At 41.8% G+C, this 144,179-nt stretch overlaps 1 long non-coding RNA gene, 1 other non-coding gene and 1 pseudogene across 2 annotated transcripts; 1 reads left to right on the forward strand and 2 right to left on the reverse strand.

The window, feature by feature from the left end:
• The first annotated feature begins 15,902 nt into the window (after positions 1-15,902).
• Positions 15,903-74,977, forward strand: LOC116147601 (uncharacterized). The gene is made up of 3 exons (XR_004131135.2): positions 15,903-16,334; positions 65,417-65,521; positions 73,183-74,977. It is a non-coding gene; the product is annotated as an uncharacterized LOC116147601 (long non-coding RNA).
• A 9,886-nt stretch (positions 74,978-84,863) lies between these two features.
• LOC116147872 (U4 spliceosomal RNA) lies at positions 84,864-84,977 on the reverse strand (annotated as a pseudogene).
• A 40,107-nt stretch (positions 84,978-125,084) lies between these two features.
• On the reverse strand, positions 125,085-125,157 carry TRNAA-GGC (transfer RNA alanine (anticodon GGC)). The gene has a single exon. It is a non-coding gene; the product is annotated as a tRNA-Ala (tRNA).
• Between the last annotated feature and the right edge of the window lie 19,022 nt (positions 125,158-144,179).

Genomic DNA, 144,179 nt, shown 5'->3' on the forward strand with positions numbered 1-144,179 from the left:
TACCAATCTATCCAGGCCCTGTTGGAACCCATCGCCTCTTCCTTGATGCCTCCCCTGATACCTTCAGTCCCCAAGGACTCCTGACCTGGTTCTCAGCTTCCCCTGTGCTCATCACAACCTGTGTGGAATAGATGGTTTCTCCCATCTCTTCCTCCAGATCGTAAGTCCTTAGAAGAGAGTGCTTACGTGTTTATTTATTGACGCATGCTTCCAGTATCCAGCCTAGTGTCTTGCACATAATATCCTATTTTATCATATTCTACTTATGTAATTAATATGCCAGAACGTAAATCCTTAACGAAAAAAAAAAAAAAACACTTGTGGCAACATTTTGACTGTAAATGATGATTGATAACAGTTGGGTTGAATTCATACAAGTTTGTCTTGAGAAAAGCCACTACTTACCGTAATAAGAGCCATTTTTTGGGAGGGGGCATTCCTACCCATCTGTGCATCAGACTGGCCTCAGCCTAGACCTCTCTTGGCTCTATACAAGCAAGGAGAAGTTTTTTGTTAATCAGAATTGGCCAGGCCATTTGTTGAGTTACAGGTTAGGAAGGAAGGCATTTCCTCCCTGATCTGTGGACTCCAACCATCCTAGATTATGGAGGGGAAAGGTAAGAGTTAGGGGAGGAAGAAAGAACTCTCTTGGGTCTTGGAGCCTATGTTGTGTTTTCCAATCTAACCTTTGCCAAAAAGTCACTGTACTGCGAGTACTGGAAATCTTCCTAGTTCTTATTTAGGTTTTACTTTGCTTCCCAGGCTTCTGTTGTATTTTGCACATCACTCCCTTAGTCCAGACTTTCTCAGGAAAGTTGGGTGAACAAGGCAGGAACTGGTTATTTCTGGATCTTCTGCCCATAAGTCCATCAGAATTTTGCCAAAATCTCACCTGGAACTGAAACATCACAGAGGAGAACCACAATGGGGAGTCGACTGTAACCTGTTTATTACTTGGGCAGCTGTGTTTTCTGTTGACTTTGGATTTTAGAGCATCATGAAAAACGATCCAATTTCATAATACTGATGGCGGGAAGTACTGTCTGCAGGCTCTAGACCCTCACGGCAAGTTTGGGCTGGATTTGGAGATTTGTGCAGTGAGAGGTGATGCAGACGACACAGACTTTCCCTGAGGATGTTTCTCCCCATGTTCAGTAACGAGGAGAGCAGATGGGGTTCACCGTGGGGGGGAGGACTCATTCTACCTGACGAGGTGATCAGGGGAATCCCGGAGGTGGCACTTCCAGGTGACGTGCTCTGGGTGCGCCTCGCTCGTATGTTATTTATCAGCATGTATTTCCTTTTGCTGGAGCTGTGACCTGGTTTTACAGCTTATCCCACTGTGATATAAATGACAGGGACAAAAATCCACCAACATCACAGAAGAATGCGCGTGGAGTACCCATGGCATGGTCTGGTAAGATCTCAAAGGGTTAGAACTTAAACTTCTTACACCATGAACCATATTTGGGGTTTACCCTCCCCTTCGGAACACTGTCCCTCCGGCAGTAGGTAGCAGTCATGGACGCCGGGGACGGGGTTAACCAGCTGGCAGCATCTAGGGTTTAACTTAGCAGTTTTCCAAGTGAAAGTTTCTTAGAAGTTCTTAAATATTTTATAAGCCGATTTTTTTTTGTCCAACAATGTATTGCAGGAATCAGGTGAAACAGAAGGGAGATTGTGGTCTGTGGGAAATGAGACCTTGAGCTCCAGGGGCATAATTTTCTTCACCTGTAATAACTTGTTTTAAAGTCAAAAAGCTTTTAAACCAGTTTGTGGGCTTAACTACTCCTAGGGGGAAATATTTTGCTGAATTTCTGTTCCTGTCCTTTTCTTCCAACATGAAATTGCAGGTGGTTTTCAGAATGCTGGTGAAACTAGAGAACCCAGGAGAGTTCTGGAAATAAGCAGGCTTGGTCCTGTAGGCTCCGTCGTCCATGTGGAAATGGTTAAGAGGGAAGATGATGCACTTTTGCACTGGGCTCCACAGAAAGTTAGCCAGAGAGTGCCAGACGTGTACTGGGTATTTCAAAGACAACCAGAACCAGAATCGGGGTCTCCTGCCTCAAATGTGGTCATCTTATGACGTTCCTTACCCTGGTGACCTATCGCCAGGTATCACCCTTCATCCAGTGCAACGTGGCAGAATAATGTGCTGAAATGTTGGGTTGTGCCTTTTGTCCTCGTGCTCTTCCTTTCCCGGTCCTTTAAAAAGTGAGGGTCTCTTGGTGTGACTCCGAGCCTCAGGGATCCTGCCTGGGTCTGAAGTTGTGTGGCTGGAATCCAAGACTGGTCTTTGGGAATGGCTTTAGCCAGTTGCAGAGGGGGCCTTGAGGAGGGGACAGGTTTTGAGGACCAGGAGAGAGGAAGGAGAGGACCCCAACTAGGAAGGGAGGGAGAAGCCCACTAGATCTCTGCAGGGGACCTGTGTGGCAGTTCCATGGCTGTGTCCCTAGGAGGTGGCAGCCCTCAGGGAAAGACGTTGTGTCCTTAGGGACTTAGCCCCATCAGAGGTTCCTGTGATCTGGACGTAGTAATGAGGTAGGAGCCAAAGAGATGAAGAAGGGTCAGGACAGTGGACAGCTCAGTGGTAACTGTGTGGACAACCATCCAGCCAGGGGGAAGATTTCTTGGCACAACCCAGGAGAAGAGCCCATGTGGCTGAGAGGAGAGGGCAAGGTGGAGGGTGATGCAAAGTACAGAGAGAGGGAAGCTCTCCTGGTACCCAGGCCTGTCCTGATGCTCGGCTCAGTTTACAGGCTTCTTGAAACCAGAATTACCTGGTTGGTTTCATCCATCACCCCTCAGGGAAGTGGCCCTCTTCCTGAGGGTAAATGCATAGGGTCTCATCTGCTCCCATCCTCCTCCCCTCCCCCTTTCCTTCCTGTCCTTTCTTCTGCTTTGATGAAGGAAGCCCAGAATAGGCATTTATCAAGGGCTGCCGGGGAGACAGGAGCGTCAGGCTCTCCCACTCAGTAACCGTGTGACTTCGGGTGAGTCACCTAATCAGGCTAGGCCTGGCTTGCTTCCTTCATAAAGGGAATAAGAGCCACTCCCAGTGGACAGTGGGGAGGGACACTGTCTGTCGGCGGAGCAGTGATCACAGCCCCTGTCTCAGTGCACAATGGTCCCCGTGCGGGTCGTTGTGTCCCTGACACTGGGACTCGGTAGTGAACTAGTCAGGGTCCCCGAGCTCACGGAACACCCCCAATGCCCTTGGCTTCCGCCTCGGCTCTGACTCCCTGGACACGCGTGCCTGCCGGTGTGGTTCTCATCTGTTCATCTCCGACTGAGCACATCCTTGTACTCCCACAAGAGCATCTCCCAAGGATGGCAAGTAATTTTCCAAGGCTTAAGTTAGAATGAGTCTGTCATAAAGAATATTATTAAAGCAGGAGGAAATCTTCCATTGAAAACATATCAGTTGAAAAAAATGTGAGCTGCATTCTTTTTGCTGTTCTTGAAGTTAATAGTAAGACGTGGATGTAAACTTCTAATAGTTTATGGTTTGAATGCATACACATTTTTTTAAGGCTATAAGCTAAAATAAAATCACTGACAACATACAGTCCTCTGACAGGGGACACTTCATTTCTTACTGGTTATAATACTCTCTTTCTTCTCCATTTGGGAATTCTTGCATTTTTACCTCCAACATCTCTGCAATAGTTAATTACATTCTGCGTACAGGTAAGTTGGCCATGAGGCTTGTAAAATTTAAGCTCTAGGACCTCTTATTTGCAGTGGCCTTTCTAAGACCTTATTTTTAATTGGGTTACTATAATTTGTATTATTTTTCTTAAAAAAAATGACTTCAGTGCAAACCCCACAAAAGCTGGGGCTGTTCCTGGTTCTGTAGGAAGAGCTTCTGTCCCATTGGTGGGAGCTGGGGCCACTCACTGTTCTTGCTGTCTTCTCTGAAGTGAACTTGTGGCTCACATCGCTGTTGTGGCCGGCAGCTTCCCCTCCACTTTTTTCAGTGGAAGCACTGGGGAACCCAGGACCTTATGCATGCTAAGCCTGCATTTTACCACTGAGCTATACCCTCCCCTCTCTGGAAAAACTTTTTATGTAACTGTATCTAAGATATCTTTCTATCCGGTACATATAGGTCTAACTCATTCTTTTTTTAACTCTTAGGTAATTTTCATTCATTTTTGTTAATTGATTTTTATTTTATTTTATTTTAAATTTTAAAAGTCATTTATTGAAGTAGAACTTACATTCAATAAAATTCACCCCCTAATTTGACACATGCAATCACCACCGTAATCAAAGTGTAGAACAGTTCTTCAAAACTCCCCAAGCCCTTTGCAACAAACTCCTCCCTGACCCCTTAGGAATCCAATCATCTTTCAAGGGGATCAAATTCAATCATTAGCATGATCTATTATAGAAAAAACTGTAAGCACATAAAGTTTTTAAAAGGATACCTTGGGACATATAATCTTTAAAACAGTCAAAAGAAATGGGACTTAAAATTAAAGCGGCCAACAAAGTTGTCTCATGGAAGTTGTAGACTACATCAGTCTAGTTACTGTGTCAGGCTTCAGGCTGGGGCCGGTTGGTAGAAAAACTATTTTAAATAATAGAACTGAATTCTACAGACATTCTCTATGGGGCAGATATATGCTGTTACAGATATTTGGCACCTTCTCAAACGTTCACCCCTGTTACCACCATGAAAGGGACAAAGGAAGCCAAAACCTCTATTCCATGTGTGTCAATCGTCACACGTTCAAACACACCTCATCTTCTTGAAAAGCTTCTTTAAAGCACCAGTCCTGAAATTTGTCAGCATCTTGAACTGGGCTGAGCCGAGTCGAGCACCATGGCAGAAAGGCTCATTGATTTTTAAATTAACCATTCAGCAATTAATAATATTCACGCTGAGAAGTCAGCTGATAATCTTACGAGAGTTCCCTTGTAACACACTAGTTGCTTTTCTCTTGGGGCTTTTAAGAGTCTCTCTTTATCCTTAATTTTTATCATTTCAATGATAATGTGTCTTGGTGTGGACCAATTTGAGTTCATCCTGTTTGGGACTGTCTGTGATTCCTGGACCTGGATGTCTGTTTCCTCTCCCAGGTTAGGGCATTTTTCTACTGTTATTTCTTCAAAGTCTATGCTCCTTTCTCCTCTTTTTCCCTCCTGGGATCCCTTTAACACTTGATATAGTCCCAGAGTTCTCTTAAACTATCCTCATTTTTTAAAATTCTTTTTTCTGTTTCCTGTTCACGTTGGGTGATTTCCACCTCTCTGTCTTCCAGTTCTCTGATTCCTCTGTGTCACTTAATCTACTGTTGATTCCTTCTAGAGTGTTTTTAATTTCCGATTTTGTATTCCTCAGCTCCGTTGGGTTCTTTATAGTTTCTGCCTCTTTGCTGAGCTTCTCACTGTGTCCATCTGGTTTCCTCTGGAGTTCACTGAGCATCTTTACCTTGAATTCTTTATCAGGTAGATTCCTTATCTCCACTTTGCTTTGTTTTTCTCCTGGGGTTTTGTCTTGTCTCTTCTTTTGGAACATATTCCTCTGTGTCCTCATATCCTAATTATCTGTGTGTATGTCTATGTATTTGGTATATCGGTTCTGTTTCCCAATCTTGGAGAAGTAGCCTTACGTAGGAGACATCCCATGGGGCACTGCAGCACGCTCCCCTCTGGTCAGCAGAGCTACAGGCTTTAGGGGTGCCCCTAGGTGGCCTGCCTGCGCTCTTCTGTTGTTGCCAGGACAACGAATGTGTGTGTGCTGGTGGGCAGGGCTGGCCCCGCCCAGCTGGCTGCCAGGCCCAGCCTCCCATGATGGCTGTTGGCTTGCTGGTGGGCAAGGCTCTGTCATGGCATAACTGGCCATGTGGCTGTGGGGGGTGCTGGGGCTGACACTGGCCTGCTGGTGTGTGGGTGATTACATTGAACCCATAAATCAATTTAGGGAGAATTAGCACCTGAAAAAATATGGAATCTTCTGACCCATAAACATGGTATATCTCTCCATTTGTTTTATCTTTAATGTATTTTAGCAATATTTTGTCATTTTCAGTGCACAAGTCTTGCACACCTTTTGACAGATTAATCCCTAAATATTTCATATTTTTGATTTACTGTAAATAGTATTTTTTGTTAATTATAATTTGTTAATTGCTAGAATATTGGAAATATAATTGATTTTTGTATTTGTGCTTTTTTCCTGTAACAATACTAAACGTATTACTTTTGATAACTTTTCTATAGATTCATTGGGATTTCCTACATAGACAATCATGTAATTTGCAAATACAAGGAATTTTACTTTTCTTACAATCTGGTTGCCTTATATTTCTTTTTCTTGCCTTATTGCACTGGCTAGATTCTCCACTACAGTTCTAAATAGAAGTGGTGAGAATGAACATCCTTTCTTTGTTTGAGTGTTAGAAGAAAAGTATTTATTCTTTCACCATAAGCATGATGTTAGCTATAAAAATTTATGGATGTCTTTTCTCAGGCTGAGGAGATTCTCTTCTATTTCTAATTCTCTGAGAGTTTTTTTTTTTTTAAAAATCAGGAATGAATATTGGATTTTTTTTCAAAAATTTTTTGCTGTATCTATTGGGATAATCATATTTTTTTTTCTTTTTTAGTGTGTTAATAAGATCAGTTACATTGGTTGATTTTGGCTTGCTGGTTTGTTGATTGGGATTTTTTTAAATATTAAAAAAAAGAATTAGTATCTTTCCAATAATGAGGTCTTCAATTTATGAATCTTGTTAATGTTTGGTAGTTTTTTGTGTAGAGGTCTGCATGCATTTCTCTTCCTCCCTCCTTCTTCTCTCTCTCTCTCTCTTTTTCTTTTGAACTCTTTAACATATTGCTTACATATTTGTTTTAAAATATGCCCACATAATTTTGGCACTCCTTCCATCAAATGGTAGGATACCTGCCCACTTCCCTTGAATCTGGGTGGGTCTTAGTGACCGGCTGTAATCCGTGGAAGGCAGCAGTACTAATGCTGTGTTGTTTTTCAGGCCAGGTCAGAAAAGGCCAGATCTCATCATGGACATTCTCTTTTAAAACATGGCATTGTATTATTTTTAGTGATTCAGCCTTTACCATGGTGTGTGGCATTAGATTCTATAAATATGTTTAAAATAATTTTAAAAATAGTGTCTTGTTGTACCTCTAGGGACTTGATAAACCTGGAAGTGGTGGGATGGGGGTGGGAGGGGTGGGAGAGAGGGTATGGAAGCAAACCTTGTGAAGGAAATATTTTTATTATAACTCTACATACCGGAACACTAAGACCAAGAGGGTTAAGTTACTTGCCCATGTAAATGTTGACCCAAAATGGAAGCCTTCAACTCATATCTGGCTCCAGTGTTCTTGATCCTTCCTCACTATGCTCCTTAGAGGCAGGCAGACCATCTCACCAAGGAGAATGGGATCAATCCGCTCTATCTTCCTGGAAAACATTTCATTTAAAAGCAATTATTTTACTTCTTTCTTTCTTTCTTTTTTTTTTTTGATTTTTTTGGTTGGGGGAGGTAATTAGGTTTATTTATTTACTTTTGATGGAGGTACTGGGGATTGAACGCAGGACTTTGTGCATGCTAAGCACGCACTCTACCACTGAGCTATACCCTCCTCCCTAAGAGCAATTATTTTAAATCTTAAAATATACATGATGAAGTTTGGAGAATAACAAATAATCTACCATCTTTTAAAAAGATGAAACAGGAGAATGCTAAGAAACATCCTTCTTACAGCTGCTTATTTTGGATGGTAACTCCCAAATCATCGAGTTAGCTCTTCTCCTTTGATAGAAATTTTTAAGATTCATTCTGCTGTGCCTTACTTATTATTTCTGGTCAAGGGAAACAATGAAGTGTTTTTGTGCCGTGATTTGCAGGGCGCTGTTTATACAGTTCTAAAAGTAACTAATACGCTTTTGGTTGTTGGTACCTGCCAAACACCGCACTCATCACGTCTCCTCATTTGTACTTACAACATTCCTTCATAGCGTTAGGTTTTAGGTGAAGCACCGAGTCTGAGAGAGGCTCAGCAATTTGCCTGCATTTTCACAGAGAGAGCAAGGGATTCAACATCAGGTCTGTTTGTCTCCTAGGACTCTGCTCTTAACCGCTAATATTGTTTAACCAAAGGATCTCTTGAACGGAAGCTCCTTGGGGAAATATTAGTTGTAGATGTGGGCAGTCCTTGATTAGGCTCCAGCGTAGTTGGAATGGGACCATTCTGTACAAGATGGATCTCTGATCTCCCTGGGCAGAATTCATAATTGCTTCAGAATGCAGTTCTCAGCTCCTCTCTGATTGGCTGGCCAGTCTGCAGCGAGATGTCATACCTGTGTGCACATCTGCTCCGCCATCTGTAGCGGGAGATGTTGTCAATCATCCTTACCTCAGGGAAACCACGCGATTTTAGTTTCGGAAAATTCCTGTCCTGCAGAAGGAGAAAGCAGGAAGCCAGTGGTAAAGATATTTCAACAGCATGTCTTACTTCAGATGGCTTTCTGGATATATAGATTGTAGACTTAAAATTTTAAAGTATGTGAATAATCTCCCAGCATAAGAAAGCAGGTAATCTTATGCCTCTGGGATCCCTGGGTCATAAGCTTTCCTTCCTAGGACAGACTGTGTTATCAAGTCTGATAGGCAAGCTTCTCAAGACAGATGAGACCACAGTGCCACTGGGATGTCATAAATTGTTGAAATCAACTCTTAGGTCATTCTGTGAGTTCTCTGTTTTTGACAGATGTGGTTGTGGCAGAGAGTGGGGGCTGCCGAAAAGGGGTAGATTGAGCCAGAAACCTGCTGGTAATTCTGTAGTTGCTCAGAAGGGACCTCAGCTGAGTGAGGTGGAAAGTCTTCTAGTTGGTGATTTATTTTTTTAAAAAGACCCGAAACCATTACACGTACCATCCCCTCACTACCCTACTATTGCCACGCCAGTGCACTTCCAGTAACTATGTTCTGTGCATATCCAGCCAACACAGACTGGTTTTTCAGATTTATTTGTGTCTTAGTTCACAAATGTTGAGGGTCCATGTCCATAGTGAGGTTTTATTTTAGCTTCCAGTGATGACTCTCAGAGCTGAGGGGACTGGACAGGGTCAGGAGACCTGGGGCTACTTCTGTCCCAGATTCACAGTTTTGGCTCCTTTTGGATGTATTTTCATGATTCCCTGCTACCTTTGTGGACAGCGTTCGCAGCTTGTGTTTGTATAAGTGGGAGCTGTCTCTGCTGCCATGATGTGACCTTCCTCCTCACAACTGGCCCTTTTCTCGGTCTCAATGAATGGGGCTGTCATCTGCCCGGTGGCTCATGCCAAAAACCTAGGAGCCATCCTGACACCTTTTTCTGCCTTTGGCTGTATGCGATCCATCACCATGTCCTTCCATTTGGTTCTGAAATAGCCCTTCAGTGGCCTCCCTTGCACCCTCTCGCTCCCCCTTCCAAACAGCATGCTCCAGACTGTAGCCAGAGTGAATTTCTCCAAAGTTTTCTATTAATGTGTTGGTTCATCCCATATATATATGTATATATATATATTTTAATATCTACTGTGTGTAGGAATCCAGAGGAGACAACGATAAAGTTCTTCCCTCGTGAAAACGCACCACAAACTGTGTCAGGCTCCCAACTCCCCCTCCCTGCCCCCAACTCCCCACCACTTCATGTTAAAGTACTTCAATAGATTTCTGGTTGTCCTTAGGGTGAAACCCAGTGTCTTCCCAGTGGACTTCACAGTCAGGTCCCCATGCCTCTAGCCTCACCTTTCGTCAATATTCACTCCACTCTAAAAACAGTGTGGAGGTTCCTCAAAAGACTAGGAATAGACTTGCCATATGACCCAGGAATCCCGCTCCTGGGCATATATCCAGAAGGAACCCTACTTCAGGATGACACCTGCACCCCAATGTTCACAGCAGCACTATTTACAACAGCCAAGACATGGAAACAGCCTAAATGTCCATCAACGGATGACTGGCTAAAGAAGAGGTGGTATATTTATACAATGGAATACTACTCAGCCATAAAAACCGACAACATAATGCCATTTGCAGCAACATGGATGCTCCTGGAGAATGTCATTCTAAGTGAAGTAAGCCAGAAAGAGAAAGAAAAATACCATATGAGATCGCTCATATGTGGAATCTAAAAAAAAAAACCAAAACACAAAGCATAAATACAAAACAGAAATAGACTCATAGACATAGAATACAAACTTGTGGTTGCCAAGGGGGCTGAGGGTGGGAAGGGATAGACTGGGATTTCAAAATGCAGAATAGATAAACAAGATTATACTGTATAGCACAGGGGAATATATACAAGATCTTATGGTAACTCACAGAGAAAAAAATGTGGCAATGAATATATATATGTTCATGTATAACTGAAAAATTGTGCTGAACACTGGAATTTGACACAACATTGTAAAATGATTATAAATCAATAAAAAATGTTTTTAAAAAAATATTCACTCCAGTCTAATGACCCATCCTTGTTTCTGTTCCCTAATTATGCCACCTGCCTGCCACTTTGGGGCCTTTGCACATGCTGCACTTTTTGTCCAGAATACTTTCAGCCTCCACTGCCCAACATCAACCCTTAGATCTCAGTCCAAGTGTCTCTTCCAGAGGGAAGCCTTCCCAGACCCACCAGACTAGGTGGGGACTCTCTGTGCTTTTGTGGTGACATGGAGATTCCCTTGGTGGACGTCATCGCAGTTATTCTTGGGATTAGTTGATTGCTGATGTGACCTTTACAAGTCTCCAAGCACCATGAGTTTTTTGCTCCCCATTTGTAGCCCGAGAGGCCAGCCTGCTTCATGGGTAATAAATGTGCTCAAATGACATTTTTTTTCTTGTGGTAGCTCACAGCAACAACAACAAAAAAAGTGACAATGAATACATGTATGTTCATGTACAACTGAAAAATTGTGCTCTACACTGGAATTTGTCACAACATTGTAAAATGACTATAACTCAATAAAAATGTTTAAAAAATGATATTTTTTAAAAATAAATCATCATTTGAACAAATGGGCAGACTGGATCTTATTGGGCCTTTGCTTGCTCATCCAGCCTTGGTGTGGCTGCGTGTGCTGATGGCCTGTGAGACCGCAGGCTCTTGTGACGCGTTTACCTACGAAGCCATTCCGTCTCCTCTAATTATTAGCAAGTGATTCACCCTCTGAGGGCCTCAGTGTCGGCACCAATATCATAAGGTTATTGTGAGGATTAAATGGAACAGTGACAAAAACCCCTCAGTGCTGTGACTGGGATGTAGGAAGCATTCAAGGAGTGATGGTCAAAATGATAAGAAAAAATCATTATCACTGAACATGGCTTCCATCTACACACTCAAGTAACAGCACGGCCTTTACTGTTGTCAGTGATGCGCATGGACCAAGTGTTCCTCGGGGGAGAAAGGCTTCAGAAATCCCAACTGTCATTCTTCTTGGTATTTCAGACTGCACTTCCACTCAGGAGGCTTTGCTCTTGGAGCAGAGACAACTGTGGTCCCCCAGTGTCCACTAACTCCTTCTGTTCTAATGTAAGAATTTTTAAGGACACTCACTGGCCAGGAGAAAGTCCATGTTTACTAGTCTTCACTGCCCTGGGGTGTGTCCCTTTGACTCAGTTCTGGCCAGGGGGATAATGTTTGTGGCAATTCTGGGAACATTCTCCAAAGGACAACTGATGTATATCCCCTACCCTTTTAATTATTTTCCCCTTTCTTTCTACCTTTTGCTTGGAGTGCTGGGGTGATGGCTGGACCCAGAGCAGCCATCCGGGACTATAATGTGACTGTGGGAGTGGAGGCCTTGCACAGCAGAGCTGCGAGGCAGAGCCCGGATTCCCACCACCTGTAGGTTAAAAACTTGCTCTTTGGAGCAGAGCCACCAAACGACTCTGACCTCTCTCCCTCCCAACTTTTAAATTAGAGAGAAACAGCTCATACAATTCAATGACAAGAAAACAAACAACCCAATCAAAAAATGAGCAGAAGTTCTAAACAGATACTTCTTCAGCAGAGACATCCAGATGGCCAACAGGTACACGAAAAAATGCGCAATCTTGCTAATTACCTGAGAGGTGTAAATTAAAAGGACAATGAGGTATCACCACACACCAGTCAGAACGGCCATCGTTCAAAAGTCCGCACCCACAGTGTAGGAGGGTGCCCTTTCTCCACACCCTCGCCAGCATTTACTGTTTGCGGTCCTGGTCTATTCTTGATGACTGTGGGCAGAACATCCCCAGAAGAGGACCTTGCTTCCTCTGGCTCAGCCCCAGCCACCCCACGCCAGCCCGAAAGGAGCCCTGCCTTTCTCAGCATCTTGGTACCCAGGGCCCATCTAGGTAGCCTGGTGTTCCTTTTCATTCTAATGGAACCAGACTTGCTGCCTTCTGATGCCCCGAATTGTTGTTTGTCTAGTGACTAAGGCTTCAAGTTGGCTGTACAGCAGCCTCAAGTATTTCTTTACGTTTTCATTCCTAATTCAGGCAGATAGTACCCCTGGCTTTTTTCTTGCCTGAGCAAAGTTAGTTTCTGAGGATTCCAGCTCTGTTTTTCAAAAGCATAAAAAACTGAGTGGGATAGGATCGCCAGAGAGAGGAAAGCTGTATGATTGCTCTCTGTGCTTTGTTGTGCTCAGGATGTGGCAGGAGTCAGGGAGGCTACCTGATGGACATCTTGGAGGCTGCGTCCTAGTCTTCTGGGTCCTTGAGTGTCTCGGAAGCAGCAGACCAGGGAGCCTGATAGACCAGGGAACCACCCAGGCAGGTGCCTATGATTTAGAAATGACCCCTGTGGAGGGATGTCCAGCAACAGGAGGCCACCCCGATGCTGGGCACCGTCTATGATCTTAGGACTCCTGGTGGGTGTGCACAGGGGGAGCCCTGAGAACGAGCTGTTCAGGTGGGAGCTTGCAGTGGAATTTAAGGAGAATTTATGGAAAATAAAGCATGTGTTACCTGCTGTGTGCCTTTTAGTGCCCTGGAGTGGGCTCTGATGGAGAGAGTGTGGGCTCAGGACTGGCCTGCTGCTCGTGGCTGTGTGACTTTACGCAAAATCAGTTAACAATGATGACTGTGCCTCAGTTATCTCATCTGTACAATGGAGCAGGTGTAGCCTTTACAGCTGACCTTTGTTATAAGAATCAAATTACTTAATCCAAACGACTCTCGGCACATAGCACGCATGCTATGCATTAGTAGCTAGGGTTGCCTGCCCGTATGCTTTTGGTTGTTTGGTTATATTGTTTGGTTGCTATTGGCTATGGTCTTTTAAAACAGATTTTCCCGTAACTCTGAGAGGGAAATAGATTGGAAAAGAAATGTAAAGTGATGGTATTAGGAAAACATTGATCGCTGAAAAGCAGTAAGAACTGAAACTCAATTTTTGAAGTGTTTTTTTTTTTAAAAAAAAAACTCAAGAAATGGTATTGAGGTCACAGAAATTTGGCATTTTCTGAAAAACGCTTATTTGGCGCAATAAGGAATGCCTATAGTAGGTAATTCTGTGTGTTGTAACGGCCACTTTTGTTTAATCTGTGGCCAAACTTTGCAGAAGCTGCTCCTTCCTCCCCTTGCAAACCGCTTCAGGAAACATGCCCTCCCAGCCCCATTTTCTGGGGGCACCCGCCCCCCCACCGGCCTTGGGGACTTCGATCAGAACCTGGTGTGGGATCAACACCAACAGATCTTTGTGGCTTGATCACTGATTCCTAAAGTCCCTAATGTGGTCGGGAGAAACCTTCAGTTATGTTCTGCATTTCAGTCCAAGCCTAGTTCTGAGTTTATGACTTGTAAACACTTGTTTCCCATTTAGATTCTTGGCCTGATCTGTTAAGAGGGAGCTTCACAAACTTTCACGTGCCCAAGAGCAGCCTGGGTCCTTGTTAAAATGCAGGTACTGATCCGGAAAGACTAGGTGGTTCCAGAGTCTGCATTTCTGCCAAGCCCCCGTGGGATTCCCATACTTCTGGTCAAGGACCCACTTTGAAGAGCCAGGGCTTGGGTTCTGGCAGGAGAAATGCACTCACTGGCGTGTTGTGAGAAGCTGGGACCCGTTACCAAGGCAACTGGCTTCTCCTTTTCCTGGAGAACTTATGCATTGAGTCTGTAACAGCCTGATAGGAATTTTTCAGATGCAGCTTTCTCTGGAGGCTGGACTCTGACAGTTACTACCCTGTCTGCAGTTTTATGATTAGATTATAGACCACTGTTTGTGGTGTGATATTCAATCCTACTCTCTTTCACGTGCCCACACGGTACACAGCATCCTACCAGTTGAATAAATTTCAAATCAATAAATTTCCAATATTTCAACATTTTAAAATTTTGCTCGGAGTTTGCTTATAATTCTCACTGGCCGAGTGGAAGGTAAAAGTCCTATGTTTTCTTTCCTTTTGATCTTATTTGACATTTTGCTACAGTGCTGAGGACAATATATTTTTAGGTGTCAGCTGCCCATGGCATGAAAGAATGTTGATACATATCTATTTGTGAGCACTGTAACTGACACCAGCAGCAAAATATCCAGAGGGGACACTCTTGAAAGTTATCAAATGGAAAATAGCATAAACGTATACAGGATACCATAGGATTAATGATCGGGTGATATATACACTCATCATGTGCTATTCTATGACAGCCCCCAAGTTCGGTGTATTTGTTCCCCCGACCCTAATTTTTTTAGTCACTGATTTTATCATTTTTTATTTTTAACCTCTTTATTGTGATATGGTTCCTGTGCAGTAAACTATGCATATCTCAGATGTACAATTTGATGAATTTTAATAGCTGGACACACCCATGAAACCAACACTACCAACAAGATAGCTCATATTTCCATCACTCCCCAAGACGTACAAATGTCTTTTTCTTTTTAATTTATCAAATTAAGTTTTTATTATGGATATTGCTAGAACAGACTATAAAACAAATGATAAAAGTTTCTTCTAAGAGTACAATTTAACTTCACCTTAAAAATTTCATCTATTTTTTTAAACTATTTTTATTTAAACTATTAAACTATTTTTTTAAACTATTTAACTCAGGTTTAAAAAAGGCTCTTTGACTGAAACTTATGACTTCAGAATTAAACTCTAGAAATAAATGCTATGGCCATCTAAAAGTTTATACTGATAAACTGCATACACTTTCAAATTATAATGCAGTATTTGTACACCGAATAACTACGTATACACTTCACTTACATTGCTGATACATAAAAGTTACCCAAACTGTCTTGAGAAATGAGGTTCAAATTAAGTAGAAGTTTAGTCTCAATTACAACATTTCTTTCACAACTAATAAGAGATAATCCAGACATTTGCTGACTATAAAAAAGTCCCATGCTTTGTGGTGTGTTCTGGGAATTTGGATGAGAGATGTTGACATGAAGGAGTTCACCACTGTTCTCACTGGTAAGGTTGGAGGAACTCTGGTCCGAAGGAGGGGATTGCCCTCCGTCCACTGGCTTCAGGGCAGCTCAGGTGGAGATCTGACTGAGTGAGTGAATGCAGCCGGCAGCTTGGGAGGCCTGAGCGGAGGGGAGGGACCAGCACAGCTTTAACACGAGGGCCCACTCCTGGGAAAGGGGCCATCAGGACTTGGCGCTCGGCTCCCTGGCTGGCTTATAAAAGCCCCTTGTGCTGTGCTGATTCTCGTGACCTCCTCCAGGGACTTAAGCACCTTTAGCATCTCCGCCATCTCTTCCCATACAGACTGCAGGGGTCTCTCTCTCTTCAGGTCTTGGATGAGAAGACTGATCTCCTTCCTCGAACTCAGGTTGAGGGTCATCAGCTTTCTGTAGGTGTCAGCGAGGCTGGGTATGTTGACCGGCTCCTTCTCTAGCCTGGTGTTCTGTAGAGTTGTCTCCATCCTGGCACACTCCTGCTTAGCCACACAAAGCTGGTCGATGAGGTGGCACTTCTCTTGGATCTTTGCAGCCAGTGTTTTTGCCAGTTGCTTTTCATGTCTTCTATTAAGCTGACTTCTAACAGGCTGAATAAGTCTGAAAGTGAATAACAGACCCACCGATAAGGCAAGGACAGGCGGACTCAACACCTTCTCCCAGGGGAGGCTCTGCAACATGAGCTGGGAACACAGGCCTTTGGGCAGCAGCGAAGCCAGGACCGCACTCAGCATCCTCAGGATCAGCCCAAAGCCAAGCTCCACGGAGGACAGCAGCCCCTCCATGGCACTGGCCCACCCAGGGCTCTGCCCAGTTACCGTGGAGCCACCAGCCACAACAATCCCCAGGGGACACCCCAACATTCCACCTGGAACCCAGCCAGCAACTGACATCCTGGATTGGTCAGTTACCAGGTCAGTGTCGGTGGGGGGAAGGGGGGTTGTCAGAGGAGAGGGTTGTGACTAAAATGTCATTTTCTCCATCATTGTCTCACGGTAATTTTTTCTCACCTCTTTCTTTTTGTGTTTATATCTGTATACAATAAAAAAAATAGTGAAATATGTCGATGTAAAGTTTACGATTTCACGAATCTTTCAAATTCCTAACCCTCAACAGTATCGGAAAAGTCAGTGTATGAACCGTATGTTTGAATCACATCCGTTAACACAGAATATATACCTTTTGTCACATTTCAATTGAAATACACACACTCTCACGACATGTACCCATCAGTTTGATGGTGGCCGAACTTGATAAAAATGAAAAAAATCACAATGTATATTTTGACATCTGTCTCTTTTGCTTTAAGTAATGTTTTTAGAGCTACATGTTTTCATTTGAATATGCCATTCGTTCTGTTTGTAGGGCTGAATAATTTGACCTTGTAAGATTATATCACAAAATATTAATCCATTCTCTTAATAATGGACATTTGGGTTAGTTCAAGTGTGGGTTATTATTAATACATATTTTTGTGTATATATGCATGCATCTTTTTTCTAAATATCTGTTTTCATTTACCCTGTGAGATGATTACCTGGGAGCAGCTCTGTTGGGTGGATATGTGCTAAATACTCCTTTGTTTTGAAAGAGATTTCTTGAGGTATAATTTATGTGCCATAAATTCACTCATTTAAATACAAAATTGTTTGGGTTTTGTGTATGTAATGTGCAGAGTTGTGTCTCCCTCACAACCCCATTTTAGAACAATTCTATCACAGCAAAAAAAGATTTCTCATTCCACACTTTTCTTTATCGGCTTCATTTGACACAGTCACTCTCTTTCTCTTTGAAATGCTTCCATGATACAGATTCCAGTTCAATACATTCTTCCATTTTTATAATTGTTTTTGTTGTTGGCTTTTTTTTTTATGAACTGACTGCCCTTTCCTTCTGTGCCTCCCCTGACGGTTTCTACTTTTCTTCCAAACCCTTTAGCATTAGTTTGACTCAGAAATTAGTTCTTTTTTTTTCCCCCATAGTTTACATTAGAGTTCACTCTTGATGTTATACATTCTATGGGTTTTGACATTTGCATGATGACATGCAGCCGCCACTATAGCATCACACAGAATAATTTCATTGCCCTAAAAGTCCCTTGTGCTCCATCTGTTCATCTCTCCCTCCCTCCCTCTCCCCAGACCCCTGGGAACCACGATCTTTTTATGGCTTTTGTAGCTGTGCCTTTTCCAGAATGTCATTTCGTTGGAATCGTACAGATTGTAGCCTTTTCAGACTGGCTTCTTTCATTTAGTAATATGTCTTTTAAGTTTCTTCTATGTCTTTCATGGCTTAATAGATTTTTTTTAACTGCACATATATCTTTAAATTTATATATGTGTACTGTTCATTGTTTCTAAGAATGTTTAGAGATTTAGCTTTTTAAACTTAAATAGTTATCAAAGGAATAGTCAACTACAAAATAAGAATTAACGCTAAAAGATACATACACCCTGCTATTAACAACAACATTATTTACAATTGCCAAGATATGGAAGCATCCTAAGTGCCCATCAATAGTTGAATAGATAATGGAGATGCAGTATATATATATATATATATATATGAAATGGAATACAACTCACCCATAAAAAAGAAGGATATTTTGCCTTTTGTGGCCTTTCATTTACTTTTTTTTCACCTCAAAAACCAGAATTTTATAACTGACAGAGACATTTCCATTACATCAAAAACAACAAAACACCCAGAAATAAACTTAACCAAGGAGGTTACCTATACTCTGAAAACCGAAATGACACAAAGAAATGGAAAGATTTCTTGTGCTCCTAGATTGGAGGAATCCACACTATCGAAATGGCCACACTGCCCAGAGCAACCCACAGATCCAATGCAACTCCCATCAAAACACTCAAGACATTCCTCACAGAGCTAGAACAAACAATTTCACAATTTAAAAGGGACCACAAAAGACCCTGAACAGCCACAGCACTCTTTTGTAGGTCTCTCTCTCTCTCTTTTTTTTCCCCTCTTTCTTCTTTTCGTTCTCTTTTCTTATGGTTTGATGACTAGAGAAGTTCCTTTAATACTTGTTGTAAAGCTGGTTTGGTGGTGCTGAAATCTTTTAGCTCTTGTTTATCTGTGAAGCTTTTGATTTCTCCATCAAGTCTGAACGAGAGCCTTGCTGGATAGAGTATTCTTGATTATAAGTTTCCCCCTTGCATCACTTTAAATATATTGTGTCCCTCCCTTCTGGCCTGTAGAGTTTCTGCTGAAAAATCAGCTGATGACTTTATGGGAGCTGCCTTGTATGTTATTCATTGCTTTTCTCTTGCTAATTTTAATATTTTCTCCTTATCCTTAATTGTCCGTTTGATGACTATGTGCCTTGACGTGTTCCTCTTTGGGCTGATTCTGTGTGGGACTCTCCGTGCTTCCAGGACGTGGGTGACTGTTTCCTTTCCCAAGTTGGGGATGTTTTCGGTTATTATCTCTCCCAAAATTTCTCAAGTCCTCTCTCTCTCTCTTCTCTTTCTGGGGCTCCTATAATGTGAATATTAGAGTGCTTCACGTTGTCCCAGAGTTCTCTTAGACTATCCTCATTCCTTTTCATTCTTTTTCCTTTTTTTTCTGTTCTGAAGTAGTGATTTCCACTCATCTGTCTTCCAGCTCACTGTTCTTCTGCCTCTTTTAGTCTGTTCTTGGTTCCTTCTAGTGTGTTATTCATTTCAGTGATTTTATTCTTCAACTCAGTTTGGGTATTCTTTATCTTTTCCAACTCTTTGCTAAAAACTTCGCCCTGTGCATCTACACTCCTCTTGAGTTCTCTGAACGTCTTGGCCATCATTACTTTAAACTCTTTCTCAGATAAATTGCCTATCTCCTCATCACGTATTTCTTCTTCTGGGATTTTACCTTGTGCCTTGGCCTGGGAGATACTCCTCTGCCGCCTCATATCGTCCGTCTTTCTATGTGTTTGCGGACTCCTTTCACAGGCTTTGGGATTGTTGTTTTCTTATTTCTAGTATCTGCCCTGGTGGATGGGGCTGTATTAGAGGCTTATGCAGGCTTCCTGGCAGGAGGAGCTGGTGCCTGCCCACTGCTGGGTGAGGCTTGTTCCTGGACTTCTGGTGGGCAGGGCTGTGTCTAGAGGCCTCTGTGGCTCAAGAAGTCTGCTGATGGGTGGGGCTGTGTTCCCACCCTCTATTTGTTTGGCCTGAGGCTTCTCTACAGGCTATTGGGTGGGGCTGGGTCTTGGTGCTAATGATCCAATCAAGATGTCAGCCTGCAGGAAATCTCATGTAGATGAACACACCCGGAATGTCCGCCACTAGCTTTTATGTCCCCTGAGTGAGCCTCATCCGTCCCCCACAGCCCCAGAAGACCTTCCAAATCCAGCAGGCAGGTCTGGCCCAGGTTCTTATGAGATCGCTGCCTCTGCCCTTGGACCTGGTGCATGTGAGTTTCCGTGTACGCTTCCCGAGTGAATGGAGCCTCCATTTCCCTCAGTCCTGTGAGGCTTCCAGAACCAAGCCCCCCTGAGCTACAGAACCAGACGTCCTGGGGTCTCCTTCTCTTGTCAATGCCGGGACCCGAGCTGGGGAGCCTGACGTGGGCTTAGAGCTCTCACTCCTGTGGGAGTGCCTCTGAGGCTTAACAAATCTTCAGCTTGTGGGTCGCCCACCAGGGGGCATGGGGCCCAATTATATCACAAGCACGCCCCTCCTACCGTCCTGCTGTGGTTCTCTCTTTATGTTTCCAGTTGCAGAAGATCTTTTTTGCTGGCTTCCAGTCTTTTTTCGATGATTGTTTAGCATTCAGTTGTGGTTTTGCTGTAGTTGCAAGGAGAGGTGAGCTCGTGGTCCTACCACTCCGCCATCTTGACTGGAAATCCAAGAGGTGCAATTTTCAAATTCCTAATTTATCACTTCCCACCTCCTTTATCCCCTGAAGGACACAAATGAACTTATCTACAAAACAGAAACAGACCCCCTAACTTAATTTATCAAGAATCATGGAATTGCAAAGAACCGATACAAGAGGATTCCAGTATTCATAATTAATGGGGTGGAAGGGTATGGGGGAAGAAGAATATGAGGTTCTTTTCTCCTTTAAGTGTTTCAAATCATGTTGGAAAGAACACTCACTTTATGGGACATTAGTGACCAGTTCGAGATATCACAGCACAGCAGCTCTCCGACGTTGGTCAGTGCCATCATTCCCTGGGGTGCTTGGTGAGAAATACAAAATCCCAGCCCTCTTGTGCGTCACCAGCCTGCGGTCTTGGTTATCCCTCCAGGTGACAGCCTGATGCCACCAGACTGTAAACTGTGGATTCAGTAAATTCTTCTTTTTTTCTTTTTAATTGAAGTATAGTCAGTTACAATGTGTCAAATTCTGGTGCACAGCATCATGTCCCAGTCATGCATATACATACAGATATTTGTTTTCATATTTTTTCATTAAAGTTTCTTATAAGATATTGAACATATTTCCCTGTACTATACAGAAAAAGCTTTTTATAAAACTCTATTTTTATATATAGTGACCAACATTTGCAAATTTCAAACTCCCAATTTATTCCTTCGCACCCACTTTCCCCGGTAACCATAAGATTGTTTACTATGTCTGTGAGTCTGTTTCTGTTTTGTAGATGAGTTCATAGTGTCCTTTTTTTCTTCTTTTTAGATTCCACATATGAGTGATATCATATGGTGTGTTTCTTTCTCTTTCTGGCTTACTTCATTTAGAATGATGATCTCTAGGTCCATCCATGTTGCTGCAAATGGCATTATTTTATTTTTTATGGCTGTGTAGTATTCCATTGTGTAAATATACCACAGCTTCTTTATCCAGTCATCTGTCGATGGACATTTTGGTTGCTTCCATTTCTTGGCTATTGTATATAGTGCTGCTATGAACATTGGGGTGCATGTATCTTTTCAAATTAGAGTTCCCAGATATATACCCAGAAGTGGGATTGCTATGATTCAGTAAGTTCTTCCAACTGTGTTTTTTATGTGTAAAATTTTGCTTAACCCTAGTTTATACAATACACGTCTCCTCATTCGATTCCCGTCATAAACAACATACTTTTTCTAGCTGTTCCATTGTGTGTCTGTCCAACAACTTGTAGAGAATCTTTTCTAGCTCAGAGAAAATTTCCCTCACCCTGAACCTAATTTCATGGCCAAATATTGGCTGATCTCCTTGTAACTTAACCCAATTCTCAATCAGGGGAAATAAGAGCGAGATGAAGAACAGAAGTGGAAAGAGTATTAAGCTTCTATAAATGAGTCTCAGCTAAATGCCTTATTTTATTCTTTACAAATAGATGTATTCAAGTAACTGCAAATGATTCCTTTCCCTCCCCTCTCCATTTTCTCTTAATACCCCAAATAAGGGACACGCTTTAAATATGTCATTCTAGGTTAAAGTGCTATTGTGTTAAAAAAAATATGTTCTCTGCTTCTCGTTTACAGAAACCACAGCAGTATGGTTTTAGACCATAAAATGAATTGCAGGGATTTCAATAGATTGCAAAGCTGGAAAAATTTCATTAACATCTCCTTTATCCAGTAAAAAGCATGTTTGTATTCACTGGAGAATTTAAGGGTAAAGGAGAAACTTTGGGCAAAAGCCTATTGATTTTTGCTTAATGAGACAGGAGAAATGAGACTTGAATGCCAAGTACAAATTTCTCTGGTAATTTTGAAGGGTTTTTTAAAAAAAAAATCTTACCAGCACAACATTGAAACATATCCAGGAGCTGTTATTGAGTTATAAATGCAAATGCAAATCAAACCTATTAGAAAATGTGATTATTCCCTGACAATTTTTTTCCACGCATATTCAACAACAAACAAACAGCATTTCACTTCGCCTGGCAAGCTTTGTTCTAACGCAGCTGCTGGCCTTGCTAAAGTAGTAACTCTTGCTTTTTCCCAGTGTTCTAGCTGGATTATTGCTTTTACAGAACAGAAAAATATGATTTGTACATTAGTCGAGTTTCAGGAGAAACATACAACTGGCTTTTAGGGCCAAGTTCTTATTCTGACAAAAGTCTAAGAGAGACAGTTGCTGAAGGCTTTGTATTGTTTTTCGATGAAATTGAGTTTTTATGAAGGATGTTATTTGATGGGACATGCAAGCTTTTGGGCAGTTACGTGGTATAAAAAGAGAGACTGTAATATGAGATTCCCTCAAAATGCACATGCAGAGCTGATTTAGAAAGTCAGTAGAGAATGTCGGCAAATGTAAGTCATACATTCTGTGTCGGTCTCGTATAAAGATTAATGTTTTGCCCACCTACAAGGCTGCCAATTTGGTTTATTCAGTGTTTAGAGTTTGAAACAAGAGAGAAAAAGGAAGCCTAAGAAATGCAATGTGAACAGCAAGTTAATCCAAGTATTTGACCAGCTTTTAAAACTAAGCTGTCCAATTAAAATAATCAACTTGGTCGACAAAAGTTAAATAAATTCTTCAAGTATATGTGATGAGAAAACTAGCTTAAATATGCCAGCTTTGTATACATTTTCTTTACCCACATATCCCCCATTGATTGTGCTAACTGCTAAGCTGACTTTTCTGTTATGTATAAAACTATGATGGAACTTTATATATTTACTTCTTTTGAGTAAGTCACTTAGAGTGACAAGTGGTCACATTTGGGCTACTAGTCAGTGTTTCCCTAATCCAAACGCTCTTGTTTTATTACCTAATTAGACAAAGAGTGGAGTTTTCCCTTTTTCACCTCATATTTCAATTTCCTAATTATTTTCAAAATGGAATTTCCACATATTCGCAAAAGCATAGAGAAATGTGTAATAAATTCCATGTGCGCTTCACGCGGCTTCAATAATTATTGAATTACTCCCATTCTGTTCCATCTGTATCTCTTCATCTCCCCATCCCTCCCACTTGTCATTGGACATCTTATTTTATTTGAATTTTTTTTTAGATGGAGGTACTGGGGATTGAACCCAGGACTTCATGCATGCTAAGCACACGCTCTACCGCTGAGCTATACCCTCCCTCCTCATTGGACATTTTGAAGCAAGCCTGAGACATGGTATCATTTTAAGGGTCAATAATTGTGCATGTTCTCTTTAGAGAAATGGTGCACTATTGTGGTTCTGTCTTACTTTCATTTCCTTGTTAGCGATTATTGTTGTTTACACAAAAACACATCCACCAATTTCACTGCTCTTTCTTGCACTTTGCACTTTGGCTTCAGTTCCCTTCTTTTAAAATGACATTTTTTTTAGTAGTCCTTTCAGTAAATGTGGATGGTTGTGACTTTTTAAAAATTTATTTTATTTTATTTTTAAAATTGAAGTATAGTTGATTTACAATGTTGTGTTCTTTTCTGGTGCACAGAATAGTGATTCAGTTGTAAATATATACATTCTTTTTCAGATTCTTTTCCGTTATGGATTATTACAAGATACTGAATGTGGTTCCCTGTACTCTACAGTAGGTCCTTGTTGTTTACTTATTTTATATACAGTAGTGTGTATTGGCTAATCCCAAACTCCTAGTTTATCCTTCCTCTTCTTCCCCTTTTGGTAAACACAAGTTTGTTTTCTGTATCTGGGAGTCACCTTCTGTTTTGTAAATAAGTGCATTTGTGTCATTTTTTTAGATTCCATGTGTAAGTAATATGATATTTGTCTTTCTCTAGTTGTGACTTGATGAATTCTCTTAAGTCTTCACCTCAATTTTTGTGTGTGTGTGTTCCCTGTTGAATAATATTTATCCAGAAATAAAATACTTGGCTGACAGTTATTTTTCATAACATTTTGAAGTTATTTCCCCATTGCCTTCCAAAGTCTACGGTTGTTTTTGTGTAACTGGCCATCAATCTAGTTTCTGTTACATCTTTCATGTTTCATCAGTTCACTGCTGTGTGTATGGCTGTGGATTTTTACCTTCTTCATTTAGAGCTTCTTGAACCTGAGAATTCATAGATGTAGTCAAGTCTGGAAAATTCTCAGCTCTTTAAATATTGCCTCTCTCCCTTTCATTCAATTCTCTTCTTCTGGAAGCTCCTACTTAAAAAATATTGGACTTTCTTAGTTAGTTTTCCATGATTTTCAGCTTGTCTTTTATAATCTCCACCTCTGGGCTGCAGTACTTTTTTCAGACCTGTCTCTTCAGCTCTCTAATTTCCTTTTCAGCTGTAGATTTTGTTTCCTGAAGCTCCCTTTGATTTTTCCTGGACAGTTACTGATTACGTATTTATTTCCACAATGTTACCTTCTGAGGCAGGGTGGTTAATTTCTTGTCTTATCTTGTCTTACACACGTTGTTTTCACATCCTCTGTCAGAGGGTCCTTCAGGGACTTCGTGGTCTTGCGGATCCAACCTCTTGTTTGCGTCTACTGACTCTTCCCCGTGGTGGGTTTGTCTCCAAATGATTGTGACTCCCTTTAGGGGAGATTTGTTTGTTGCTTTTCTTTTTTGGTGGAAATCTCCCATGGCAGCCTGAGATGCAGGAGAATTCCTCCAGGGCAGTTCTGCAATTCCAGGTACTATATGACCCAGGGGCAGCACAGATCCAAGACTGATTTTTGTGGGAATTTCTCAGTTTAGAGTTCCCCAGACCACAAAAGTAACTATATCCAATACCTGGTAATAACCTTTAATGAAAAAGAATACGAAAGCAAACATATGTATGTATATGCATGACTGGGACATTGTGCTATGCACCAGAAATGGACACGTTGTAACTAACTATACTTCGGTTTAAAAAAATTAAAAAATTGTGTGACTTACAAATCTGGAGTTTAAATGTATCAGGGGATACTTTTTTCTCCCTTTCCTTTTGTCTTGAGTTCAGAGTTAGACAAGTTTCCCTGTTGTCTTACAATGCAGATGTAAAATGCATGCCTACAATTCCTGTGCTGTCAGAATCTGCTGCAAAAGACACTTTTGTACGTTGTAGTGAATGTGGAAAATCCAGAAAATACACAAAAAATAAAACAAAAATAGCCTATTATTCTACCGCCAGCTGACCACTTCAACATTTTGATGCTCTTAAAGTTCCGTATTTTTGTATATATTTATATTTTTTCAAAAAAATGAAGCTAGATTATATATTGCATTTTATTTTGTAGCTATTTCCCTTAAAAATAATATACTATGAAACTTTTTGTGTTTCTAAGTATTTTTGTACAGCAGGTTTTCAACTAGAGTGATTTTGCTCTCCCGGGGGACATTTGACAATGGCCTGGGACAGTTTTGATTGTCACAAATGGGGGCTGCTCCTGGCATTGAATGGGTCAAGGCTCGGGACACACTAAACGTCTTTCAATACACAGGACAGACACTCCCCAGCCCCCAACAAAGAATTACGCAACCCAAGGCATGAATAGTGTCTAGGTTAAGAACCTTCTACAACATTTTAATGGGTGCTAAGAAGATTGTCTTTATTTCCTTTATTCTGATCTTCAGAGATGTTATTGACCAAAAAGTTCTGGAGCCATTATTGTTGGTGTTGTCCCTTAAGCAGTAACACGTGTGGTCTTGAACTGTGAGTCGTCTTGTCATGATATCTATTCAGCCCGTGTCTCCTCTGAGGAGCTACTTCTCTGGGCTGTGGTTTCTTGACGACCTGTAGACCCTCCGTTCTGGTCTGACGACGATGGCGAAGACGATCAGCAGGATAAATAACAAGAATGCAGGATCCCCCTTGGCGGTGGGAGAGGGTGTGTGTTGGGATGTGCCTGGACCTGTCATCAAATTCAAGCTCTGTTCCTTGGCATTTTTGTGATCTGGACATGTATGTTTCTACCCTCAATGTCAACTGCAAACTAGGTGTAATAATACTTAGCTTGCAAGTTTTTGTTAGAATTTGAAAGCATTTGGGTAAAATGCCTGGTTAGAATAGGAAATTGACAGTTGTTATAAAAATGTTAGAACCTGCGTCTTTTGGGGGACCCATAGGAGAAATACCGTGACTTAAGATTCAGCTTCCAGTGCACCAGTAAAAGGCAGACATTACAGAGTCAGACTGCACGAGGGTGTAAGACAGCTCCTTTGGCGTGAGCTGTGCTCCTCACAGCCAGCAGAGGGAATTGCCGTCCGTCCTTCCCTCTGCGGGGCAGCATTCCGCGCGCTGAGGCGGTAACTGACTCGCCGCCCGACGGCGGTGCCAGGCGCACCGCAGCCTGCCGCGGGCTCTGACGTTGTCAGCGAGGTGTCTTTATGACAGCACCTTAGCAGGGCTGGCCTCGGGCAACACCGTGAAATCCGCGAGGTTGGTCTCTGTTCCTCTCTCTGCACACCGCTCAGCGCCAGGCTCCCCGGTCACCCCGGGGCACAAGTCCTGCGCTTGTTCCTGGAGAGGGATAGTTTTTGCTGACCGTCACAGCAGAAACGCCCGCTGGTAGGCATTGTCTCCACACGTCCGCCCGCAGAGTTCCCAGAGGCAGACGTGTCTTAATAGGAGTCTTCTAAAGACCCCAGAGGCTTTAGAACTCAAAGGGATGAGCCTTTAGGAGGGATTAAAGGCAATGGGGGAGATCGTGGGAGGTGGGGAGCCTTTCCAGCACCTCCAAAATTATCTTGAACTAACCTGCTGCTTTCTCCTAAGGCTGATTAAGCTTTGGAGTTAGTAGAAATTCTATAGCTCAGGGGTAGAGCGCATGCTTAGCACGCAGGAGGTCCTGGGTTCAATCTCCAGCACCTCCACTGAAAAAAAAACCCCCAAAAAACCCCCAGAAATTCTGAGGATCACTTGGAAGAATTGCAGCGTCCTTGCAGGTACTTTGTTTTAATTTATTGCGCGTCCCTCCTGGCCGAGACACGGGGCTTGTCACGTTTACGTACCTCAGCACCTCAGTGAAGGCTCATGTTTGTCCCCAGGCATTAACAATCTCACTTGGAGATGAGAGAAGGTCAAGTGAGTGCATGGATGGACCTGAGACTGAACACTTCCATGTCATTCCGATGAGAAGAGTCACCAGGGGCCCCTCCACTGGTCCTGAAAAAAGCCAGTGCCATTTCTAGGGTAGATCTTTGCGGTGACCTAGGAGCTCAGGACTTCTGCACCTCTGTGTTCGAGGGCCCAGGAGATTCTGCCAAGATACACAGCCTGGGTGTGGGCGTGCGGGTGGGGGTGGGGAGAGCTAACTGTGGTCCATTTCATGTGTTTCCTTCCATCTCTGTGACTAGCGATTAAGGATGGGAAGGATGGGTTGTAAATATACGTGTGTGATACAGGCAAGTGCGTGGGTGGATGTATGAGTGGGCATGCGTGGATGGATGCATGAACTTTCCAGTTGGTTTTGGAGAGTTCTGGCCAATGGACTGCATTGACTTCCACAAATGTCTCACGTTGCCTAAGTATAGACAGCATCTGGTCGACCTCCTTTTTATTATTATTATTTTTTTAATCAACTGTATCTCTGCAATTGGTATACTTCCACTGATTTACCTTCCATGTGGTGGGGTTCGGGCACGCTTCCCCTCAAATATGGCATCTCGGCATATGGAATATTTTAAGCTACAGGAGGCTGAGAAAACAGTAGAAGCAGGAAGGTCACTCTGCCCTTCTGTCCTGGTCAGACAGCCCTCCTGTGAGAGGTGCCCTCCCTGTACCTGGAGGGAGGGAGCATCCTTGTCTCTGAAGACAAAGGGACACCCAGAAGAATCCTTACAAACAAGCCTTGCTAAGTTCCCCCTTCCCCACTACATTACCTCCAACTCCTTAACCTGTCACATTCTCCCATGACTGAGCCCCTCAAATCCAGCATAAAAATATTCAGGTCTGTCTTTTCAGGTCTTCATTTTCTTACGTAATTTCCTTATCATGTAAAACCTATATTCCATACATCTGTCTGTCTTCCTCCCAGGAGTCTGTCTTCGTCAGTTTAATTTTCAGAACCAGTCAGTGACCTTACGAGAGACAAAGGAAACGTTTTCCTTCCGTCCACGCTCGGTAAATTTCATTCGGATTTGCAGGACTTCCCCCGATGGGCTTGGGAAAAACTCCCAGATGGGTTCATGTGGCACTTCTGCCTGGTGCCGCTCACCACCTGGGGAGACAGCAGGAGCGCTGGAGTCACAGGACAGAGTTTAAACCTTGCAACATACTGATCATGGGACCTCTCAGAATCCCATCTATAAACCGGGGACCATAGTATCTCTCTCTCTCAGTCATGTCTGAGGGGGAGTTGGAAACAATACATTTAAAGCACATAAAACAGTACCTGGCACATAGTAGGAGTTTGGAAAAAGGCTACATATTGAAGGCATTGAGCACAGTGTCCTCATATAATGCAGTGTTCACAGTTATTTTTTGTGGGCAGGTGCAAAGATTGTACGTTATTCGTTTCCCACATATTGATACATCTTTTCAAGGCATATAACAGACAGCTGTGAATCCTTGACCTTAAATAAGAGAAACTCATGGTGGTCCATCAAGAAAGACTGCTGCTGCTAGACTTGTTCAGGATGCAAGGTCACAAAAAGTCTCTCAGTTAAAAATCCCTCTGCATGGGCATGCAGAATTTGAGAGAAGAAAATGTTTGTGTTGGTGTTCATTAATTGATACGCTTTAATATCTTGAAAATTGGAATCACACTTCAGAGATGAGATTCTCCAATTACATAAAAATTGCACGCAATCATTGTCTTAGTTTCTCTTAAGAATATTTTGGAACATGGGGAGTAAAGATTCTAAAGTTGGGTAAAAGATGACCTCTGGAGGTCAAGTGCATTTTCCTTCCCTCCAGGCTTAGGATGGACTGTTTCCACATTTTAAGTAAAACAAGATCTTAACGGATGCAACCTGTTTCAGAAAAACAGGTCAAGGTTTTCTGGCATGGCTCTGAGAAAGAGGAATCAGACTGTCATGAAAAAAAAATTGAGATGTCAGCCCTCTCTCTTTTACATGGGAACAGTACAGGAAGCTTCTCTTTATTATCTCAAGATCTGAAGACTCCCAGGCAGTGCAGGAGAGGACTCTGCTTTAGATGCTGCTCATGTCCCAGCTCTTCCAGGAGGAACACAGGATCTGAACCGGTTTGTGAACAGGAGGACGCGCATTCGTGATTTCGCCCGGTCACTTTCACAGCTCAGCGCCCGTAGGCAGAATGCACGATAGGACCAGCCTACCTTAGAGCAGCTGTCCTTAAAATACCGTTCTAAATATTCCAAGGGAAAACTCTGTTTATGATGGAAATGAGACCTCCAGCAAGGCTTAAAAATAAAAGTATCTCCAATGGCACCAAGTAAAACTGATCTCACCACGGTCTCCGGTAAGCAGGGAGAGCCCAGTGGATTTTAGACGCACGATCATTAGGTGCTTTGTGAGCACAGAATTGCAGCCCGCGTGGCTTGCCACTCTGTCAGTTCCTTCAGGGCAGGAGGTGTGTATTGTTCGCCTTTGCACCACCTGCAGGAGCTCCGAGACCTCACTCTTCATGTAATCAGCGCTCCATAACCATCTGTTGATTGGATGAGTGAAAGACACTGTCAACTACACTGACAAGGGACAAGTTTCAGGCCACTTTGGTTAAGGCTTTAAAATATGGGGCTCTGGACAGATCCCGTGTCTCTGCGTCTGGACTCCCTGGGAGAGGTGGGGCTGCACCGTTAACCACGTAGCTCTGTGCTGAATGAGCGCCTAAGAGGAACCTGAGTACATGTGATCTTTTCTGGGCAGAAACCCACGGGTATTACATAATACATAAGTCGATAATGTAGCCACATAGTTTCTATCTTGATGCGTTGTGCCTGCAACTCCCTTGAGAATTGCCTTTGTGTCTTGCTTTGTTACACTGGGACCCAGTGTTGTATGAGGGATAAAAAGTGGCCTCTGGATGAGAGTTCCAGATTTGTGAATTACTGTGTGGCCGGGGCAAGTTACATAACCTCTCTGAGTCTGGATGTCCTTATTGGAAAAATGGGATGAGAGCATTAATATGAAGATGACATCAAGTTAATGCCAATAAAACATGTAAAACAGGAGTTGGAATCTGCTGAACCCTCAGTACAACGTAGCCATTTGACAGAACCTTGTTCTGCCACCTTTTCACAGAGTTTAAGAGCAAAGACTTACACTTAACGTGCACCTGCCCTCTGCCTGTCGCTTTGCATGACTTACTGATTAAGAAGCGACATTTTGTATTAAGCAGATCTGTCCTGCCTTCTATACAAAGAGCTGTAGTAGGTGCAGGGCTCGAGTGTCTGTGTGCGTTTCCTGAGTCCACTACAGCAAATCACCACAAATGGAGGGGCTGAAAACAACAGAAACGTATTCTCTTCTCAGTCTGGAATCAGTTTCACCCACCAAGACCGCAGTGTCAGCAGAGCTGCGCTTCCTCGGGGGTCCCCAGGGAGGACTTCCTTTTCCTGGCCTCTCCCAGCTCCTGGTGGCTGCCAGCACCCCTTGGCTTGGGGCTGAGTTAGTTCCAGCTGTCCCCGTGTCACACTGCCTCCTTCCCACAGGCGACCCTCCTCTGCCTCCCCCTAACAGGGGTGCTTGTGGCTGCATTCAAGGCCCATCCTGGTGATCCAGGGTAATCTCCCCATCAGGAGATCTTCAGCTTAATCAGATCTGCAAAGGCCAATTTTGGTTCATATAAGGTAACATTCGTAAGTTGCAAAAATTAGAACATGGATATCTTTTTTTATTTTTTTGAGGAGGGGGTCATTTCTCAGCTTACCACGCCCCTATAAGGATTTCTCAAACGATGAACTCCAAAATTCTATTCGGAGACCCAGTACTTTTATTAAACTGTCCTTAAAATGGGATGGTATATCTGAGCACTGAGTATCGCTAATTTTAAGTTAATCATTATCTTTTTTCATTCTTTATTTTTATTTTGGGGGGAGGAGGTAATTCGGTTTATTTGTTTGTTTATTTATTTATGGAGGTACTGGGGACGGAACCCAGGACCTTGTCCATGCTAAGCATGGGCTCTACCACTGAGCTATACCCTCCCGCCTCATTCTTTATTTTTAAACTGACGTTTAAAAACTTCTGATGCCATTTGAACATAAATTAGATGAGTCCTGGGCATTCTATCATTTCATACTCCCTACAATTTTATTTTGATGACATAGTAATATTACTTTTATATTATAAAAGAGGAAACCGACATTTAGAAAAGGTAGCACCTTACTCCAAATCAAAACTTTGAGCCGACCAAGGATAGCAGCTGAAGTCTTTTGACCTTGGAGCAAGTATCCTTTACATTTCATCATAGTGACACACTGTCTTCTTAGAAAGAGCAGCTATTTTTTTTAAAAGAAATATTGTAGAGAAACTTTTAAACAAACCTTTAAAAATCTTTATGCCTTTAACATCCAGATGGCCAACAAGCACACAAAAAGATGCTCAACATCACTAATTGTTAGAGTGATGCAAATCAAAACTACAATGAGGTATCACCTCATACCGATCAGAATGGCCAACATTAAAAAGTCCACAAATGATAAATGCTGAAGAAGGTGTGGAGAAAAGGGAACCCTCCTACACTGCTGGTGGGAATGTAAATTGGCACAGCCACTATGGCGGGAAAAACTAGAAATAGACTTATCATATACTCCAGCAATCTCACTCCTGAGCATATATCTGGAGGAAAATATAATTTAAAAAGACACATGGACCCCAATGTTCACAGCACTATTTACAATAGCCAAGACATGGAAACAACCCAAATGTCCATTGACTGGTGACTGGATAAATAAGATGTGGTGTATACACACACACACACACACACACACACACACACACACACACACACACACACACACATGAATACTACTCAGCCACAAAAAAGAATAAAATAATGCCATTTGCAGCAGTATGAATGGACCTGGAGATCATCATTCTAAGTGATGTCAGCCAGAAAGAGAAATCACCATATCACTTATACGTGGAATCTAAAAAAAGACACAAGTGAACTCATCTACAAAACAGAAACTGACCTGCAGCATACAGAACAAATTTATGGTTTCCAGTGGGTGATGGGGATGGGTAAGGGTAAGTTGGAAATTCAAAATTTGCACCTCTTGGGGAGTGATGGAAATGTGAGCTGTCTTGACTGTGGTGGTGGTTTCATGGATGTAGACATCTATCAAAATCCATCCAGTTGTACATCTGAGATATATGTAGTTTACTGTACAGGAGTCATACCACAATAAAGGTGTTAAAAATAAATTAATTCAAAAAATCTTTCAAGTCTTTAAACAATGCTTTCATGATGAACTGGTCATTGTACTTTAAATAGGATCACTATTGCTCTGTGTGAGATAAAAGTAAAGAATAAGAAAGAAATGTTTTGAGGACTTTTTTGCCCTGTAGTTTAAACCCATAGTTTTAAGAAAACATAAATTTGCTGTGGCATAAATGATATGCAGTTACCCCTGTAACTGCTATGGTGTTAGCTCTGTAAAAATCAGATTAATTTTTTTTTGAGCTGCCTGTGTACAATGTAAAACACTGACAGATGTTGTCTGGCCCAGCTGAAAGCCTGGAGTGAAATATTGGCAATTACAGAAGGATGGATGGCAAGAAATAACGAATGAAGGAGACGGGTCACTGTTCAGTGGGTAGCAGCTGGCACCTGGCTGAGAAGAGGGCCAGGCCAGCATTACCTTCATCAAGTTTTTGCTTCCTTTGTTTCACCTGTTCATCCCACAAATATGACAAGATGCAATATTTGCATATCTGAGAACAAACACAGCCGTGATTGGAATAGATTTTTCCTAAATGGTTTTAAAATATTCTTCTTCATCACAAGAATGTTCTCCAACCATGAAAATTCCCTGTAGATGACACTTTAGTAAGTTCTCCATCCAAAAGGGAGAGGGAGGGGAGACTGAGTAATGACAGTCCTTAGTCAGCGATTTTAAAATTTGTAACATGGATTGAAGACATAGATGAGTCTGGTGGAACTGCAGTAAAAGGAAAAATAAACACACTGTGAGGTTCAGCCTGTTTACCATTATGTGAAGGAAGTAGATTTTTCTCTAGCTTTTTTTGGAGAAATAACATCAGATTGGCAAAGAATCATAAAAAGAGGCAAACAGGAAAGTAATTGTCCCACAGGTTCCCTGGATATTCCTACATCATGTATTGGCCTCGACTCGAAAATGACTTTCTATTATAAAGTCCATCTAAGGACCAAGAGGGAACTAAATAACCACCCGAGCTCTCTGTTGGGAAGGTGTTCTGTAGATGCAAGGAATAAAAATTCACTAGCTATTATCATTTTCAATGTGTTTTTTAAGTTCAGGAAAGCTCTATGTCAATTAAACATTTCTTCCCAGAAATATCATCAATATATTCAGTGTCAGCAAGTGTGGTTCCTAAAACTGGTCAAGTGAAGGGTGTTATTCACAAAAACAAGGCAGACTTTGTGTAGACGCTGCAGTTTTTGTTAAAACCACACACACATAAGCATATACACAAAGCTCACTACCACCTTGCCTCCAACTTTATTGTGTCTGTCTGTCTGTCTGTCTGTCTGTCTATCTATCTATCTATCTAATTTAATCTTTATTTTAAATAACCTCTATGGCAAGGTTAGTATGTGAGAAAAGTGGCCCAGAGCCTTAGACCATCAGCCTACAATGGGAAATCTGGTATTATGAAATGGCTGGAGTTAAAGGCAAGTTTTTGGGGTAAATCTGTGAGTTAGACTCTTGGTCTAAAATGGTGAGTCACTCAGCTGTTACTGCATAAAAACCACCCCCAAATCTCAGTAGCTCAAAATAACATGGTTCACTCTTGATCCTGGCTACACCCTAGGGGGTCCACGTGTCTCTCATCTCCAGGCTGGACCATATTCTTCTCAGGGTGATGATGGAAGCCACACAGAATGAACCCAACCATGTGAGGACACCCGAGATCTCTAATTGTGTCAAATCCACTAATATCAAGTCTGCTAACGATGGAAGTTGACCAAAGGGAGTCACACGACCAAACTGAACATTAGTTAAGCTGAACAGCCCCTTCCGCCTCCCCGAAAGTAGGGGAAGATGCTGAATACTTCTGAACGGTAATCCAATTACCGCCAATACAAAACCTCACTCCTTCCTTGGGTACAAACAGCGTGGAGCAGAGCGGTGCAGCCCTGGTGCCACACAGTGCTTGATGCCGGTGCCCAGACCGCCTCCGCCTGCCAGCATCTTTGTAGCCTCCATCTCACCTGGGCCCCAGGAAGGGAACTGCCAGCTGGTTTCTGTGTCCAGGGAGGGGTAAAGGGAGGCAGGTCCTGGGGTGGAAAGAACTTGGGCGATGCTGTCAGAGGACCACGGGCTGGACTTCAGTTTGATACTTAACCACCTCATGAGCTTGGGAAAGGTGATGGCTACCTGTGTGTCTCTTCCTGAATGCAAGCTGAGAACAACAGGCAAGCTATCTTTGTGAGAACAAAATTACCTTATGAGTGATAAGTCTGGTGTGATGCTGGGCTCAGAAGTCTCCCAGGCCTCCCTGAGTCATAAAAGAGCAGGTTTAAGCAGCTGGTGATAAAGATGATAGAGAATGAGGACATGATGGCAGAAACCCACATGGCCCGATCGGGGACTGGAGCTGTGTTGACTGACTCTCTTGGCTGACTGCTCCCCAGTCAAGCACCTTTCTTTCCTTTTCCTCTTTCGAACAATAAAGCATTGTGCCTTTCACTTTGCCCCTCCGCCTCTGCCTCTGCTGAGAATTCTTTCTCAAAAGGCAGGCAAGGACCCACACTTTTGGTGGGCTTTCCAGTTTGGAGAGCTCTCTACCCGCTAACATATCATAACAAAATACATTTATCACCAAAACACAGGGATGTTCTCTGTTGGCTTTTCTCCCCCAGACACATTGACTGTAAACCTAATTTTGCAGTAAAAGCTTGCAAGGAATGTATCTCAACAGCTTGGTCTATTAACATGGTAGGAGGGATGGTTGAAACAGACCACTGCTGTGCTTTTTATGGAATTTCTGGAAGATGATTTGTGGAGCTGTAGTCAGTGTCGCTGTTTTTAATCACTTCCTTGGCACCAGTTACCCTGGGAAACATTTCTTTCACTCCCGTAAGAAACTGTGAAGACATCTGAAAGGTAAGGAAGGATGTAGTCTCTCCTCCCTCTTGTTGTCTGGAGAAAACAGTCCAGTGATTTCTTTCAGACCCACGGGACATCTTTAGTGACCCTAAGCTGGCTGTTTTAGGCAGAGTTGCATGGTGACAGATAGACCCTGGAATCTGGAACCAGAGCTGCCTGTGTTTAAATCCTGACTCCCTTACTTGGGCAACTTATCCAATCTTTTTTTGTGGCTCAACTTCTTCATCTGTAAAATGGAAATGAGACTTCCTCTTGTGAAGATTAAATGAGTTGCTATACCTAAAGGGCTTACAGTAGTGGCTGGTACACAGTAAACACCGTGTAATTACTTGCTATCATGATTCTGTCAGCAGTATCTTTCCTGATTCATTGTTTCCATTCTGTTGTCGGAGTCTGGATACCACAGTGGTTACAAGTGTGTCAACTTCTTTCCTCTTGCCTTCTCAGCTTTCATCCGTTTTTAGAAACATCTATTCAAAATTGGAAAAAAAATTGTCTTTAATAAAAACAGTTCATTGGGCAGGGAGGAATTTCTAAGCTGTTTAGAGCACTTGCTCTCTTTCTCCAGCTTTGCTGTGTTTGATGTTTTCCTTTGGGCAACAGACTCATGTTGAAATTGTAAAGAGTTGAGAAGCTCTGGTCTTGCATCAGAATGATTTCTGATGCATCCAATTTGCATGTTGAAAGTCATCTTTCCAGAAACACAAAGCCATCATTTGGGGAAAAGAATCACTTCTCCAATTCATTGTCAGTAAAGAATTTCCTGCAGCAAAATGAGAGACAAGCTTGGTGGATGCGTCTGAAAGAAACAAAAAATGATCAGATTGTATTTATAACAGAATTCGCGATGTATTAGGCACCTCTGGGGCACCATCGTGTTCTTTTCATTAGTTTCTTTTATGTGTTCTGTTGTCTTTCAGAAAGATAGCTCGTTGTTTCTTTCTGGAGAACCAAAGCAGGCATTTAAACTTCCAAGGCACATCAATAAGCCAGCCACCTGTTGTGCAGATTCTTCATATTGTTGGGCGTGAGGGCAGACTGGGACAAAAAAAAAAAAAAAAAAAAAAGAGCTGAAATATTTAAAAAATTGGGGTGCTGTATGTAAACGGGGTCAGATATTTGCCTTTAAAAGTTATGTCTCAGAAAGAAAAGGACTTGACAAGTGTCCTAGATGGCTTATTAGAATACAGTACAGATTGCCTGGACATTCTGCTGAAGCTAAAAAAAATTACCTTGGAGACAAATAACATGTCCCTAAACTATCCCTTCCAAGGAAGCCTGTAACCTTTGATACGTGGCAGAAATAATTAACGTCTATAAAAACCGTTTCAGTTTGGCATCTGTGTTGGAAAACAAAGGCTGAATGGAGCCGAAGAGGATCCAGAGTACCTACTTTTTTTTTTTTTTAAATTGACATGTAGTCAGTTACAGTGTGTTACAATGTGTCAATTTCTGGTGTACGGCACAATGTCCCAGTCATGCATACACGTACATAGATTTGTTTTCATATTCTTTTTCATTAAAAGTTATTACAAGATATTGAATATCGGTCCCTGTGCTCTACAGAAGAAACTTGATTTTTAATCTATTTTTATATATAGTGGTCAACTTTTGCAAATCTCAAACTTCCAAACTTATCCCTTCCCACCCCCTAAGTGTGCCTACTTATAAAGGACACTCCAGTCTGTCAAGACTATTAAAATAAAGGAGCCCAGTTTGGGAAAAAAAAAAAATAGAAATACCGTCCCTGTGAGTCTGATGGAATGCAAAAATGTTCCTGATCTTATATTCACTGATTCCTTTCCTTAAACTTAGAATGGAAACAGAAAAATGGAGATACAGTCTTGTTGCTATTGGGTACCAGTCCTGTGACCTTTTTGTATCTCTATGAATCTAAATGCAGAAGGTGCAGAGAGCAAGCATCTATTCTTGGATAACATTTAAAAATATCTGCCTCTTTTTTTTTCTTTTTTTTTCCCCCCCATTTTCACAGCCAGATCCTAATCACCTTTCCTCTGGGCTCTGCCAAAGCTCCTGTCCATATTTTTTCTAACTCATTTTTAGACCCAATTTGAGAGACATCACCTACCACTTGGTCTCTTGACTGCAAAGCCCTATACTGTAAACCCTCAAACCAGAGCAGAGCCAGCAAGCCTGAACACTCCAAAGATATCTAATAAGTGAATAAATAAACTGTTTCTTTACTTTAATCTTCTTCAGTGTTTTGGAAACTGTGTATCTTGCTTTTCATCTTATATATGATTATTTAAAATTTTTTTTTTCTAAAGTGCCATGAACATGTTCCATAACTGTCAAAATGAACAATAAAATGGTAAACACTCTTTATTTAAGAGGATTTCCATTTTTTTCCTCATTACCCAGCGTTGGTTAATAAAATCAGTTCAGATCTATCTTATTATTAAGACTTTTTCACCAAGAAAACGTCTCATTTTGACATTTGCTTCTAGTTTAAAAAATACATATATATTTTAACATTTTTAACTTTATTACCTTTTTTTGAAGGTAATTAGGTTTACTTATTTATATTTATTTATTTATTTTGACAGAGGCACTGGGGATTGAAGCCAGGACCTCGTGCATGCTAAGCATACACTTTACCAGTGAGCTGTACCCTCCCCCTGTCTCTAGTTTTATAACCAGATTTACAGCTACTCAGATATCTCATTTTAGCTGTTCTCCACATCCACTGCCTCTCCTCTGATGCCTACTTTCCTGTTCTTGAGTTGTTAATTATACTTCTTCTCTCTGTTTGTCTTCAAATAATTTTTTCAAGAAGGCTACAAGGGTGGCATCTCTCTAGTGCCCTTGCATTTGATCCCCCTCAGTGAGATAAATATCACATTCTTGGGTTACACCCCCTGAATAATTAGTTTCTGAATAACTGAGAGTTGCTTTGAGTGAGCAGTGCTTTAAAGAATACCATTTCCAAGAACGCTGTTGTTTATGTTGATCTAAAATGTAAAATGAAGAAGAGACCAGATGAGTGTTTCGGCTTCTTGATGTGAAGTAACTTTATTGCTAGTCAGGAGATGCCCCTCCCACCCCTCCCTTAGGGAAACCAGACACTGAGTACATCGGAGGGCTTGGCAGTCAATTTTGTCTTTCATTTATTCAAGCGGGAATACAAAGGTGTATGACTCATCAGCTTTTATTGAGCAGTTTCCGTTTCAGCTCGTGTGTTTAATTTTTTATTGAGGTACAGTCAGTTACAATGTGTCAATTTCTGGTGTACAGCATCATGTCCCAGTCATGCGTATACATGCATAGATTCATTTTCGTATCGTTTTAGCTCATAAACATGATTCAAAAAGAGGAAGTCGTGATCCTTGACATTTGAAGAACTTACTCATGTGAGAGACAGGAAATCCTTAACGATAACTGGGAAGCCAATGACGAGGCAGTGTGTAATCTAACACCATGTATAAGGGCACGTCCATAACGCATAAGGCAGATGGTACGTGCCACAGGTAAAAAACTGTTTTAATTATATATATATGTATACATGTGTGTATATTTATGCACATACATTTTATATACATAAGAGCTGTGAAATGGTTTAATTTTGCATTTAGTGTGTGCCAGGCTCTGGTTAGGATATTGCGAATTTAAAGGTGATTAAAACTGAGTAAGGTACTCAAGGAGCTTCTAGAATGGTGAGGAAGAGAATCAGCCATCAGAAAAGGCAAAGCAAAGACTCATTTGCAGTGAAACCGGGCAGCACAGTCTCCCTGAGAGACGCACCTCTTGATGCCATATTAAAGTGTTATATATAGTTGAGCAGAGATGGTGTAAAACCTCAGGTTCAAGGGAAAATGCCACCATGTTTGTTTTTGTTGTAGAATTTTATCAGCACAGAAGTGTTGGCTCCTGACCCCACATACTGCACATTTGGCGTTCAGAATTATTGCTTGACCTGATTTTAATTCAACCTGAAATTATTTTAGTAATATTAACATTTGGGGACTTCCTGCTGTGCTGGTCTTTGGAGAAGAGAACACAGAGATGGCAGAAACTGGTAATTTCTAACTTGGATTAACCTAAAATTTTTGTGAGAGTTAAATTTTATGTGTCAACTTAACTAGGCCGTGGGGGACCCAGATATTTGTTTGGACATTATTCAGACTGTGTTTGTTAAGCGTGTTTCTGGGTAAGATTAACCTTTGGATTGGTAGCCTGTACTACATGTAGATGACCTTCCCCAAGGTGGATGGGCCTTGTTCAATCCCTTGAAGGCTTAACTAGAACAAAAGCGAAGTAAGAGAGCTATCCATTCATCCATCCATCCATCCATCCATCCATCCATCCATCCATCCTATCTGTCTGTCTGTCTGCCTATCTATCTATCTATCTATCTATCTATCTATCTATCTATCTATCTATCCATCCATCCATCCATCTATCCATACATCCTGTCTGTCTATTATCAATCTGTCTGTCTGTCTGTCTGTCTGTCTGTCTGTCTGTCTATCTATCTACCTATCTATCTATCTAATCTACCTCTCATCTCCTGTTGGTTCTGTTTTCTGGAGAATCTTGCTTAATACAATTTTGGTACCAAGAGTATTTCTAGAGGAACAGACTTTGAAGGATGAGTTTTCTGAATTGGTTCTGAAAATTGACTCTAATCTGATTAGTTTTAAAGATGATAATGATGATTTCTGGTAGTTAAGAAATCACTGACAGTCTGAGCCTTGATCTGGCAGTAGACATATGAAAAATGTCACCACTGGATGCTCTTAACCAACCATTTCTAGGAATCAAGGATCTAGGTGATTGTGTATGTATATTTCGAACGTTTTTGGCAAATCAGTGGGTCTCGTGAGATGGGCTGGCTGCTCCTGTGGTGTCACTGGATGATGAGAGGAAAGAAAAGGATGAGTTCAGGGATTGGAATTTGATACACGTGGGTGTGCTGGAGGCTGAGGAGTGGGTTATATGAATCCCAGAACCTAGTACCTGAAGTGGTGTTTGTGCCAGGTGTCAACAGGCTGGAATTGCTCCAATGATGGGATGAACAAAACATGGGGCCATATTGGAGGCTCTGCAGATAGGGCCAAGCTTGGCTTATCTTTGAAAATCTAAGGCCCTGGTGTGGTAGCTTTTCACAGGTGTGTACTCAGTAAAGGCTAGTTAAATTGGGCCACATTATTCACAGTGGGACATTTCTCTTCCTGTTAAGATTTTTCAATAGCAATGGGATTGTCTAATAGCCGATGAATGAGTGCTAAGGATCAGTATTCTGGGAAACTAGCAAGGTAAGTTCATTTATATTAATTTGCCTTCCCCCAGGGTAAACACTTCCTTGGATGGCAGTGTTTTTTGATTTTATAACTGGCTCGACTACTAGCGAGAAAGTCAGGGCATGTAAGTTCCAACGATGTTAACTTTAGGGGAGTGCATGGCCTGTCTTTGCCTCAGTGTTTCCCCCACTTCAATTAAGTAGGATCATCGTAGTAACCAAATCGTCAGACTGTTACGAAGAATATTGTCACAAAATACCCCCACACTTGGGTGTCCCTTGGGTGATGAACAGAAACTTGGTGTAATCTCCAGCTCAGTAGGAGGGAGAAGGTTATCACAGGAAGTTCTGTGAGTCCCCAGTCTCACCTGGGAACTTAATGATCATAGTAACAACAATAATAGTGACAACCCAATAGTATTTACCATTTATACGATCCCAGAGCCAGGAGTCCCCTGTAGGAGGAGAGGGTGGCAGTCTAGTTGGAAGGAGGTGGGGAGGCTGGGAGACTTGTCTTGAGGTTCCACTCACAAGCTCTTTGCCTAAGATGGAGAAAATGGCAGAGACTGGAGGAGCAGGTGGGGAGTTGAGGGGTCCTGTAAAATCAGAGACTGGAGGGAGCATGTAGGGCAGGAGGGGTCCCGGAGGTGAGGAGGGGGTGTCCAGCTACCTCAGTCCCTCTCTTCACTCCCCACAAGCTTCTTGTTGGTGGCTGGTGCTTGGTGCTTTTTGCCTTTTCAGAACTCCAAATAATTTATTCATACCAGTATGCCTACGGCAGGCGTCATTCCTGTGTAGTTTTTGTTATTGGTCCTATAATTTCTGTTTCATGTCATTATCTCATAGGATGATGCCAACCTGTGTAAGACTGAAACGCTGAAGGAGGGTCTCTGTGGCAGTTAATAAAAATTTTTTCACATCATACGTGAAGTGGTCTGCTATCAGGCATTGGATGTCTGAGTGACAAGGGGTTAATACTCCTGTCTATACGCAGGTTCAGAGTTTGAGTACTGCCCGTTGGTACTCAGGGGAGGAAGAGCATGGTCTTTCTTTGGTCAGGATCAGTCTGTTCTCCCCGCCGCAATCATCATGGTCATTACATCAGTGATGGCCTGATTCTAGAACCTTCTAAACCAGCTTCAAACATTCCCAGTCATCATTCCTGAGAGTGAAACATCATCTCCTATGTACATGAGCTCTTGGGAGCTTTCATAGCTGGAATGAAATATACATAAAAGGCAAGTCACACTTTCAGCTCAAGTGGCATGCTGGCTTGTTTTATCAGGCATTTGCAAAAGTTCTCCTGATGAGTGATTAAAAGTGGATTAACGGTTTGAGTTTCTTCCTTCTGGGGTATCTGTTTCTGAGCCTTGCCTTGGGGCACAGGCTCCAAGGGGCTTGGTCCAATTTAAAACTCCAGATTGAGCTTTACATAGTAAATGTGCTTGTTTGGTTTTGGATTCTTGAGTTGTGCCTGAGGCATCTTCTCTATGTTTAGAAATCTGCCCAGTGCTTCCTGATTCGTCCAAGGAAATAGAGATGGTCTCATTCTGAAAAACTCCTTATCGGATAAGGGTCACATCATAGGGGCTTCAAGATTTGAATACATTTTCTTTTAAAATGTAGTGGCTTTACCAAGCGAGAAAGATGGAGTATTTGCATACATCCACTGTTCACCAACACAGGCAAACAGAAAGTTTGATACAGTAAAGCAAACGAATGGCTATTTAATAGTTCTTTTATTTTTCCATTCAGATCACACACACTTTTCCTGAAAAAGGCCTCGCAGCGCGGAGTCTGATATTACAGCAGTGGTTTCAGAAGCAATAATTGAATACTCCTCATTAAACTGGTTCATAAAAGAATCCTATTAAAACCAATACAAATAATAAACCATGAAAATGCTGCTTGAAATTCCAAGAGGGTGGTGAAGACACGCTTACAGTCATGGTCTGCCTGTGTGTAGGTCGTTTTGAAATTGTGTGCTGAATTTTTCTAAGACAAGCAGGCACCTCACTTCGGAATAAAAGACCCAGGGAATATTTTAAATGTATTTAGTCCAAGCCTGTGCTTCTCCAAGATCGATCCCTCCTCTTGTCAGGAAGCCCAGCTGAAAGGCTGATTATCTTTAATCACTTAATTAATAGGTAATTCTTACTAAGAGGCTGGACACCTGAACCCACTGAGTCCTCTTTGCATGAGGAAATCCAGCTGGCTCCAAACCCTAATTTCACGAAATGAGACTTTGGCCGGACTGTTTGTGGTTGCAAATAATGGTCAGTGTATCCCATTCAAAAATAATAACGAAAAAGTTATTTTTTGGTTCCCTTTTAAATCACAGAGATGGCTGTGGAAGGCCCCAGATACGCCGGGCGCATGGCTCACCTGGTCACCCCAGGTGATGCTGCGGCTGGTCCTCTCTGATGTCCACCCAGGTGGCCTCCACCCCTTCCCCACCCTCACCCCTCCTCCCGGCCTTGGCTGCACGGCTCCCTGACGCTGGTCTTTATCAGCCGTCTCCCCTGATTTTCTGTTCTCTACCAGAATTCTTTCTCCCAAACTTCCTCACTCAGGTTTCAGATCCGATCCTGGCCTCTAGGGGAGATGAAATTCACACGGACGGGGATTCGTGTCTCAGCAAAGGGTAACGAATGTGTTTCTGGAGTGCAGATCTCAGAGAGCTGGGCTGATGCATCTTCGAGGTTTCTACGCTCCCGTTCGTGGTTTCTCAGGTTTCTGACCTGGAAAGTAGAAGGGGACCGCTTGAGCTTAGCGCTTTCTGTTTTGTTATCCTCTGAGCCACATAGTGATTTTTATCATCCACACAACAGTCATTTGATAAAAAGCTGGAATGTCTGCAGTATTTCTTCTTGCTCATTTCAGTGAAAGCTGTTCTCTTCTGTTTTTTTCACCCCCACACAATGTCTCGTACCCTCCTCAGTCTTTAGAGTCTAGACCAGTGGTTCTCAAACGTCACCTGCAGCAGGACACCTTTTATAAGTTTGGTGGCTGGACTTTCATGCTCAGAGTTTCTAACTTGGTCCTTCTGGGGCAGGGCCAGGGAATTTGCGTTTCCCATAAATTCCCGGGTGATTCTGATGCTCCGGGTCCGGCACCGTGCGAACCATGGCTCTAGAGATAAGGGAAACTGAAGGGGTTGCGCGTTCTAGTCTGAGAGTGAGCTAGCAGCTCTGTTTCACCACCTTTCCAGCTGGGTGGACTCTCAGCTGATGAAGCTTCCCAAACTTCAGTGTCTTCACTGTTAAAATGAGTTCAATGAAACATCCCTCACAGGGTTGTTAAGAGGAAGAAATGAGATCGTGCTTTTTAAGCATTCAAAGGAAAAGTGATGGTGAGGGGTGTTTTTGTTGTTGTTATGTTTTATTTCTTCCCTAGAACTCAATTTTCAGGACTTCTAATTGACTCATAAAGGATCCTTTAAGTACCCAATTTGGTGAAGGAAAGTGTTTGTGTGTTTAGAAAGTAAGAAAATGAAATCCCTTTGGAGGACTGTGACAAAATAATGAATTCAAAATTCATCTGGACAGGTATAGTAATAGCCAGAGGGTTCTGGAGGCTCCTTTTTTTGAATAGTGTTTTATCCCACTAATATCAAAACATTTATAAAGTCACAGTAATCAAAACAGCATGGTATTGGCTTAGAAAAGGGCCAACAGATTAAAGGAGTAGTGTGAAAAATTTTATATCACACACAGACACACTCACATCTATATAATATCAAGTTAATGAGGGAAGCATGGACAATTAAATAATATTGGAGAAATTAGCACTGATGAAAAAAAACTTTGATATTTGCTTCTTATCGTATAAGGATAATTCCCAGCTGGGTTTCTGAAAGCCTGAAAAATATTAAAATTTCTTTCAATGTGTGTGATACAGTGTGATGTTTCTATAATCATGGGAAATAAAAAGAAACAAAGGAAGAATGTCATATTTGAATTGACATAAATTAAAACTTGTTTGTAAAAGGTGTTTATCATGAATAAACTTGAAGGACAGACTGCAGAAAATATTTGGATCATATAGAAAAGAATTACTGTCTGAATGATAAAACCATCTTTTCAAAGTAATAAGAGAACAGAACACATATAATGCAAAACATATTATGTTTATTGTGTTAAAATATATTATAATGCAAAACATTATAGCCCAAAACAGACAAAATATAATAGCCAATTCAGAAGAGAAAGAAGAAATTAATGCCTGACAAGGATGGGTAAGATTTAGTATTGTTGAGGTGACGGGAACCTTGGTCACTGCCAGCTGACATTCATGGAAATGGGAGTTTATGCAAATTTTTGATGAGCAAACTAAAAATCACATACCTTTGGAAACAGCAAGTCTACTTCTAGAAGTTCATGCAATAGAAGTACTTTCATGTAGGCACAATAACAAGTTCACAGGAGTCTTTACTGAGACTTTTCTGTTTGTCCTGAAACATTAAAAATGATCTAATTTCAATGGTGAGTTTCCCATGAGAGCTGTATTTGGCTGGGGCCCCCAGGAAAGTCCCAGGCTGAAGGGCAGGGTTGACAGGCCTCTGGCAGAAATTAAGCTTCGGCTTAGATGTGGGAAGGGCACAGCTCAAAGCAGGAAAAAATTACTTCTTTGGAAGCACACATTCAGAGATGGCAATCTCTCCAGGGAAAAAACATTTTCGGTCTGAATTAAAATAATGCCCACAAAAGTAAAATTCTCCCACCTGGATCACTAAAAATAAAATAAAATAAAAATGATCTAAATGTGCGTCAGCAGGGACATGGTTAACCATATCATGGTACGTTCACAATATAAAAGGGAGGGCTTGAACTTCCAGCAAAATAAAAGCAGATATCATGAAAAGCCATTTGCAGGATGAAATATAACAAACATTCAAGCATTTGAAGGCACAGATTAACTTGCAAGAAAGTAAGAAATATTCACAGGGGCCCGAAAGAAAGAAGAGTTGGAAAACTCGAATGTTAAGCCCAAGAATGCTCTGAGGCTATCTGTCTACAGCCGCGATTGGAAGTAGGGGATAGGAGGCAAGGCTAGGGCCTGTGCACATGGGTAGCTGGGGCTGACACTTCTGAATAAAGCAGTTCCTCGGGGTAGATCTTCAGTGAGAAAAGAGCGTGCTGGAAATTGCCATCTGGTACAAAAAGGAGGGAAAAAACCCCAAAAAACAAAAAACATGTGTCTGTCTCAAACTGGACTCCGGGGGAAAAAAACGTAAAAGGATTCCTTCATATTAGTTGGAAAAGGCCAAAACAGTCCAACAGAAAAATGGAGAGAAAAATGCAATGTGCCAAAGAGGAACCATACATAGCTGACAGATGGGGGGAAAAATGCTTAACTTCACTAGTGATTGGGAAATTACAACATAAAACCATAATGAAGTATCTGTCAGATGGGCAAAAATGACAAATCAGAAGATACCTGTTGTCTCAGTCTGTTTGGGCTGTTGTAACAAAATATCCCAGACTGGGTGGCTTATAAACAGCAGACGTTTATTGCTCGCTGGTCTTGGTGGCTGGAAGTCCAAGGTCAGGGTGCAACATGGTCAGGTGAGGGCCCTCGTCCAGGTCTCAGCCTTCTCGTTGTGCCCTTGAGTGGTGGAGGTGGTGTGGAAGCTCCCTGGAGCCTCCCTAATAAGGGCACTAATTCCATTGGTGAGGGCTCCACCCTCATGATTTAAGCACCTCCCAGAGGCTCCACCTACTAATACTGTCACCTTTGGGGGTTAGGATTTCAGTGTATGTATTTGGTGGGGGACACAAACACTCAGATCATAGCACCCATTATCAGAATAACAGAACCCGCAATGGGAGAATAAAATGGAATAACTACTTTGGACAACAAAATGGCAATAACTGGGCAACTTTAAGATACAACATCCTTCGATTAGGAATTTATTTCTACATTCACACCTTAGGGGAGCTCTCACTCAGGCGCACCGAATGCACTTACAAGAATGATGATAGAATTTGTATTAGCAGAAATTAGAGACAACCTAAATGTTTAATAAGAGAAGAATGTATAAGTAAATTGTGGTGTAATCAAATCAGAGAATGGTATTTTTCACTGAAAATTAAGGAACTAGAGTAATCTATATCCACCCAGGTGATTCTTACAACATCATTTTCAATGAAAAGTATAAACTGCAGAGGAATGCATACGATATAATACCATTCCTATAAGGTTTATAAACCTGCAAACAGTACTGACTACTACTTAGCAATATATACATTTTTTACACTTGTAGCAAAAAAATATAAAGAAATGCATGAATATATAAACAGCTCATACCACTTAATAACAAAAATAAAATCAACCCAATCCAAAAATGGGCAGAAGAGCTCAAAAAGCAATTCTCCAGTAAAGACATGCAAATGGCCAATAGACACATGAAAAAATGCTCAATATCACAAATTCTCGGAGAAATGCAGATCAAAACTACAATGAGGCATCACCTCACACCAGTCAGAAGGGCCACCATTCAAAAGTCCACAAATGATAAATGCTGGAGAGGGTGTGGAGCAAAGGGAACCCCCCTACACTGTTGGTGGGAATGCAGTTTGGTGCAACCATTATGGAAAACAGTATGGGGATTCCTCAAAAAACTAAAAATAGACTTACCATATGATCCAGCCATCTCACTCCTAGGCATATATCTGGATGGAACTCAACTTTGAAAAGATACATGCACCCATGTGCATAGCAGCACTATTTACAATAGCCAAGACATGGAAGCAAGTGTCCATCGACAGATGACTGGATAAAGAAGTTGTGGTATACTTATGTGATGAAATACTACTCAGCAATAAAAAAGAATAAAATAATGGCATTTGCAGCAACATGGATGGACCTGGAGATCATTCTAAGTGAAGTAAGCCAGAAAGAGAAAGAAAAATACCATGTGATATTACTCATATCTGGAATCTAAAAAAAAAGAAAAAGAAAAGAAAAAGAAGACGCTAATGAAATTATCTGCAAAACAGAAACAGACTCGCAGACATAGTAAACAAACTTATGGTTACCAGGGGGATGGGGATAGGAAGGGATAAATTGGGAGTCCGAGATGTGAAAATACTCACTACTATATATAAAATAGATAAAAAACAAATTTCTCCTGTATAGCACAGGGAACTATATTCAATATCTTATAATGAAATCCTATAATGAAAAAGAATATGAAAATAAATATATGTATAGTATGACTGAACCATTATGCTGTACACCAGAAGCTGACACATTGTAACTGACCATATCTCAATTAAAAAGAAAGAATACTCAATATTGACAAAATTCAGAATATTTTCAGTCTTGTTTTTAAAGACAGAGTGAGGGAGAGGGTCACAGATGTGTGATCAGCTGGTGTACAATTTTCTGATTGGCTGGTGGTCAGATAAGAGAGTGCTATCTCAGAAATGTCAATCAACAGCCTTCTGGTTCCAACCGGTCTGGGGTCTACGTGTTCACGGTCAGCATTTGGTCAACTTCCTCCACCTGGTGGGGTTTTAGTGCCTGCAGAACAACTCAAGGATCTGGCCCAGGATATTATCTATAGCCCTTGAGGAGGAGCTAAAGGTTTTGACTTTGTTTTATGGTTAAACTATTATTATTTTGTCTTGTGTGACTGTTTTTCTTTGTTTCTCTATTTTTAAACTTCTCTGATTACATCTGTTCTTTGGAACTTAGGGAGGGCCTAGGAGGCTAAAGCTTTTTTACAAACAAGAGGCAGGGAACACGGAGTGGGGGCAGTCTGTCCCTGGGACGGCCCCACAGGGTCCTGCTCGGTTTTACTATTGACCTGGATTCTTCAAAAATCATCAGTCATAAACAACAAACAAAAAGGCAGGATACTATCTAAGTTCAAGGGAACTAAAGCGACATGACAGTTACATGAAATGCATAATCCTTGATTGGATCTAGGGTTTAAAAAAACACAGCTAGAAAGGACATTTTTGTAGATAATCAGAGAAATTTGAATACGGACTCTATATTAAACAATGTGGTGCCTATGTCAAATTTCTGGGGGTATGGTAATGGTGTGTTTATGTAAGAGAAAGTTCTTGTTCTGAAGAGATATATAGGGAGTAACTAATGAGGACGTGTCATCATATGTGTGGTGTCACGTCTGCGTGTGTGAGAGAGACGGGCAGCGGGTGGACACAGCAAATGTAGAAAGATGTTTGATACCTCGTGAGTCTAGGCAGGGGGTGTACGGTGTTCACTGAACTTTTCTTTCAATTTCTCATAGCTTTGCAATTTGTCAAAGTAAAAAAACTAGAGGAATGAAAGACAACAAAATTCACCATCAAGCTATTAAATGATCATTTAGATAGACAGGAATATTTATAGATCATACAATTATTTCAAATTCTGTATCATTTAAAGCACATGTAAGGATATAAGTACATTAAGGAATAAATGATGTCAGTAGAAGCCATCTGTCTTTTTACTTGACAGATGAAGACATAAACCCATGAATAAATTAACTCCCCGAAGGTCACACTCCAATGTGTGTAAGATTCCATTGCTGTGAGCTTTATGCAGCCACTGAACATCAACTATCTTCCTCTGAATACTTGAAAACTTTCTTTCCAGGCTGCTGGCGTGAGGAGTTCATTGTGTTACACTTTACCCGCGAGAACAGAGCTTTCAAGGATTTTGTTTGTCTGCTTTTTAGATCTGCTATTTTTCTCTCCCATTTCAGCAGGGATTAAAATATCGGTAGGGACACTTTCTATTTCTTGACCTAGTTCTTCATAAACCGGTGAGGAGGTTGGAAGTCCATTAGAGCTATTGAATAAGGTGATAACAATACTGAAACGAACAATAAAGCAAGAGAGTTTTTAAAGAGGATTCTAGCCAAGATTCAGTATGTTGAAAATGTCCGGAATTTTTCCTGTTCCTCTGAGTTGAGCCAGACTTCAACTTCCAGCCCTGTCCCCACCACAGATGGCGATGCCACACACGTGATCATTAGCCCCACCTGCGTGGACGAGGAAGCTGACCCAGGGCGTGTTCCCAGGTGCAGCTGCACTGCTGGGGCCGCAGCCTGCTCTGCCCCCTACTGTCTGGGTGGTTTCAGGCGAGTTTCTCAGCCCTGGGCTTCAGTTTCCCCAAGTGAAACATGGAAATGACGATGGTCTCTAATGCATAGATTTATCGAGAAGACTAAATGAGCACACTTTGCAGCACTGGGTCTGGTACACAGTACCACATTTTTTTTAAATTAAGCTCTACCTTGTTAATTAGATAATTCTCAAATGACTGTAGAGTTTAAAAGAGTTCATATTTTACAGATATTACTGACTTTTCTATTTTTCTATTTGCATATCTTGATGATTTGACTACACATTGTTGCCCATGAACACTGGGCATTTTCATTTTTGATGTGAAAAGGCATTTAACAAAATGATCCCTGGATCTCCTGTCCTTCTGGGATTTCTATTTTGGCCACACGAAATTTTAATATATTATTTCCTTTCTCTCTCTCTATATATATAATATCAGGAAATAAAATCCTGCTATACCTAAGCCAAAGTTAGTTTTTTCCCCCAGACATGTTCGATGGAAATGGATGCTTCAGTGATACAATTATTCTCACGTTTTTTTCTGAGAAGTAATTTTACATAAAAACTTGGCGCCAACTGGGCATTTAGCAATGGCAACTGAAGAGTCGACAAGGATCAGGGACCCCTGGCTCAGCTTGGACTCCTGTGCTGACCGCTTCTCAGCTTTTCACCCCACGGACAATCAAACTGCATGCTGGCGCCTTTGTTCATTCTTCTGTAAGTGTTTGTCAAGCCACCTGCTCTGTTCTATGTGTACACATCTATCTAGGAATGGATGATAATAGATAAATGGTCAAAATGAGTGGTGTAGGAAAGCGAAGGTTAACAAAGCCAGGAATAGGCAGGAAGACTGCCCCCCCCGTTTATGTTGAATGAACTGTTTATTAAAAGATGGGGGGAAGTGTAGAGCTCAGTGGTAGAGCGTGTGCTTAGCATGCACGAGGTCCCTGACACCTCAGTTAAAATAAATAAATAAATAAATAAATAAATAAATAAATAAATAAATTAAGTAAGTAAGTAAATAAGTAAATAAAATTACTCCCCCCAAACAACAACAACAACTCAAAAACAAAATAAAAAAATGGGCAGGAATTGTAACAGCATGGAGAGTGGATTTAATGTGGTCCTGCTGAGAATGCTGATAGGACCTGTGGGAATGGCCAAGGGAGAGAGTCTTGGTACCTGACCCAACCTCCCCAGGGTTCTTCTTTTTCTGAATTGAAGTAAAGTCAGTTACAATGTGTCAATTTCTGGTGTACAGTATAATGTCCCAGTTATGCATATATATATATATATATACACATATATTCATTTTAATATTCTTTTTCATTAAAGGTTATTAGAAGATATTGAATACAGTTCCCTGTGCTACACAGAAGAAATTTATTTTTTACCTATTTTTATATATAGTTCAGGGTTCTTGATTCTTACATCATCTGAGGCTGGAGCTGGGTCTTTAGACAGACAGCTTGTCTCCAGCCTTCAGATCCCTGCCTTCTCACCCGCGAGATTTGGAAGCCCCCCCCCACCCCCCGCCTTCTCTCTGGCAGCAGGCAGAGGCTGCCCTTGGAAGAGGGCAAAGAGGAACTTTCTTTCACATTTTGTCCGGCCCACAGTCTGCTAGGCTCCACTCAATATAGGTTTACTGTGCTCAGAACTTCATGTACGTTTCAGAAGTGCTAGGGAATTGCTACGTGAAACACCTGGTAATTTCAGTGAGGGTCCTGATAGTCACTAGGGAGTTGGCTGACAGTTGGGGAATGCACATTTATAGTAGGTCCTTTGAGGAATCTAGTGATGGACAGGTGTTTTTCTTTGCCTTAAGCGACTTAAAATCAAATGGCTTTTGTGTCGAGTTCCCTTGCAGCTGCCGATGAAAATAACCTCCAAGACATGATTTTCTTTTGTTTTCTTTTTTTATTGAAGTAGAGTCAGTTACAACGTGTCAATTTCTGGTGTACAGCATCATGTCCTAGCCATGCATATATATACATATATTCATTTTCATATTCTTTTTCATTAAAGGTTATAAGATATTGAATAGAGTTCCCCATGCTATACAGAAGAAATTTGTTTTTTTTAAACAATCTATTTTGATATATAGTGGTTAACCTTTGCAAATCTCAGACTCCCAAATTTATCCCTTACCACCCCATTTCCCCCACAAGACATGATTTTCTAATGAATATAAAATCTTGCCACAAGCAACCTATCTCAGTAGACACACTGGCCTTGTGGAGAGAGAAACTAAGGGGAACTTACATCTAGGTGTGAAAGTCAGGATGATTTTTTCCCTCTGGTCATTTGTTTCCCAGCCTGGGACAATATTTTGTGGAATTACAGAAGCAAAAATTTATTTTCTCTGAGCATGGGTTAATATAGTACTACTAAAATGCAAAGGCCTGGCTGTCTGAAAATATTAATCAAGTAGTCCTGAAAACCTCCATCTCAAAATCGGTCAATACTTATTAAATGTATCTTTACAACAGAAAAGAAACGAGCATCAGTGAAACGGCCTAACTGGGTCTAAGGGTGTGCATGTGTGTTCTCTGGGGGTGCTCTTCCCTCTTAAGAGGAAATGTATCTATTTTAAAATCATTTTTTTAAATGGAGGTGCTGGGGACCTCATGCATGCTAAGCATGCACTCTACCACTGAGCTACACTCTCCCCTCTTAAGGGGGGATATTGTACTTATGCCTCAGAGGTTTATTCCAAGGGAATGATGGAAACACATGGCGTAAGAAAAGAAAGCAGGCATCTTAAAACAAAGGGATGTATTAGAATCAACGAATGCAGATGACTTAATTTTATTAAATATTCAGAAACATGGGCTAAATTGTAAACACAGCATGGATAATCTCATTTTTGAGAGAATATTTCACTCCCTGCTCTTGCTGTCTGAGGAGGGTATTAACTGCAGCGTGGAGCTTTGGGAAAGCAGCTGTGAACCTGGATATCCCACTTACTTGCCAATATTTTATGGCCAAACAGATGTGGACGCAAATCACACCTGTTCTAATTCCAGAAGCCCTGCCTCCGTCAATCACTCTAAAATAACTTCTGTCTCTGAGACATAAGATGTCCTAAAGAATCTTGACAGCCGGATGAGGGCGGTGTCTGCAGCTCCCCCACCGAGGGCACGGCTGAAACGTCTGGTCACGTTTTCCGTGCTTTTGTGGAGCTCCAGGGAGCGCTCAGTGACAGATCAGTGAAAACTTCTCAGGGGCGGGAAAGTGAGAAGCCTGGGGAATGTGTTGGGGGGACGGTAAGGCTCCTCTTGTCTGCAGACGCTTTGCTTTGCTCCTCTGTCCAGAAAAATCTGTAAGCGGAAATGGCCTCGTGTGAACTAGTAAGGGCAGGTAAACATCATTTTGAAACTCAAACCAGTCCTTTGGGAAGGTAAAGTAATTGACATTGTTGATTACTCGCAAGATATTTTGGAGTCGAATCTGGCACAAACCAGGTTTCATAACTCAGAAAAGCGGATGCTACGTTTCCTATAATGAGGTACTAATAAGACAAGAATCTCTCAATTTATGAACTCACATCTCCAGACACCTCAGTTTAAGCTGAATCCCAAGTGTTAAAAAAGTTCTAAAGTGTTTTTAATCACAGAAAAACAAGTTGATTTTATTTATTTTTAATGTGGTCAGATGTGTCTTTTTTTATAAAAGGAAGATTTGAACCTATCTTAATCATTTACTTATTTTTTATTTTATTTACTAATATAATGGAGGGGCTAGGGCTCGAACCCCGGACCTCATGCATGCTAAACCTGTGCTCTACCCTCCCCTCGTGAGAAGCTGATTTTAAATTGATGACAGGCTTGTACCGCTGGGTTCAAACACAGGCCCTATGCCTCCCTCTCTGCCCACAGCCTCGTGTTACCTTTGCTTGGTGAAGGCTGGCTGTTGAATTTGCCGTGCCACGTTTGGACCCAGCACAATTAGTTTCCATTGCGTTCTTTGCAAGCACGTGTTTATTTATATTTGTTTATTTAATTGAAGTATAGTCAGTTGCCATGTGTCAATTTCTGGTGTACAGCATCATGTTTCAGTCATGCACATGCACACATAGATTCCTTTTCAGATTCTTTCTCATTATAGGTTACTACAAGGTATTGAATACAGTTCCCCATGCTCTACAGAAGAACTTTGTTTTTTATCTGTTTTTTATGCAATACTAGTTAATATTTGCAAATCTTGAACTCTCAATTTATCCTTCCCTACCCCCTTTCCTCTCCATACCCATAAGTTTGTTTACTGTGTCTGGGAGTCTGTTTCTGTTTTGTAGATAAGTTCATTGGTGTCCTTTTTTTTTTTTTTTTTTTTAGATTCCACATATGAATGATATCATATAGTATTTTTCTTTCTTTTTTCTGGCTGACTTCATTTAAAATGATGATCTCCAGTTCCATCCATGTTGCTGCCAATGACATTACTTTATTCTTTTTTCTGGTTGAGTAGTATTCCACTGTATATCTATACACCACGGCTTCTTTATCCAGTCCTCTGTTGATGGACATTTAGGTTGGCTATTGTAAATGGTGCAAGCACTTGATTTTTAGTGAGAGCAGCTGTGTCTGTTTCGTCTGGCGTTTTTGATTCACAGCAGCCACATACCTGGCTAGCTCACCAGTAGCCAGAGTTATCTGTCATTAAAAGAGTTCCACATCCTTTTTTCTTAATTATCCTCTCCTGGATCACCACGATAAATTCTTTGTTAGAAACAGAGAGCATACTTAGATCTTACCACAACTATATTCCAATTGTATCCAACAAGCTTATTCTGATCTTTTATTGATAGCATCTTACATCACTTTTAAGGACCTCCAAGGTTGCACACAAGATGAAATCTCCATCAATAAGATTCTACTACACTGTTCTTCAGTTCTAAGGTTTCAAATTTCAATTGCCTTGGAAACAGATTGCAGTCTCAAAAAAGCTATGGCTTTTTTTTTTTACAGCATGGGGATTATTGTTATTCACTGTGTGCACCTACATCTGTGCAGGAAACTAAAAAGCCCAGTACAGCACTGGCTTCCAAGTCCTGGAACCACTCGTGGGGCTCCGTGCAAGCAGCAGTGCTTTCTCCATCCAGCCAGGTCTGTTGTTCCTGCTGTCATTTCTAGGAGCAGTGAGCTAGACCCGGGGCCCGCTGTCTTTGCTCCCTTGTGTGCAGATCTGCTGGCTGGGCTGTAGAGGTGGGAAGAAAACGTGAGGGTGAAAATGTTCAACAGGATGTTGATTTCATCCTTGAAACTGTCAGAATGCCAGAGGGATGCTTTTAGAAGAGCCTTTTAAATCTTTAGCTGTTTGCTTCTAGGCAACCTCCTCCCCATTACTGTCAGTTTTCAGCTTCGCCTTCCCCCTCCTCTCTTCACAGAGAAATCCTGTATTGCTATCTATGTACATAGTAATGCAATCAAATAAAACTATTACAGCAGATTCACTTAATGCTTTTATGAATGAGTGTTTATGACATGTACACGTTGACAGCCAGACATGCTATTCATGACTCATTGGTTTCCCTGACCTCATACCACTCCCGCGGCGGGACTCGATGGCTACCGGGTCATGGAAAATACCATCCTGTAACTATACTTTGAGCTCTGAATCACAGATAGAAAGGATGTGATTTTAAGGTATCTCTGAGATTTCGGTGGTTGATTTCAGCAGGGCTGGATGTGACTGAAGGACGACAAGAATGTTCTGGAGGATGAGCAGGGAGGGGACCACCTGGAAGGGAGCCACAGTGTAGGTGTCATCGTCTTCATTCGAAGATGCAGTGGGGATGCTTTATCCAACGAAAACACCAGGTGAGATGAACGCGCACATTAACAAGGACCTAAAAGTAGACGTGGGAAGCTCTCAGCTTGTCTGCAAATGCTTGTCTCCTGAGTCCAAACTTCAGAGCACCGTTGAGCGCTACCAAGGAACAACTCAGGGACAGTGGTACCCCGCCCGCAGAAGCACACATGGGGAGAGTGATCCCTGCCCCGGCCACCACCTCCCTAGCTTCAACGTCCTCTGTAACGTTTATACTTTTTAAACCTCAGCCTTGAAAATAAGTAAATAAGATGAATAGAACCCCAGGAATTCTGCTCTCCAAGGCTGCTCAGTGGGATAACAGCGGGAGTTGCCAGCAGTGGGGGAGGGTGCAGCCCGAACCCAGTGAAGGGCGCCGGGAGGGCAGCCCAGGTTCACGGGCACCGGTGCTCCCGGGGCGGCCCCGCCCACAGGGCCATCCCCACCTCGTGTACAGTGTCGCTGAGACCAGCTGGGGACCGGCCACCGCTCCCAGGATGTGTGCCCCCGTCAGGGAGCGGGTCAGTTAAACACTGGAAACCTGTCCTCCAACGAACGCTGTCTTCTGTCCTGTCGTCTCTGCCCACAGCGAACCTGTGACTTCTCCACAAGGTCACATTGCTCCGGGAAATCAAGGCAAAGACGGGGAAATCGAAGGTGTTTCCTGTGCGTTTTCATGTGGACTCCGAGTTCAGTGTTTGTGTGTTTCTTCGGACTTGTGCTAGTTTTTGGTTTGAATTTGTTTTGAATTACAGGCTTTTGCTTTAGGACCATTTCCATTAAAATCTAGAAGGGAAAAATATAAAATCTTTGTGTGTGTGTGTGTGAATTCCTAAAAACTCGGCATGAGACTGGATCTGTGACATTCAGTCCTGCAGAGTGACACAGATGATAATGATGTATTGCTCGAATGGCTCTTTTCCAAAGGTACAATTTTTTTCTTGCTGTGGGCCCTGTCTTTACCAGAAAGTCCAGAAATAGCGTAGCACACATGGTGTGTATTTGTACAGAAACTTCTCCAGGCATTGTAGGCTTCAGACTCTTATCATTTGGGATGTTCAGAACTCCCAGACAGAGTTTAAGCAAGATAGATATTTTTACCTCGGTCAAATCTGCACATTTATTTAACATGAACCGCATCACGTGGTGTTTTGTGTGTGAGCGCGCATGCGTGTGGTACATCATTCGCAAGGTACAAAGAGAGAGTCTGTTAGAAATGTCGGCACCCCAGACGCCCAGCACGCCTCTGTGGCCGCCAGATCGTTTTCGTCTTTATGTTTAGACATATATTGTATAACGCACGCATTTTTTTATATACTCGCTACCTGTCTACCCAGCCCCCACCTACGGGCTATTTAATCAGACTCCTGTTGATGTCTTTAGGTTGCCTTTAACTTTTGGGAACGATTCTGTGTATTTAGAGCCCTTGTCCCATAGCTCCTTGCTTAGCATTTTCTTCATCTCGCCAGATCCCTGTTGAAACGTCACCCCCTCAGCTGCCTTCTGTAAACCGCCTCCTTCCTTCCCACCCCTCTTACTCTGTCTTCATGCCGCCACTTGACCCGTTATGCACGGATTCATTTACAGCCTATTCCCCTGACCAGTAGGAGCTCCGTGAGACCCTACTGTTTGCTGCTCTGTCCCCAGCACCTAGAATGGTAGCTGGTATGCAGTTGGCGCTCACTAGGTATACTTCTTAAGTGCACGGGTCATTTTGCACATGCGTGAGCGCGTTTGTAGGCAAAGTTACCGGACGCGGGATGGCTGTGTGAGAGGGCGCGGGCGCGTACAGTTCTGACACACGTTGCCGAATTGCTTTCCCTGAGAAAGCGCAGAGATTTCTACTTGTATCAGCAACGTACTAACAACCCCAGGCTCTAAGAAGTTGATAAAACCTATGGTATGTCATTTCAGTTATAATTTGTGTTTCTCTATTATGGCGTCTATTTCCCAAACATTTTCTGCTCCAGCCTTTAACCCCCCGAGGGTGTGGCTGTTTCCAGCATCCAGAGAAAACCTCTTCTCTCCTGACCATCCTAGGTGTCTGTGTGCTACAAAGTGTCCCCCACACACCACTGTTGGTTATTTAGCCTACTGAGCACGTTCAGAGGTAAATTTTTGTAGTTACTTTTGACTTCTAGATTTCCACACAATGAAGTTTAACTAATTTCCCTTTTACTTTGTGCTACTGACTGTTATACTTTCAGGCCATATGTGGGGCCTCTGTTTGTACCGTTAGGAGTCCAACATCACCAGGACATCTTATGATCACAGTTGAAAATGCCAAAGATTTGATACACAGTTGGGCCTGCATAAGAGCGGTATCAGTCCATTGTGCTGTTTCTCAGTTAATTGTGGGCCAAGGACTCTTTGGACTTCCCCTTAGAAGTGTGTACATGCATTTGGCCCATCGTGGCTTCACTGGAAGGTGTGATAGGACTTTCCTGTTAGAGTTCATTCTTTGGCTTGCTGAATGAAATCTCGGTGTATAAACTACAGGGTCCTCATAGTAGGAATAAACTAATGTCACTGAAACAGTCTTCAACACTGGGCCTTCTTGTGATGGTAAGTCTAATTTTACCAACATTTGAATAGCCTCCCCCTCCCCACCCTCCCCTAAAAAGAATAAAAGACATGAATTTATTTACCTTCTGTGACCTGTACCAAACCTTTGAAAAATAGTGTCATTCCAAGGACACTGAGACAAGACATCAAAACAATTTTTAGGGCTCCTGAAAACGTGTGTTGTCTTATTTGAAACAAGAAATCAAATGCATTATAAATGTGATTTCCTATTTTTGAGTCTTAGCCTAGGATTCTCTGAATTTTAATGTGGTTTGTACTTATACAAAAATTTCCTTTTTTTCCACTGTAGGTGGTGGATTATGAAGAATCATCGTTGAACACTTATCAGTGGCGTGATAAAATCCAATATTTAAAGTAGTTTGGTAATATATTGACGAAAATACAATGGAAAAAATCAGAGGAACATTTTTTTCTAAAGTTTTTTTTTTTTATGAAATTCTCTGATCAGTGAATGTTATATTGGAAAAATTCCTTGAGCTGTATGACACATCATGTGTAGACACTGAACTAGTCACGAAAAAATAAGGTGATAAAGGAACTTTGTAATGGCACAGGGAAATTTTGCCCTGATATTCATGTCAAACATGACCTTGATAAGAAAAATCTTTAAAAATACTGTTTTGATAAGCAGCGGCCATAATTTTAGGGCCCAAGTGATTTTGCAAAACTAAGAGAAGATGACCTTGGCACTACGATATAAAATCCCTGAAGTGTTATGGGTGACTGTGTTGTATAAATATAATGTAGACACAACTTCATGCTGAGATTTAATACTTGGGGGTCAGTGTACTGGCAAAGTTGGAACAAAAAACCATATCAACTCAACAACCTTCATTACTGTGTTCACCAGGGAGTCTCAGTATGAAATCTTTTCACATCAAGAATCATTTCAACACTCAGTCAAAAAGCCTAACACACGCAGGAGATCAGCCAGGCAATGACACAATTCTTAAAAGAAGCATGAACTCCTGAACGCTTGTGTAGAAAGTTTTACCTATAATGTACTTGAACAAATATCACTTAAAGGTGAATTTTCCCAGTGGTCCAAGTTATATGTTCTTTGACCATTTACTCATTTTCCAAAAGGTAGTTGAGTTCGTCAAAAAGATACAAATGTAATTTTATAATCATTATCACATAAGATACACGTAAAAATGAAAGTATTAAGAGAAGTTAAATAAAAATTTCATTTTCTAGATGGGGAACAGAAGATTCTTAGGGCAACAAAATTATTCTGTATGATACCGTAATGATGGATACGACACCAAGAGTGACGCATAATGTCAGCTCTGGAGTTTGAGTGAAGATGATGTGTCAGTGTGGGTTCATCGACTGCAACAAGTGCACCACTCTGGTGGGGGCTGTGGATGTAAATGAGGAGGCTGTACATGTGTGGGGAGTGGGGTGTGTGCACCTCGGTTCAATATTGCTATGACCCTAAACCTACTCTAAAAAAGACAACCTATTTTTAAAACCTCATTTTCTTTTATTTATCCTTGTTTTTACATTAAAAATCACATTTTTTTTTTTGCGATATGATGGACGTATGATAAACAGCATGTATTTGTAGTATACATTTTGGTAACTTTTGACAAACATATACACCAGTGGAAGTAGCGACATAATCTGAATAATGAACATTTCTATTCCCTCCAAAATTTTCCTTATGCCCCTTTGAAATCCCCCCTCCTCTCCCACCTAATACCAGTCCCCAGACCACCACCATTCTTTCTGTCACTGTATATAAGCTGGCATTTTCTTAAGTTTATATAAGTGAAATCACATAGTATGTGATCTTTTATCATCTTTCACTCAGGGTAATTATTTTGACAATCATCCATGTCGTTGAATTTATCAGCGTTTCATTTCTTTTTTATTGCTGAGGAATGTTCCAGGGAATGGATGTACCATAGTTTGTTTACCCACTCTCCTGTTGATGGAAACTTGGGTCGTTTCCAGTTGTTGGCAATTACAGATAAAGCTGTTACGAACATTTGTGCACAAGTATTTGTGTGGGTGTATACTTTCTTTTCTCTTGAGCGAATGCCTGGGAGAAAAATGGCTGAGCCATGTGATGTGGGTGTATTTAACTTTCTAATAAAGTGACAAACTTCAAATTTTACGTGACCACTAGCAGTGTGGTAGTAGTGAGTTCCCGTTCCTCCACATGTTTGCCAACGCTTGTTATGGTCAGTCTTTTTAATTTTCGGTGTTCTAATAGGTGGGTGGTGCTACCCAGTTGTAATCTTAATTTACATTCCCCTGTGACTAATGACACAGAGCATCTTTGCGTGTCTTTTTTGCCATCCATATATCTTCTTTGATGAAGTGTATGTTCCCCCAAAATGATTTTGCCTTTTAAAATTGGATTGTTTTCTTATTAGCCAGTTTTGAGAGTTTAAAAAAAAAATATTGTGGCTACAAGCCCTTTATCAGATATAGGCTTTGCAAATAATTTCTCCCAGTTTCTAGTTTGTACTTTTATTTTCTTGTGTCTTTCTTAGATGAGAAATCTCCTATTATCATTATTTTTGTACCCCTATAAATAGGGTGTATTTTTCTTTTAGTTGCTTTTAAGATTCCCTCTTTCTCATGATTTTGAATGATTTGATTATGATGTAACTTACTGTAGTTTTTTTTTTTTTAATGTTTCTTGTGCTTAGGGCTTGTTGAGATCTCAAATCTGTGGATCTATATTTCCATCAAATTTGGGAAAATTTCAGCCATTATTTCTTCAAATGTATTTTCTGTTTTCCCCTCATTCTTCGGGGACTCCAGTCACACATTTGTTAGGACACCTGAAATTGTCCCAGGGTCGCTGATTCGCTTTTCATTTTTTAAAATGATTTTTTCTCTCTGTATTACATTTCATAAATTTTCTGTTGTCATGACTTGAAGTTCACTGATGTTTTCTTCTGCAGCGTAAATCTGCTTGTAATGCCATTCAGTGTATTTTTCAACTCCAGCATTATGGGTTTCGTCATTGGAAGTCTGACGTAGATCTTATTTTATATCTTCCACGTCTCTGTGTAAGTTTTGGAACGTGTGGAATACAGCGATGATAAGTGTTCCAGTGTCCTGGTCTAATCGTTCTAACGTCTGTGTCAATTCTGAGTCAGTGGATTCTTCTTATTATGGATTGTATGTTCCTGCTTCTTTGTCTGGCTGATAATCTCAGATTGGACGCCAGCCATTGTGAATTTTATCTTGTTGAGTGTTGGATATTTTTGTGTTCCTCTAAATCTTCTAGAGCTTTGTTCTGGGATGCAGTTAATTTATGTAGAATTAGTTTGATCCTTCTGGGTCTCATTTTGATGGTTTGTTAGGTGGACTAATTTCCAGTCTAGAACTAATTATTCCTCACCACTGAGGAAAGACCTTCCTAAATAGTCTACCTCATGCCCGTGGACTATGAGGTTTCGGGGTCTGGCTGTTGGGAACAGGCCCTACTCCCAGGCCTGTGTGAACGACTGGCACTCTTCCCAACAATTGTTCCAGGTGGTTCTTTCCCCAGCTCACACACAGGTGCTGATCAACACTCAGTTGAGTCCTCAAGGGAACCCTCTGCAGGTTTCCGGGTGGCTCCCTCCCATCGGATTTCTGGTCCCAGCAGCCTCTTTGGTCTCCCTGGACCCTTAGCCTTGTCTCCTCAACTCAGAGCACTGGCCAGGCTCAGCCTGGGCTCCCCGTCTCTGTACAGAGGCCTGGGTGCTCCTTCAAGGAGTAAGCTGGGGCAGGGCTCAGGCTTACTTCATTTACTTCCTGTCTCTCGGGAGCCATGGCCCTTTATTCCTCCTGTCCAGCGTCTTGCAACTTTGCTTCATTGACTTGTTTGGGGTTTGTTGTTGTTACTGTCTTGTTATTGTCAGGCAGGAAATTACCTCATCTTGACCAGCAGTGGAGGTCTCCCAAAACGAATTCTCTAAACATTCTAATTTTGGAGACGAGTAAGGACCACTTTGAAGATATACACGGGAGACGGGTGAGTGCAATGTTTTTACAGAGAGAATTTATCCTGAGGTACAATGTTAATAGTTTGGACTTTCCCTTAGTCTGTCCTGATATTGAAATGATTATTATTTAATATAGGTTAAGCCTTCTAGGTACAGGCACTGTAGCTGTATTTTAATTAATCAAATTCCTGCCGTCTGGAACTTGAAATCTAATGCACAAAAGACATGTAATATTGGAATTCAGATGCAGAATTAAAATATAAGTGGGCCAGGACAGCTAATGTGGACAGGCACAAGGCTGAAATCTTAATCTTCCCTTTTGGAAACTTTCTTGAACTGGGACAGCCAAGCTACGACATAATAATGAAAGCCATGATTATTGAGGCTTATGAGAGAAGGAGATAAGTTATGTAAGTGTCTATAATTGGAATATTGTAGGGTGATCATGTAGCATAGGAAAGATGAGAGGTACCATGCAACCATCTCCCGAGATATTTGGGTACGTGGTGTTATGTCAGCTTTAAAGACGAGGACACAGAAGTCTGGTTCTTCAAAGACATACCCCCTCGACTGCTGTAGAGAAGCTTACAGTCCCCTGAGTCCCCTAATTATTTATTTTTCACACAACTGGGACACCACACTGACCCTAAGCCAATAGTTCACATGACCGTTCCCCTACCACTATGAAATGGATTTATTACATGGAAAAATACGTGTTTGGGGGGACAATTTGACCTGGCGGTGGCAGATACCTCTGTGAGGCGGTGCTAAGACTTGTGAACAGGACAGCAGCTGTGTGCTTTGAGGCCATTGTGGAACTGTACCGTATCTCATCCATCTCTGAATTTCTGTTACTTAGCATCACGTTATATGCGCAGTGCCTGTCAGGAAATAACTGTGGAGTAAGTGAGCACATGCATTCGCTGAGTTTCAGAAGACTTGGAGCTGAAGTGTACTAACTCGGAACTTGAATCGGCACTGTTTTTCTGAATTAAAGTTTTTCTGAATATTCCCTTAAGTGAAATAGAGGGAATTATTTATGAAGAAACTCAGGGATCAGCCTCCTAATCTCATATCTTCAATGTCTGAAAGGGTAAGAAAGGATCTCTCATTTTACATGCTTTGCTTTTTTTCAACCGTGACTTCTAGTTGCTAAGCTTCTGGAGATAAAGATGGTGAATTTCCTCGTGCAGCAGGGACGGTTTGCTGTCAAGGGGACATGACTATCTTGCGAGGCCGGTGGTTCTGTCGGGACCCTGAATTGCCCAGCATCCGTACCGGTGGAACACACAGCTGTCCTTCCTTCCATCTCCCTCGGGGTGTTGCCACTCCCACAGTCGTCATGTTCCAGCTCAGATGAGCATCCTTCAGGGCATGACACCCAACCTTCCCTCCTCGGTCACTGCCGTTCGCTTCACAGGGATGGAGGTATTACAGCAACGTTACACAGTTGGTTTTTCACTCGGATCCATTTTATACCATTAATATTGGCATTGCGGTTTTGCTAGAAAAAGGAGGCTCTGATCAGAAAGAAGAAAAATGACCTGGGGAGGCTTCGGATCTTTGGAACAAAGAGATAGACCAGTGTAAGAACTTATTAAAAACACACCATTTGTAATGCACAAATTGCAGTCATCGCGATGGCCAGTGTTGCTATTCCGCGCTGCTTCTCCAGACTTTCAAAGGAGACCAGCATCCTCAGTCTCTGTTGTCAACGATGGAGTTTTCTTTCTATGTCGCGGTCCTGTAGGATTTGTTCCTCTGCTTAGTTCAAAGGGGCTGCACTTCTGTTCTCCCCTGTTTTCACCAACTTCCTTTCCATCTTGTCTCTTCTAAATTGGTTACAGGAGTTAAGAAAAAAAATTTCTTTTTCCTGTTTCTGAAAATAAACCAAACAAAAAAAATTTACTTTTCTTACGTCAGGGAATTTAAAGCTGCCATCAAAATATGTTCCCTGTAGAATTTCTGTAAACATCAATTTTCTTTCTTTCTTTAATGGCGAAGAGTACCACGCAATTTGTCTAATAGGATAAGGAGGCGCCCCACCTCAGGTGGACTTTTTATACATCTCCACGAAGAGTGTGTGCAAATACTTTGCTTCTTTTTTTCAGAATGGAAATAGCCACTGAGGCATCCTTTGCACCGACGCACTGGTAGTTGTGAACAGCTGTAGATGGACGAGGTGGGGACTAGAAACCAGGAGGGGTGTTGTTTGGAAGGAAACAGCCCTGTGTGTGTCCGTGTGACAAGTCCGACAAGCAGTAGTGGTTGGAAGGAAGACAGCCTATGGCATACAAAGAGCTATGGATAATGGGCCGTCTTTTTCTGTACAACCATAGAGGATGTGTTACCGCTACTGACGGTGCTTTCCAGGCAAGAATGCATGGTTCGCAGAGCTCAAGGCATGCAAGGCATTGGGTGCTATGTATTGTGAATTGGGGGCTGTCATGGGCTGAATGTTTGTGTTCAGAATTCATATGCGAAAGTCTAGCCCTCAGTGGAAAGGCATTTGGAAACGGTGCCTTTGGGAGTAATCAGGCTTCGAGGAGGTCGGTGGGGTGGACACTTCATGCTGGGATTAGCGCCCTGGTAAGAAGAGACACCAGAAGCTCGTGCTCTCTCTGTCTCTCTGTCTCTCTCCCATTCAGCACACAAAGAAGTCATGTGAGTCCACAGTGAGACCGCAGTACCTAGATCGTGGCCTTCCAGCCTCCAGAGCCACAGAAATGCATTCCTGTTGTTCAAGCTGCCCAGGCTGTGGAACTTTGCATGTCAGCCTGAGCAGGCTAAGACGGGGAGCTATGAGAGAATGTATGTGTGTGGATTTAGCATGGCATGGGAAGGCCCTTGTGTGATCCTTTCTGTACTGAGGCCATTGCAGTCCCTCTCAGGTCACAGCTGACCGCGTGCTGAGGCTGACCTCCCATCACGTGATGAGTTACAACTCAGAAAGGAGCCAGTGGTAAACCCGGCTCTCCCCCTCATCAATGCCTGTTACTGATCTTGTCTTGGATCACCTTCTTGATACTGAGACAGGTTTTTAATGTTTAATTTTTAAAATAAGGGGGGTGCTCAGAATATGAAGGACAGCTCCCCATCTTCATACACAGGCAGCTCTGACACACTTTTGGAGGAACTGAGGTGCAGTGGAATTAAGGAAAGTCTTACCTCCCCGGGGAAGTTCAGAAATTAGGCAGCGGCTGACTTTTGTTGGAGATGGTGGGGATTGGGAAGAGAGGAGTAATGTGGTTTTAGGTGCTGATGTTTGTTTGTTTTTCCCTTAAGGGAGGTGCTGGGACTGTGGACTCTGAGCACGCCCTCTACTGCTGAGCTACACCCACTCCCCGGAGCTGGTATTGTCGGGTGTAGGTAGACCCAGGCCCTCCCCAGGTATGTTCCACCCCACCTCCCCTGGGGTTGCCTGGTTCCAGGACTCACTCCCCTCCTCTGGCTCCCCCTCCCTGCCTAGCAGCCCTAGTGAGCGTCAATGTGGAGCCCCACTGCGGCGGACGGTGCCTAATGAAACCAGAAGTAATCTATCCCCAGACATTTCAGAGGAGACGGCTGCTTTGTTTTCATGGTAACTTTGAGTGATACCCCTTTCCCCAGCCCATTACACATACATAAGAGTTAACAGTATTCAATTACTCAGCCTTAAAAAAGAATAAAATAATGCCACATGCAGCAACATGGATGGACTGGGAGACTGTCATTCTAAGTGAATTCAGTCAGGAAGAGAAAGAAAAATACCGTAGGATATCACTTATATGTGGAATCTAAAAAAAAAAAAAAAAGATACAAATGAACTTATCTACAAAACAGAAACAGACTCACAGACATAGAGAACACACTTATGGTTATACCAGGCGGAAAGCAGGTAGGAAGGGACAAATTGGGAGTTTGAGATTTGCTCCTCTTGGGGAGTGATGGAAATGTGAGCTATCTTGACCATGGTGGTGGTTTCATGGGTGTAGACATCTATCAAAATTCATCCAGTTGTACATCTGAGATATGTGTAGTTCACTGTACAGGAATCAGGCCACAAGAAAGGTGTTAAAAAAAAGAGTTAACAGTATTCAACAGCAGATACTTATTGCATCACCTCTGTATATTATGCATCATGCAAGGCCTTCAACTACAGAGATGAGTAAGACCCAGTCTCTGAACTTGAAATGTTCTGAGTAGCATGATGAAATCTTGAGCTATCCCACTTTCTCCCGCCCAAGATCCCCACCCATCTAAATCTGCTCCTGACATCCAACCATCTCTAAACTGATAAATTTTGAATCATATTGAAATAAAATGTTGGTTTCTTTTCCTGGAGCTAATCAACCACCATTATGTACAATGCTATGCCAAGAAATACGAAAATCTGTATGAAATGGAATATTTTCTACAAAAATATGCTACCTAATGGACATTATAAGAACCGATAATTCTTGTTAGAAATATTTCTTGATAGAGATATTGATAAGGTAGTAAAAATTTAATCCATTTAAAAAGTACCTGCCTCAGAAGAAACTAAGAGCAATTTCTACTAAATGTAAGAAGGTAGTTCATTTATATTACAGCTGGACCTTGAACAACACAGGTTGGAACTGCACAGGTCCACTTATACACATATTTTTTTCAGTAAATACACTGGAATTTTTTTTGGAGCTTTGCAACAAGTTCAAAAATTTGCAGATGAACTCTGCAGCCTACAAATATTGAAAAAATTAAGAAAAAGGTATGTTGTGAATACATAAAATACATGTAGATACTAGTCCATTTGGTCTACTGTAAATATACACTAATCTATTGTAGAAAGTTAAAATTTATCAACATTTACACATGTCAACACTTATGAATGTCCATGACACCACTCATAGTTGAGAGAAATGTAAATAAATGTAAAGAGTCAGTATTAAATTGTACCAGAATGAGTAATCATTTCACAATATATGTGGGTCGGATCATTGTGCTGTGCATCTTAAACTTGAGCAATGCTGTATGTCAATAATATCTCAATAAAACTGGGGGGAAAATTGTACCAGAATGAATTAGCTGGAGCACACACCGTCTTACTGTAGTAACTTTGTAGCCACCTCCTGTTGCTGCTGCTGCTTAAACTGCCGTGTGATGCTCATCATCTTCCCGTGAGCAGTTTGTCTCTCCACTAAATTGTGCATCACGGTAAAAAATGATCTCTTGTGGTTCTTGCATTCTTTTCATCGTGTTTGGTGTCACACCATCAACCCTGAATAACACCATTGGACCCACGATGTGTCACTAGTGACGCTAGATGGGCCAAGAAGCCAAGTCATGACATTACAAGAAAAACTTGAATTGCTTGATAACATACGGTAGGTTGAGGTCTGCAGCTGTGGTTGCTGCCATTTCAAGATAAATGAATCCAGTGTAAGGACTATGGTAATAAACAAAAAAGAAAAGGAGATTTATGAAGCCGTTGCTGCAGCTACACCAGCAAGCATGAGAACTTGGCACTTTTTGCTAAATAGCTTTTTAACCTCATACCAAAACTGCAGCTTTTGCATGAGTACAGGATTGCTTTAAGAAAGGTATACCTAAAGACTCTAATAAGATTCAAGAAAAAACTGAAATCATTATAGAACCCTTTAAAGCAAAAGGAATGTGAAGGATCTAAAGCTGGAGATTTTAATGCCATCAAAGGATGGTTTGATGGTTTTAGAAAGAGGTTTGGCTTAAAAAAAATGTCAAGATAACAGGAGAAGCAGCTTCTGCTGACCATGAGGCAGCAGGCGAGTTCCCAGACAGTGTTAAGAGAATCACTGAGGAGAAGAGATATCTGTCTGAACAGGTTTTTTAAAATGCAGATCAAAGTGCCCTATTCTGGAAAAAAAAATGCCACAAAAAGGACATTTATTAGTAAGGAAGAGAAGTGAGTACCAGGACTTAAGGCAGGAAGTGAGAGGCTAACTCTACTGTTTTGTGCAAAAGCGGTCAGGTTTATGATCAGGACTGCTCTTATCTGTAAAGCTACTAACACTTCAGCCTTGAAGGGAGATGAGAAGAACCAGCTGCCAGTCTTTTGGGTGGACAGTGAGGACCTTTTTTCTGGGTCAGTTCCATTGATGCTTTGTCCCTGAAGTGAGGAAGCACCTTACCAGTAATGGACTGCATTTAAAGTTCTTTTGACATTGAGACAAAGCCCCTGGCCACCAAGAACCCCCTGAGTTAAAGTGGTCTGCTTGTCCCCAGACACAATGTCTCCAATTCAGCCACTAGGTCAGGAGGCCGTAAGGACCTTTTAGGCTTATCTCACATGACACTGTATAGAAAGGATTGTCAATGCTGTGGATGAGAACCCCAGTAGAGAGAACATCATGAAAGTGTGGATGAAGATGCCATTGTTGTTACAGAAAAAGCTGTGAAAGCCATCAAGCCTGAAACAATAAATTCCTCCTGGAGAAAACTGTTCAGATGCTGTGCATGACTTCATGGGATTTATGATGGAGCCAGTCAAGGAAATCATGATAGAGTTTGTAGATACAGCAAAAAAAAAAAAAAAAAAAAAGGTGAAAGTTTTCAACATATAGATCTTGGAGAATTTCTACAAGACTTGTATATGAATAATAAGAAAACTGGAGTGAGTATACAACAAAAAGGGAAAATTACAGACCTGTTTTATTTCTAAACATAAACACAAATAGCTTTAATAATGTATTAGCAAGTCAAGTCCATCAAATATACTTAAATGTGAAATATCATGAGGACTGCCATTAAAGTGAGAAATTATCACTGTTAATATTGTACAGGTGATCCTAGTCAAAGAATAGAACAAGAAATAATCAAATAGATCAAAGATACAAAGAAGCAAAAAAATGAGAAAAATAAAGGAAAAATTATGAGTAATTTCAGATGTGATTTTCTATCACAAATTTAATCCCCAAATTATTAGAGTTTCTAAAAGAATTAAGGAAGGTGGCTTTTCAATCAATTGACATACAAAAATTGCTATACTAAATGGAGATGTTTCCATTTAGAAATGGTATTTGGAAATGTAATTAATGAAAGGATATCCTTTAAAACAGGCAAAAAGCTTAGAACATCCAGGAATAAATCTAGCCAAAATATGCAAAATCTATGTATTAGTTTCCTATGTTGCTGTAACAAATTACAACAAAGTTAGTGTCTTAATGCAACACTAATGTATTGTCTTGTAATTTTGGAGGTCAGGAATTCAAATAGGTTCACAGGGCTGCATTCTTTCTGGGGGCTCTAGAGGAGAATACATGTCATTGCCTTTTCCAGCTCCTCGAGGCTGCCTGCGCTCCTTCGCTTATGGCCCCTTCCTCTTTCAAAGCCAACATTCACATCACTTTGACCTCTGCTTCTTCCCAGACTCTTCTCCCTCCCTCTTCCAACTTTTAAGGATTATGATTACATTGGACTCACCTGAATAGTCCAGGATAATCTCCCCATCTCAAGATCCCCAACTTAATCACATCTACAAAGTCCCTTTTGGCATGTAAGGTAACATATTCAAAGGTTCTGGGATTAGGATGTGGAAATCTTTGGGAACTCGTTATTCAGTGTACAAAAATCTATCTGAAGAAAATGAAGGTATTGTGATGTAGTCATTAAAATTGTTAATTTTGAAGTCAGACTACTTGAGGGGTGATTGTAATTCTGTCACTTAGGTTTACTTCTTTTACAATCTTAAGACATAAATGTAATTTTGCTAAGCTTATTTTTTTAAGTGTATATCAGTAATAACTGTTCCTTGTTCCAGAGTGATTGCAGGAAGTGATAAGGTAATCCAGATAAAGTTTTGCACAATTTGCATTTAAGAAAGGATTGCACCCATAAATGAGAACAGCATGTGATGAAAAAGAATCCTTACAGAAAATAAAGGTAAATACAGTTATGCTGATCAATATAAAATTTTGATACAAGAATTGAAAGAAAAAGTTCAGGAAATATCATAGTATAAAATAAGAAGACAATAAAGGGAAAACATGAGCTAAAGTTGAGAGATGTAGAGAATAATTTCAGAAATTTGAACATATGATAATAGGCCTTCTGGAAAGAGAGAACAGAAAGACTCAACAGAGAAAGTTATAGTAGGAGTGAAAGCATCTAGTTTCTCACAGCTAAAGAATGACATGAGTCTTCAAATGGAAGAGGGCTATTGAATGCTAAATGAAATAAATATGTCAGACTTCTTATGGGAAACACTAGATACTGAAAAGGAGTGGAGTATAGTGTTAAAAATCTAACAGAAAAGGAATTTCAACCAAGACTTCTATACCTAGCCAAACTATCACTCGACATGCAGAGAAACTACATTTTCAGACATGCAGAGACACAGAAGGTGAACCTTCCGTGTAATCTTCTTTAATGATGCAAAATGATGGAATGAAATAAAGAGAAGGACCTGACATCTGGGGACAGAAGGAACCAACTAGAGAGAGAAATGCAGGCTGTGGATCAGGTCTAGAGGATAAGTGATGCAAGTTGGAGCAGGAGGATGGAGGACGTGCTGGTTCACTGTCTCTAGGGGGTGGCCCCAAATAGCTCACTACTATGTCTGTATTTCGTCCAGCAGAAAGGAAAAGGGAATGAGGAGGGCTTCCCTTTAAATACATGGTCCAAATGTGCTCGCATCACTTCTGCGCATGCGCTACCGGCCAGAACTTAGTCCGACCTAGCTGAGCCTAACCACACCTAGCTGGAATCCAAGCTCAGGCTCCCAGCCCTGCGTGCTGAATGATTTCATTATTCCATCTGCTCTTGAATACCATTTATTAAATGCTTACCATGTGCTGGACACTGTGACAAGTTCTTAACTTAACTTATTTCAGTCTCAAACAATCATACAAGGTATTATTCTCATTTTGCAAAAAAATAAAAAAATAAAAAAAAAATAAAAAGAGAGAGAGAGAGAGAGAGAGATAGGATCAAGAAGCTTAAATCATTTCCCCAAGGTCACATAGGTAATAAACTGAAGAGTCAGGACTAGAACTCATATCTCTCTGACGCTAGTGTTAATGATCTCCATCTCAGTTGTCCAGTGATGCGCTGAATCGTGGTTTCTGACCACCAGAGCTGTACTCTCGGTGTCCCAGCTGAGGGTGTGCTGCTCCACTGCGCTGTATCATACTGCTGGGGGCTGTGGTCCCCTGTACGGTTACAAGGAGACACTGATATGGTGGCTTCTTTGGGTAAGGAGCCTGCTTGTAGAGCTGGGGTGGTGGGGGGCCGCTCTCAGTGTCTGGGATGTAACTGAAGCCTTCAAATGTTTAAATTAGGGGTGGCTGGAAGCCTTTCCTTACCTCTCGTCCCTACAAATGGAAATGCTTTAGACATCACTCTGGCACTAATCATTTCTTAAACCCATTCATTTGCTTTCTACTTACAGATAAATTGTTTTCCAAACCGGGGAATTCCTTGTTATTCTTTATTTAAATTCTGTTACAACAGCTATTAAAAGAAGGCTAGCTAAGCCATGGCCTCTTTATATTCTTAGCAGATCTGAGCAGACACAATCTGACATCCAGGAGGCAAATTTTTAAAATTAATGCTTATCTTATGAAAAAGTCTATGTATATTTGTGATTTTTGTGATTACATGTATTTGTGTGTGTGTGTGTAGGTGAGCAAGTGTTTTCAATGGTTAGGAAAATAAAAAAAATGTGAATGTTACCAAGTGGAGAAATTTGGAAGGGCACCAGCCTCGAAGTGTCTGCTCTGTCCTGGAGGACTCTGTGGCGTATCAAGGCAGGATGCCAAATGCCACTACTCACTCCATGGCTGAGCCCCCCCCTCCCCCAAGACTTAATTCTAAATGGAACTAATCTGATTTGGTGATATGCACTGCTTGGGAGAAAGAAATGAATCTGGTTTGAAAACAGTGCCTGAGGGCATACAGTGAGATCTGCCGTGAAGTGGGTCCCCAGCCACGCGTGGGGTTGGGAGTGGCATGGAAAGAAGGAGGGAGGAAAGTGCTGAGCTTGGGACAGGAGAGGGCAGTTGTGAGCAGGATGTGTCTGAGCAAGGAGTCCCGGGAAGGCTTATTTCTCTGGATGTTTTTCCTTTGTACTCTCAGATAGTTTCAGTTTTCTCCAGTGCATAATCCTCTTTAACATCTCCAAGACTCGAGTAAAACTGGGTGCTCCTGTATGCCCGTGTGTGGTCATTGTTCAGACATGTGACTTGCACCAGCTCTCAGAGTTATGACACAGGAATGACCTCAGTCTCAAGGGTCTGGCGGAGCACAGGGCAGGTTCCCTCTGGGGCTCTAAGAGTCAGGGGCAGCCCCTGATGGTGACAGAGGCTGGGGAGCTGGCAATATGGGAAGGGCTTACAGAAAACCCACCTCTTCTCTCCACATGTAACAGAGGGGGCTGATGCTTGCCAGGGGAGAGGTGGGCAATGACAGTATACTTTAACATAAAGCACTGGCTATTTCTCTGTTTTTTGCATTGTCATGATTTTATGACCAGTCTCCTAGTTAGATTAAAAGATAATAGCTAGACTTACTGTGATCATTTCACCATTTATATACCTAAAATATCATATATACGTATATCATATCCACAATGATATGTATATATCGTTACGTTGTACACCTGATACCAATATAGTGCTATATGTCAGTTAGACCTCAATACAGTTTTTTTAAAGATTAAAAGACAATAAATGATTCCTTCTGATGATCACTACCACAAAAATCCTGCCTGGGTGAAATATTACTTTTCTCAATATATGTTTTGGAAAAAGAAATACATTTTAAAGAGATTTTTCTATAAGGAGACTTTCCCACAGAATTAATGTTCATAGGTCCTTTTCCAAGAACAATTCTGGTTAAAAAGCGATATGCTTAGATTAGCATTTATGCTGCAATTCATAGATAATGATGTGTACTAGCGTGTACCATGCCAGCTGAAAACCAAAGCCTGGGAGAGTTTGTAAATAATTTAATAGTCTTCAGTAGACTGTGGAGCATCTGGAATCGCTTTCTTTTTTGGATGCACAATTTCAGATTTGTTTTGCCATCTTTCCTTTTTTTTTTTTTTTTTCCAAAAGCTCCCAATAAGAAAAACTTAAGATCTGAAATGTGCTCATCCTCCGGACTGCTTTGTGTCACCCTCCTGACTTTGCTGGCACCAGATTACAGAAGGAAGTTTATTCTCATCATCCAGACACACTGGTCCTACTGAGAACTCATTGTCAAGGCTAACCTCTCAGTGGTGTCCCGCTGTCAGAAGAGTGACTTTGCTCCGTGGAAAGCGATCTGGTGCTTTTTCTGGCTACAGCTGCTGCACAGAGATGAGGTAATGAAGGTCTCAGAGTCACTTCATGGTTACTTTTCCATGTTCTCCGAGTCAAGAAATCGCTGGGTCTTGGTTAAGTTGCTCTCTCCTCTACCCTTAGGATCCAAATTGCAGTTTTAAAGCGCATATCAGACGATAGGACTGAAAAGCTTGGAAATTTATGCCTCGTTGCAGGGGAACAGGTGTTGTTTTGACTGGGGAGAGCCAGGGACAGCAGCTCAGAGGCCCTGTCCTCATCGATCACGTCTGAGTCTTGTGCGGGAGACGGTGCTAGCCGCCCTCGGCATCTTTCCCACACGGCCTTCCGGGACAACAGCTCTTTTGCTAAATGTGCTGTGAAGTGCTCCTGCTGGGGTAATGCACCTCCACAGTCCTGTTCAATGCATGGGAACTCGAGAATCCAAGAGTCACCTGCCCGCTCAGTCCTATCCCAAGCCAGCAGAATTCTTGACTTTTGCAGGGATCGAGAACACAGAGAGCACTATATGTTTTCTAGAGTCGCCTGCTAATTTGGATCCAGTGCAGTTAAAATTTATGAGATTTTTGTCTACTGTCATGGGCATAGATGACGAAGATATTTTCAGAGTGATTCCATCATAATGTGACATAGTTCCAGTTTGCAGGCCACTTAAAGAGTCAGAATGATTAAGCAGAAGCACACAGGCATATTCATAGTGACCTTTGGGTCTTCCAGGGAGTGATGCTAGCTGTTGTAACAGACAATCCTAAAATCTCTGTGACGTTGCACAATTAAAGCTCATTTTTCACTCACATGAAGTCCAGTGGGGTAGAAGTTAAGTGCCATAATTCAAGTTAAGTGCCATAATTCAAGAATCCAGACTTCTTTCATGCCGTGGGGCCAACATGTTCAAATGCGGTCTCTAAGGTTATAGAGTAACAGGAAGAGAGAGGGACCAGGGCAGAGGTGGCAAACTTTTTCTGTAAAGGGTTAGATCGTTAATATTATGTGTTTTGTGAGCTGCATGGTTTTGCTGCAATTACTCAAATCTGGCATTGTAACAGAAAAGCGGCTGTAACTGTACCTTTGTTTCAATAAAACTTTATTTACAAAAACATAGGGTGAGCTGGGTTTAGCTCCCAGGTAGTTTGTTGACCCTGGAGCAGTCTTGTGAGGGATGTATTTATGATTCAAACATAGGAGTAGCATGTATTTCTCCCACTTGTTCTGTTGGCCAGAAATGAGTCTCACGGTCTCAGCCAAACTGCAGGAGAACTGAAATGTAGGCTACCTGGGTGGCCAGAAGAGAAGAACAGGACATTACGGCTTCCAGCAGCCTCTGCTGCACCTTCAAGAGTTTAACGTGAAGGGGCTCTTCCAGGAAAACCAGAAGCTTCTAATAATTCAACTAAAAAGACCCTTTGTTGTGGCCTGGTTCCTGTACAGTTACCTACACATATCTCAGATGTACACTCTGATGAATTTTGATAGATGTCTACACCCGTGAAACCACCACCGCCATCAAGACAACTCACATTTCCATCACTCCCCAAGAGGTGCAATTTTCAAATTCCCAATTTATCCCTTCCCACCCCCTTTACTAGTAACCATAAGTTTGTTCTCTATGTGTGAGTCTGTTTCTGTTTTGTAGGTAAGTTCATTTTGTTCTTTTTTTAAAGATTTAGATCATCATTCTAAGTGAAGTAAGCCAGAAAGAAAGAAAAATGCTATATGATATCACTTGTATGTAGAATTGAATGATTCAATTTTATGGCTAGGATAGCAGATTATTTAAAGTTGTATTTCTTCTCTACTGTGGTTTTTGTTTGAAAAACCACTACAATGACAAATCTCTAGAAAAGAGTACATTGAGTAAGAATAAAAAATGTACATTCAGAATTTCATCGCTTTCGTGATCTTGGTCCTGATGTTTCATAGAACTGGAGGAAAGTTGCCTGCAATTAAGAGAGAGCAGATGCGTGCTGCCTCAGTCCACTCCGGTTGGATGTGGAGGAGAGGAACTTCCAAAGTCAAAGCTTTGATCAGAGACTCAACCTGAGGAGGCTGTCGAGTCCTTTGGAGCTTCTATAGCAGAATGCCATAGACTGGCTGGCTTATAAACTAGAGAAATGTATTTTTTGGAGTTCTGGAGGCTAGGAAGTCCAAGATTAAGGCACTGGGAGATTTAGTGTCCAGTGAGGATGAACTTCCTGGTTCAGAGACAACTGTCTTTTCACTGTGTTTTCAGAGGGCAGAAGTGGGGAGTGAGCTTTCTAGAGTCTCTTATAAGAGGAATCAGATAAGAAAAAGAAACAGAAGGCATCCAGGTAGGAAGGGAAGAAGTAACTGTCACTGTTTGCAGATGACATGATATTATGTATAGAAAAGCCTAAAGTCTCCATCAAAAAACTATTAGGCTGATAAATGTATTCAGTAAAGTTGCAGGATACAAGATTAATATATGGAAATCTGTTGCTTTTCTATACACTAATAATGAACCATGAGAAAGAGAAAACTTCCCATTTAAAATCTCATCAAAAAGAATAAAATACCTAGGAATAAAGTTAACCCAGGCAGTGAAAGACCTGTACTCCAAAAACTATAAAACGTTAATGAAGGAGATTGAAGAAGACAGAAGCAGCTGGAAAGACATACCATGTTTATGGATTCACCGAATTAATACTGTTAAAGTGCCCATATTACCCAAAGCAACCTACAGATTTAATGCAATTCCTACCAAAATACTCATGACAGTTTTCAGAGAACTGGAACAAATAATCCTAAAATTTGTATGGAACCACAAAAGACGCCAAATTGCCAAGCAATCTTGACAAAAAAGAAAAAAGCTGATGGTTAGCATGCTCCTTGACCTCAGACTACACTACAAAGCTACAGTAATCAAAACAGCATGGTACCAACACAAAAAACAGACACAACTATTGGAACAGAATAGAGTGCCCAGAAATAAACCCATGCCCTTATGGTCAATTAATCTATGACAAAGGAAGCAAGAAGATAGAGTGGAATAAAGATAGTTTCCTCAATAAGTGGTGCTGGGAAAACTGGACAGCTTCTTTTAAAAGAATGAAATTAGAACGTTTTCTCACACCATTTAAAAAATAAACACAAAATGGATTAAAGACCTAAATGTAAGACCAGAAACCAAAAATTCCTAGAAGAGAACGTAGGTAGAACACTCATTGACATAAATCACAACAATATTTTTTGGATCAGTCTCCCAAGGAAAAAGAAACCAAAGTAAAAATAAGCAAACAGACCCTAATTAAACTTACAAGATTTGCACAGCAAAGGAAACCATAGACAAAATGAAAAGACGACCTACTGAATGAGAGAAAATATTTGCAAATGATACAACTGATAATGGCTTTATCATATACCCAAGCTATATTAACAGATCCTACAACTCAACATCAAAAAAAACAAACAAACAAAACAAAACCAAACAAAAACAAAAACAAAAAAACAAACAACCGAATTAAAAAATGGGCAGAAGATCTGAATAGACATTTCTCCAAAGAATGCCAACAGGAACATGAAAAGATGCTCAGCATCACTAATCGTCAGACAAATGCAAATCAAAATCACAATGAGATATCACTTCATGCCTGTCAGAATGGCTATCATCAAAAAGTCTACAAATAACAAATGTTGGTGAGGATGTGGAGAAATGGGAACACTAGATGAAGGGATAAAGAAGATGTAGTATGTATATATGTCCGTGTGTGTATGTATGTGCGGTAGAATATTGCTCAGCCATAAAAAGAATAAAATTCTGCCATTTACAACAGTGTGGATGGACCTAGAGAGTATTATGCTTAGTGAAATAAATCAGACAGAGAAAAAAGCATGTTGTATATTATTACTTACACATAAAATAAAAAAAAAACAAATAAAAGTATACAACAAAATAGAAACAGACTCACAGATATATAGAACAAAGTAGTGGTTACCAGTAGGGAGAGGGAAGAGGGGAGGGGTAAAACAGAGATCTGGGATTAGGAAATGCAAACTACTATACATATAATAAACAAGCAACAAGGATATATTGTACAGCACAGGGAAATATAGCCATTATTTTATAATAACTTTAAATGGAATAATCTATGAAAATATTGAACCACTATGCTGAACTGAAACTAATGTAATATTGTAAATTGACTATATTTCAATAAAAAAAAAGAGCATGAATCTTATTCATGAAGGCTTCACCTTCATGACCCAATCACTCCCCAAAGGTACTGTTTACTAATTCCATCATAATCGGGGCAGTGGGGGGGTAGGATTTCAACTAATGAGTCTGGAGGTGGCACACGAACGCTCAGTCTGTAGCAGAGGCCAAGGGGAAGGAGGTGGGTTCTCAGCATCCTTCCCTCTTGTGCTCTTTGGATAGGGTTGGAAGACCCCTGTTTATATTATTTTTATTCCATATAGTAGGTAAGTCCCAAAAGACAAAGCTTACACTTAATTTCTCTGAAAAGAACTTTCGTTTCTTTTAATCTGTCTTTTAGCTACATCATTCTCCATCAAGTGGCTGGTAATAAATGTGTTTTCAATTTCTTAAGCTAATAGTAATCACATAAGACAGCAGAGATATAAGCCCAAGGATTTTCAAATGCAATCTAAGTTTGTCTTATGCCATTAACTGGGTTTTAAAAAACCTCTTATTAACATCCTCTTTTCTTGTACTGTTCTGAGGCCGGACCTCCCCTAAGGCCAGGTGGCTCATGTGGCGAGTGTAGTATTTGTTACAGAGATAAGGCAAAGAGAAAGAATGAGGTGATGCTCAACTTTTAATATGCAAAATGGGATTTTCAAGTAAGTCTTGAGATCCAGGGAGAAACTACTTTAAAAAAATGCATTTAGCACTTGTTATAAAATGTCTAATAACCAAAAATGAAAGATCTTTGTGTATAGAATTCTGTCATCGTTCACCATGTTCATCAAAGATAGCTTGTGTTTTTAACACAAGTCTTGTGGCTTGATGGCAGTGGGCTGAGGCTAGGGGAACTGTCCTCAAAGCAAAACTTCGGGGGATTTGTGGGAAAGTGAGAGAAATATGGGAATTGGTCAGGCATGTGCCTTTATTTCTCCCCTCTGGGTTTTTCGGTCTGGACTCCGGAGATTTCAATTTCTCAATTTTCGACTTCCCATCTTTCTCCTGGTGTTACTTCGGCATCCTTGGATACTGAAATAGCTGAGAGTGTCGCTCAGAAATGTGTCGGGGCAAGGAGGGCTGTGGAGCGGACCACCTAAGCTAAGGCTAAATGGGAGTTCCAGTTGACTTCTTCATTTTAATTAAAAAACTTTTACTGAGATAGAATTGATATTCAAAAACTGCATGATTTAATGTATACCATTTGATGAGTTTGGACATATGTGTACACCAAAGCTGCAATCAAGGTAATAAATACAGTCCTCACCTCCAGAAGTTTAAAAGTTTCCGAGTGTCTCTTTGCTTTCTCCTTCTCCTTCTTCCTTTTCCTCTTCCTTTCCTCCTCCTCCTTCCTTTTTTGTGGTAAGAACACTTAATATGAGATCTACCCTTTTAACAAACTGTAAGTGTACAATGCGGTACTGTTAACTACAGGCACCATGTTGTAGACCAGATCTTTTGAACCTGCACAACTGAAACTTCTTATCTATTGAATAACAACTTCCCCACTCCCCCACCCCTGGCAACCACTATCGTGTTCTCTGCTTCTCTGAGTTTGACTATTTTCGATAACCTCATATCAGTGGATTCATGCGGTATTTGTCTTTCTGTGACTCAGCATATTGCCTGGGAAATCCAGTTGACACCTCAAAGGAGTCTACCCAACCAGTGCCAACCGAGGGGAGGCTGAATTACCCAGGAACACTCCTGGGCCCTGACCTGGAGAAAATAAATGGCAACTTACATCTGCCAGAGAGTCAGCTTGAAATGACAGAAGGGCCAAACATCCCCGGTCAGACAAGGCATATGGTCCTTGATACCAGAGGCACCAGAGTAAGATGTGATGCAAAGACTCCATGTGGATCCGAAGACCACAATTAGCCCCAAAGTCAAGAGGTCCCAAGCTCCTTTCGCCCTCAAGGACCTATAAGCAAATTCAAAGCTGAGAAGCAGTTTTACCCAGAGAAACTGAATAATATTTAAAGGTACTATTTAAGCTATAGGATCAGACCTCAAATCAACAGATTGGACATGTGGGTTGTTTTTTTCTTGCTAACCAGCTTGAGAGGAGAGCTGATTAATTACAGACAAATTGAGGAATTACATTTCCTCTGCACATCTGAATTGATTTGTGAGTTAAATATTTGCTATCCTGCTACTCTGCCTAATGAATTAAAATTAAAAGAAAATCTAAAAAGAAAACCATGCAAACTTTTTATTGCATTTCAAACCCTCAGCTAACTGGAAAATATTTGTATTATCCAAACATGCACATATATATTTACATCCACTTACGCTGAAAGAACCGGTTGTAATAAGTAAGAACACTTTATCTCAACATTTGGCAGAGCTGTAAATTGGACTTTCTCTAAGCTTTATAATAATATACTTCACAGGCTGACTTTATACACACGTAATAGTTTCGTTGACCTCAAAAATCCAAACACGTCTTTGAAAATATATATCATTATGGGAAAGTTGCTTTCCTTTCCCTGCAATTGATAGCATCACAGAAAAAGGCAACACTACATATTTGCCCGTGGTGAACACTGACTGAAGTCACATGGCATTTTCCACCCTTAAGCTTCCTGCCTATTTTTGCATGTTCTTAACTTTGCACCCAAGATGGAAATTTATCGGAAAAAAAAAATCCATAAATATTAAAGAAGGGAAGCATTCTCATGGGAGGTGGGGGGCCAGGAGAGCAAGTTTTGTTTCCTCCCTGTTTACAAGGCAATGTGTTATTCGTTTCGCATTCTCCCTGTCCGGGTGATGGGCAGGCAGGTCGCTCCTCCCTTTGCGCCTGCGCACGTCTGGCTGAGGCCGCCCCTCTGGGTGCGCAGGGCTGCCTGGAGCGGCTGGGCAGCAGGCCCAGAGGCCCTTTCACATCAGGACTTTTACTGCTGTTTTCATCCACGGAGATGCCAGCGTTTTTCTGCCGCGCAAAGACAAACAAGACTGTAAAAACACAAAGACGGATGAGATACAAAGTCTTGAGGAGACGATGGAGCCGGATTCCCTTGTGGGGGCAAAGATGAGCGCCAGAGCATGCGCGTTGTTCGTTGCGCTGGTCTGCTGCGGGCCTCAGGTCTCAGGGACAGATGCAGGTAGGAACGACATGGCACGTACGAGGGGGAAGAAGACACTCTGCAAACTCACCGCTGCAGCGGCCACTGCAGACCCATCCACGGCAGATCGAGTGACTTACTCCACAGAGTGGCGGCTAGAGCCACTTCCTCGTCCTGTCGGATGCAGCCGGACCCCGGAGGGACGGTGGCCGGGATCAGCTCGGCCGCGCCAGCCTGGGCGCGCCCGGCACTGGGTGTGTCCGCGGAGGGCAGCGGCGCAGTAAGGACCCCGGCTGGCCCTGGGCGAGCGGGGCAGCCTGGCCGTTATTCCCGCACCGGCGCTGGGGTAGGCTACCCGGGTTCAAATCGCGCTCTGCCGTTCGAGAGTGATGAGAATGGGGCACGTTTGTAACCCCTCTGAGGTGAGGGAGACGCCGCCGCCGCTGCCCGCCAGGAGGGCTTCGGGAGTGAACACGTGGGAGGCGCGCAGGGGGTATCCGGCTCGTGGTGCTGTTCCGAGCGCCCAGCACCCACGTGCTGCAAGTGCCGCTTCCTAGGCCCCGTCGCTGACCCACAGAATCCGAATCTGAATTTCAGCACGATTCCTGTTGACAGCGAACGTCGGAGAAGCGCTGCTGTGTGAATGTTGGTGTTGGTATTTCCGGCTGGCTCTAACTAGCTAAGGGTGAAGGTGAGGGGGGCAGTCCTGCTGGTTTTCTTTTCCGTTCCAGGCTCTGAGCCCCAGGGAGAGACTTCGTCCTCTCCGACCCAGGCCTCTGATTATTCCGGCTTCTTGGTGGCCGGTGGACTGTGTCCTGTATCGTCCTCAACTTGCTGACTGACCTTGAATGTCTCCTTTGCATCTATATCCTGACATTTCCGACCCCATCAACTTGTTTAACCCCGTCTCCATTAGTGCTTGTCAGCTCTGTTGAGTGTCTTAAATTATACACCATATCCGAATGCCTTTCCAGCTTAGCTGGAAGTTTCTAGGCCCAACTGCCCTCCTTGAACAAAAGAAGAATATTAGGAACATATTAGGAGGAATAAGAAAGTTGGGGTTATTTAACACCTCCCTCCGAGGCTCCCCGCTGCACTGAAACATTTGGTTTTTATAGTTGGCTTCAAGAGGCAATTTTCTATCAGATTTTATAGCAGAGAAGAGAGCTCAGCTTTTAAAGAATGCAAAGGTCACCAAAGCAAAATTTGCTCTATTTATGGCATCAGTGTGACATTTGGACCTCCTTTTAGAAAAGAGCCATTGCCACACCTGCTTGCTTTATTTCACACCAAATGATCTTTAGTCAAGAGGTTTGGAAACTGAGACCTTCCGTAGGCACTCATGCCAGGCTTCTCCGAATTCGATGACGCTTGGCCAATAGCGCAATGAGAACGAATGACACCAGGATGCCAGGGCCCGCGGTATGTGGTGACTTTGGAGGGCTGTAATGGTCTGCGAAATGAACAAAAGAAGTGTTTCAAGGGCACACTGGCGCCTGACTACAGTAGGGACCGCCCGGCGGAGAGGCAGGAAGTCACGCAGTAAGCTTCCTCTCCTGCCACTGATCAAATTGGAAAAGAGGAGAGGTTGGTTATTTGTAGACTGTGAGAGTCACATGACTCACAAAGCATGTCTGTCCTGGGCGTCTGAGAGGCTTGGGAGGGTTTCTCGGCCATCCACTAGTATGGATGGCGCTCAGGAAGCAGCCGAGGGGCAGAAAGGAGGAGTAGTAACACAGACCCCGAGATCAGAGTCACGTGGGAGGAATACATGTATGTATATGAGATGGAAAGAAGCTTGATCACGGAGTGAACTGAAGGTTCCAAACAAGTAACAGAGGAAATTTACTCCTGTCTAGTCTAGAGGGGTCAGGACCCCTTTGAGAAGCTGGGGTTGGATCTGGATTGGACTTTGGAGAATCAGTTTATACTCGTGTGTTGTACTCACAGTCTTGGAAAGGGGGCCACCAAGTAACCCTTTTTTTCACCCTTTCAAACTCAAATATGTGAGGAGAAAAAAATAGGAGCCAGACCCTTTGGGAGAAAGTCAGTCGGAGGACGTGAGGGATGTGTGGTCGCACAGTGCATTTCAGTACTGTGCCGCTGACGTAGGCAGAATTAGCTGCCGCTTACAGGAAGAGCTGGACAACCACAGGCCACACTCCACAGGGACAGGGTCTCACATGGCAGAGGGCAGACAGGGTGCTCCTTGTCTGCAGGCAGGCAGCTAGGAAAGAGAGCCCCGAGGTGCTGTACCACGCTGGCTTAGCGCTTTCTCCAAAGTTCACAAGTTGAGAAAGTCATTTCTAGGGGGAGAGTATAGCTCAGTGGTAGTGTGTGTGCTTAGCATCCTTGAGGTTCAAGGTTCACTCCCCAGTACTGCCACTCAAAAAATAAGCAAATAAATAAACCTAGTTTACCCCCTCCTCCGAAAAAAAAAAAAAGAAAAGCCATTTCTTCTTCCTCGGAAATATACCCTCTCCCTCAGAAATATACCCTCTCCCTCATCCACCTGCCTGATACTTACCAGGGTTTATTCTATTTTTAATGGACTCTTGGCTTCTACACAACCCAAGTGAACAATAACATCATTTATCTTTCTTTAAATTGGTACATTTCTGTGATATTGGGGTCTATACACATTGAATGGATATATGGCGAGGGTTTCTTCTTGTGAAACTGGTTTTTCTTTGATACAATCTTACAATCATAAAAATAAAGCATTAGAATAAAGATGGTATTACTTAAAAATTGTGATTTCTCTCCCAGACCCACAGATATATTCTACCCTCATGCTCACTGTGGTTACTGTCCCGAGGGTCTTGATGCAGATGATGGCTGGAGACATCGTTTCCATCAGCCTGACTGAGATCTACTGAAGAGACTCCACGTGATAAGACAAGAGAAGACTGGGTAGGAACAAGAAAACTGCAGTGTTTGGATTGTTCTGTGGAAGGCACGTGAGACTTACTCTGAATGGCCTCAACTGTTTATAACTAAGAGCAAAGGCCAGAAGTCATGTGGAGATATTTTACATACATAAGGAAAAAGTTTTCCAACAGTGTGACTCGCTTAAATACTGAAGAGGGCTGTCTTGGGAGCTTGTGAATTTCCGATCTCTAGAAATTTACAAATCAAATAAAAGGGATTTTTTAAAAGGTTATTTTAAGCAACACATGGCTGGTTGGCTAGATCAGAAGCTCCTAAAAGTCTGGTTTATTTGTTTCTTTTCTTTGTTTGTTTGTTTATTTTTATTAATAGACTTAATTTTTTTTAGAGCAGTTTCAGGTTCACAGCAGAATTGAGCAGAAAATACAGAGTTCGCACACAGCCCCCCCCACACACATATACTCCCCCACCCTCATCAGGGTGGCATATTGGTACAATTGATGAACCAACATGGACACATTATTATCAGCCAAAGCCCATAGTTTACATTAGGGTCCACTCTCGATGTTATACATTCTACGGGTTTTGACAAATGCATAACGACATGTTTGGGGAGAGAGAGGGAGGGATGGACGCATAGATGGAGCACAGGGGATTTTTAGGGCAATGAAGTTATGCTGTGTGATGCTATAGTGGTGGCTACATGAAATGACGCATTTGTCTAAGAATGTTTTAAAACTAGTGGCTCACTGGCTGTTTCAGATGAACCCAGAGATTGTGTAAAACACAAAGACTTCTGGATGGACACTGGTGCGTTGAGCTTTGGGAGAGCCTCATAATGCAGGTCAGAGCTTCCCAATGGCGTTGAACAGTGTGTCATGAATGAGCTTGTGGGAGTGGAGGCAGCCCCTTGGCCTTGGAGCCTCGCTATAGTTTAAACCCGAACCTTTAGTAGGAAACAAGAATAAGTGGTTAATGGATGACTAGATCTGTTCCCCCAGCTTTCTCTTTAGCCATTTTGCAGGTGGACCACATGGGCAAGATAACGTCTAGAGAAAAATCACAGGAGTCAGTAAGTCTGCAAGCAATGGAACATGATGGAGAATCAAACCCCCACCCTAAAGATTAACTGAGATGGTCTTCTTCTTCTTCTTCCTTCTTCTCCTTCTTCTCCTTCTTCTTCTTCTTCCTCTTCCTCTTCTTCTTCTCCTCCTTCTTCTTCTCCCTCTCCCTCTCCTTCTCCCTCTCCTTCTTCCCCTCCTCCTTCTCTTCTCCTCCTTCTCTTCTCCTCCTCCTTCTCTTCTCCTCCTCCTCCTCCTCCTTCTTCTTCTTCTTTTTTTTTTATTGCCGACTATAGTTCAAGTTGTCATAGAGGGGTATTGGGAAAAGTTTTCAACTAGCAATAGTCACCCCTGGGATAAACCTCACTGGCTATGATACTGCCACTGCGCAAAACTGGTTTCCCCCTTTTCCCTTTAAAAACTCATGGTTGAGCAGAATCCTTGGAGTTCGCTTTTGGACATGAGTCTGCCTCCTCCCCAGGTTACAGTCCTTCTGAATAAAGTAACCTTTCCTTTCTGACCCACACTTGTCTCTAGAGTATTGGCTTTCAAATGGTGAGCTGCCAAACCCGAGTTCGCTATGACTAGAGGTCCCCCAAGACCACTCACGATCACTAGGACCCAGAGGATTCAGGAAAGCTGTCTTACTTGTGGTTAAGGTCTGTTGTGAAAGGACACAGATTAGTATCAAGAAATGAGAAAGATGTAAAGGGCAAAGTCTAGGAGAACCCGGGGGCCATCGTCTGCTCAGTGGAGTTAGACAGGGATGAACCGAATTATCTCAGCAATGACATGTGGCAACATGTGCAAAGCACTGTCATCAGGTAAACGCCCTCACACCTTGGTGTCCAGGGTTTCAACTGGGAAGGGAGGGCATCAGTCAGGCATCAGCGCCTGAGTGATACAGCGTGGTCCAAGACCTCACTCTTACCAGTAAGGTAATTCCAAGGGCTCAGAGCTTTCATTTTTGAGTCCTTCCATCTAAACCTTAATAATATGGCTTCTGATCGTATAATGCAGCATACATTTCTGACTACAAGTAAAAAAAACCCCATTATGAGAGCACAGTTCACAGAGCGTGCCAGGAGCCATCACATTCCCCCAGTATAACCACTCGCTCCTCTGCAGCCCTGATGTCACTGGGCAGTCTACAGGGAGAAAGCTCCTCTGGCCAGCTCCAACCTTGGTCCCACCCCGCCCTTCACAGGCTTTAATAAAGGGGTTCCTTGCTGTTCTGGCGGGTAGAGATCACCCCAGCAACTTCATGACTCTGCTCTACTGTCATGTCCCTGTCTAAAAATACCACATAGGCGCACGTCAAGGACCAGTCCTCTCTTTGCGATGCTCAGTGTGTGAGTAACCCGAGCTGCGGAGTTGACCCTTCACGGCACAGGGCTACCGGTGTGGTCTGAGATATCGACCAGCCCCTTCGGCCCTCAGGAGGCCGGTGCCCCGAGGCCAGGTACCACAGGCATGAGCAGTCCCTTTGGCATGTGTTAGGGTCTGATGCAAGTGTTGTAGGAAAAAGTTGAGAAGCCCCGATTTATAAATAATTCCCCAGGTGATTCTGATAAGCAGTAAGACTTGAGAGCTCTGGGACTAAATGATCGTTCAAGATTTTTTGGGGGAGAGTGTAGAGCTCAGTGGTAGAACACATGCTTAGCATGCACAAGGTCCTGGGTTCAATCCCCAGTACCTCTATTTAAAAAAAAAACAACGATGTTCAAACCATGGTTTCTGTGATTCTTGGAGCTAACATTCCTTGTAGATGTCTGCTAAGTGTCTCCTTTTTTCTCTAGATACTTATTTGATTACATTTAGTTTCTGGCCAAAGACACTACATTTTGGAGCAGTATTTTCACGTAGGAAGAGTAGATGCGAGAAGAAAGAACCCCAATGGCAGCCGCAGAGGAGGAGGTGGTGGGAAACCCTCGGGGAACTCCGTTGAGAGGGAGCAGACTGCTTCTCTGACAGGCTTCCGCAAAGAGCTTAGGACCAAAGACTCTTGTCACTGAAAAATGATGTAATGAGTGAATGTGACACAAATAGTTGAACAGCAGCATTTTCAATTTTGTGGAAACTCCAGCAAGTTACACGTCTCTCGGCCCCATGTACCGTATTAGCTAAATGAGAAACTGTCTTTACATAATTAGTACTAAATATAAAGAATATTCTTGAGGAATTTGCACATATGAATGTTAAGTAATTACTGGATTAAAATTCTGCTTCCCTAAAGCTAGCTCCTAGCCGATGATCTGCCCACATTGGTTAAATATGCTCCAGAAATGAATTAATTTGCATTTCAGTGTTAGCTTCCTTCTTTGTAATTCACTACTGGCACTGGGACTCTCTCATTTTGTTCTCCACACACTACTGTGTCTTCTCTTGGCCTCTAAGGCATCTCTCTTTCCTGGGTTTCTCCCTTTTCTCTGATACTTTCTTATTTTCGTGTTTGGAATCTGTATTTTTGACTGCCCTTAAACATTAGTTGTGCCCCAAACTATACGTATAAGGTTCTATTTTTAAAGCCTCGTCTTTTCCTTTTATGCTCATTCCTTCAGAAGTATAATTAAATAGTAAAAGTTCATGGAGTGTCTACTCTATGCCAGACAGCGTGCAAAGCACCAGGGACAAGGAGAAGGAAGCAAAGACATTGGTCTCAAACACCTTTGCGTCTTGCAAATTTGACGATCACTTACATCCAGCTCCTCCCCTCTGCTGTCCCAGCCCCGAATCGTGCACCGTGCATCTCTGCTTGGAAGACCTGTAGGCGCTGCCTACCCACCATGGAAAGTTACTGACTTCATTATCTCTCCCTGTAAACCTGCTCTTCTGGGTCCCCTTTCTCTATTAAATAGCATTATCCCAAGCCCGCGTGTCAGTGAGTCTGCCACCCTCTCCGTATCCATTCAGTTGCCAGTTCCTGATTACTCTGCCTCTGTTGAGGCTCTCAGGTCCGTTTCCTTCTCTCTCTCTCCCCCAGCAGTTCTCGCCTGCACAGGAGGGCCAGCATCTTCGTTGCGTCTGTGCCTCCGGGTTATCACAAGGCTGCAGACTCTCCTTCTATCTGCGTCTTCCTGCACCTGGTTCTGCTGCTTATTTCCAGTGTAGCCTGTGATGTCCCTGCTGTGTGGCCCTGACAGCTGTCCCATCTCCTGCCATTTTCACTGACGTCCTTGCTGCTCCAAAAGGGAAGGGAAAAAAACTTCAGATCTTGTCTTGCCTGAGATAGAAGAATTCAGACGGGAGATGGAAGCGTTGTGTAGTGAAAGATTTTAAATTTATTAACAAAGCAAAAGGACACCTCCAAGAAGGGGAGGCGGGCTGAGCCAAGGGTGGACAGCAATGGTCTTTGTTCCCTCTCTTACACTCTCACTGAGAGGTGGCCTCTTGATGGATTGATGACTCTTGCCCTTGGAGTGCTGAGTCACGCCTGTCCCCTTTGCACATGTCCTTACCCATGATGCACACAGAGAAACCCATGGGGGGGCTAAATTGGAATGCTAATTATATTACAGTGAGCACTGCGTCATGTCCAGTTGAGTCCTTGTCGCCTTCAGGTTCTAACCAGTTTCTTACTGGCACTCATTTAGAGGGAGTGAGGCCCCTCTGTGCTGAAGGCAGGTATACCGCCATCTTCTGGAGCATCCCCTCTCTCCTCCACCTTACCTGCCCCCACTTATCTAACTGCCTAACATGCTCACATCCTGGTGGCATGAGCTAGACAGAACTCCCCCCGCGCTTCCTTGTCCTGCCATGCCTTGGTGCCTCGGTGGGGCCCCTGGGCCTGGCATTTCTTCCTTTCCATCTTTGATGATGAATTTCAACCTTCAGGGCTTAGATTTTTCTGTGAAGATGTCTCCACATCTCCCCATTACTTGGCCACATTTCCCTTACAACCTGTTTGCCATGGTATTTTGTATCCCCAGGAACCTGTTCAATGTCTGCACAGAAGAGATGATCATTTTTTTTTTTTTTGGTGGATGCTGAATAAGCAAAATGAAATTTGCTAGTTTTATATCTAAGGCTCCGTCTCTACGTGATCCTTAATGACTCATTTCAGCTTTCGCAAAAGACTGGATTTTTGCACGGCTGATTGATTTAGTGAATGTAAATGCAACTGTGAAATGTAGGCTTCGGCTTGCTGAGAGCACACTGGCCTGCGGCTTACATCTCAGTACAGAGAATTCATTTTTTAAAAACTATCTTTAGGCTTTTCTTTCTTAAAATACATTCTGATGAATGAGTTGCACCTGAAGATTTAGACAGTCCGGCTTGCCTCGCATATCTTCTGCAGAGGGGCTGAGGGGACTGAAAGCGTTCTGAGGTTTTGCAAAGTGTAATTGCTTTATATTCATGCCTACATTGTTCTTAATGCTGTACATTACACTTTAATGAAGAAAATACTGAATAGTGGTATGATTTCCTTTTTCGTCCTCCCTGGGTTATTGGGAATATAAATAATAAGAGGGTGGTGTGTTAATTTCACTTATTCTCTTTATACATTTATTCATAAGCTGGTTATATAATCCATGATCGCTATTTTTCATGATAGGATGTTGAATCCAGTTACTATGTGACGCTTTCCTTTAAGTTCTACATATTCTAGGGTGACGGTGGGGAAGTTGATTACTGCTTGATTCTGCTCCAAAAGATCATTCCTAGTAACCTGGCTGTCTCACAGGGCGGACTTTGCAGAAATACTTCAACTCATTTATGGCTCACGGTAACGTGAGAGCTGGGGGCCGATAAAAGATTTAGTAACGCTATTGGTGTGTTAGGCTACGTGTGGCCCTTTCCCCAATTCTTCTGGAGATTTAATATTATTTCAAAGGGGTTTTTCTTTAGCAGGGTTTAATCTAAGATTGTTAAGAAGCATAGCAAAAGAAGACCTAGGATTCTCTTTGACCGAACATTTAAATGTAGACCCTCTCAGGATACAGTTATAAAAAAAAAAAAGAGCAATAAAAATTGGGCAAAGTGTTAAACTGACTCCAAACATTGACTGTTTTAGTGGATTGGATCTATCAAAAGGGGTAACGTTAAAACAAAAGGGAGGGCGGGGAGGGTGTAGCGCAGCAGCAGAGCGCATGCTCAGTGTGCACGAGGTCCTCAGTCACCAACGCTCGCAGCAAGCGCTCCTCAACACTGGCTGACAGCAAGCAGGTGGCCCGGGGTGTTTCCTCGTTACCCCTGGGTTATGTGCCTGTCAATTGCACATTTCTGCCACTGTATCTTTCCATCCCATTTTATATTCATTTATTTTTTTTAATGGAGGTACTGGGGATTGAACCCAGGACCTAATGCATGCTTAGCAGGAACCCTACCATTAAGCTATACCCTCCCTCCTTTCCATCCTATTTTTATGACGATGTGTTGATGGGAAGTTTCCTCCCACCATTAGACCATGAGCTCCTTGAGATCAGAGAGTGTGCTTTGCTCATCTGTGCCTAACACTCTGTCTTCAGGGTTGTAGTGGACACTGCAGGCATGTTTGCATAACCTATAAATGAAGCCAACTCTTGGGGACTGGAATTTGTGTTGCCATGCAGTGCCACTGAAAGCTCTTACTTTGAAAACCTGGATTAAATGTAATATCACCTAAATTTTATGGACACAGCTGAATCACCGCATTAAACTACCGTGTTTAATTTCATTCTAAAATAAAAGCAATCTCTCTTGTCCTCTCATTATTTAAAGGGTATATTTTTAAAACAGAAAGCGGAGGTGAATTAAAAAGCATAGAGAAAGTCCTAAGTGTAAATTGCTTCCCAGTTTCTAATCTCTTGAGTTCATATTTAATAAAGATAAGTTGCTCACTCAACAATTACTTCATCTGTGAGGGGATTCGTACATAAATCACTTAGTTTGGCTTGGGTCTGACACTGATAGGACATAATTGATCTTTAAAAGTTTCATGAAGAATCACAGACTGTGAAATTACTGGCGGTTGTACTGTCTAACTTTGCCTCTCCATCAAGCAGACACCTGTTTTCTTGGTAGTGGAAACCTCATTTTATACATATTACTGATCAGTCCACGCATTAACTGTCTCCCGATAATTAGCACCGTGTTACTTTCTAGTTTATATCAGGAAAAGCTACCAGAAGTTTCTAACCTAATAAACTACCACCTAGGGTTTTTTTTCTCACCCTCCCCCCACCCCCAAATGTTTAAAGCCAGCATTAAAGCCCGTGTTGCGTGTGTTCTGGTTCATGATTTGGTAAACCGATTTGTCATCTAACCCGGTCCAACGCACTGCGTTGGTATGTGTGTGATAACAGTTGAAACATGTCCAGTAAGTCAGTTTTATTCTGCTTTTTAAATCTTTTCCTACTTATTTACTTATTTAGGGATGGAATTAGGTTTACTTATTTGTTTTAATGGAGGCACTGGGGATTGAACCCAGGACCTCCTGCAAGCTAAGCACGCACTTTACCACTGAGCTATACCTTCCCCACTATTCTGCTTTTTAAAATCTATAATAACCATCCCCTGAAATTTTACTTTTTTTTTCTTCTTCTTTCTTCTTCTGTTTAATTCTGTCAACCTTGTTTCTCTTTTCTGGTTAGGAGTCTGTGGGAGAACAGTGTAAGGCCACTCAGCGGTTATTCCTCTCCATTCAGTGGGGGCTGCATCCCAGTTTCCAGCAGCCCCTTGAGGGGTGCAGTCCTCAGCGGGAGCCGCTGGACCGCCAGGAGACCCTCCGTCCAGACTAAGACACACTAGTTGGATGAGCGAATCGTTTATCATGCTCTGTGGATTGAAATGTCTGGCCAGCTCGTGACTCAAAGAATCGCATTGGTGCCTTTCCTTGAGACAACACTCTACTTTGGCACAGAGAAGAAGGGCTTTGTGTATATTTTGTCACATGAAATGCTAAAAAAAAGGCGTGAACTGAAGTATTAAGACTTAATACAATTAATACTCTTAACTGATTCATCAAGGACACACTTGGGTCAAACAGCTTCCCTACTTCAACTCCTAGGTTCAGAGAGACGAGGGATGGATCAGGCTAAGGTACCAGATGTTCCACTCACCAGCTCACTATTGCTTTGCCTCGTAAATGCGATATTGGCCCAGTGAGAAGGGCAAAAACTTCTGCTTATTATTGTGGAAAGTGTTTTGACCTGACGTTCCCTCTGGACGGAGCTTGAGGACTCCTAGTGTGTCTGTAGATCACACTTTTGAGACTGCTGTCCTGAGTGATACAAAGTCACAGAAGCCCTAATAACAAGGATCCAGAATGTTCTATCACCCCTTGGGGGCTCCAAGGACCCCTCCCATCACACCGACATCCTTGGATGCTCAGTGCCTTGTATAAAATGGGGCAGTGTTTCGTACAGCCTGCCTCCTCCTGTACACTTTAAATCATCTCTAGGTTAATTTAATACCGGATACAATGTAAATGCTGTGTAAATAGTTGTGAATACATGTAATAGCCGTGTAAATAGTCGTCAATACAGTGTCAATGCTTGTAAATAGTTGTAAATTCTATGTAAAGGCTGTGTAAATAGTGGCCCGAGCATGGCAAATTCATAGTTTGTTTTTTGGAGCTTTCTGGATTTTTTTTTTCACCCCCTGAATATTTTCATTCCATGATTGGTAAAACCTACTGAACGGGAATCCGGGGATATCGAGAGTGGATGGCATTAGGTTTGCCCCAGTGGTTCTTAGTTCTAGGGTGAATAATCATTTCAGCTGAAGTGGAAATTATTTGGTAAAACTTCCATTAATGTGATATGCTTCTAATTAAGGGGGCGACTGTGCTAATTGTTAAATAATCAGCATTTTCTTGCTTTTAGCTGGCAGAGGATGCATTCACAGCCATCACTTCACCCTTGTTTTATCTCAGGTTTTGTTTATTTCTCTCTCTTCTCTGCTCCCTTGTCTAGAAGAGTGAGACAAGGCCGCCGTGGAGGAAGAGATGGAGCTTTTGTGATAAGTAATCTTCCCCGGGCTAAGACCTTCCCTCCACTCTAAACTCTGAGCATCTTTTCTGGGAAGCTTTCTGGTTGGTGATTGATTAGAGATGGATTCAAACACATTCTGCCCCCCTTACACCTGGGAACTGAGAATCCCGCCACCAAATTCTTAATTTGAGTTTAAAAGATGACGTTCAGGGTTTACTTGTAGGGAAGCTGGCTTCAGCCACGAGGAACTCACCCAGCAATGCGAGAAGGGGGAGCTGCCAAGCTATTCTGTAATCTGCGTTAGGTTTTCAGATGGAGCCCAAATCACGTGTGACGGCACTGAAGGGAAGTGTGTCAGTGGCGGGTTAGAGTTTTGCCTTGTGTTACTGTTGTGTTTGCTTAGCTTTTTACTTCCCCTTTATTTGGGGATCACTGAAATTGATCTTTGTTGCAGAAGATTTCTCGGCACGGCCAAGTGGCATTTAAAGGGCCTAACGCGACCGAGGACTTGGCTCCAAGTGCCTGCATCAGAGGACACGTGGCAGCTGCCCTGTCTGAGGTCTGGAATGAAATCGATGTTCTGGTTACTGCCCAGCGCCGTGTGGTCCCCTCCAGCATCCCCCTTCTTCATGCACGGGTCATGTCCTCCCTCATCCGTCCGGTGGGGGCTTCGGCTTCAGCGCCACGCCTTCTCTCCCTAACGCATCTTGCTGTCTTTGGCACATTTGCTATTTGGTGGGGGTGGTGCCAGGGCTCAGCTGTTACACGACAGGCTTTGACGCATTCAGTTGTTGCGTTTTCTTCCAAAATACCTTTCAGACCTTGTATGTACCCTTTAGAAATGAAGGCTGAGGCAGGAGGGCATAGCTCAGTGGCTGAGCACATGCTTATCATGCACAAGGTCCTGGGTTCAATCCCCAGTACTTTCATTAACATAAAAATAATAAAAAAAAAAACCCTAATTACCCCCACCCTCAATTTTTTTTTAATGAAAAGAAGAGCCAATGGTAAAAATGAAGGCTGTTTCATCATAATGATTATTGGGAGTAAAAAAACATAACACGAGAAATTTATATCATTTCACATTTGATCATGTTGGATGAATTATCAGGGGAAAAAATATCTTGAGTTTTCACAACGTTCACTGAGGTGGGAACAACTTCTAGAGGCCCCAGAAATCTGACTTTCCTGGAAATATAGTGCCAAGAGTGTATTGATTTGGCCTTAGCGTTTAGAGTTGCTGAGAAAGACACAGAGAGAGAGAACCAAGAGAGAGGGAGAGGGTGTTCATTATTTCCAGCTTCCTCTGCCCTGGAAGGGCAGGAGCCCTCCACGGAGTACTTTCTGGAGTCCAGGACACTGCTTTTCACTTGGATGTTATTTGAAATTTCCCGTGGCTCTGAAAACCCTCAGGGTCAAGGCTGAAGATTCGTGATCTAAACATCCTTGACCCTGCTTCCCATAAAGCCACAGATTAATATTGCTGGAACTCACCACCAAGGGATGGCTTCCAGCTGTCCAGCATCCAGATGAAATTGAGTAATAAATTCACAAAAGTGAATGTTTCTTGGTGGACAAGCGAGTTCAACCTTCCATGCCGGGCAATGCAATTCAAATCCAAACCTACTCTGTTAAAAAAGACTATCATAAGGAAACTCCAAATCTGTAAGGTTTTTCTACTGGTGTTTAAAATAGGGCTGAGCTTAATTTATGGTTAAAAAAAAGAAGGAGAAAACGAGAACATACTCGTGTCCTAGTCTTGTCTGTGGCTCACGTTTTCTGTGACGAACCTTCCACAGCACTGTGCCAACAGGGGGGTGTTGGAAAACAGAAGCTTCTTTCTATTTTATTTTATTTTGCTTTGTTTTGTTTTTCATTGAAGTGCAGTCAGTTACAATGTGTCAATTTCCGGTGTCCAGCATCATATTTCAGTCATACGTATACATCCAGAGATTCCTTTTCATATGGAACACAGAAGCTTCTTGAGGGCTAAACGCCCAAACTAAGAGTCAGCTGATTTTTCCAATTATCTGACTTTGGACAAAGCCCCTTTCTATGACTTGGTTTTCTCAGCTGGGAATGAAGATAATAATAGCGTTATTGCAGAAAGCTGAATAAGTGATACAGGAAAAGTGGGGCGAGAGGATGGCTGTGTCCCAGATCAAAGGTGAGTCCCTGGGACTCGCCTCATCACGTGAAGGTCCTTGGCTTTGTGCAGGAAAGAATTCAAGAGTGAGCCACAGTAGAGTGAAGGTAGATTTATTCAGAGAGATGCACCCTCCATGGACAGAGTGCAGGCTGACTCAGATGAGACAACCAGGTTACTAGGAATGGTCTTTTGGAGCAGAATCAAGCAGTAATAAACTTTCCCGCCATCACCTTAGAATACGAAGGCCAGAGTGACAGAGCGAGATCCATTCTATTCCAAAGGCAGAATGTGGGCCGTCCTACTCAGAAGGGGGAGCAGTGGCCTTGGATCATGGGGTTGGCTAGGAAAAATGAGACTGGCCACGAGGCGTGGGAGTTATTAGTTTTGTGGGCTCTGTAACTTCATATGCTGCTTTGGGGAAAGGGCTGGGATTCCCAGGAACTGGGCCAGGATTTTGACCTTTGATGGTCAGCCTTGGAACTGTCATGGCACCCACAGGAGGACCACTTAGCAGTTATTGTATTTCAGTGAGCATCTGTTGAAGCTCAAGGTCCACTGGGAGTTGAATCTCCCGCCATCTTGGTGCTAATGGCTGTGTCCTTCTTTGAATGGTTGTGACCTGCCCCCTTCTCTCCTGTCTCATCAGGACAGATGAGTAAAAACAATAAAACACAAGAGCAGCGCCTGGCACAGGAGGAACACCATCTATTAGTTTTCGTTGTGTTGTATCATAGTTGTATAATTGTAGTTAATGAGAGGATGCTAGGCGTCCAAGAAGAAAGAGGAGAGAGAGAAAGAGGGAAGGCAGGAGAGAGAGGGTCTTCTCCTGAGAAGGGAGGGGAGAGGTGTGGGGCACAGCAGGGTGTTCCCTGCGCTCCTCCAGAACATGAGTGCTGGGCGTTTCAGTAGGCTGGGTATTTGGTGTTGTATTTAAGCTTCTTTAAAACCGATTCAAAACTTCAGTGTTTTCTGTGCGCCTGGATTGCAGCCTGAGCTTTATACCCACAGTGTTAGTTGGTCCTCGTAATGATATCATGTGTCCATGTGTTCTTTGGATAACACACCTATATCCCGCTTTCCAAAGTATATTATGTCTTTGGTGGCAGGGACCACTCTGTCACCATCCCCCCCCAGCCCCCCCCCCGTGCCTGGAGTATTACTTTCTGGGGGCCATGGGGGTTCAGTAAACACTGATGTAATGCTCACAGTGGTTTTCACTGGGTGTGCTGGGTGCAGAGGTGCCCCGTGTTCCCTCGTCAGATCGCACGGCGGAACGTTTTCATCAGAGCATAATGTTTTTGTCTTTGCTGTTGACTTCCTACTGTCACTGAAAGCCCTGTGAGAGGTAACGCTGAATGGGCGTGACACAGTCTCGTGAATATATAATGGGGCATTAAAGAAAGCGCATCTGCTTATTGGAGCGTGGGAGGGATTTTGCACCATGAAGATGTGAGGATAAAGTCAGGGCAGCAGACAGCTCTGGTCGCAGCCCCACAGACAGCCTTGGAGAAAGGGAACGGATAAAGCCAGCAGTAAGGAAGCTTTCGTGGAAACTTCTTGATGTTATCATATTGTAATAGTGATTTCTGTGTTCTTCTTAGTGACTTTGAGGAGGATGCTTTGGGTTATTCAATTCCTTCAAGGATGCTGCCAAAACTCTAGAATGCAAGAGTGTGACTAATTCCAAAAGGCTGAGAACCACTCTTCTGGGATAATTACATCTTAAAAGAAAAGTGCGGTGCTCTTGAAGGGTAGGATCTCGATTCTTTCCACATCATCCTGTGGGACCACAAAAAGGTGTCTCAGCTGGATCCTAAACCCCTTCGGTCCGTGGTCAAGCGGTCGGGTGGATCCTAAGTGCTTGCTCTGTGGGCTGGCCCCTTCCCACATCTTCCTTCCATAAAGAGACAATGCGCCCTCATGTAGGCAGACAGTTCACACGTCGGAACGTCATGCTTACATCAGGTTCCCTTGTCTCCAGTCCCAGGGGTGGTACCGGTGCAAATCCGGTTGGATACTGTGCACGCGGGGGACAGTGTGACTGCTGAGACTCCCCCTCCCCAAGCTCAGGAAACCCTAAGTTTATAACAAGATGCTGGCAAACCTGTCCGCTATTTTTTACCTGAAGATGTTATTTTTCTTAGCTCGGAATGCAAGCATGTCTTCTCTGAGGAAAGCGGGCAGGCTCTATCACCCTGGAGTGAGTGAATAAGTCTGCTCTTTGCCCAAGACAGTGATACTCTCTGCAGCTTCCTTGGCTGCCCGTGATGTAAGCCTCTGGGAGCAAAGCTGTTTTTGGAGCAATGACCTGCCTGCAGTGCCCCGGGTCTAGCATCCTGGGAGATGCCGCGGAGACCATCAGATTGGGATTCAAGTTTGAGTTCTGCTCCTTGCTAGTTGAGTTGTCTTGGTGAGCTGTTTAACTTCCTTGTCAAATGAGGGGGAATGGTCATTCTCCCCCCCCCCGTCCCAGAGCTACTGAGAAAATTAAATTAGTGTGTTTCAAGCACCAGCACGATACTTAGCACAATAGAAACACATCGGACGAGTTAGGGCTACACGAAGCTGCGTGTGACGGAATTCTTGACCAACAGTAGCTTAAATAAATAAGGAGTTTTCTTTCGGGACAACAAGGGCAGAGGGGGTTTAGGACGGATTCAGCTCCACCCTGAACCACGCTGCCGGGACAGGCTCGCGCCGCCTCCTCAGGGCGCTGCCCTGGAGGGTGGTCCCTGGGCAGCGCATCCTCTGGGTCTGAGCCTGCATCCCAGGAAGCCCTCCCTGTGCGAGTTCTGCATCTCTGCTCTGGAGGGGTTGCTCTTCGCAGGGCCACATCCACATGCCAATTGGTTGCTCTGGGTGACATGGGACACTCTCAGTGGGGAGAGTGGACATGTTTAGTTAAGTCTACAGTCGTCCCCAATAAAAATGAAATTCTGTTAGACAGTGAGGAGAGGGAATGAAGCCTGGTGTGGACTGGCTGTGCTGTGCCTCTGTGTTTAAGCCATTCACAGTGTCATCCTGTGCCTCCGGGGGCAACAGAAACTTCCCTTCCTGGCAGTCACAGACTCGGCTGGCTGCACACTTTGTATTAGACATTTATATTTAAATTTGAAAAGGTTAATTCTGCTTGATCCAGTGGTCAGAGGACAGATATATTTCCCAGCCTCCGGATTCTTAGACACCGTGAACAGCGGATTTGGGGAGCTCGAAAATGGAACAGAATGAACACATCACACTTAACGAGGCCCTCTGGAAAGTTACTGCCTCTCAGCTAGGTAGCCTACTTCCCTTATATTTTAATTTCCTCTTCTTCCTTAGCAGATACTGTGGGGCACTGTCAATGAATTGGCTCTCAGCATTCTGGCTTTAAGCTTTTGTTTCCATCTTTATGTTATCAAGACTTGGCCAACTGGGTATCCAGTCATTCTGTGTAGCCTACTTTCTTGGATGTGAATTAAACTGTTGAGTTCAGGATTTTTTATTTCAGCCATTTCCTCTGGTAGAAATGTTCCTAAAATGTATTCCTCTCTCCTTAATGAGAGGATACTGAAAATAATTTATCCTAATTTTGATGATTGAGAATCACCCGTTGAGCATCAGTCATTATGATAATTTGTGAGACCCTCCAGGACAGTGTCACAGGTCCCCTTCAAGAGCCATCATCATCCTTCAGGAAGTCATCACTGCCTTCACCGTTGCCCCTTTGCTCTTGACTTGTCACCCCTGTTCAGACGATTACGTTGATGTCTGTCACACCTGCAGCTGCTCCGTGAGCATGACCTGCGAACCTGCACCCTCCCTCCCTCCTCATCTGTGCTCATCTCATTAACGAAGAGAGAAGACAATCTCTGCTCACATTTGCTGATCCCTGCTTCAGACACATTGTTCTTTTTTTTTTTTTTTAATTGAAGTACAGTCAGTTACAGTGTGTCAATTTCTGGTGTACAGCACAATGTCCCAGTCATGCACATACATACATAGATTCGTTTTCATATTCTCTTTCATTAAGGGTTATTACAAGATATTGAATGTAGTTCCCTGTGCCCTACAGAAGAAATTTGGTTTTTTAAATTTATTTTTATATATAGTGGCTAACATTTGTAAATCTCAAACTCCCAAATTTATCCCTTCCCACCCCCTTTCCTCCGGTAACCATAAGATTGTTTACTATGTTGCAAGTTTGTTTCTGTTTTGTAGATGAGTTCATTAGTGTCTTCTTTCTCTTTTTTTAAGATTCCACATATGAGTGACATAAGTGAAGTAAGGCAGAAAGAGAAAGAAAAATACCAGACATACAGTTTTTTGTCCATAGGGCGATGGTCTCCCAAATTTTCTGAAAGTGGACTCCTCTTATTAAAAAAAAAAAAGCTTTAAGAATTTGATTTATTTTTATTCACAAAATTTTTACATTTTTAAATCAAATCAATAAATTATGTACCTTATGAAACATGCACAGAAATAGACATTTTAAAAGCACAAGATAAACTATGGCTAGAAATAGAAGCTTTAGAACTTCTTTCTGTGCCTCAAGAGACAATCTTGCCCACTTCTTGGGGAATCTGCCTCACATCTTGGAGTTCTCTTTATTAAAGGAAAAAGATGACACTTCTCACATGACACCAGCCTTACAATTTTCTAGAAATCTTAATATCAACTTTTATCTTGAGTCTACTTACACTCAAGGGAACTTGATTCATGGGGACCTGCCAAAATAAAGGTGGTTTTGTATCTTGAAAAATATTATAAGTATAGACTTAAAAAAAATCAGTTCTGTAAAACTATTTGGAGAAGGGGCTATGATCAAAAAGAATCTCCTGGAGACCATAAAATTTTCCTTCGCAATCACGATTGTTAACCATTTCTAACTGGTGGATTTATAGGCTTCTAATGTGGACTCTCACTTGAAATGCCAAGACCACCTTTCAGGAAACAGCATATGACATGGCTAAATGCATTTATTGATTAAGACTGTGTGGACTTAGTGAGACAGCCCGGAACTCAGGGCACTTTCAGATTGTTTTCTGAGAACCATTACCGAGTATGTCCTGCGTGAGACCTCTAGAGTCCTGATCTTGGGTTCATGGATTTCATACATACCACTCGATGAGTTTTGGTGTATCAATGTGATACAGGAAAAATGGGGCCAGAGAGGATGGCCCTGTCCCAGGTCCCAGGAGAGTTCCTGGGACACACCCCTTCAAGTGAGGGTCCTTGGCTTCACTCAGGAAAGAATTCAAGAGTGAGTCATAGTCAAGTAAATGTAGATTTATTTAGAGAGATGCACCCTCTGTAGATAGAATGTGGGCCATCTCAGAAAGCAAAAGAAAGGTTATGAATTGCTGGGTTTTTAGTTTTTATGAGCTCGATAACTTCATATGCTAACAAGTGGGAGGATTATTTCAACTATTTTGGGGAAGGGGCTGGGATTCCCAGGACCTGGGCCATCACCCAGTTTTGACCTTTGATGGTCAGCCTTGAAACTGCCATGGCGCCTGTGGGAGTGCCATTCAGCAGCTGTTGTATTTCATTGTCTATTGAAGCTCAAGGTCCACTGGGAATTGAGTCTTCCACCATCTTGGGTCTGGTTGGTTCTAACCAGTTTATGTCCTATCTTGTTTTTCTCAATGGCTGTGTCATGCTTTTAATGGTTGTACCCTGCCCTCTTCCCTCCTATCTCAAATGAACACGTTAAAGTCTTTATGCAAAATGGAACAAATAGATGTAATGCATGCCTATTTCTGGGAATGTGGCCATAACTATGTATTTAGGAGAAAAACGTCATATCAGATATTTTACTAGAGAGAATTTCATATGAAAAACTGTTAACCAAGTATAAAATTATTCACAAGGGATGTAAAGGGGGAACAGAATTCCACATTATCACAAAGGCAGAGATTGCAGGAGGCTGCTGCTGCTTCTAAGAGCTGGAGAAAGAAAGGAAAGAGGTTGGAACAATGAACATTTAGAAACCTGACACTCAGATGTTGGAGGCGCTGTAGCCCAGATGGTTCTGGGACCCAGGCCCCTCAGAAGGAGACCAGGCATTGGTATGGGGTCCCTGAGGGGGTGCCCGGGGCTGGTTGGGAGAGTATTGGATTCTCTCCACACTGGACTCAACTACACCTTCCAGAACAAACCACCCCTGCTGGGGTGAAAAAGCACTTTTGGATGGTGCTCCAGGAGCTCACAGGCCAACAGGAAGAAGGGAGACCCTTCCTCCTCCTCCTGCTATGCCTCCCCAGCGCCCCCTGTCAGTGGACTCAGCTGGTAAAGCAGAAACGTGGTTCGCAGCCTCGCAAGGCTGGGTGGATTTATTCATTTATAGGCGTCGTTGGCGACAAATATCAGACTGTATTAGTGCAATGAGCCGGGGTGGTGTCAATAATACATCCACGCTTCTATCTCCCACCCTGGCTCTCCCCTGTTTTTTAGGCTCATATATCCAACTGACCACTGGATAGTCCCCATGAGTGACAACAGTTACTTCATGCATAACAGATCCAAAACAGAATTCTCCTTTTCTTCCTGAAAATTCTGCTCCTCCCCTTCTCTTTCCTATTGAACCAAATGACACCCATTATCCACCTGTTTCTCAGGCCAAAGTCTTGGGTTATTCCTGCTGTCCCTCTTTTGCTTACGGAAGCCCACAGTCACTCCATCACCTGCATCTTTAAAGTGTACCTCACTTCTGGACGTGACATCTTAGCACCTACAGTACTTCCATCTGGTCCAAGCCTCCCCCGCCCCCAGCTGCCCCCCTCCAAGTGGTCTCTCTTCTGCCTCTTGGACTCTTACTACTCTTCACAGAACAGCCGCAGGGATAGCTTAAAGCATAAACCAGCTCACATCCTCCCCATACTCAAAATGTACAATAAATATCCAACACACTCGAAACAGCATCCAGGTGATGATTTCTCATTTACATTTTCTATAATTACCATCTGGAATTTTTATAATCTGAAAAACAATTTGGTTTTACATTTTGCTTTCATAAGGAATATATCAGTTTGAATACAAATCAAAGAGAGCATTTCTTGGTACAGCTTTGCTTTCTTTAATCACTCGGTTTGATGCGGGTAATCTGATGCTAACTGCAGAGGCTTCCTTGTGTTTTGACTACCTCTATCACCGCCTAGGTAAGAGACAAGGCACCAGGGGACGGCAGACTATTGTGGGGAAGGCACGACTTTAAACCAGAAGACCTAAGATCTAGTTTATCTGACAATGGATTAGCCAAGAAGCTTTAGCCAGCTGACTTAACTTCTTTCTCCCTCATCGTAAAAAAGTGGGACTGGCTTACCTACAACACAGGATTCTTGCGAAGATCAAACAGATATCCAAAAGCGTTTGGTGAAATGTAAAACAATAAATGTTAGTTAAAAATAATAGAAATTACACGATTGTCAAATGGTGAGTTGTAAAATCTACAGATGGTGTGATGAATTGCCTTAAAACACTCACTGCTGTAAATTAAGGCTTCACTTGAGTATTGCATTTGTCATTTGCTGTCTTAACCCAATATCCATATGCACAGAGGATGATTAGATTAGTGGATGTCAGATGTTAACTGAATAAAAATGGAAATGACAGATGTCACGCTGAAGCCTCCTGCTCATGAGCTTTCTTATACGCCCGGAGAGAGCAGCTAGAAGCATCGATGGTGGGGGGAACAGAGGGGTGGGGGGAATGGAAGGTTGAGGGGAACAGCTCCCGGAGAGGAGCAGGGAGAGAAGCTGTCACACCTGTAGCCTGGTTGGGGCAGCCGCTGGCTCACCTTGAGGAAAGGGCCCTCTGTTCAGAGGCTCGCCCAGACTGGTTGCCAATCCTGGAAGCTCCGCAGGAAACGGTGATGAGGCTTAAGGGAAAAAGCTCCCCTCTCAACCGTCCCCCCACTGAAAAACTTAGAGTGGGATCCTCAGAAGGAACAAGAGATGTTTTGAGATCTTTATTCAGTTTAAAGCATCCAAAATTTCACCGAAGACCAGGCACCTGGCTAGATCCATTTACACAGTACCACGTTTAATCCTTAGCATGCACTTTTAGGGGAGGCATTAGCACTTTGCAGATGGGAAAACTCTCGTTGCATAGGAGTTAGAGGTTGTTCACATCACCCTACCAGTGAGTGAACGATCTGGGCTTGAAATTCAGTCCTGCTGGCTTTTTACACCACATCCTCTCCAGCGTCAGTGAGTGTAAGCCTTGACTCTGGCCAGTTTAATGACTTTCAGAGACATGCCTGTGAACCTCTTCAGGGCCGCTGGCAGAGTCTTTGATGCCAGGCTGTGATGCTCTGGGAAGCTATTCATCCCCGTGATGTGTGGAGCTGCGATCTGCTTTTTCCAACAAACAACACTTAGTTCTGTGACTCAGCATCCCTGAGAGATGACCGTGATTTTTTCCCAAGTCACATATTTCACTGATAAAGAAATATTTTGCTATTTTGAAGATCGCCTTTACAGTACCCCGGAGAACAAATCAGTGCATATTACTGTAAGAACCCGAGATTTTTGGCCACACTGAGACCTCGGGGGGTTTCACTCAGGTGCAGGCAAACGGCCGTAGCTACCTGTATAACTCGTGACCTGCTTCGTGGACTCAGGGACGTGGTTTGACAAAGTCGCTGCTTCCTCATCCTATTTCTGCTCCAAGTCTCTAAACCGAACTCATGATTTCAATGAGATCTTTTCAGTCATGTGTGGCTTCTTTTCAAATGCTTCAGGACAAGACTTTCATGTTGGGGCAAATCCAAGAGTGAGTAAAATCCCAGCCTTTCCAAACCTCTTTTCCTTTTCACCAAGATTCACATTGTCTAGTGTATCAAGGACAGACATAAGCTATTGCTTTGAATTTTTTTGGCTTCATATTTTTACTGGAAAATATCTTTTAACTCCTAAAGCACTGAGACTTTTATTTTGAATTTATCTTCAATTATAGAAGTAAAATCTTAAAATATAAACATTTTATCTTTAATTTCTTTGGCATTTTATAGCTGAATTCTTGACAACAAGTTTGTAAAAATCATGTGTCCATAAACATAATGCCAGTTTAGGGTCTCAGTAATATTTACAAAGGAAAATTATTCTGTATATCTGATCAGGGAAACTGAGGGGTAAAAATTAACTGACCATGTACGGTGCAGATCGTGTTCTGCTCTTCTATGTTATCAGAAGTCAGCGATGCTTTAATAACTTAATGTGCTATGAATGGGATATTCATCACAAACTCATGTTTCAAAGCATCTAGAAAAAATTAAATTAAAAAATTGGCATCTGTTTTATGTGGTCCCAGAAGTCAGTCCATGGGCTTCACGCCACACTTTGAAAAATAATTGTTGCCGAGTCCAAACTTGTTCTGCTCGCTGTATGACAGGCCAATAAATTGGGATACGAGGTGTTGGGGAAAGGAATAGCTACTTTATTCAGAAAGCCGGCAGACCGAGAGGATGGCAGACTAATGTCCTGGAGAACCATCCCACTCTAGTCAGAATAAAGGCTCCTTTTATACAAAAAACAAGGGAGGGGGTGTGGCTGGTTGTTGCAAATTTCTTGCTGCAGGAATTCTTCGGTCTTGCAACCTATTCTCTATTTTGCAACTTGCCAATCTCCACATAAGTGCAGAAGGCTGACATCCTTGAAGGTCAGAGCCCTGAGAACAGGCTCTCCTGTCTATTTCAGGCTAAAGGCAACATCATTTCCCAAAAGGTGCAGAGCTGGCAAGGCTAAGCCTAGAAAAGAGGGCACAGTGGTCAAAACTAAAGGAACAGATCTGATATGGAGTCAGACCTGTTCCTCTCTATTACATAATGTTTTAGAAGAAAACCAAGCATTAGATTTATTATGGGAAAAGCGAACTTCCATGATCTGTAAGAGGAACCCTTTCCATCTTAAGAACCCTGAATTGTATGACTCAGCGTGGAAGTCAGTCGTCTTATCTGATTGAAGTCAAGTTACTCAGTTGCATGACAATAAAAAATGCCTTTATGTTAAAAAAAGTTTATAGTTTATAATTTGCAGAGTTTCTGGGTTGGTTGTTTTGTTTGTGCTAAGGTTGTTTCAGTTATCTAGTCTACGTAACAAAATGGCCCCCAATCTGATGGCTTTAACAACGCTGACTCTCTTGTGGTTCTGTGGTGATTCTTTTGCTGAATCTGGTGTTGGCTGGGATCGCCCCTGTGGCTGCACCAGCTGGGAGTTTGGCGCGGACTCCGATTCTTCGCAGGGACTCTCTGGGGCAGGATGGCTGGGACTTCCCCCCAGAGTGGCAGCTATGCCTGAAGAGGGAGTGAGCCAAGAGGGTAAGACCCACGTGCAAGCATTTGCTTAGGTCATGCTGGCTGGTACCCCATTGGCCAAGGCAAGTCAGGTGGCCGTGGATCCTGAGGGGTGGGGCTCCTTGGGGGCTGCACACATCAGAGCATCCCTCAGGCCGGTGTATAGCTCCTAGTATCCGTCCACCTCTGCCCTTTCCCCCAGTAAAAAAGCCCTGATTTTAAACAGGATACATGGCCATCTAGAATAAAGATGACTTTTCCTACCCTCCTGAGATTGTGGATGGAAAGCTACACTCTGGGGCAGTGGGATTCCAGCAGAAGTGCTGTGTGTGACCTCAGGGTAGTGTATTTATCATGCATCAGTTGTTGGGTGACAAAGCCCCCCAAACTTAGCGGCTGAAAGCAACAAACACTGATTATCTCAGGCAAATTCTGAGAGGCAGGTTTAAGGAGCAGCTAAGCTGGGTGACTCTGGCTCAGGATCTCTCACGGGGTTGCAGTCAAGGTCTCAAGATGGGAGGTCAGCAGGTGGGAGTTAGGTGGCGGGGTGGGCTGGAGGATCCCGTCCACCACGTTCTGGAAAGGCTGTTGACTGGACATCTCGGTTGCTCCCACGTGGACCTTTCCATAGGGCTCCGGAGAGGCAGCTGGGCTGGCCTCAGGTCAGGGAGGTTAGCTCCCAGAGGGAGTGAGGGAGAGAAAGAGAGGAATCAAAATGTCTTTAAAAAAAAAAGTTATTGATGTGTAGTAAATTTCCAGTGTTAATTTCAGTTGTACAGCAAAGTAATTCAGTGACATACACACATATACATATATATATTTTGTACATACACACATATACATATATATATTTTTGTTTATTTTCTTTTCAGAGTCTTTTTCATTGTATGTTATTACAAGAAATTGAATATAGTTCCCTGTGCTTTAAGAATCAAAGTGTCTTTTATGATCAAGCCTTGTAAGTCACATATCATAACTTCTCTATTGGGTGGGTCCCACAGACCAACCCTGAGGGTGGACGGAAGCACATGAGGGTGTGAACACCAGGAGGCAGGGGTCCCTGGGGGCCACCTTGAGGCAGCCGACCACAGTGTCCTTAGAGGAAAGTGTATGTATTCCTTCTTACTTTGAGCTTCTAGAATTCATCAATATTCTAAGCAGTCATGTGAGAGACCACTGTGCCAACTGACTCTGCACAGAAGGGTTTCCACAGTGTAGGCAAGCTCCAATTTAATTGTATTCTTCATTCTCATTAGGGAGGAAAAAAACCCAGAAATCATTTCTTAAAACTAGAAACAGTTATGACAATATTTACTGAGAATTCTGTTCTCTAACCTGCTAGCAGTGTTTTGGGATTGTTTGGAAACAATTTAGAGAACATGGCTTGAAACAGAAACATTGCTGTCTTATTCATATTCATTGTAGAAATAATTACAGATTATTGTTGGCAAACTCGTCTCTTTAAAAAAAAAACAACAACAAACTATAAGTAGGGTGGCGTAAACCGTGTGGTTTTAAAAAATGAATTTTCCTATTGACCAGTTGTGCTCTTGCCTCCCTGCTGTACTCATGGTGGAGCTGTTGAGTAAATCCTGCCTTGAATGTGTCCAAGAAAATAGTGACACCATTGACATCATAATTAATGAGACAGTCATGTTCCATATCATTGTTTTGCCCACTGTAAATTTTGATGATTTCATCCTAGCAGTGGATAAAAGCAGTTCCTTCAGGTCCAGAATACAAGGTTTCAGATCCCAGTTTGACCTTTTTGAAGGCAATTTCATGTCTGTGTGTGTGTGTGTGTGTGTGTGTGTGTTTAAAAAGAAGCAGTTAATTGTGCTGTACACTGGAAATTGACACATTGTAATTGACTGTACTTCAATAAAAAATAAAAAGAAGCAATTAAAGCACAAGATGAACCAGGATTAAGAAAATGTGTTTCCCCATAGATCTCTTCTATTGGAAAATTTCTTTTAACGATCTGAATTGTGCTCATATAGGCAAATAATCAGAAATCCCCCATCTGTCCATTTATCCATCCAATAGTTCATTTATCCAACATTTATAACGTGTCTGTTACAAGGTGAGCACTAAAAATGTGAAGAATTAGATATTGTCCCCGGCTTCCAGGGTTCCACCAGCTAGTGAAGACATATCAAAAAGAGATACAAACAATTAAAGCAGGTATCAGTCACTGTATTTGTAACATACTTGGTACGAGCTTCCTACTGCAGGAGATGCTCACGTAAGAAGCACAGGGGAGGGTTCCAGAAGGGCTGATGCTTCATCTGGGTCTTGGAAGGTGAAAAGTATTTTCGCCTTTTATTAGGACTGGGGTATCAGAGGAGAGACAGGACTTTCTGGGTAGCGGCTGTAGCTTTGGAGGGAGGCAAGAAGGGATGGAAGAACACGGTGTGTTCCAAGGAGCTGACCTCGTTTGGAATGCCAGGACTGTGGATGCCTGGAGGGGTGGCAGCCCAGCTGCGGCTAGAGAGTTGAATGGTCAGATCATAAAAGAGCACACATGCCCTGAGAAAGAAGGTGAATTTGACTTTGTTGGTGTTGGTGAACCATAAGGGATTTTTCAGATTCATGGTGGCAGTGTGGCAGAGGGACTGGAGGGACTGAGATGGGGTGGAGACCTGGTGGGAGGCGACTGACAGCATCCAGAGTAGCTTGACCAGAGGCTGAGCTGAGACAGCGGTTGTGGATGCAGAGGAGAGAAAACATGTCTGACTGTACTGTGTGTGTGGGGTAAACCAGACGACAAGAACACCCACACACACACACACACACACACCCACACCCACACACACACCCACACCCACACACACACACACACGCTCTGTATGAATATTCAGCCTGCTCTCAAGAATCTTGTCGTCTTGCCTGGGAGGTGAAATTTACCCATAGGAAGCAATTAGAAGGTAAGGTGATGTTTAATTAAGCTCCACATTGAATTCAAGCAACAAGTGAATTACCAGTTGAGAGAGAGGAGAGATCCGTGAGGGCTGGATTCCTTCTGGGGAGATTCATGGAGAAGGCAGGGCTTGAGCATGGAGCCCAGAGGAGGGAAAGGCAGTTCCAGTTGGGATCAAACCCCAGAGAAAAAAAAAAATCCAGGAGGCAGTGATACACTTGCTCTGTGTTCCAGCAAAAAAGGTGTTCTGTTCCTGCTTTTCTCCATATATGGAAATCACAGCGGGCAATTCTGCATCTTTCAAAACATCACAACATACAAGCACCAGGAAAAAAAACCCAAAACAACCAATTTCAAACACACAAAGAAACAAAATCCACCATGACATTTTCTCATTTGCACTTAACTCAGAGGCTGGGAGCCTTTTTTCCTGGTATAGATGTGGCCACAGGCTCCTGACCTTCTCAACTTGATTGGATCGCTGCCGGACAGTCAACTTCAGACTCCCCCCCCTTTTTTTTAGACCACTTGAAAGTTGTTCGATCTGTTCAGCAGAATGCAGCAGCCTGTCGGCTTTGGAGAGTTGGTGCCTGCAGAAGATACACCTTTCCTTTGCAGGGGTTTCGGGTGTGCTCTGGTTTGAAAGGAGCCCTCCGTGCTTTGAGCACCCATCACAGTGGAGAAGCTCTCTCTCTCTCTCTTTTTTTAAAACCTCTTTTCTATTTGTATTTTTTCAACTTCTATTTTTAATGAATTTTTTTTTTTTTTGATGGAGGTACTGGGGATTGAACCCGGGACCTCGTGCATGCTGAGCATGAGCTCTACCGCTGAGCCACTGAGCTATACCCTTCTCCCAGGGCTGCTCTCTTTTCTCTCCTCGGTTCTATCAGGGTAATGGCCCTACCTGCTGTGTGTTGGTGGAGAGAGAGCCCATTGTGTTATTTCTCTGCTTTGTGATTAGCAAATTACTTTTTACTTAAACTGGGTCATCCCGTGTCTTTTTTGTTGTTGCCGGAGCCATTTCTCTGCCTCTCTCATTTCCCAGATGTTGACATCAATGTCACTTTGCTTCAGATGGTGTCCCTGGAGTCCTTGGCATTACAGCCGTCTTTCTCTTTGATGATTTACTATCGACTCCGTAGAATGGCTTCTCTCTCTGCCTGCTGTCCGTTCTCATCTTAGAAGCAATCTGGCCCACTGGGCTTCAGTGAGGAAGCAGGAAGATTTCTTCTGGGACTGTCAGGGACCTCTGGAAGGTGTCTCCATTACTCCTGGTAGCATGTGTGGTAGAAAAGAACAAATCTGACTCCATATTAGATCTGTTCCTTTGTCTCTAACCCTGTGCTCTGTTTCCTGTGCTGAGTCTTGCTGGTTCTGCACCTTTTGTAAAAGAATGTTGCCTAGAGCCTGAACTATACAGGAGAGCCCATTCTCAAGGCTCTGACCTTTAAGGGTGTAACACTTTTCATTCATATAGAGGTAAAAAGTTGTAGAACAGAGAATAACATTTGTCTTATTGGAAGTTTGCAGGAACACCATGACCTGACCTATCTGGACGGCTGCAAGAACAAAGGATTCCAACACCAAGCAGTTTGCAACAACCACCCACAACCCTTCCCCTTTTCAGTATAAAAGAAGCCTGAATTCTGACTTGGGGAAAATGCTTCTTTGGGACACGAGGCCACCATCTTCTCAGTCCGCCTGCTTTCTAAATAAAGTTGCTATTCTTTGCCCCAACATTTCATCTCCCAATTGACTGGCCTGTCATGTGGTGAGCAGAATGAGTTTTGACTCGGTAACAACACGACAGAGCCTGAAGGTGATACCCACGGCTATCGCTTTACCTAAGTGGACTGTATAAGGTGATGCTGACATCAAAGCAATCATGGAAGAAACAAAGGACTTCTCTTCTGTTTCTGGGGTTTTCCTCTTCTGTTCTTTCTCTGCATCTTCTCAATGTCAATGTCCTTTTTTCTTCTGCACAGCAAGTTATTGGGAGATTAGTAATTAAAAAAAATCACCAGGTGAGTTACAATTCCAGGCTGACTTTTGAGCCTTACTGAAGTTCTAGTAATGGAAATGTCCAGAAGGAGCCATTGAGCTGCTTTCCCCTTTTTCTAGGAGGGGGGGGCCCTCAAGAGTCCCAGACAGAGCGGGGGTTGAGGCTATTTACATATATCTTGGCAAACAAGCAGCAGGAGGAGAATCTGGCTTAGGGTGGACGAGTCTGTATTTAACAAGTAACAGTTAGTAGTAATGAGGATTGTACACTATTAATAAAACAGCTAGGGAAAGGACTAGAGAATTATGGTAGCTAATGGTCTGAAGAACATTACTATAAACCTGATTTTATGATACATTTTCCAAGAGCAGTTTGATCATAAATATTCACTGTCTTGTGACATGCTGCCCATAAAGTCTGATCCCAGGAATGGTTTTAAAATACCTTTTAAAATTAGAGGAGACAAGAAAAGATAGCTTTCACATGCAAGGGAAGTTCTCTTCAGTTTTTGAGTAGGAGCCCTCCATCAAATTATTTCTACTCAAGATTTACCCTTAGGGAAACTCATAGTAAAGTGGAAAGGTCAACTCATGGAGAATATTTAAACCTCCATAAAAGGATAAGATGGTGTAAGTGGCTGACAGGTGTCTTGTTTTCGGATTTTGTTATAATCACAAGGAGTTTTTGGTTTTGTTTTTTTGCTGTTTCTAGAGTTAGTGTTTGGTCTTTCTGTCAAACCATCCTGTTTAACTTAAACCGTCTTTTTAACACAAACAAGTAAAGTTCTGTCTTTTCTTCTGCTCACAGGTGATGCAGCCGTTAGCTCGGTATTCCTTGAAGTTGCTAATTTTAGTGAGAACTCCCTCCCTACCCACCTGCCACCTTCTGCCCCTCTGTATTATGGACGGGACCATAATTTCCAGCATGGCCAGTAAATCTAGTACAGAGGCATTTTCTTGCTAATACTTCCTTAGTTCTTCAGGGCATAATTTAATCTAGTTTTAAATAACCCTGGCTTCCTTTAAAGCAGAAACAGCCAGGAACACCTAATTGTATTGCAACTGAAGTTGCCATTTTTCTGGGATCTCAAGAGCAATTCCTTACTCAACCCAAATCGGGGAATGAAGAAATGTGTTGAAGAAGGGAAAAGGGATATTTAGAACTTTTAAGCTCTAAGTCATATCTTCGGTGTGGGATTTACTATTGTTTTTTTGCTTTGTGTGTATTCCCAAAACACAAAGCATACGTGTTCAGAATAAGCATGGATAACCCAACAGTATGCATACCTCATTTCTGGTTACTTGATGTTTTCTAATATATCTTTACTTTCTGCCATTTTTGTCTTTTTTTTTTTGTTTTTAAATTTATTTATTTTTATTTGTTTTGCTTGGAGGGGGTCCTTGATTTATTATTTTTGATTTTAATTTTAATTTTTATTGGGGGTACTGGGGATTGAACCCAGGACCTTGTGCATGCTAAGCAAGAGCTCTACTGCTGAGCTGTATCCACCACCCTCTGAGTCATTTTTGTAGATCAAAGGTCTATAAAATATTTTAATAAAGCATCCATAGGTAAAATATTTTTAGCATGAACTCCTCAAATATGTTTATATGTGTTTACTTGCTCACATATTAAATAAGCAGTAGCTGAATATTGTAGAGACACCAAAAAGCACCCCCCCAACCCCCGCCTGATGTTATTTGCAGGAACAATCGATGTTAAAACTATCTTCAGATATTATTTTAGAATTTTTGAGATGCATCTGAACTATTCAAGTTTATTTGTACAAAAGAAGCTAGCATCAGGAGGCATAACTTCTTAAGACAGACGTCTGTTAAATTTTCATCCGAAGTCTCCTTTTGTGTCGTGTGAAATCAGCAAGTGTATTTGGGGCTAGGTACAATGGAGACTCTATCTCATCCTCTAAAGCTTTTTGATAATAGCATGCTCTTCTTTCTGACTTCTCTTGTGAGGCTAAGGCATTAAAATGTTGGATGCATTCCATTCACATGCTTTATATCCCTCGGGCATCAAGCAGATTTTGAATTCTTTCATAGTCTGAGAACTGCATCTATTTTTTTTTTTCAAAGTCCTATTCCACTTTGGTTCCTTCAGCATTTTCAAAATTTTGTATCAAAATCTACTAGTACTTTCCATGACCTTCCTCCAGATGAAGGTAAGACAACAAAAAGCGTTCCCCCGAGTCAATTCAAATTATTGCCATGAAGGTGCTGAGTCAACTACTGTACAACAGGAGGGTGTGTTTGACTTTCCAGAGACTAAAGCTTAGGTTATAGGCTTCTAGTGATGACTGATCAGTAGCAAAACCCTAGAAATGTCCATGCATCTTCATATTGTGGAAATTTCTGGGAATATAGAGGAAATTAAAATTGAGAGTCTTATAGAGGATTCTTATTGTCTACACCTAACATTTCTTTGTAGTTTATAGTCTCTGTGGAGGCTTTTCAATCTGATGCTAAAAAAATGTGGTTGTCATGCATAGTGGGTGGGGAACAAGACCCCGGCCCCACCCTCAGGAATTCTGATCCAGTCATCTGCTGGGGCTGGTTGGGAGGGCAGGAATCAGTGGTTTAAACACCTCCCCATGTGGTCATCAGTGACCATCTGCTGTCTGTAATGGTGTTTGTAATTGCTTAACTGTAAAATGGTTTAAAGGTTTTTTTTTTTTTTTTCCTCTCTCATGCTCCCGCTGTCCAGGGTTAGGCTGAAGACGAAGGAGGTTTAGGTGGTCCGCCCAGTCCCCTCCTGATGCTGTGTGCAGGGATCATGCTCAGTGCTCTGCTTTTGACCTCAGTGCCCTTCTCTTGACCCCAACACCTTGTTATTCCTAACTCATCCCAACTGCACATGTCTGCAGTTTCTTTTTGGCTCTTTGTGGTTTCCTTGTATCCTGTTGTTTGAGCTGTAAGCTTCAGCCTGCAGCAGGAAGTCCCAGGCCTCAGCCTGCTTAAAAGTTTAAAATCATTTATCAACCTGACTATAAACTGCACAAGTTCTTCTCTAGAGCTCTCTTCCATGGAGCCCCTTCCTGTGCATCCTTTGTTGTAGGTACAAGAATACAGAGCGTCCCAAAGCCGGAAGTGAACCTTATACCCAGCAGAGGGAAGGGGACCACTGCATCTTCAAAAACAAGGACAACTTTACAACAATTTGATACCTGTATGCGATCTCTATGGAAACTAGCTCTGCCCCTTGAACTTTTATTATAAAATCCCCTGCCTTCTCTCCCCAGCAGGCTCACAGTCTTAGAGGCATTAGCCCACTGTGACCTTCTTTGCCTGGCAAAGAAATAAAGCTGCCTTTTCTACTTCATCCAAAACTCTGTCCTCCAATCTCAATTCAGTTAGCGGGGTATGGAGGCCATGTTTTGGCAGTGATGTGATTCTGGTAATAAGCCATATTTGGATTTAAATATAAAGGTCATGGATAGAGTTCCAACTTAGCAATGGAAAGGGAGAAAAAGAATAACAACTTCATGTTTTCAGGAGGACAGAATTTCAGGCAATGACAGTCTCAATACATGTAATAGAGGACTTTGTTCCCAGGTTCCCAGACAAGAGCCTGGCAGACTTCATGAGAAGGTGGAGGAGACAAAGCCCTCAGGAGATGAATTAGAGGGAAGCCCACCCTTTCTGGTCCTGGTGGATGGTGGGCAGGTGGTCAGGGGGAGGGGGTCTAACCCCCCTCCACTACACTTCAATGTGGAGGAGCTCTACTTTGGGGCAACCAGATAGTTGTGGGGAGCAGCCCAGGGACCTTGAAGTATGTGGCCTATTTCTCTGGACTCTTTAGGAAGACTGCAGGAGTCAGGGGAAAACTAGCCTTCATCTCAGAGCCTCAGCTTAGCACAACAACTGAGGGATGTGTGAGTCAAAGAAAAGAAAAGTTAGGCAGGTAGCAGGAAGTTGAAGTTCAAGTTTGGGGACTCACACCATGGGAAGTTCCCAAGTGAGATGCTCGATGATCATTTATTGAATTTACAAGGGGTGGAAATTACCAAAGTTGACACCGCTTGGGCCTCTCATCTCGGGGTCCTTCATTTACATCCAGGCTATAAAAAGGCAGAGAAAGTGGGTAGGGAGGTGTTTCTCTTCCCTTCATTCCAGGCTGAGTCTGGGAGGAGGCTTCAAGGGGATGATTCAGGGAGACTGAAATGCACTCTCTGCCCTTGGGCAACAGAGGAACATGCCTGTCTGTGACAGCGGGAACGCGGGTGGTGTGAGGATTGGCAGACACTCCTAGTGGACAGAGGGTGTGTGAGTGGCTCCCACAGTGGCCCCTCTGGGACAGGGACCTTGCCCAGCATTGGGAGGATGAGGGTCTTTTAACAGAGAGTCCAACAGAAGCAACCTGATGTCCACTGACAGATGACTGGATAAAGAAGATGTGATATATAATATATACAATGGAACACTACTCAGCCATAAAAAAGAATGAAATAATGCCATTTGCAGCAACAAGGATGGACCCAGAGATGATCTTACTAAGTGAAGTAAGTCAGAGAAAGACAAATATATATCACTTATATGTGGAGTTGTAAAAAAAAAAATGATACAAGTGAACTTGTTCACAAACCAGAAACAGACTCACAGACACAGAAAACAAACTTGTGGTTACCAAAGAGGAAGTGGCGGGAAGGGACCAATTAGGAATTTAGGATTAGTAGCTACTAACTACTGTATATAAAATAGATAAATAACAAGGTCCTACTGTACAGCACAGGGAACTCTATTCAATGGCTTGTAATAACCTATAATGAAAAAGAATATAAAAAGGAATATATATGTATAACTGAATCACTATGCTGTACACCAGAAACTAGCACAACATTGTAAACCAAATATACTTCAATTAAAAAAAATAGTGAGAGTCCAAACTGAGTGAGCTGCTGTCAAAGTCAGGGATGCAGGATGGACTACTGACCATCAACAGGGCTGAAATGGTCTCCAAGGACATTGATGAAGCCCCATGTGAGGGGTACCACTGCTGAATGCCTTGCCCAGGAGACTCCCTGACCAGACAACAATGGCTCCTGCCATTGCTCGGCCCTTTCCCTTAATCCTTTACCCCTCTGGCCCGGACCTGGGAGAGTTCTAAATCTTGCTTCCTAAACTAGTAGAAGAAAAGCAGTAGAATTAAGCCCCCAAAGAGACAGGAGTCTGTCCCTCCTTTCCCTCTGCAAGGGGCCAGCTCAGGCCCCCGCAACAGGGAGGAGATGAGACAGGAAAGGCTCACTTTGAGCTTTGATGATCACATGGAAGAGATGAGTTGACCTAGTTAGACTGTTTTGTGAGCTGTCATGATGTAAAGATTGCTTATAAGTGTTTTAAAGACTCAAGTGAAGGAGAAAAATATTTTCTTAATCTAAACAATGTTGAAAGTAACAGGGATTTTTTTTAAAACGCATTTTCATCACATTGGGTTCGTTCAATAGACCAGTTTCAATGAGCTGGTGACTGAAGGGCCATGGAAGCGTCTGTGTGTCTTGGGGGAAGTGTGGAGGGTGGAGACAGTGGGCGGGGGGATTGCAAAGGCAGCAGCATTCCCATCTGCATGCCTGCAGGTGAATGGGTGAGTTCAAGGACTTCAGTGCTGAGCGCCAGCCAAGCATGCCTCCCACCAAAAATGAAGATGAGCCTGACCAGATATTGACCTGAGTAGTAGGTACAGACCAGGTGCTCCGCAGAGACTGCTGTGGATTCAGACTCTTTTCCCCAGCCTCTGAAGCTTTGATGCCACACCCCTCCCCATTCACCTGGTGCCACCCTGAAGAGGAGGAGGGTGGCGGTGAAGGGAACACTGGAGATGTAGCGAAGTCATATAAATAAAGACTTGAGCTACATAAAGAGAGAGCTCAGGGTTATTAGGTTGGACTAAGGTGACTGCACTGTCTTAAATTTTAGTTTCTCCGCGCTAAATAATTGCTGGGGTGGTGATGTTCGTAACAATGGTAGGAAAGAGGGGTGGTTCTGAAAAAGATCAGAACAAGATGGATGGGAAAAGATTAGCAGAGGGCGAGGGGATTTTTATCTTTTCTCCATTTCTGGTCTCTTTTTCTTGTACTGTTTCATTTGAGGAGGAAGTGCTGAGTGGCCCCGAAGAACCCGTGCAGCCTTTGCATTAGCTCTGTTTCACTGGGTCAGAGGCCAAGTGTGTTAGTTTTTTCAAAGGGGGGGCACAGAAAGAAAGAGAGAGAGGGAGAAACTGTAAAAAAGAGAGAAAGACGCGGATTGATTAATCACTGTAGGGGAAATAATTTCCCTTGATTTTACTTCCAGAAGGGAGGCAAAGGTATTGGAGATAAGCCAAGCTACAAAATCTTGTTAAGTCATTCTTATTTAACACTTGCATTTTCACAGCTATTTTTTTTTTTGAAGGAAAGAAAAAATAAAAAAGAATGAAAAACCTCCCTGTACCCCAAAATACAAGACTACTGAACTTCCTGGCTTTCCTGAGAGAACCACAAGGATTCAAGTACTCGAATGACCTTAGAAAGTGGAAGCTACCGTGTTAACAGGACAACAGGATGCAGCCAGTCCCAAGTTATCAGTCTTTGGGCGTCACGGGTGTGCTGAAACTCTTAACTAATCGAAGTGATGGTTCAAAATAAATTTTAGGAAACATAGGATAACCTTGATTCTGTTCCTGTAGCAGAATCTCGATGGAATATTTTCCCCAAGACTCATATGAATCTAATCTGTTTTTTTTTTTTTTTTTTAAAGACGTTAGCTTCCATTTAAATGACAGAACAAGCATATACTCTTTGGCATCATTTTTTGTTCTTCAGACAAACTGAAGTGATTTTAATAAGGCTTAGTCATATGAAATGGTGAACCTTCTGTTCTGTTTTAAAAATCTAGTTTTTTTTTTTTTAACCATTTTGACTTTTTAAATTCATGCATCTTTACCCAGTGCACTGAAAGTCTATTATTGGGGGAGCTGTTTGGGAGGCAATAAAACCTGGATTGTGAGTCACCCATTTGATTAAAAAAATTGCAATTACTACATGTTGTTAGTGACATAAAATCATAAAGAGAACACTCTTGTCAAATTCTAAAATTTGTATATACTCTTAGGTCATAAGAGTTAACAGTTTTGTTTATGACTTTGTAGATTATGTTACGTATGAAACAGAGCAAGAAAATATATTGAGACGGGGTTGTGCTTACAGAGGACTTTTTTTAATGTCTTACATTTCTTAAATGTAAACGTGTATTTTTAAATGCATACTTAAGTAATATTTAAGGGAAACCAAACAAAGTAATGACACAGTTGCATTGTCGTGCATGTTGTCAGTGACAGAAGTAAAACCATTTCATGCTAAAAAAAAAGAGTTGTGGGTATGGATTCATTTACAGAGTCACTCACTTTGGGTGATCAGACTGTGTTACATCAGACAAGGCATGGCCTTTCTTGGTTAACCTATTTATTTTTTCCTCTTGTCTTTATTAAAGGGTCTATTCTCCAGACGAGGAGGGTAATAGAGACATATTCTTTAGAACTAACGTGGTTGATAACATGCCTCTTTTTCTAGAACTTTGATGATTTTTTGGGGGGACAAGGTTTAACTTTGAGGCTTATTATTATTTAAAAGAAAAGAAGAAATGAAGAGAAGGGAGGAAATTACTGTATGAGCTTATTGAGACGTTGTGATCTTGCAACAACGTGTATCTAAAAAGCCACTAGGCGTCTAGATTGGTTTGGACTGTGGTGTAAAGATTGTTAGGTTATCAGATGCTGTAACTGAACGGGAGATGCGGTATGTGCCATTGTAAAATGCATCTGTCAGAAAAACATGGGAAAATTACTATGCACTGCAATGGTTGATCTGGCCAAGGTACTGGACATAATGAGACTTCCTTTACAGCAAGTATTAAAACAGAGAGATACTACAGAAGGGATGGCAGCTTCACGAAGTGAAGCATGAGATTGCTTTGGCCACATACAATACCAACCTGAGTTCTTGGACTCCTTAATAGAAATTGATATGAGGCCAGAGAGGAATTCAGGCGAGGCTTTACTGGGCCTCGTGCTGCGGCACGAGGGAATAAAAATAAGTAACAGATTGTTCACTCCCTGAGTGGGGGTGAGCTGGTCCTTGAATGGGGTGCAAGGGCAGGGGCAGGTCCGAGAGTAGGGCCAGAGGGGTGGCTGAGGTGGTGTGCCCACCCCCTTCGTGGGGCTGTGTGCAGGGATCATGCACTGTCCCCTGCTTTTGCTCCCAACACCTCAGAAGCGACAACTGGGCTTTTGGCTTTTTTGTATCTTGTTCGTGACTGGCCCCAACTGCACATGCACAGTTATTTTTAGTCCCTATAGTTCCTTTGTATTCTGTTGCTCTAGGAGACATTTTTTCCAGTGCCAACACTGCAGCCCAGGGTCCCAGGCCCCAGGTCTCCTACACTGATATTATTTTCCTTGTGGAATGGTCACACTTTGCATGTGTTGAGAGAGCAGCCTTAATGGGCAAAAAACCAAAACCCCCCAAAACCAAAAAAATCTCTTCCTCATCATGCTGATTGACATGGTCTATATTTTTAGAGGCTACTGTCCCTGGAAGGCTTTATTCCCATTTAATATACTAAAGTCGTGCTGCTCTGAGATAATGATGTCATTTGAGTCAGGAATGCACGTGTGTGTCTTCAAACCTTATTAAAAGAGCCAAAGTGGGTTTTCATTGTAAATCGATCATCCTAGAGCTAATCCTGTATCTGCAGTTACAAATGCCATTGCAGGAATCAGAAGTCAGCAGTGATGACAATAGGGTCCTGCTTGGTTACAGGCAGCAGAGCCTGGGGGCAGCACTGGAAGAGACGCAGTGGTGGATTCTAGAACTAGGCAGAATTAAGCCACTTTAGGAGAGTGGAAGTCAGTGCGATCCAGGGAGAATGAGCAGGCTCGGCTGTTCCGTTACCTGCAAGGACCAAGTGTTGCCTGAGCTCTGCAGAATTGAAGCATGCGTGTTAGTAGAAGCTCTTCAGATGTAAAATGGGCATCTTTTTCACAATTTTGTCTGAGTAAAGCCAACGAGGCATAATCTTCTCAGATACGTGGCAGTGTGTTTGTTTTTGAATACATTTGATTTAAGCATGCCAGTATTTTAATAATATCTAAAAATATGACACTATAAAAATTTATATGACACATTTATAAAGAAGATGATTAAAGGCTTCTAAATTCTCACCTCAATTTACATTTACAAAATATGCTAAGTATATTAGGATGACCATAACAGTTGATGTATGGTGTGTTTCTGAAGGAATGGACTAAACTTACAAAGATGAGTTGGTCGATTTTCAGCCATAGAGTTGGCAAACATAAGCCTGAAGATGCAGTGACATGTTCTCTGGGCCTGGAGATTAGGGAGCATAAATAATGCAGCCAATGGACCCAAGGAAAAATTAGCCCATTTAATCAATATTTGTTTCAATTTTTAAAAAGAAAATTTGACTTCTTTAAGCCAGTTTTTTAAGTTGACTCAAAAAATTTTAAAAAGTGTATAAAAGTTACATATTTTTCCACCATTGTCTTTTTTTAAACTGAAGTATAGTCAGTTACAATGTGTCAATTTCTGGTGTACAGCACACTGTCCCAGTCATGCATGTATATACATGTGCTCATTTTCATATTTTTTATTAAATGTTATTACAAAATATTGAATATAGTTCCCTGTGCTATACAGAAGAAATTTATTTTTAAAATCTGTGTATATATATATAATGGTTAACATTTGCAAATTTCAAGCTCCTGAATTTATCCTTTCCCGCTCTCTTTCCCCAGTAACCACAAGGCTGTTGACTATGTCTGTGAGTTTTTTTCTGTTTTGTGGATGAGTTCGTTAGTATCCTCTTTTTTCTATCTTTTTTCTTTTTTTTTTTAGATTCCACATGTAAGTGATATCATATGGTATTTTTTCTTTCTTTTTCTGGCTTACTTCACTTAGAATGATGATCTCCAGGTCCATTCAGGTTGCTGCAAATGGCATTAATTTTTCTTTTTTTTAATCACAGAGTAGTATTCCACTGTATAAATAAACCACATCTTCTTTATCCAGTTGTCTGTCGATGGACATTTAGGTTGTTTCCATGTCTTGGCTGTTGTAAATAGTGCTGCTATGAACATTGGGGTGCATGTATCTTCTTGAATTAGAGTTCCCTCCAGATATATGCCTAGGAGTGCGAATACTGGATCATATAGTAAGTCTATTTTTAGTTTTTTGAAGAGCCTCCATACTCTTTTCCATAATGGCTGCACCAAACTACATTCCCACTAGCAGTGTAGGAGGGTTCCCTTTTCTCTACATACTCTCCCGTTTCATCTCTGTGTTCGTCCATTTCTGTTAATTACTGTCATAAATTTCTTGTGGATTCTTTCTGTGGCAGACTGTGTTTCAGAAGACAGCCATAACATCTCCCATTCTCCCTGCTCTTTTACAACGTGATTTCTCCATTGAGAGAAAAAAAATCTATTTCCCTCTTCTTGAATCTGGGCTGTGCAGTGTTCTAAGCTCTTTGCAGGAGCGAAATCATCCCAGCTTTACACTAAGAAGGTTCTATTATCATCCCCTTTTTTACAAATGAGACAATCAAGGTTAAAAGCTGAAAGTTACTTGGGAGCAACATTAATAAACTAGAGATTACAGTAGACACAGGAAGAAATTCAGTTGACCTTTGAACAAGGTGGGTTTGAACCTTGTGGGTCCACTTATGCATGGACTTTCCCCAACAACTGTGTGCTGCGGTATTACACGATCTGTGGTGGCTGAGCCCTCGGATGCAGGGCAGGTGAGACGCAGGGCAGCTTGAAAAGTTCTATGTGGGTTTTTGACTGTGCGGAATCCCTCATTGTTCAAGGCTCAGCTGTATATACGATATGAAAGAAAGCTAAAGACTTGCTGAAAGCTTGGTGAAAATGGACTTACTTCAAATCAAAATCTGTGATAATACCATTAAGAAATTCTTGCACATTTTTTTTCAAACGATGAGGCTGTGCATGTCCTTATTAATAATAGATGCTTCCCTTAGTTGGAGGTGCTGGATAGACTGTCAGATTTTTTCCTGGGACCAATGGAAATGGTGTGGCTCTCTCTTGGTTCTTCCTCATCAAAACACTGGAATTCTGGTTCATTTCAGTTATGTTTCAGATTCAAAAGACGCATTTCCAATTTTGTTTTCTTTTCACACACATACCTTCCTTTGATGCACCCTTTACAGGCAACACATCTGCTATGGGCGTCTTCAAAGGGAATTTTCACAGAAAAATTAGAAACGCTATTCCCTGTATAAATGTTCGTCATGATTATTTCAAACAGCATACTTGCCAGAAGATCAAGGAAGGCCAGTCTGAAAAATTCAAATCATATGCTGTTCTTCCAGAATTGTGAACTTATTTATTCCTGTGTAATGATTCCAAACTTATTCTTCGCAGGCTTATTCTCAGCCTTTATAAACTGCTGGTACCGTCCGTAGAAACACTGCTGGTCATTTTCAGACATTACATCATTCAGATTTAGTTAGACCAGAGGTATTTAAAGAAATACGCACAGGATCATTTCTTGGTTCTTCTGTATCTTGAGAAAAATTTCCACCAAAAAAAATTGCACACTGTATTAACAGCCAGAAGAGTGTTCCTAGTGGTCCACCCACCTCCTCAGTTTAGAAGTTACTTCAAAGGATCTTCCAGCTTTAAGACATAAGATCAGCTAACATTCCGTGAGATAATTTATGACACTTAATTTTTTTAATTGCTATTTATTTATTTATTTATTTATTTATTTATTTATTTATTTATGTATGTATGTATGTATTTATTTATAGGAGGTAATTAGGCTTATTTATTTTATTTTATTTTATTGTTTATTTATTTATATAATTTTTAATTGAGTTATAGTCAGTTCACAATGTTGTGTCAATTTCTGGTGTACAGCACAATGCTTCAGTCATACATGAATATACACGTATTCATTTTCACATTCTTTTCCACTGTAAGCTACTACAAGATATTGAATATAGTTCCCTGTGCTATGCAGTATAAACTTGTTTATCTATTTTATATATACCAGTCAGTATCTGCAAATCTCGAACTCCCAGTTTATCCTTTCCCACCCCACTCCCCACTGGCAAACACAAGTCTGTATTCGATGTCTGTGAGTCTGTTTCTGTTTTATATATAAGTTCATTTGTATTTTTTATTTGTTAATTTTTAACAGAGTGACTGGGAATTGAAGCCAGGCCCTCCTGCATACTAAGCACACACTCTACCATTGAGCTGTACCCTCTCCCCTTATGACACTTCAGAGGTCTGTTGGTGATAGACTCATCCAAGCAGTCGGTCCGTCTTTTTGCTGTCCTTGGTAACGGAACTGTGTTTAACCCTCGATCTGCTGGAATGCATCATCGTTCACGCTCTATTCTGCAGGTGTTTCCAGTTAGTGATGCTTCTATTTTCCCAGGGGCTGGTGCTGGGGGAGGGCACGTTGAATCATCCAGTCCAGGAAATAATGTTTTCTTTTATTCATCCTGTCACTGTCTTCATCACCACTCAACAAAATGCATCCTTTAAGGCCAAGCGGGTTTGGAAGCAGGAGACAGGAGCCTGACTCGTACTACAGTGACATTTCCATACCACTTTCCTCTTAATTTCAGGCTTCAATCGTGGTGGACTCTTGTTTCCTTCATTAAATATACATCTTGGTGCCGACCTATCTCACAGGGTTAGTTTCAATTGTTTAGACCTGGGGTGGGTACCCTTTCCTTCGGACTGCTGATTTTACTACTGTATCTGTGTTTCCACATCAAGAAAACGTCTTCCACGAATGTTCCAGAACCCAACGATGCATCTGTATATTTTCACTTAATTTCCAATTATTGCTCAATATGTTGCTTCCAATTACGTGATCTTCCAAAGTTTTAACATTTCCACTCTGCGTCATCTTACATGTGTCTTCATAATGAAATCAACCAGAATAGTAACTAACACCACTTTTGGGTGGACGTCGTGTCTTTCCAAGAAGCCCTCTCCTGGCCAGGTCTCGCCCTCAGCGCCTGCTTCCTAATCCCGGCGGTCTGCCTGGAGGAGGGGCTGCAACACCTCAGCAGCTAGGCGCCCAGGGCGTCCGGGGCCACTCGGGGAACACTGCCCGCCCAGCTGCTCCGAGCCCAGGACTCCCGCCCACCGGGCAAGAGGCTGCGGGTGAGGGGCATGTCCCCAGGCCCCGTGTGTGTCCCGCGAGCCCGGGTGGGTCTGCGTCCTAGGCTGGAGCTGCGGGTGTAGACACTGGGGTCTCCGCCCACAGCAGCCGTGTCCTTACAGGCAACCGAATCTGCTGCATAGTTATTAACAGAAAGGCAGGCGGCTGTCCGCGTTGGAGACGGTTCTCCCCGTGAAACACACCGGAACTTAGGCGCACACTCGGATCAGTTTCTCTCGGAGGAAACAGCAGGAACCGAGGTGCTGAGCAAGGTGGCCCTGAGAGGCTGGGCAGAGGGGCCCCGGCCGGGGAGGGCCTGCATCACAAACCCGAGGAAAGCGAGTCTGTAAGAGCGCGTGTCAGCCCCGGCGCAGCGCATCTGTGACCCTGGGCATCCACGGGGGTGACGGGGACTTCAGGCCCAGGGAAGTGCTTCTCCCTGACTCTTGTCTGCGACCTTGGATTGAAAGGCAGTGGATCCTGATGCCATAAAGGTCTGTGGGTTGTGCGGCTACCAGGACGGGAGGGTTTGTGTGGCCGAAGCACTTAGGAAAGAGAAAGACAAATTAGTCAGTTTGCCTTTCCCACCATCGCTTCCTGTCTACCCTTCAGCAACCTCATGTGTGCCTTCTGCTTCTGCCTCTATTTACTCCATCCTCCAAATCTTTATCAGTGCCAATACAACCCTATCACTCACCTGATTAGCTCAAGTTTGGGGTTAAGGACTTCACAGTGGATATACTTCACGTAATTCTCCTACCAGCCAAGAATGAGAAATAGTATTAGAATATGAATTTTACAGATGAGGAAGGAAGGCACTCAGGGGGTTCAGTAACTTGGTCAAGGTCGCACACAAGACCGGGAGGCCGCAGAGTGGCGGCTGGAGCCAGCCGCACTTGACCCCGAAGCTTGTGCCGTGGTTCATGCGCTCCTCTGCCCTCCCCATTGGCGGGTAAACAGTCAGAGCCCTGGGCCTTTTATCATGGCCAGGAGCCCAGAACTGCGCGGTGGAGAGGTTTAAAGAGAAGAGGAGGCCTCGCGTGTGTGTGTGTGTGTGTGTGTGTCTACCATCTCTCCTCGCTCTGCAGCACGTAGTCCTTTGAGGTGGAGAAAACAGATATTCTAGAAAAAGGCAACTTCAGACTGCTTGAATTTCATATGAAAAGTAGTGAGTTAGGGTTATTGATCCACCTCCTCCCATGTAGCAGCTGGTAAAGAGTTTTATTTTTTTTTAAATTGCAGTATAGTCAGTTACAATGTGTCAATTTCTGGTGCACAGCACAATGTCCCAGTCACGCACGTACATACAGATACTCATTTTCATATTCTTTTTCATTAAAGGTTACGACAAGATATTGAACAGAGTCCCCTGCGCTATAGAGAAGAAATGCGTTCTTTATCTATTTTTATATATAGTGGCTAACATCTGCAAATCTCAAACTCCCAAATTTATCCCTTCCCACCCCCTTTCCCCCAGTAAGATTGTTTTAAGTTGCTTTTCTCTTGATGTTTGGAAGTTTTGCTGCACTGGAGTCAGAACTGAGAGACTGCTTAAACCCAGATGGATCCTTCTGATGTGTTACTTTACGAATTTATACTACTGCTCCCTTCTAATAATAAGAGCTAGTCTTCAAGGGGTAAAAAGAGGAAAATAAATGTGGTGGCTTATTCCAGGAAAAGAATCTAATACGGAGAATCAAGAAAAACATAACAACAAAAATCAATGTTGACTTGTCATTTAGACTTTCTCAGAGCTACTCCAGTGCTAATAAATCTTAGCGGCTAATTATAGACAAGAAAAGTATGCGATTTGATTTATGCAGATTTGGAGAAATTAGGCCAGACATTTAAAGAATATGTGAGGCTGCTGGCAAATGAGGTTTTTAATAAAAATTGAGAACAGTTCCTGCTACAAATGCTAATCTGTCTGGAAGTATGATTGGAAATATGTTGGTTAATATGAGGTTTTCATAAAAGCTGAAAAAATTTTTTTTGCTGGGGTGATTAGTTTTATTTTATTTATTTGTTTATTTTAATGGAGGTACTGGGGATTGAACCCAGGACCTCATGCATGCCAAGCACACACTCTACCACTGAGCTACACCCTCCCCACTAAAAGCTGAAAATTTTAAGGACATTCTTTTTTTTTTTTTAACCTTTTTTATTGAAGTGTAGTTAGCTTACAATGTTGAGTTAGTTTCTGGTGTACAGCAAAGTGATTACATACATATATATATATATATGTATGTATATTGATAGATAGCTAGACATTCATTTTCAGATTCTTTTCCACTAAAGCTTATTATAAGACACTGCATATTATTCCCTGTGCTACACCATACAGTAGGTCCTTGTTGTTTATCTATTTTATGTATAGTAGTTTGTATCTGCAAATCCCAAACTCCCAATTTGTCCCTCCCCTCCCTTTCCCCTCCGGCAACAGTAAGTTTGCTTTCTCTGTTTATGAGTCTATTTCTGTTTTGTAACTAAGTCCATTTGTATCATTTTTTAAGATTCCACATACAAGTGTTACCATGTGCTATTTGTCTTTTTCTGACTTCACTTATTATATATTATATTAATATGATAATCTCTAGGTCCATCCATGTTGTTGCAAATAGCATTATTTCATTCACTTGTATAGCTGAGTAGTATTCCATTGTATAAATATACCACAGCTTCTTTATCCGGTCATCTATTGATGGACACTTGTGTTGCTTCCATGTCATGGCTGTTGTAAATAGTGCTGCTGTGAACATTGGGGTGCATTTATCTTTTTGAATTAGAGTTCTTTCTGGATGTATGCCCAGGAATGGGATTGCTAGATCATATGGTAAGTCTACTTTTAGTTTTTTTAAGGAATCTCCATCCTGTTTTTCACAATGACTGCACCAAACTGCATTCCCATCAACAGTGTAGGAGGGTTCCCTTTTCTCCACAGCCTCTCCAGCATTTATCGTTTGTGGACTTTTGAATGATGGCTATTCCGACTGGTGTGAGGTGATACCTCATTGTAGGTTTGATTTGCATTTCTCCAAAAATTAGTGATATTGAGCATTTTTTCATGTGCCTGTTGGCCATTTGTATATCTTCATTGGACCAGATATAAAATATTAACATCTATTAGAAAAGGTAACATACGTGGTTTTAATTTTTAGAAGCCAATCTAATTGTATTGCAGGAGAGGATTTCAGTTATTGGGGACATCTGTGGGACTTAGAAGATCATAAACACTGGTCCCCTTACCCAGCCTGTAGTCACCTAGTAGCCTCACTCTCTGTCTGGAAACCAAGTTTGTCTGGACTGTGGTCCCGAACTTTCCTGTTGGTGATTAGTAGTGTGAGATTTTGTAACTTTTCTGCTTTATGTATCTCCAGACTGGGTGTGGGTCAATAATATTGATCTAAGATAAATCACAAAACACACACACACACATACACACAAGGTAAAACATATTCTTTTAAAGTATACATTGACCAGGAATTGATTCACAAGTCGTCTCAACAAATTTCAAAAAACAGATATCATGTGGAACACTTTCCTGTATGTGAAAATAATCTGATTAGAAATGACCAATAAAAGATGCGTTTGAAAACAAGTTCCCAAATAACTCCTGGATAACAAACTTTTTAGAACGAAACAGTAATGAAAGTACATATCAAAACTTGTGGGGTGAGGATATATTCGTATTCAGAAAAATACCACATTCATGACCCTAAATGACTTTATTAAGAAATAACATTTTGCAGGTTTCTTGTTGGTTGTTTTCCACTTTATTCATCTTGTGAAAGAGACGTTATGTATCCAGGCTACAGTTTTCAATAGACGAGTTGCTGGATTGCCTTTTCCTGTCTCTTTTTAAAATTTATTTTACTTTATTTTTTATTGTGTTCCAGTCATTTTACAATGTTGTGTCAATTTCCAGTGTAGAGCACAATTTTTCAGTTATACTTGAACATACACTTACGCATTGCTGCATTCTTTTTCGCTGTGAGCTACCACAAGATCTTGTACATATTTCACTTGCGTCATGACCAAATCCCTTCGCAGAGTCACTCTGGGAGGACAGGCTGAGAAAAGAAAGGACTCGGGCTTCCATTTCAGGGCAAACTGAACTCAACTCTCCTGTGCTTGTGGAAAGCCTTTCCAGACATTGGTGTAAGTGTCTGCCCGTCTTCATTTTGGGTGGTGGTGTGTTTTCGCCTTTTTCTGTGCCTTTATAAGTACTTTCGTGAAAAGATAAAGAGAGATGGTATTAGGGGGCGTTAACAAGCACCATTTTAAATAAGAATCCTGCTGTTTGTTCCTTTGCTTTTGAAGCGAGGAAATCACGAGCAGGACAAATGAGGGGTTTACCGTCGCCATACTCTGATCACACTCATGCAGAATTCGGGCAGATGTCAGGTTGGTTTAAGTCTATAATCACTGCTTTGATGCCTCTGTGCTGGTTTTGTAATTTGCTCACAGAAGGAGCCCTCCTTATTCTTTGTGTGCCTGAGTGATGTACACTCCAATGATATAATTTCCTTCTCCATTCTCTCTTAAACAAATGTCCCTCTTCTGCTTTCGTTCTGAGGTTAACAGACTTCTTAACAAGCTTATTCACTAAAAGCCCTAGACAATTGTGAAGAACATACTTCATAAAAGCTGAAAGTTTAAACCCAGGAACTTCCACGTTAAAAAATGAAGATTGATGTAGATGAACAAATACTGTCGCCAACTTTTGAATCAGAGTTCTGGGATTGGGGTTTTGATAATCCACAGTTTTAAAAAGTGGTTCTAATCCGTGCCTCTCCCTCGCAAAACAAACACCCCAACCCCCTTACTCCTTTACTTTGTTATATGCAAATTAACTAACGAATTTATTAATAGGGAGAGTACGTTCTAAATTATATTCCATCTGGCTTCATTTCTTAAATGTGGATCACTGCGGTGTGATTGGAACGACTTGGGATTTCAACTGGACTTGGGACAGATCTCACTGCCTCTCATGAGCAGATCAAATTCTGTCCCTCTGTGCCTGGGGCAGGCCACTCTCTTTGGGCGTGTTTGGAAAGTGGGGATAATATCATCTATAACAAAGGGTTTGTTTAATGGGTAGGGTCTTGTTTTCTAGGAGTCAGGATGGAAACTCAATGCCGAAAATAATAGGTGACCGGATTCTGAACATTCTAAATGGAATATTTGCTAAAAGGTGGCCAAAGATGTCTTGAGATAGAAAGGTCACATATAAGAGAATACAGGTAAGCTAGACAGATCAGAAAGAGGGTTTTTTTTTTTTTTTTAAAAACAAACCCTTTATTATGGTGTGATTTCTGTACAGTAAATTACACGTATTTCAGATGTACAATTGGATGAATTTGGATAGATGTATATACACCCATGAAACCACCACCACAGTCAAGACAGCTCACATTTCCATCACTCCCCAAGAGGTGCAAATCTCGAACTCCCAATTTATCCTTTCCCCCCTTCTTTCCCCCTTGGTAACCATAAGTTTGTTCTCTGTGTCTGTGAGTCTGTTTCTGCTTTGTAGGTAAGTTCATTTGTGTCATTTTTTTTGATTCCACATGTGAATGATATCATGTGGTATTTTTCTTTCTCTTTCTGACTTACCTCACTTAGAATGACGACCTCCAGGTCCCTGAGGGGTGTCCTCTGGGACTAGTTAGGTAGAACTGGTTATTTGCCTACTGACTTCTAATGCTGAGGTCCCCAAGGCTCTGTCATAGCCTTCTTTCTCTCTTTGGCTGCACACTTCCTTTGTAATCTCATGCATTCGCATGGCTTTCAGTACCTTTCTTAGGCAAACATCTCAGATTCCTATCTCCAGCTCAGTCTAGGGTTCCATGCTCCTAATGCTTAAATTACACTTTCTGTACTTTTCATATTTCTCACAAGCATCTCACATATCACATGTTCAGGCCTGAACTCCTGAGTTCCATCCCTCAGGTCTGCTCTATTTCCACTTAGTAGCTGGTACCGTCTCCCTTCCCAGCTTCCCACACAAGAGGTGCCCTTATAAAACCTGCCAACATCCCTTCCCTGGAACACACATCTCATCTCTCACCCTGACGACCTCCGTCCACCTTCCACACAGCAACTGGAGCAATCACGATTCTTTTTTTTCTGGGTCTTTTAATCTTTCAGCTAAACCTTAAAATCATTTTGTTAGGTTCTAAGTTTACATATTAATTTTGGGAGATTTGAAATCTTTGTAATATTCACTTTTTCATTCAAGAACATGGGTACGTAGGTCTATTTGTCCAAGCCTCATCTGTTTCTCCCAATATAGTTTTGCAGTTTTCTTTATGTAGATCCTGGAGATTCCTTAAGGGTTTTCTATTTCATTATGTTAGTGGGATCTTTTTTTAAAAATTTTTTTTTGGGGGGGAGGGGGTAATTAGGTTTATTTATTTATTTATTTATTTTAATGGAGGTACTGGGGATTGAGCCCAGGACGTCGTGCAAGTGGGATCTTTTTCTATCTTGTTTTCTAATTAGTTATTGCAAGAACATGTGAAAGCTGTTGGATTTTGTATATTTGTCTAACGTAGTTTATTTTTTGAGTTACTCTTTCAGTTAATTCACATATATTTTCCAAAATATGTAAAAATAGTGATCATTTTGTCCTTTTCAAAAGCAAAGAGTTTCCAATTACGTTGCATTGGCTGGAACTTCTGAAACACAGCGAGGATTTATCTTTACAGTAATCACACCACTCATTTCTATTTCCTACATTGTTGTATTGGTTGAAATATTCTCAGACTGCACTGCTTCAAAGTTTATCTTCTTTGTTTTGAGTTAGATGCATTTTGGGACTCTTTTCAACTGTGTTAGTGATTTATTTTGTCTCCTTACATTGTTCAAAATTACTTGAACTATTATTCTTCTAAAAATTTTTTGGGGGAGGGGAGTAATTAGTTTTATTTATTTAATTTAATGGAGCTACTAGGGATTGAACCCAGGACCTCGTGCATACTAAGCACACACTCCACCACTGAGCTATACCCTCCCTCTTACTTGAACTATTATTATTATTACTGCCATCATTATTATTATTTTTAATTGAAGTATAGTCAATTACAATGTGTCAATTTCTGGTGTGCAGCACAATGTCCTAGTCATGCATATACATGCATATATTCATTTTCTTATATATATTTAAAAATTTTTTATTGCCATCATTATTGTTACTCAAAAACAGTAAGCTGACACCAAATTAAGTTTGGAAAAGAGAACAAACCAACTATGGCTCCATTACTCTTAATAACATACTAATAACTAGAGTTGGAGCAATTTTTTTCTAGTTTTTAATTGAATGATACTTATTTTTATATATTGCACTGTTGAAATTCTAATGTTCTTAACATTTGGTGATTTATATATAATTGCAGAAAAGGTTATACAAATACCAAACTTCCTGTGTTGGACAAGGATATGTCATTTGGAAAACTGTAGCTCATTTAGGGTACACAGAAAAGGGACAATATATTACAGTAATATTAACGTTTATCTAAAAATTAAGTGAGGGAGAGTAACCCCTAAGTTACACTTAATAAAATTGCTTTGCTTAGTGTAAATAAAGTGAAAGTACTTTAAAATATCTTGGATTTATTCAAAAATATTAGTCATCAGGCTTATGTTTTCATAAAAGGATCACAATTCTTAATTTATAGTAGAGAAATGCATGTAAATGTTTCTATCTGATGTGCCCACACAGATTGACATTTTGATTGTTATTTTTAAGAATTTTGTGTGTTTGGATGTCGTCATCCAAGGTAGAGGTTGTAACTGATCTGAGCGTTTAATCTGTAAACATACGCTTCATAGGATAACGCAGTACCTACACAGAGGTGTCTTGAGCACACTGAAAGAAGAAATCCACTTACTTTAAAGCCCAAGAGATGGGGAGAAACGGATTTTTCTTCCTTTCTTAACAGGCATATTCATCCTCTCTGGCAAACCCCCGGTTCCTACGATGTCTCCAGGCTCACGGTACAGGAAGTACAGACTTCAACCTTGGATGGCAGAACACAGATTATATCAGTTTCAATGTAACGGAATGAGCTCACGGATAAGGAAGATAAAGGATGTTTCTGTGGTACTGAAAGACAATTACCTGCTTATTTTAACCGCTTGTACCTCTTTCCAGATATTTTCCCTTGATGGATATGCAGTTTTTCCTAACAGCTTTCCCTTACACTTCCTTGTCATTTGTCTTGTCTGGGAAGTCTAGATAAATCTGTCAAGATAGTGGCTGATTTTATGTTGTATGTTGTGTCTGATGTATTCTTGCTTTTGTGATCACTCTGATTGCTATTATTACCACCATATAATTTTTAAATGTTTTTTAATGAAGTATAGTCAGTTACAATGTGTCAGTTTCTGGTGTACAGCACAATGTCCCAGTCAGGCGTATACATATATATATATTCGTTTTCATATTCTTTTTCATTAAAGGTTATTACAAGGTATTGAATATAGTTCCCTGTGCTCTGCAGAAAAAATTTGTTTTTTAATCTATTTTTATGTATAGTGGTCAACATTTGCAAATCTCAACCTACCAAATATATCCCTTCCCACCCCTCTCCCCATGGTAACCATAAGATTGTTTACTATGTCTGCAAGTCTTTTTCTGTTTTGTAGATGAGTTCATTAGTGGCCTCTTTTTTCTTTTTCTTTTTTTTTTTAGATTTCACATATCAGTGATACCATATGGTATTTTTTCTTTCTCTTTCTGGCTGACTTCACTTAGAATGACAATCTCCAGGTCCAACCATGTTGCTGCAAATGGCATTATTTCATTCTTTTTTTTTTTATCGCTGAGTAGTATTCTATTGTATAAATACACCACATTTTAATACTCGATCTTCTTTGCTCTGTAAAACTAATTATTTTTATACCAGATCTGCCAAGGAAGTTGGATTACAACTGCAGAACTCCCCAGGAATAATGGGACTGCAAGCTCACCTTTAGAAAACAAATAGTTTGGGCACAAGGAAGAAATGCTCTCAGTGCACAGAAAGCCTGAGTTTTAAGGGTTCACGGAGACCAGGGAAGTTCCTCCTACTCCATCCTCTTTAATCTTGGGTTGATAGCTTCAAAAAATTCTTAAAGCTTCATCTGTTTTGTTTTAAGGTGATATTTTATGTGAAAAATCAATTCCCGTGCCATCACATGACTGGGGTAAATTTCATTCAGCAGATCAGTTCACTTAAAATAACGTGTATTGAACACCCCTATGTCTTCTGACCCAGTGGTACTATATTCTGCCCTGAGTATATCCCAGTAAAGGAACTGGCATCCAAGCACTTGACTGAAGAATCTGGAAGGGTGGTTTCAAATACTGGGCACTAATAATTTTCATATATAATGTACTAATTCTATACAAGATGGAAAGGACACTAAAGTAATATCATGAGGTTCAATATAACAAAGAGGTGCTCTGTAAATGTTAATTGTAGTATTAGCTGTCTTTGTCTTCAGCTCGGATAAGCTGCTTTTCATAAAGAGCGAAATAATTACTTCATTTTGACATTAATACTTTCAAATAGCAGCAATTTATTTATTTATTATTCTGTACTCAGTACTTCAAATAAAATCTGTGCACCTTTTCCCCTATTACATCAGCTAATGCACACTGGAAATTTCATGAAAGTATAGTGAGGATCACAAAACTCACCGAAACCTCCATCACTCAGCGATAGTCATGATAAATACTTCGGCACAGACTGTTCAAGTATTTTCTCAGTGCCTATTCTGCACATATATCGGCAATTTAAATGAAATTAGTAACATGATGTACTGTATTTTATTGTTTTTCACTGAATCAATTCATCACTTATTCATTCATTTATAAATATTTATTGAAAATCCTCATGGGTTTAACTGTTCTGCCACATTTTTAGTGGCTGCATGGTGCACCATTTTCTGGAGACCTGGTGGTCTGTTCAAGCAATCAGGTACTGGTGGTCTTCTCCGGTGATCGCCACTTTGGGTCACTATAAACAATGCTGGGGGATCTTCTGAGATTGGAATTACTCTGTTAAGTGTGTACATATTTTAAAGATAATGCAGATAATAATGAAGATAATAGTATATGTCACCAAAAACTTTCCAGGGAAGTGGTGTGAAGTGATTTTGCATGAAATGGTCTATGAAGGTATCCATTTCCCTGTTCTTTAGTCAACATTGTCAATAAAAAAAATTTCCATTAGTCTTAATTCATGTGTATATATTTATTGAAGTGTAGTCAGTTACAATGTGTCAGTTTCTGGTGTACAGGACAAGGTCCCAGTCATGCATATGTATACACATATGTTCATTTGCATATTCTTTTTTATTAAAGGCTATTACAAGATATTGAATATAGTTTCCTGTGCTATTCAGAAGATATTTGGCTTTTTATCTATTTATATATATATATATATCATGGTTAACATTTGCAAATCTTAAACTCCCAAATTTATCTCTTCCCACACCCTCATTTTTTTTTTTGCTTGAAAGCAAGGTTGATTATTTTTCATGTTTAGTGCCCTTACATTTTTCTGTTAGTGACTTATTTGATTATATTTTTTACCCATTTTAATTGAATTTTTCTTTTTCACACTACTGTGAGAAATCTGTTATATTAAGTATAATATCAAGCCCCCCAGCTGGCTTATACATGGGCTTAATGTTTTCAATTTATTTGCTTTGGGTTCTTGATTGTTAAAGGTACAAGTTAATTTTTGCAAGTAAATTCTGTCAACCTCTTTCATTATGTTTTCTGCTTCTGTGTTTACGCTTAAGAAGTCTTCCTTATCAGGGGATCAGAATAACAGAAATGAACATTTTCTTTCGGCACTTTCTGATTTCATTGCTGTTCATTTGACTTTTGAACATACTGGAACTTGATTTTAGTGTATATGGTAGAGTATTTCCTGAGTCCACAGTGTATCTGAAGAATATATTTCTGTTGATTTCATACATCAATATCGGCAGGATTAAGCACAGACTTCTGGGTTCAATTTTTTTTCACTCAAAATTCTGTAGATCCTGCACCATTATGTCTTACTCTTTAATGAGGATAGCTTGATTTTCCTTTACCTTTTTTTCATATCTATTCTTTTTCCTCATGGGTACATATGGATTATTATTTATTTTTAAAATAGATAACAGTTACCAAGGTATGTTCAGATGGTGCCTATTTTCATTATTTTTGCTTTAATTATGGTAAGTTCTTTTTAATACCTAGATCCATATGTATTTTCTAAGCTCAGGAAAGTTTTCTTATACAATAACTTTCCATACTATTTTGGGTCCATTTGTTCTTTCCCCCTTTTTAGTAGCTCCAATTATACGTAATGGTGAATCACTTTCCTACCAATCTACTCTTTTCTTTTAATTATTCTTTCTGCAGAATAGGTAAAATTCTAAAGCCTTTTTCCAATTAGATTTTCTGCACTGTTGATTCTGATCTTCAGTGCTTCTAAGACCTTCAATTTAAATTCAATGACTAGGGTTTTATGTCTTTCAAATCTTTCTTTATCTCATCCAGTTTCTCTACTGCTCAGCAAGATAGCCTTGCAGTTCAGATTGTTTTCTTATCAGTTCAGCTTTGATTGCCTCTCTTTTTGCAGTTATTGCCATTAAAAAAAAAAAAAACGAGGCCATAAAGAGACAGACTTCTGTTTCCTGTGACATGCTCACCTTTTTATTTTATGTTACCAAATGTTTGTATTCATTCCTGTTTATTCCTTGTCTTTAAGAATGAGTGACCTATCTAGGGCCGACAGATGCTCCAAATAGTCAACAATAATAATACAGTGTGTATACTAGTGAGAACTTCAGTGCAGACCAAGGAAGGGATGCCCTGGGTCTAAGTCTCAGAGGATGGATAGAAGCTGAGGTTTGTCTTTCTTTCACTGACCATCATCTTAGCATCGAATCAATACCTCTAGATTCTTCAAAGGCCAGTGGTCCAGCACATACAATCCCAAAGCTAAATGATGAATTAGATTATACCAGTATTGTCGTAAGTCTTTGAATTTGGTGGAACCCAGCGCCACCATGCCATGTGTTTTGGAAAGCATGTGCAGTTGACCTGTGAACAACGTGGGTTTGAACTGCACAGGTTCCCTTATACATGGGTTTTTTCAATAAATACATGCAGATCTGTGGTTGGTTGAATCCTGGGATGCAGAATCATGGATGTGGACGGCTGACTGGAAAGTCATACTTGGAATTTCGAGACTGCATGGGGATGGGTGGCCCTAATTCCCACATTGCTCAAGGGACAACTGGACTTGCACATTACAGACCTCACTGGTAAGTTTTAACGAGAATGCTTAGCAATTTCAGTGACTTACTGTTATCTCTCAAGTTAATTACTATATTGTTATATGTTGTTATTATATAACATCATGTAATATTGTCCTATAAATTATATTATTGTTACATTTATTATACTGTTATGTTATATATTGTTATATTTTTCCTTTTCTATTGTTTCCTCTGCTCTGCCTTGAAGTGCTGATCTGAGTTGAGTGAGCTTTACTTTATATTGTATAAGATCATGTATTCTTTGCCTAGAACATTGTAAGATTTTTTCCCCTTCATTCTTGAAAAATCAGTCATTTTACCAGGATGTGGGTAAGTATACGTCAAACATTTTTGGAATTTGGTGAGCCCTTTTAATTCAGGGACTCAAGTTTTTCTTCCGCTCGGAGCAGTTTTATCTGTTATCTGTGTACTTACCCATGTCATTCCCTCTCTGAACCACCTAGCCTTTGTGATCTGCACTTGAATTCCCTTTTCTTCTCCCTGAAGATTTTCAGGTACTTGTCCTTTGGGGACCTGAATTAGTGGCCCAAGAGATTTTGTAAAAATGTCCATTCTTTTCTTAAATTCATTTACTGAAGTTTTAATTTGAAACCTGTGTTGTTTATTACTGTCATGATGAATTTCCAACTTCTCTGTCTGCGTAATTTTTTTTCTTTGGATCCGATAGCTGTCTCTTCTTCTGGGGTTCTGTTCCATGAGGTGGCCGTGGGCCTGCTGGGTCTCTCCTTGGCTGCTGGTATCTGTTGTGGGTGATGGGTGGGGAGGGGAGCAGCAGCTGCTCTACTTAGGGTGAAATTAGTAGTTACATTGGCCTCAGGACGGGAGGGAGATGTTTCTGAGAATTTCGCATAGTCCTGGCATTGGACGTTTCTGTAATTGGTAATGTAAGACTTGTAGACAGTTGACAAGTTTGACAGTTGGCAATCTACAAGACTCACATTGTGGTCATTGACAATGATAAATAAACGCTGTAGGTATGGAGGATGCAGAAATAAATACAGTGTGGTCCCCTAGTGCATATTTGTTTGTGAACACACGACATGCAATTCCTGTTAAAATACTTAGTATGCTCATCAGGCCACAGTATTTTTTACAGAAACCAAACAAAATGATTTTTTATTAAGCCTTTAGGGAGGTAGCTTAGTTTTACAATTGAGCCTCGTGCAGGTGAGTTACATAGAACTCTGGACAGGTGAGGAAATAGGAATTATTCTCTTTCATTTTTATCCTTTAATCCTGACCCAGCAACCAAGATCAGTTGTCTGTTTCCTGGGCAAGTTAAAAAATGGCTTAAGGAAGGCCCTAAAAATATTCATCAGTCCTTCCTTTGTTACATAACATTGTATCTAACTTAAAAAAATTGTAGCCTATTGGGAAGCCTATTATGGTGGGAAATAAATACATGAATTTAGAAACTTGGTCTATTGAACCCAGTGATAGCTCAAAATTAATTTCAATAATTTGATGTAAAATACATCTCAAACTTTAATTCCATGGAATGGAAAAATCTTTTCTATGAATTATATTAATCACATGAAAATTTTCAAGAAATGTATCATCTTTTGTGGAAATCAGTGCATAAACTATTATCCAGTTGTATCTAAAAGGCTGCAAAGGATTTTTTTTTTCACCTTAAATTTTCTTTAATGAAGGTACTGGGGATTGAACCCATGACCTCATGCATGCTACGCGCACACACACTCTACCACTGAGCTATTTCCTTTTCCTTGGGATGGTATTTGAGTTTAGCACATAAGTTCATACGTCTGTAGGAAAAGCTAAGTTTTAGAATCACTAACATGTGTAATAGATTTTCTAGGCAGAAACTGATTTGTAGGATTCAGTTGTAATCTGAAATAATGTGTAGCTAAGGTTAAGGAGTTTTTTAAGTTATTTTGGAAACAATAATTTGAATCATGCTTGTTAAATAGTGACATTATTCAGCCTTGATGAAGCAAGGGAGATAATGATTCAAAGTAGAGCAATATTTAGAGATAAAGCATTTTTCAAGAGAATCATTTACAAGCTAAGGGAAATATTTTTACAGACTCTTACACTGTCAAAATGGTAAAGCCGGAGCCCTCTACACAAGGCAGCGGGCACGTCCAAGAACCCGTCGGCATGTGAGAGTCTGGTTACAGACACGTGTCGGGGGCCTGCCTGGAGGGAGATGTGTGCGGACGCGGGGCAGGGGGCAGGGGGCAGGGGGCAGGGGGCAGGGCAGACTCAGCAGGGAGAGCCTGGCGTTTGCGGGGCTTGCATTTAACTGAATATATTGATCATAAAACCCCAGATTCTTCATTCTAATGTGAAAAGTTCATAGCAGGAGAGGCAGGAAGTGTACTTGTGTCTTGTACAGTGATGGAAGCACAGGAACCTGTGTGTGTGTTTGTGTGTCCGTGTGTGTGTGTGTGTGTGTGAGGGTGTGCATTTGTGTTTATGTCTTTGTATGTCCATATGTGTTTGTGTGTCTGTGTGTCAGTTGGTGTTTCTGTGTTTGTGTATTTGTGTGTCTATGTGTTTGTGTGTGTGTGTGATTTGGTGTTTGTGCGTCTGTGTTTTTGTGTGTCTGTATGTGAGTGTGTGTGTCTATGTGTGTTTGTGTGTCTGTGTGTTTGTGTGTCCGCGTGTTGTTTGTGTGTCTGTGTGTGTGGGTGAGTGGCTGGGTGTCTGGAGGTGGGGGTCTCAGACTGGGGGTGGTTATAACAGGAGGCACCTCCAGGCATGCTCCCGGGGCGCACCTGTAGCGGGAGGACCGGAAGTGGGAAGGAGGTTCCCCCCCCCCCCCCCGGCCTGTCAGCCATCAGCCAGCCTAGAAGTGGAAGGAGGCTTGGATCCCCAGGGAGGTAACTGGCTGTACTCGTGGTTGAGGCCAGGGATGTAACAGTTTGCTGAAGTCAGGCCATTTGCGTTAATGACAACTGATTGGACCGGAAATGGATAGTTGGTCATTTGCAAAATATTTTACTTTTTTTTTAGTATCTATTTTAGAAATTTATTTTAAATTTAATCAGTGTAAACTTTCTAAGCTTATGTATAAAATGGCATAATCATGGCCAAAATTGCTTAGATTTGTGAAAATAGCGTCGTTAGTTAAATAGTGAAAACAATATGCAATAATGTATATTATTAGTGTTCTTTAAAATAAACCTTACAAACTATCCATCATAATTTTCTTTCCTAGAATTTGGGCATTAAGCTATTCACCTGAAATCTTCTTTGATAAATTATGTTTTGGCTTAAAGAATAAGATGATTTGTTTCATCTTAAAGCCAAATAACTGGGCTATACCTGACTTAAAGCAATTGTTTATTGTTCTTGTCACTTACGAATCAAGGGTGATTAAAATACCTGAATCAGAAAAGCAAATGTGTGTGTGTGTATTAATTTGAGGAATGGCAGCCATGTACTTGTCTGTTTTTTTCCCCTTCCTTGGTTCTTTGTGAATGGGCCAAATCAGACCTTCTTCTGAAAGATCCAGAGAGTGGTTTGTCTTTGAACAAGAACTCATGGAAAAGACATCCGGCATTTCCTTTCTCAAATTTTAAAATACAGAGTCCCAGTGTTTTCAGAGCGAATTTTAAGGTTTATGGCTCTGAAAATTGCAAGTTAAAAGGCACATTAGCAGTTATTCCTGAATTGCACCAGAAATTATGGGCCAGTTCAAAACAGATTGTTGACGTCCTAATGTCACCATAGATGCAGCAGAAGTCTTTTGTAATGGAGATTTTTGTTTATGACTATATCCTTGCCCTGTGTCCCTTTTCTGCAATATCATTGCTTTTTCCTTTTAAAGAACTTATTAAAAATAATTCCCAAGGATATAATGTGGTCTGCTACTCAGAACAGGTTAACAAAAATGAAAACTTTATTTTCTGTTTCTGAGCGTTGCCCATAGCAATTTAGTAGCAAGTTCAGTACCTGGGTCTCTCTGCAACAAAAAAAATAGATGTTTAATTACTATTTATTCCTCAAAGACGCTTAATTATCAGTAGGAAAGACTTGATGGGATATTTAGCGATCTTCAGATCAACATGATGTGAATGTGCATCATTTTAACAACATACAAGTGTAAACACTACGAAACGACCTTTAGCGTGAGGTACGCCTCTCCACGCTCTCTTTCTGATTTGGCTCTGAGTACCTGGGTAACCTAGATACTGAAGTGGAAATACGCCTCCATTCGAGCAGGCGGGAAATTCGTTTTCTTTGCTTTTCGTTTTCTGCGTAAAAGGACTTACAGATACTCTGTAGATGAAAGGTTTTATTTATCCAAGATTCCTTTGAACTCATCATTTTTTTTGGCCCAAGTTATTTAGAAGGTTGTGTACAGGCGGGGACGGTCACCCTGGAACTGGAAAGCATCCTTGTCAACAGCACATAGTTAAAGGACGGTAAAATGAGCAAGATACAAGCCTTAAAGTGGAAATTAAGTGCTCGTTTTGAGTGAACAGTTATCCCTGGCTTAACTGGGTGTTTCATTCCGTGCAGTGATGGGCTTTGGGTTAGCTAACCCGCCTGTGGGCTCTATTACTTATTTGAGTCTTCACGCAAGCGAAAGACTTCTGAGCCAGTGAGTAAGTGTCTTTTAAAGAAGACTTTATGTGGGCTTTTGAACACTATAATCAATTGGTTAGCTCATAAATATATAAAAATATTGTAAATAATTGTAAATCATGTAAATAATGCTTTTCCCTCTTTATTTGTTTTTTTTTTTTTTATTTTTCCCCTAACAGCAGCACTGGGGATTGAACCCAGGACCTTGCACACGCCAAGCATGTGCTCTGCCACTGAGCTCTACCCCACCACCCTTTGTTTTTGATCTCACAATGCTTTCCTATTTTAGCCCTTGGGAGAGCGAACATTCCTGTGATTACTGCTGTTTTCCAGAGTCTCCTGTCATTCTTCTGTCTTCTGTTAGTGATTACATTAAGCTCAACAGTATTTAACTACAGTATTCACAGTTGGTTATTAATGAATGCCTCATTTTATCTGTAGTATTACTTGGCCAACAAAACTGCTGGGAAGTTAATCACCTGGCAGATTTTTAAAGGATAAAATGGAAGGAAATGGCTTTTGCTGTTAAATTGTCATGCAGACCCACTTTTGTCATTACAGGAGAACAACAGATCCCTTTGATAACTCAGCCAAGCAGGTCAGCTGCTCCCTATTGTTCAGATGCTTGATAGAATATTCACAAAACTGAAATCCGGTGGGGTCCAGAACCTACAGCTTGGCAATCTGGACGGTATTTGATTATGTCCTTTGTAGATTGCTCATGTTCTTTGAACCTGGCTGAGAAAAGAATGTTTATATTTCGACCTGCTGGGCTCCTCTCATTTAAAAGAGGATAAATGGCTTCCACAAATCAAGGCACCCCAGGGGGCAGAGGTTACCTGCCAAACAATGACCGGGAGACTCCTGGCTGCAGGCACAACGCAGGCTGCCTGGTTCAGGCAGTTAAGTTGTGGGGAAGGATGTTCAGGAACGGGCAATTCCTGAAAGGTGACTGTGCTTACAGGCTCAGATTCCTGTCTTCCTTGGCTCATTGAAAAAATTCTTCTCTATGAAAACACTGCAGCAGTAGCCTTAAGATTTTTAATTAGGAGCTTTCTGTGTGCTGTGAGGGAGACAGACAGGCACCATCTCCATCACAGGGTGGTCAGATTTAGGGACAGAAACACACGATGCCCAGTTACTTGTGAATTTCAGAAAACAAGCACGTGCTGTGTGCTTTGTGTTTTATCTGGAGATCCTGCATTTGAGTTCTGTTTTTTAAATCTCACATAGAAGTTACATTTATTTCCTGTCACAGACAGTAAAGGGAGAATTCACGAACATAGCACAAATATTAAGTCAAATTGATATCATTATGTTATTTTGCCAACATTCTGTCACCAGGGCTGTTGCTCCAGAATCATACCTTTGCCCATTTCGTGAATGGAAGCCAATATTCTCATCTAAGTTTCAGGAGGAAGCTGCAGAGGGAAGAATAAGAACAAGTTAGAACCACCAAAGCCCAAGATGGCAGAGGATCTGACCTCCAGGGAACCTTGAGCCTCGTTAAGCACTCATTGTAATGTATCAGCTGCTGAACTGCACACCCACCAGCGCCATGACAGTTTACAGTTGCCATGACAACAGCTGGAAAGCCACACAAGGACAGAAAAGGAGACTTGCATCAGTTCCCAGTCCACATCCTGTTCTCAGATGACTCATGAATATGCCTCCCACTTTTTCCAATCCCCTCCCTTTTCCTCGACCCTCCTTGTGCATGTGGTGTCTTTGTCTGAATTGGGTTGAGAAGTTAATTTGTGAACTAAGTTCTTGTTCCTCCGTTCTTTGGCCATTGAATAAAGCCCATGCTGGTACGCTGTCAGTGTCAGGGTCTTTATCGGCTCCGTGAATCTGAGTGGAAAAGGAACCTCGCCAGCTGAGATGAAGGGTCTCGGCCCAGGCTAGGACCTGGGTGCGAGTTTGGTCCACCAAGTCGGTAACAATTCCATCTAAGTTAGTTTTGGGAAGTTTTCAGAATTTTTCAAAATATTTCAAGCCTGAGTCCCTATTAGATTCTTACCTGGAAAACTAATAAAAGTCATCGAGGTATGATCAAGACAGACTTTATGTTTCCCCTCAGCTTAACTAAACTTAAATCAGGCTTCTTCTTGACCCTAAGTCCCTGATCTCCTCTTTCTTGGAGGATTTGTGTTTGAAAACTTGCAATTGCAAATTTTTTCTCTGCTCCTTTGAGATGTAAAACTTCTCCAGTCCTCTTGCCAGTTTCATAACAATGTCTTCCCAATGACCTGGGAGTCATCCCTTTGAAATATAATCATAGAAGGAACTGATGCCTCTCCTCCCAGCCCCTGTGTGTGTGTGTGTGTGTGTGTGTGTGTGTGTGTGTGTGTGTGTGTGTGTGTGTTGAGGGGGTGGTCCACCTTCAGCAACAGACAATTAGCACACAGATGCTGTAACCACCTTGATCAACTTCCCTCCTGAACACTTTTCAGTAATTTTCCATCGGCTCATCCTAATGCTTAAAAACCCCTCTCACCTTCTGTCTCAGCAGACTTGAGCCCATTCCTATACTGAAATCTCTCTCCTCTACGGCAGTGGCCCAAAGAAAATCATATTATTATTTTTAAAAAATAACCAGTACATTTTTACTTTGACAGGTAAGGCAAGCCCTGGGCCTTTGCACTTTTTCCAAGGGATTCTGATACAGACCCAAGTGTGAGAACCACGTTTTACAAACCACCACAGCCTTAAGTCTTAAAATCTGTTTGTAGGTAGGGTATGATTTATAGTGCTCTGAGAAATATCATTCCTTTATTCCAACGGCATCTTGTTAAATGGAAAAAAGAAGTTGTCCATTGTTTACTTGGTTCTTTTCTCCAGCTCAATCTAGTAATGGTTCTCAGCCTGTTAACAAGCCTGACCTGGTTCCAAGGAACACGGCCTGCACCCTCAGTGAGTGGCCTAGTGTGGCCGTCATCTGACGAGGAGAAACTGGAGGGGAGAGTGAAGAGAGGAGGGTGCAGCCAGAGAGAGAAAGAAAAACACCATGTGATACCCCTTACATGTGGAGTCTGGAAAAAAAAAAAAGGACACAAATGAACTCATCTACAAAAGAGAAACAGACTCACAGACAGAGAGAACAAAGTTATGGTTACTGGTGGGTAAAGGAGGTGGGAAGGGATAAATTAGGAATTTGAAATTTGCACCTCTTGGGGAGTGATGGAAATGTGAGCTATCTAGATTGTGGTGGTGGTTACACAGGTGTAGACATCTATCAAAATTCATCCAGTTGTACCTCTGAAATATGTGTAGCTTACTGCACAGGAATCATACCACAATAAAGGTGTTAAAAATAAAAGAGGAACAGAGGGTGGAGGATGTGGTGGTCCTTATTTCCTCCAGTCCACTCGCTCCTTGAGAAAAGCCGGCTCACCTCATCCCGGTGGTCCCTTGGTTTGCTTGTGTGGGTTGCTTATCAAGAAGATGGTGCCCTATTCATCTTTTGTTTGTCCCAGTACGGCGTCTGGCAATAAATAAAAGCTTAATAAAATATTCATTTCTTTCTCTAGACTTTTGCAGGATTTTCCTCACCTTCTCAGTGTGTATTCTAACCAAGCCTCCTTTTATGCTTGGCATGATATAAAATTAATTTAACTTTTGATGTGAAGTTTTTCTGTGGACTTGGTTTACTGATGCAGCTGGGAGAATATTCTCAATTAGAATGGGGAGGAGATTAGTACCTTTGTCTTTCATTCCTAGCAAATGAATTGCCAATTCTAAATGACTTAATGCATTTTAAAATAGCATTCATCAGATCTAGTTATTTTCAGTAGAGGAAACAAACTCAGACAGAAGACCTCACCTGCCCCAGGTCACACAGCCGAGTGGTGCTAAATTAGGACTCACCATCTGCCCCCTGATCATTCAGTCCTAATTTATCTGTTCATCCAATGGTTTCTTACTATGTGCCATGCACCGTATTACATGTTAGGGATACAAAAACAGATATTATGTGGTTCCTGTACGCTATAGCTCAGATGGGGAGACAAAAGAAAGTACACCAGTGCCAGAGTCCTTGATAAATTCTTCGACAAAATAAGACCAAATGTTTCCTTCTACTGAACTTCTAATGACTGTTCTTTCTCAAGGACTTTGTATTAATATGTTGTTTTCAAAAATCAAATGTTAAAATTCATAATTGTCAAAATTTGGAAGCAACCCAGCCATGATGTCCTTTAAGAGGTGAATAGATAAACAGCAGTATTGTTACTGGAGGGTATGTTCTT

The sequence above is a fragment of the Camelus dromedarius genome, chromosome 19 (genome assembly GCF_036321535.1).
Source record: "Camelus dromedarius isolate mCamDro1 chromosome 19, mCamDro1.pat, whole genome shotgun sequence".
NCBI classification, from domain to species: domain Eukaryota; kingdom Metazoa; phylum Chordata; class Mammalia; order Artiodactyla; family Camelidae; genus Camelus; species Camelus dromedarius.